This window comes from Carassius carassius, chromosome 36, assembly GCF_963082965.1.
Source record: "Carassius carassius chromosome 36, fCarCar2.1, whole genome shotgun sequence".
In the NCBI taxonomy this organism is placed as follows: Eukaryota; Metazoa; Chordata; class Actinopteri; order Cypriniformes; family Cyprinidae; genus Carassius; species Carassius carassius.
This window is the reverse complement of record NC_081790.1, coordinates 6,292,199-6,435,047: the sequence shown is the minus strand read 5'-3', so window position 1 is coordinate 6,435,047 and position 142,849 is coordinate 6,292,199. Positions and strand designations below refer to the sequence as shown.

The 142,849-nt window shown below is 35.4% G+C and overlaps 1 protein-coding gene across 1 annotated transcript; it reads left to right on the top strand.

The window, feature by feature from the left end:
* Positions 1-43,626: 43,626 nt before the first annotated feature.
* Positions 43,627-142,372, top strand: LOC132117001 (potassium/sodium hyperpolarization-activated cyclic nucleotide-gated channel 1-like). Its single transcript, XM_059525983.1, has 8 exons — positions 43,627-44,188; positions 53,299-53,722; positions 90,453-90,614; positions 106,973-107,191; positions 123,734-123,880; positions 126,941-127,181; positions 131,039-131,203; positions 140,608-142,372. The coding sequence occupies exons 1-8, from the start codon at positions 43,833-43,835 to the stop codon at positions 141,609-141,611; spliced, it is 2,718 nt and encodes a 905-aa protein (XP_059381966.1). The 5' UTR covers positions 43,627-43,832; the 3' UTR covers positions 141,612-142,372.
* Positions 142,373-142,849: the final 477 nt, after the last annotated feature.

The following is a 142,849-nucleotide window of genomic DNA, read 5'->3' as shown; positions in this document are numbered from 1 at the left end:
ATAATAAGAAATGTTTTTTTTGAGCAGAAAATCTGCATATTTCTGAAGGATCATGTGACACTGAAAACTGGAGTAATGATGCTGAAAATTCAGCTTTGCATCACAGGAATAAATTCAATTTTAAAACATATTCAAATAGAAAACAGTTCTTTTATTTTTATTTTTTTATCAAATAAATGCAGTCTTGGTGAGCTTTTTTTCTAAAACAAAAAAAAGTTCTTAGCGACTTAACAGTAATATCTACTGACAAACAAACATTAGTCATTACATTTTCACTCATATATCTCTAAAGCTTACTTGAGTTTTAGATTATTATGGTATTATGGCTTAGACGGTAGAAAACCTTCATACAAAACAGCTGCATGGCAAGTCATTGACTTTCTGGGCAATGAAGCAGCAAGGCAGCCTTTGCTTTCAGATACAGCCTTGGAAAGCATTGCAGCTGAGAGAGGATGGTGCAAGGAATTGTGGGATAAGCAGAGAGCGAGAGCTGCAGTGCAGCCATCATAATCTGTTTACGGCGTCTGTCTGTACAGATGCCAGCTTCTCTTCTCCTCTCTCACAGTTCATACTTTAAGCTTTAGCACAGCACAGTGCAGTTATAGCAAATGGAGGCTGTCATAACATCAGCATCCATCATTGTCAGACAGGCACGTGTCAGCTAGAATACAGGTATGTCCCACAGTGCCATAGCTTCAGACAAACACCCAGCCCCGGGGCACTGCAAACCCACGCACATATAAACCAGCAGTCTGCCTGACCACCTGAAGAGAGGCGGTGCAAAGTGCTTGTGCTTTATTGTTGTGCTATTTTATTTATGTATGTTTGTAAATATGTATACATGCAAATACAGCCATCACCCACATATGTTTATTTACAACCAATTAACCAAAAAAAAAAAGATATAAGCACATTTTGAAATATGCATTTTATTATATTTTATTATTATATTATGCATATTACCTGTAGGTCTCTCTGTGGTGGTCATGGTCTGGCTGGTTAGTTTCAATTAGTACCTGCTAGAAATGGCAGAAATGCAGCATTATGCAGAAAAAAACCCCCAGAGTGAGTGAAGAGAGTCTGCAGGTAAGATGACACCGCTTATACAGTTCTTGTGTAACTCCAGACACAGTGTCTCCACCTGAGCACACCGGACGGCATTAGACCTGCTGCCCTCTGGCTGAAGTCCACAGGGAGCTGACAGGCCTGATAAGACAAATGGTTATGTAAATTGTAATATGAGCTATTTAAAGCTATGAAGGTGTAGAAAATGTGTAATATATATATATATATATATATATATATATATATATATATATATATATATATATATATATATATATATATTAAACAAAGAATTATTGTTCTCTTTCAAATCATTATAAGTAAATGTAAACATTTAATCGTAAAAAAGACACAAACTCAGTTCTTCTGTGAAGCCTTGAAGCCATGAGTAGTGTTTGCAGGTTAAAACTGTTCAGAACAACCACTGACATTCAGCAAATGTAAATCCGATTGATTCAATCACAGCATTAGAGATCATTTAATATCCGTATAAGAACACATCTGAATAACTAATCTGCATTATAATAGACAGCAGCGACCTTTCCATCTGACCCCAATCAATATACCTTACTGCATATCTGTAAGTCTCTTCCTTTATAATTACACCAAAATGGCTTTTAACCATTTTTATCAAATCGGATCCATTCTGTGGCCTTTCTCTCCCAATGGCAAAACAAGAAGAAACTTAACATTCTATGATTATATAATACTTGCATATGAAATATTCTGTAAGTATGCTAGTGCAGTATGCTCCATTTTTTCAATGCTTTGAATGAATGTTTCACTCTCAGATGAAATAATGCATTGTTAATGCATGTAGAGACTGATGCAGAAGTGTTGAAAACTGTTGATTTATTTATTATATTTACACATAACAAGAGGTTGAACCATTTGTGGTTGAGTCATATGAACTACTTCAATGATATCTTTACTACTTTTCTGGGCCTTTACAGTCGTAGTTCTGTAGGCTGTCAATGGAGGGAAAGAAAACCTCACAGATTTCATTATAAATATCTTCATTTGTGTTCTACAGATGATCAAAGGTCTTACAGGTTTGAACCAACATGAGGGTGAGAAATTAATAAAATAATTTTCATTTTTGGGTGGACGATCCCTTTAAATGGATTACTCTCTTCAATGTAAAGAAAAAGTATATTTGCATATCATATCAACATATTTGAATTTATGAATGTGTTTTTCCCTAATGCAATTAAATCAAAATTATCTCTCTCTCTGTCTTTCACATTGCTTTTATAGTTCCTTAAATGTCACATCTCAAAATAACAGAGGCTCTGATTGGCCCCTGGAGCCAATGTCCTGGCCAGCCTCTCAGCCTGAAGCTAACGTCTTCATCTCAGGGATGAGTACATGCACCGAGGAAAACGTCTTGAAGTATACTGACTGCCTGTGTTTCTTATCTCTGTTTAATTAAATGCAATAACTGTGTACAATACACACCTGCAGCATAATGAATCAGTGACACCAAGCTGAGATTGATTCCTTCAGGACAGCTGCAACACCACGCTGTCAGCTCATGTCAGTGGCTTCAGTACATCACATTATTTGGCTGTGGTCATACCATGAATTTTTATCATTTTATTAATGTTATTCAAAGTTGTAATTGAGTTTCACAAAAGCATTTTCCATATTTGCTTTGATGCATTGAATTCGGGAAATCATGGCTATGGTCCTGTTGTTAGGTCATGTTAGTTCTTAACGGTGCTGTATAAGTTAAAATTGTTAATTATTATTAAAAAATAATGACCTGCTCATCTTCAAGAAATGGCTAAAAACACATCTTTTCCATCTACACTCTAAAATTAGCACTCTCTATTCAATTTATTTCCATTCAAATATGTTCATATGATATGCAAATTACTTTTTCTTTACATTGAAGAGTGTTATCCATTTAAAGGGATAGTCCACCCAAAAATAAAAATTCTTTTATTGCTTGTTTTCTTTTTATTTAAAAATGACCCTCTAACACTAGTGTTCTCTATTATTTTTATATTCTTTTGACTTGTTTTCATGCACATCTGACTGACAGATTGAATAAAAAATTAAAAACATTTTCCTCACAATTTATACAGTAGTTTATACAGTAGCTCACATAAGAGATATAAATTCAGGATCATAATGTTAACTCAGAATTCTGACTTTATCGCAATTCTTATTTTTTGCTAGCATAGAATAAAATGTAAAAAAAAAAAATGTAACTGCGACTTTTTTCTCACAACCACGTGTTCATATCTCAGAATTCTGACAATTCTTTGTAACTGCAAGTTTATGTCTTACAATTGCGAGTTATAAACTTACAATTGAGAGTTAACATCTTGCAAATTCCATCTTTTTTTACACCGAATAAAAAAACAACAAAACCGAATAAAAAAAACAAAAAACAACTCACCTGTTGAGTAAAACACAAGCGAGATCAGAATCTTTCTATTTAAAGTTTGTCGCGAAGCTCTCTCCATCTAGAAAATGCAACACCGATATTGATACTCGCTCTTTTTCTCTCCTCTTGTGCCAAACTCTTACTCTTACGCCCGTACGCTTACGTTTATGGGAGCTGTCCTCATCGACAGAACCAGCGGCAGACTGTAAGCAGTAATTATGTTCCATAAATAAGTAACACAATCCACCATAAAACGTGCAAGAAGAAGTAAATAAGGAACAGCTTGAAGCAAGCTAGTGGTTTGCTGGACACTAGACACTACCGCGTTTGTCCACGACACTGTTGTCATGTGGTTTGTACGTCAGTAAAGGTGGTAACAAAGGGTAACTAACATCATTGACAGGCGACTGCACTGCCCCGTGTCACTGTTTAGAATGGGAATTTTCTCATGATTTACAAGTAGTTGAAAACATTAGAGATATTGTTAGTAATCAGCTAGATATATAACACTAGCCTAGTGGTTTTTGGATATTTTACTGCAAATATCTTAAAAAATGTACCTTTAAGACTGTCCTTCTTAGAATTATGCGTTTATATAGCTCCATTGTGAATGAACTATAATACTGATTTTTTTTTTAAACCTCACAAATTAGGAGTTATCGCAATTCCGCATTAAGAATTGAAAAGAAAAAAAGTCTGAATTTTGACGTATAAACTGAATTTTAAGAAAAAAAATTTGAAATGACCTTCATTTTCTTACCCTGTGGTGAAACCATAAAAAAAAATCAGTGTCCATTAGTACATATTGCAGAGATTTCTGGCTTATTTACTTTAACATCTCCGGTAATGTCAATGGTACAACCCATTACATTTCAAAATTACTAGTCAAAATCATTTACACCTATCTTCATATTATAAGTCTAGCATCCAGTTTTGACATCCTTCAGCGGGTAATTTGTACCCTGGCAGTACAATTATAGATCAGAGCTGAACACTCTGTCTCCTGTATAAAGGGGTTAAGTATTGCTGCTACCTTGTGACAGCCGTCTGTCTTTCTGTCTGAACATTTCTACCTTACGCAACACAAAATTGAAAGCCAGTTCTCCTGTGTTTTGTCCTCTGGAAATTTAACAGCTCCCGGAGAGAAAATTAAACACCTTGTAGTCACATCCTGACCAGACTAGAGTGACAGAAAAAAACAGAAGCTTTTGCGCCCACGTCTACCACGTTCTCAGCACAAAGGCTTCCTGAGGACAGATACACTTCTGCTAGCTGTAAGAATGGGCATGTGACAGCTCACCATACAGACAACAGGACATATACACTTGAGATATCCCATAATCCCCTTCAGACAAGACTGTACTGTTTTTACAGGAACTCAGTGCATCGATGGCCTGAGGTTATAGTCCTTCCAACCCCTGGAGATCTTCTTATTTAGCCATGCATTTCTGCACACACAGACCAGCCCTGGAGGTCACCACATTAGCCACACACTAGCGGCACTTCAGCGTGACATATGTTTGCAAGATGTGCAACTGTAAGTTCTGAACATTTTGTGAAACGTATATTGTACTGTAAAATTATGACCTGATTTAAACTTTTTATTGAGTGCAAGACATCTGAAAAGAATCAACTGTCATTGTAGCAGTGATTTTTTTTCCCATTAGCTTTATGCAAACCTGCTCTTCAGAGATCTTCATCAGTGCTGTGAAAATCTCTTGTTCCCTGAAGTGCCTGCGATATTTGATTCTGTAACGCTAGACAGAAATATGTTAGAATAATGCTTTAAGACATGCTAAAAACCCTAACAATATAATATAATATAATATAATATAATATAATATAATATAATATAATATAATATAATATAATATAATATAATATAATATAATATAATATAATATGTGTGCTTTGTGTAACAAATAAAGTTCTAAATAAAGAAATAAATAAATTTTGAACAACATGCTTTTCAATACAATGCTGGAAATAACATTAGCCTAAAATAATAATAATAAGAAAAATGCATTGAGAATAAATTGGGGGAGTACTTGTATCATTTGTATCTTTTGTCTCTAATAATAAAAATAATACTACATTTTAAATAAATAAATAAATGTAATTCATTCATTAGTTTTGAATGACATGCTTTTCAGTGCAATGCTGGAAATAATAACTAACTGAATACATTTGGATTCAACGGCGGAAATAAGATTAACCTTTTAAAATAAAAGAAAAACCTTAAGATTAATTTCATAATTCATTACAAAATCAGCAGTTATCACAATTATTAAACAGTTTTTTTTAATACATGTAAAAAATGTATTGAAAATTAACTGGGTGAGTACTATTTTTATGTTTTGTCACTAATTAACTAACTAACTAAAAAGAAAAAAAGAAAGAAAGAAAGAAAGAAAGAAATAAGGAGATTTTTGCCACCATGGAATACTGTAAATGATTAAAAAAGGTAATTGCAACAGTTTTCTTCTTACAGTTTTTCTTTTCTTCTCAGAATTGTGTTTACAAACTTTAATCTTTTTATTACACTCACTCAATCTCTCACAAACACACAGACAGAATGAGTAGTTATTAAAATTTAAATGTAACATATAGAAATTTAAATGCAGTTAGAAAGAGAATAACTTTCCATAAATAGCCAAGATTTTCTCTTAATAAATGCTAAAGTATTTTGAATCATTAAAGATCCTAAATTGCCCTGCGATGCACATGTGCTTTTAGTGCTGTTTGGATGCAACCATTTGGAAAATGTCAGTGGTGTTGGTTTCATAAGACGGAATAGCATGTCCTCGCGTATATTCTCTGATGTGTTCTCTCACAGGCACAATTGCACTGGAATAAGCGACTGCACACACCGTTCTGAATTTTTCATTGTCCCCTGCAGTTCGAGACTCACATAGTCTCACAGATATCTGCTACATGTGTACATGAGAGAGAGACAGGTCACATGATCTCTACCTAAATCAGTCAGGCAGTCATTCTAGACTTTAATCGGACCAGGTCAAGAAGCTTTGACTGAGACTGAATATTTATGTGTTAATATGCCCTTCATTCAGCATCCATCCATCCATCCATCCATCCATCCATCCATCCATCCATCCATCCATCTATCTATCTATCTATCTATCTATCTATCTATCTATCTATCTATCTATCTATCTATCTATCTATCTATCTATCTATCTATCTATCTATCTATCTATCTATCTATCTATCTATCCCTTTTCTAGTAAATAAGTTATTAAGCAAGTCTCATTTTTGTATTTATTTCAAGGCATGAGTTTAAGTGTTTTAGAAAGTAATTTGTTTAAACAGCACAATGTCTTCAAGTGTTTCAGAGCTGGATGTTGTGGCTGTAGGTGACTGTCAATCATGTGTCCCTTTCACATCAATGTGACATCCCCACCCAGAAGACCAGACAACATATCGTTGTAAATGTTTGTGTATTTGTGTCTGTTTTGTTACAATATCACACTAACAATCCTAGAAATCTCTCGAAACCCCAGTCTCAATTCGTATAATGCAAAAACGACCTCCTAGGGTGTTATTACAGTTATGAGCTGTCAGTCAAGTCACAGAAGGGTTGATCCACGAATTGGAAAGTCTGGTTTCTCTTGTGCCCTTGAGCAAGGCACTTACAGTTTTTCTCAGTCGTTTTGGTGCATTTCTTAAATCAGAAATGAAATTCTCAAAACAACTTGTTCAACCTCCACATCATAGTCACTTGCACATCATAAAAGCAGTTTCTCTTTCTTTTGAACAAGTTGCAATTGCTTTGGTACATTCATGCAACTGATTATGTATATGTGTATGCAGTTTCCTACATTATCAGTTGTTTTTTTTGTCAGACCACTAGTAATGTGTAATTGTAAATCCCATCCAGTCTCTTTTAATCCATATCCCACATATAGTAATGTGTAAATTTGTACTTTTGAAATGGATATATAGCATACAATACTATCATCCAAAACTATTGCCACAGTTTACACCAGGTACAGTAATACTAGAGTGCACTGTTATATTGATAACATGACTAAGCATTTTGACAATTTCAAACAACATCTTGTTAGTGAACAACGACACATGGACTTTTCATTCTGATGGCACTGATATGTTTATTGACATAAATACTTTTAAGAGATGATCTAGAGATTTTGAGTAAGTTACAGGCTTTTGCAGGTAAATGATTGTGTGGTGCTGTTTTGAAAGAATTATTTTGAGAAATTTTGAGAAACATGATCCTTCAGAAATCATTTTAATAAGCTGATTTGCTTCTCCAAAATGTTTTGTTATCAATGTTGAAAACAGTTATACTGCTTATTATTTATGTGTAAACTATGATACTTTACATTTTTTCAGGGTTCTTTAATTAATAGAAAATATAAAAAAAAGTGAAATGTAAAATATTATTAGAATATAATTTTTTTGAAAGATTATAAATGTCTTTACTGTCAATTGTTGGATTCCATGCTGAATAAAAGTATTGTGTTCTAAAAAAAATGTGTTACTGTCTTACTGACCATTTTGTATGGTAGTGTGTGTGCGAAATACATAACCAATAGTATAATAATCTATATAAGTGTTTAACATGACACCACTGAATTACATTATTTTGTATATCCTTGTTCTGAAAAGTGCCTTAATGAGTCAGAAGAAGGAAATTCATTTGTTAAAAGAGTAGAAGTGTTTTTTTATGGGTTAAAGGGTAGTTCTGTTTTGTTTAGGTCCAACTGAACCCTGGGACGTCTAGGGCAAACCATCTATCACATTATATATTGGAACTGAAAGTAGCATAAACTGGACTCAAAAAGACATCATACGTGTTAACAACAAAACAGACTTTTCTAAATGAAAGCTATATGAAACTAATCTCTGCCATTTATAATTTCCAAATCAAATTATTTAAAAGTAAATGATTATTTCATTGATTTAAACATTTCATAATAATGTTTCAAAAGAAAAATCACAGTCAAACATGTTTCACAGTGGAAAAACTTTGACATTAAGACCTCAAGAGTGGTTTTAGGCTCTTAAGATGAAGGTCTTAATCTAACCGCTCAGAACTGAAGGGTTTTACACAAGTTTTTAGACTCAGACTCATAGATTTCTTTTACAGATCCTGATAGATTTTTGACCTTGGTCTGAAGGTGCATTATTCAGACAAACACATACATAATTTATGGTGTGTCCATCTGCCACTCGCTCTGTCTGTCTAGTTTCTGGCTTTCAACCTGTTTCAATCGTGGATAAAATCGCCCACTTCTGTAGTCTAGCCCTGGGAAACCACACCACTCTATCCCAGAGTCCAGCTTTATGCAACATCTGCTGAACTGAGGTTTGATTTCTAAAGTATAATCATCTGTGATTAAATGACAACCGAACATGAAGGGCATCCGTGTCTGTTTTATAGTGCCCGCTCTCTTTTTATCCGGAATCATTTTGCATTCTTGGTAATCACCAACATCTGGTGATTCCCATCTGCTGCAATGATATGTGGATGGGACACAGAGATTAAAAGACCAAAAAATATATTAATGTTGGGGTTCAGGCTGGCAGGGTTATTTAGAGACAGCAGAAGGTCATAGTTGCTCATAAATACAAACATATACAAATATACGTATTCTGTATAAACAAAACCACTACAGAAGCCTATTTATGATTTTATTCACATTTATTCAGCAAAAACGGATTCAGTTAATTCAAAGTGACTGTAAAGACATGCTTGTTAAAATCTATTTACATTTAAATGTAAGTTTTAAATTAGTTGTTTTCAACACTGGTAATGATAATAAATGTCTCTTGAGCACAAATCAGCATATTAGAATGATTTCTGAAGGATCACGTGACCCTGAAAACTGGCGTAATGATGCTGAAAATTCCGCTTTACCATCATAGGAATAAAATATATTTTTTAAATATATAAAATATAAAAATAAAAATGTTATTTTACACTGTAATAATATTTGACAATTTTAAAATTGACTTGGAGGGCATAAAAGACTTCATTCAAAAACATAAAATGTTACTGACCCCATTCTTTCATGATTAGATTTTATTGATCTGATCAATAAAAAGGCATATATTTTTCCTCATAGAAAGAGAGACTTGAGAAATTACTAGGATGATAGGATGATGCTGCTGACTGAGCATTATGATCAGTAAATCATAAAAAGCATTTCAGAGAGCACTGAGCAAAACAGTCCGGGAATATTAAAAACCCCTGTCTGACTGCAATGCAGAGAGGCAAATAAAGACAGAAATTTCATAAAATGCCTTCAAATAAATATAATGACCTGATATTTAAAACAGAGCTTTCATTTTAAGCAATGTTACTCTGATCAATGATTTAATTATTTTAAAGGTTAAGAATGTAATTTTATTCAATGTTTTTTGTTCCTTTATCTCACAGTATAATGTACAGAGAAAATGCCACCAATTCTACAAGCTTACTGAAAGAATACAAAACTCAAATCATTTGCTTGAATGAAATGAACAGTTAAATTTGGAATCTGTTCACCAAAAGATTTGTTCGCTGATTTGTTGAATAATTACATAGAGGGATTTACAAATGCATGGAATTAAATTAGAAGGATTCATCCCTTACAAAATTCATTAAAAATCATTTACACAACCACAATACCAATCAGAAATGTTCCACTAGAGGTTTGAAGGTTTAAGGGAGAGAATATTGATTTTTGATTGTATAAAAAGAATTGAACTTAACAGAAAGGCATGTGTGTGTGTCTGTGTTCGCTCTGAAACCTAAAAGGACGAAACTGTGATCTGTACTCCGTGATAATGTCTGAGAATGACACATAATCACTAGCGGGACTGTTGCTTAGTCATCAGGGCAAGAAAAAGTAGACTTGAAAAGAAGTCAATGAGAGAGAAACAAACCGAGTAACTTTTAAATGCCCAGGTTATATGGCAATAATATCTGTTCCTCTCAAACACAGATCTTCTCAAACTGGAACACATTACTCACACAGAAAGGTCAGCTTTGTGGATTGTCATTAAAGGTATTATTTGTGAATTTTAGGGTGGGGGTTTGAAAGTAATGCCTCAGAATCCATTCTATGACTCTTTCTCACCAAAGACTATGTTGTAAGATTCACAAAGCTGGAATTTATAGCTGGGCTGCCGTTTGTCTTTTCCAAGGCCAAAGGAACGTCACATACTGTATGGAGCCCTGAGCAATGGAAGAAAATAATGAGTCATCTTTCACATTTCCAACATCCTGATGTCTTTCTAATTGGAAAAAGCCAAAGTAAGCTTTCAAACATGGCATTGAAAACCTAAATCGAGGCACTCTAAACTATGTATATAAAACATACTAAATGAATTAATCGTTCCATAATGCTTTGAATGAATCTGGATTATGTAATCAGATTCCAAAAATTAAGTACTTGTAATTACATTAAGTTACATTTTAAAATACTCATAATCACTTTTTTATAAATTACATGATTAAATATTATTCACACAACTGCAATACATTTTTATTTTAAAATGATTTATTTTAACTATTATTATTTTTAGCATTATTATTTTTAGCATATATTTTAGCAGTTCATTAAGAACCCCAGTTTGGGAAACCTTGACATAATGTCATGTGTCAAGGTTTCTTTTAAGTGTTTAATGCACTTAAAAGAATGGAATATATTTTCTTGCTCTTTGCATTTTTATATCAATATGGTACTATGGTACTAAAGACTATCCTATTTAAATCAATGTATTTAAAACAAGTTAGGTCAAAAGTAATCCACAAGTAATCAAACGGTAGACTGATTTATACATTAAATGTGTACTGTAATGGATTATGTTACTACAGTAAGTAACATTTTTGTCATGTGCAGTAATTTGGAATCAGTAAAGCATAAAAATTTGTAAGTGATCTACCCAGAGCTTTGCGACTACTTCTTGCTTTTCTTACTGTTTGGTATTTTTTACTATTTTTTTTCTCTGTATTGTTTTCCATTGTCTCCTTTCATGTTCATATGTAAATAGCGCAAGCTAATTTTCCAATATTGGATCGAAAGAACATAAATAGCCCATACACACACCCAACTATATACCCTCCCTTCAAAGAAATCATGAAAGAGATGAATTAAAACATGCTTTCAGACTACTACCTGCTGCAACATGACGTTTCTTCATTGGCCAAAACCTGGAAACTAGTCAGTGGGTCTTTCAGTGTTTTTTTTTTTTTTCAGATGTTTTCACATTTTACTCTACAACATAAAATACATCAGTGTTTATTTATTTTAAAGTCTTCACTTGTCTTAAAAAGGCGGTTGTTAACGATGGGACTACAGAGAATGTCAGGTTCATTATTTTGGCTTCAAAAATCATAAAAGTGGTCAGGAAAATGTGTAAATGTGAATTATAAACTATGTTAGTCAAATAGCTTTTTTTTCTTCTGTAATAAAAACCAAAAGCCAATGGAAAAACAATGCTTCAGAGAGCTACACATTCTTTGCATGCTGTCTTATAGTGCATACAGTGTTGTATTAAGTCTTTGAGTATTCGGCTCATTTGTTTTCTCTGGCCCATATATGTTGTCTTACAAGATTTTGTCGTCATAAGCTGCAAGGCCATAATTCAATGGGTGATGCATCTGCTGGAGCCTAGATAACTACATCATTAATCATATAGAGGCTTCATGCCGTTTGTGCGTAGTTTGAAAATCTGCACATTCAACAAAACCAACTTTACCATCTAGTCTGCCATACCCTTCGATGCCCCAATTTCTGTCTCTCCACAGGAAGTCATCATTGTGTGAGGTTTTATTATCATCTCCATGGCAACAGTGTGTTTTATTCTTTTTCTTTTTTGTGTGTGTGCGTATGTTTGATTTTGTGGAGAGCTTATTTATTAATTAATGTGATTGCCTCTTGTAGTTCAGACAGAAATCATTATGCTTATTCAGATCCACCCTGGTGGTAGATTCAGCCTTGCTGATTGACGCTGTTGTTTTCCCCAACACGTTTATCTCCACATTTGTTTTACTGCTCAGAGAAACACACATGAAAATGAAATAATGGACCTTCTCGAGAAAATCTTAATCACACTTCAACACAGGAAGCAGAACGCTGTTGTTTGCTGAGATGGGACCCTGGTAAGTCAAACCCTGTGGATGTATGTGAGAGGCAGGTGAAGTGGCTTGTGTTTCAGTTGCGTGTAAACACATCCCAGCTTGGTAACAATGAAACCAGGCACATGGTAATCCAAGCAGCACAGCCCATGCCAGGGTCTGCCCTCACACTCACCTTGGTAAACACATGCAAAGCTGCTTTAACCATGATGAAGTAATACGGCTGTATAATTGTAATATTTCCAAATATGCAGCATGCAGATCTGATAAGCAGATTAAACAAATAAATCTACACATAATAGACATTTATTTTGTTGCTTGGACCAATAATAACATTGCTTGTTGCAGAATTGGTATATACTAAAAACTTAATTTACATGGAAGAGAATTTTAGCATTTAATTTTTATTTTTTAACTGCATCACACCTTGTCAGGATACAGTATACTGTAAAAATCAATTTCATTTCGAGGTAACTATCCAAATTCATAATAATTCCACAATAAATTCCAAGAATAAGAGTTGGTAAATATGTCAGTCATTGTTTTATAGTACGGTAATGATTTTATGAATGTCATGTGCTGCGTTCGACACCATAGGTCATGACATACTCATAGATCTATTAAAAAACTATACGTGTATTCAAGGGCAGGTTTTAAAATGGTTTAAATCTTACCTGTCCGATCACTAACCATTTTTTTTTTAAATGGTTAGTTATCTCATTTATCACCATCAAAATATGGAGTGCCACAAGGATCTGTCCTAGGTCCTCTGCTATTTTCAATATACATGTTTCCCCTTGGTAATATTATCAGAAAATACGGGATTAGTTTCCACTGTTATGCTGATAATACTCAACTATAAATCTCAACGAGACCAGATTAAGCTTCTAAATTATCTAAGATAAGAGTGTGTTAAAAATGTAAAAGATTGGATGACCAATAATTTTCTCCTATTAAATTACATAAAATTACATCCTATTAAAGTACATAAACTGACAGTTACCACTGATAAGCTACTACTAAATATTGTAGAAACTTAATTTTCTGTAAAATTGCTTTGCAGAGATTTGTATCGTAGAAAGTGCTATACAATTAAACTTGAATTTAATTGAATGCAAATGTGGTTCCAACTCAGAAATCTTACTATAAATTTTAGCATTTCCATTCATCTCACCTTTCAACTATCGTTCAAATATTTAAGCCCACCAACGCTTCATTTATTTAATCAAAATAATAGTACAAACAGTAAATAAAAGAAATATTATTACAATTTAAAATAACTGCTTTCTGATTTAATACATATTAACATATAATTTATGCTTTTGATGCCAACCTGAATTTTCAGCGTTATTACTCCTTCAAAATCATTGTAATATGATGCTCAAGAAACTCTTCTTGTTATTATTAACTTTGAAAACAGTTGTACTACTTAGTATTTTTGTGGAAAGTCTAACACATTTTTTCATGATTCTTTCATCAATGGAAAGTTCAAAATAATAGCATTTATTTTAAATATAATTTTTTTGTATCAAAATAAAAGCCTTTATTTTTTCAATGCATTCTTTTTGAATAAAATTATTAATTTCTAAAATAAATAAATAAAAACTGACTCACCCCAAATTTTTTTAACTGTATTTTATATAAAAATATATAGACTTTGATATCACATGCTGTGATTGTAGTCCAACAATGAGCCCATATAGGGCCCTATAATACACCCTAACGAACAGCTCCGTTTAATCTCGGAGACGAGTTCTGTCTTTGCGCTTGCCAAATTCAACCCGTTTAGACAATGCGCCCGGGCGCGCCAATCATTTTTCCGTCGTTAAAATAGCAAAAGTGGATTTGGACACGCCCTGAGTCCACCTGCGCCGTGCGCTTTACACTTTGCGTTTAGATCGTTAAAATAGGGCCCATAGAGTTGCTTTTTTTTCACGCTTGAGTAAATTACTTAACCTCAGGTATTTCCAGAGTGACCGTCCTAAAACTTGGCATATCTTGAGTTGAATGAGGAATATCTATTAGATGTCAAGTTGCTAATTTGACATATTATTATCTTTTTTTTATTATTGTTAATCATACTTTCTATTAAACATGCTAGGCAAAGAAAATCAAGCATAAATATACATACCACAACTTATGTTATAAATGTAATGTATATGCCAAGTAGAGTGTACAGTTATGCATGTTCACTGACATCAAAACAGCATCTAATATACATCTAATGTGCTAGCAGAAGCCTTTGCATATGGTTCAGTGCGTTTCCTCCAAGCCTCAAAAATGGAAAGGCCAGAAGATCTCTTTGGTAATGCTTCGCACCCTCATGCCTAAGGGAAGATCTTTTTATGTCTTTGTTCTTTTTGCTTTGTTGTTAGTCTTGCTAGCCTCATTAACTAGCTCAGAAAGCCTTTCGATAAAGCATCTAAGCAAAAAGAGTCTTTCCTCAGACGTCCTACAGAGCTGGAGCCAGGCCATGAGACCTTTTACCATCACATTTTCTCTTCATTGGGTTTAGTTTAATCTTCTCCTGTTTGTAAAATGAGACTTGTGGATGTAAGTTGTAAATAAAACATTTAATAAAAGATTTTTTTAAGAGTACGTTTTACAAGAAAATACTATTTCAGTTTATCTACTAAATTTAATGTGTCACTTGCCATTTATTTGTAATTATTAGTGAAAATGACTAGCCAGTGCTGAGCATAAATAACACCATATTTTCAGTGCAGGTTCAAATAATTCAATTCGAATAAGTATTTTAATGAACAATGTTTAAAAAAATATTATTTGTGATTAATGTTAATTTCTAAATAAACTGCTACTCACTGTAAGTCATATTAAGTCAAAATACATTTAATAATGCAAATTACGCATAACGATTTTTTAGGTTGTATATTATTAGATGTAGAAATTTACATGAATTAGTTTGCATCATAAATAAACATATTGTAAGCATTCCAAACCAACATTAGTGTATTCAACCTCGTTATTGAAAAAATAAATAAACTATATATATTACCTCTCAGACGACGAAAAATGTCCCGTTTATTTTATTTTTTTCATTCTGTAACACCCACAATTTCAGACAGAATTATGAGATATAAAGTCAGAATTGGAAGGTCTAAACTTTTACTCAAAATTCTTAGTGCACATCTCAAAATTTTTGACATTTGTTTCTTAGAATTGCATTTAATTGTTTAAATCTTTCAACTCTGACTTTTGTTTACACCTGCAATTCTGTTTTTCCCCTCTTATATCTATAGTTTATATCTTGCCATTATGTTGATATTTCAGAATTCCAAATTTATATATTGCAAATCTGAGTTTATAAAATGCAAATATTTCACAATTTAAAATAAAAAAGTCTGAATCATGAGATACCCTTATTATTGTGAGGGGAAAAAAATGAATTGATTTGAATGATTTTTTTTTAAATTCCATGGCAGAAACAAGCTCCCAAAGAAATATGTAAAAATACAGAAGTTAATTGTGTTGCAAATATTAATTTGTTAACTTTAAGGGTCTTGATTAATCATTTATTGCTTGTTATTGGGGTTTGAACTACAATCTTTCAGTTACCAGCACAAAACATAAGTATAGAATTTCTGCACCAAACAAAACTGAAATCTTTGTTTTATAATAATCTATGCTATGGTTCTGAAACTTAAGCTGTCAACAGTTTGTCAACAGTTCTTATTTTTGCCATTGTGATGCTGCTATATGAAAATACTCACCTTAAACCACTATAACCTAATGGTCCTCCATGAGTCCTTCTCCCCATGCTGTCTGAACAATCCACGTCAAACTGTTTTCTGTGAATCGTGAATAGTGTTTTAAATGACTCTGCTACTCAAGGGCATGACCTCTGGGGAAACCATGTAATATAAGCCACGTCTCTTTTGTTCCACCCTAACGACTGCACTGCCAAGCAAGCATATTATTAGCAAACATTACAGATCAAAAGTGAATCATTATGTAACGAATGAGGCAAAAATAGTTTTGCTGACCTTGAGAAACATGGTGGGAAACATTTCAGCGGATCATCGCAACCAGCTGTTCCCCTGAGTGCAGATGAATCTTAAATGCATTATTAGCGTGATGTGATTTTTTTAGTTGCATAAGAGAATTTTGGGAAAGCTTCAGAGAGCTGATGAACAGACTGAGAGAAAGATGCTCACACATCTGAAATCCGTTCCTGACATGGGTGACTGGCTCTTTCACTTCAATAGTGGCGATGTGAAGAATGATCAATCATGATACACCTCATTCCCTTTATGGTTGAGCGTCACATTTCTAGGACAGCTGCTGCTGTGTCTCATGTACCTATTCTTGTGAGTTATGGCAAGTTGCACAGGGAAACAGGGAACTGTGTGCCTGCAAACACACATGCAAACATAAACATTAACATATGTATATGTATACCCTCAATGAATGAAGCACGCACACTCAGAGGTCCCTTTCTTGCAAACATTTGATAAATACTGAGCAATTCATAGTAACAAATTAATTTAAAAAAGTAACCTAAAGGAATATTTAGCCCAAAATGAGAATTAGCTGAAAATGTACTCACCCTCAGACAGTACAAGTTGTGGATGAGTTTGTTTTTCATTGGAACAAATTTGAGAAATTTAGCATTGCATCACATGCACAAAGAGATTCTCTGCAGTGAATGGGTGACGTCAGAATAATAGCCCAAACCACTGAAAAAAAAAACGTCTTATGAGGTGAAAAGCTGCATGTTTGGAAAAAACTTTAAACCATTATTTCTGGCTAAAATACGAGTACATAATCCATAATAAAACTTAATACAGTGAAAAAGACTATTCCCTATTATCCTCTCACATCAAAATCCACCAACATATTTGCTTAGAACATTTTTTGCTTGTAAACAGTGCTTGAACTCTGCATATTTTCTTATTCAGACAAGATTACTTTTTCACTGGAGAAAACAATACTATGGATAGAGGACTCATTTTAGCAAGAAGCAAGTTGATAATTTCTTGATGGATTTGTTTCTTATAAAAACAAATATTTTTGCTCAATACGTTAACTGATGGAAAGGAATTTTATTTGTATTTTTTATTTTTTTGGTTACTTGTGGATTAATGGGGTTTTTTTTTTTTTTTTTTTTTTTTTTTTTTTTAGCTGTTTGGACTCTTATTATTATTTTAGTCTCTTTATAGTAATGCCATTCTATTTTACCCAGTCAATATAGTACAAGTACCTAGTAGTATAGACAAAACCTAAATTTAATTTTAGCCAAACCCATTTCAAACAAGGTTATCTTATTATATTATTGTTACCTTATAGACTCAAGAATACTCATCCATTCCGGACATGCAAGACGCTCTGATTTGAATTTACAACATTTATTTTACCAACCAAACATGTTAGAAGTACACACATCGGTGCCTTTCTCTGTGTCAGACTTAACTTTGTTTGTTGTCATCTTCTAAATAATGCTAAGAATGGGGCTTGTGGAAGTGACGTTGCCTGCATCTGCATAGTGCAACCTGATGCGGCCCTGAAGTGAGACACAGGAAACAGAAATACTGCTAAATAATAATAATAACGTGGCTAAACGAGACAAAATAACATTATAACATTTCGTTTTGTCTTATTTTGGTCAACTAAAATGAATTGAGACCACATTTTTGTAAACCACATTGAGTCAAATTTTTATTCATCAACAATATTGCATTATACATTTAATTATAGTCATCGTCACATGACCAGCATTTATGTTGCCTCGTCTTGTCTCATTTTCATCACGTGATAAAGGTTCGTTGACGATGATATTTAGTCTTATGAAACCTGTAAGACTCCATAAACATAATCTTTGAAACACAAATTAGTATAATAGGATAATAGGATATTTTAAAGTGGCTAATTAAAAAATTCTAAGATCAACCAGGGTTTTGTGGATTCATTTTCAGATGTATTCATTGTACTTGTTCATCAATCATTAGCAGCTTTCGTATGTCTGTAAAATCAACCTGCAATGCCACTTACCTATCCAGGTACTAAAATCTGATATCCAAGAATAAACCAACCTTCTCATCCATTCAGCTCTGTAAATGTGATCACAGCAATTATCCGATAATTAGCATTGGTGCACCACAACAAACTGCTAATTGCAGAAAGCTTTTAAGAAGTAACCACCACAACTCTGGGCTGATCTAAATTAGCTGCAGAGAGGCAATTCATGCCCTTCATTAATTTGTAATTTGATGTTCACTTACTAAACTGAAAGGTCATTATGGTAACTATTAAACACGTGGCTTTTGGGAAGGACAATGTCATTTTCTTAGCACCGGGGGTGACAATTATCAGAAAAGACACTGGGAAAAGAAAGTAGTGGGTATATAATTAATGTTCATTGTTTCATAAATCTTTCTCAACTGTTAGCTTTTTAAATAAACTGAAATTACATCTGCAAATTTGGTTGTATTTCTCAATCTTAACTAGGCTATTCTTTCCACATTCATTGTTTTCAAGAGCATATCTTTAAAGGGTTAGTTCACCCAAAAATGAAAATTATGTCATTAATGACTCACCCTCATGTCACTACAGGGTTTGAAACTACATTTTCATTTTTGGGTGAACTAACCCTTTAAATGAATTTTGAGACAGGAGACATGCAGATCCATCTGTAAAACTTATTTAAAGGCGTGGTCATAAAACAAGCAAGGTTCTGATAATGGCAAACAGGTATATGGGGGCAAGACATGAGAGTAATACAATAAACAGGCGTAGGTCGATCAACGGTGAACATAATCCAAAGGGTTTGACAAGAGGGGAAATCCAATAACGCGAGCAATACTCCAGGTGAGGTGCAAACACAGTTCGAAACAGAAAGGCAAAGGGTTAATCCAAGATACACAGGCAAGAATCAGGTAACACAGAAAAACAGGCATAGTTTGTTTTATTTGTAATGTATTGGCCAATAAAAAAAAAAACTCTTTAATATGCCAAGTGATCATATTTTGGACACTGCTATCTCTTTCTGTGTCTGTGTCTGTGTATGTGTGTATACATATGGGAAAGATTACTTGATGTAACAAACTATAGGACTGGTTTTAATGTTTTAGGACAGGCATGGGGAGGATTCAGAGTGAAATATCTTCAGATAGCCTAATACAGCTGCTGTTTTCAGCAAAAGTGAAGAGAGACCACATTATCACAGATTTTTAGGAATGAGATGAAAGAGGAGCCTGAAGCCCTCCTAATAAGCATTTAGCAATGCCTATGTATTTTTTATGTGTCTATAAATGAGTCAAATGAGGACACAGAAAGCAACTATCAAAGTTACCATTTGAGCATTTGATTGGCAGGTTCTGTGATAAACTGTCCTAAAATGCTGGGCTCAGACTCATATAAAGGTCATCGTGTGCAATGCATCTGTCAAAGCCGCTGCCATTCCCCAAAAAACAAGAACATCAGAGATTAATTATCAAATAGCCAGAGCTTTAGTCAAGGAAACAAAAGGTTACTGAAGCTTCATAACAGACGCAAAATGCGACATTGACCACCAGTTGAATATGATGTCTCAATCACAGGGACATGTCAAGGGAAAAGCTTTGAATGGTAACGGCAGAAAAAACCTGACCTCCTGTTGTAAAGTGTGAAGTGGTCACAGATGTGTGTGTTTACCTCTGAAGAGCCTTTGCAATGTTGAGTGCTATTTCATATGACTTGAGATGAGTCATATCTTTGATTGACAGGAGAACTGAAGTAATGGGCCTCAGGATAAAGAAACACATATATTTATTAGAAACACATAGAAGTTCATTTATGATCAAGGAAATATTATGTAAAGGATAATGACTATACAGTCAACCGGTCATAGATCCTGATAGATCCTAATGCAGAGCAGACTAATATTACTCGCAAACAACAAACAGGCAATCAATTTAATTTGAAAATTATTTTTAATTAAAATGTGAACTATGCAGTATGCTCTCAATATTGCAGTATTTTGAGAGCATTGGAAACCTAAATTTTTAGCAGTTTTTTTTTTTGAATGAGATTGTCTGATTGGTAGAGATATTGGTTACACTTAATTTTACGGTGACTTTGTTACAGTGTAATTATACATTAAGTACTAAGTAGTGGTAATTAAATACATGTACTTACTATATGGCTAGGGTTAGGATTAGGGTTACTTGTATGTAGTTATGCATAATTTATTTTTATTATAATAATAATGTAACAAGGACACCTTAAAATAAAGATTTCTTTGCAGAATCATGTATGTGTAATGTAATTTATCACCTGGAATTTTAATGCGAAATTTGATTATTAAAAAAAGAAAAGAAAAATAAATCTTAAGGCTTCATCAAAAGAACGTACAAACTGATCAACAACCTTGGAGCTCATGGTAGGTCTGTGTTTTAAAAGTTTATACGTTTCTGTGAAAAAAAATCACTCACGGAGCTCGACTGTTGCACTCTATTATAATTCTAGCACACCAACATTTATACAGTGAGACTATTTAACTATTTTAAAATCAGCATTTTACTGATTTTCATTACTCTCTCTCTGTGTGTGTGTGTGTGTGTGTGTGGGATGTTCACAGGAGGCAGATATTATCATGTAGGTTCTTATTAAGGCTGTATGTAACGATATTAAATCTCTCACTATGACACAACTGCTTACAGTTTGTTTCTCAGATCTCTGTAAGTGCTAGACAGTGAGAACTGTGAGAAGAGCGGGACTCATTGGTCCATTTATCTCTAACAAGCCTCTGGAAAAATGCCAGACGTCAAACATGTGCTCTAATAGATCATTACATGCGTGGACGAAGTGCTTCAGCCATTGTATAAAATGTGGTGTAAATGTATTCAAATGTATGCAGCCTGTTTTTGTTTATTTATTTATTATGTAAGTGAATTCATATTCTCAGTGGTCCTATTAGTGTGAATCTGTCAAGAACATTATTATTATAATTTTGTGTGTAAAATATAAAGACAAATTTTAAAATATCGATATTTTTTTAGATTATGCAATGCAGAAAAAATATAATAATATATTATTTATATTGTAAACTACTACAACATAATATTTGTCATGCAACCTTTTGTTTTGGTGGATTCAGATATTGAATATTTGCAAGTACAAATAAATTCAAAAGTAACATGTCAATGTGAGTTTTGCAGGAAATGCGTCATGAAAATATAATCAGAAATCAAATGATCATAACGTTCTTAATGCAAATATTATATCATATTTGGATTATTTTTATTTTGGTGCAAATGCAACTTAAAAGAGATTCCACATCTTTGGAAAAAAAAGGCACCTCTAACTAATTTCAGTCCTATACAAACTGTGTCAAATAGTGAGTGTGGAAAGTTAACATGAAGTCTCAGTGGACTTGTGGGAGCAACTTAACATCTCTGATTAGTTTTGGATCTTACCCAGACAAACAGACGTCTCTGAGGATCCACCATAACCCGACAAACATCTCTCCCTCACTTTCTCTTCTCTCTCTTTCACACACACACACACACACACACACACACACACACACACACACACACACACACACACACACACACACACACACACACACACACACACACACACACACACACACACACACACACACACACACACACACATAGGTGTAATGGTTTTTATACTGTACTAACTGTATTTTCCATCACCATACACCAACCCTATACCTAAACCTACCCCTTAAAGAAAACTACTGGCAATTTTTTAATTTCATAAAACACTGTTTTGTATGCTTTTTATGCCTTTGTTTTACAGGGACAAAGGAAATTTCCTCATAAACCATGTTTACGTTGTAGTACCCATGTCATTATACACATTTATATCCTCATAATCTATATATACCAGTACACACACACACACACACACACACACACACACACACACACACACACACACACATACACAGATGCAGAGACATACTGTATGAGCTCACAGTGCAGCACCTGTATATCTCTGCATTACAGTTTTTTTCGATTGCTAAATGACAGTGGGCACAACTGGAGTCACATGTACAAAACTCTAACTACAGTCAGCACAGCAGCAGTTCATGTGGAACAAACCACATACTAACACACTGCTGTCAAAACTGTGAACCACACATTCAAAACAGAATAGATTTCAGCCTTCTGCCTTTCAAACAGTGCTGAATGCAATTTCAGGATTAGCCCTGAAAATTATTTGTTTGAATTACAGTATGTACTTTTAGTTTCTACCTTTTTTTTCTTATACCTTCTCATTACTGTAATTCTGTAAATTACTACAGACTATTGAAGCAAACTGCTAATTTTCATTTACCTTAAAGAATTGTTATGTTCTAAAAATGTAAATAGATCATGTGAAAGAATGTCACTCTTTTCTTTGAAGAAAATATGACTTTGTATGAAGTCACTGAAATTGTTCAAACTGTAAAGATGAAAAGTTAGTATTTTCTGTGTTGGTGTTTGATGCTAGTATTTTTCCTTTCACTGTGTTCTGAGTGACAGTGTGTGTTATCTCAGTGAAGGTTGTGTGTATTGTTTGGCTGCACTGAGCCTGTTTTGAGCAATGTGTTAAGAGTTGTGTTGCTTGGAATGAGTTTTGCAGGTGATGTGAACTGTTTAGCTCAGGTGACTGTTGCTAGCGCAGACTGTAGTTAGAGTTTTGCACATGTAGCTCCAGTTGTGCTCACTGTCGTTTAGCAATCGAAAAAAAACTGTATTATGTAAATCTTTTTCACATTTGGATATTCCTGTCTGTGTGAGTTGTTCAGTGTGGGACAACATGTTCTGGGTATCTGACCTGGCGAGGCATGACACCAGCTGGTTTTACAAACGTGTTAGCCTCCCAGGCTTACGATGCTAGCTCATTAGCTAGAATCAGATGTTGTTCTGCAGGGCAAGAACAAATGTAATCTGGGTATTCAGCACTTAAGGACTGAACAAACACCTTGGCTCTGTCTCAATTTACATACAATTATACTTGATACTAGACTGTTGTTGTAGCTAGAGCTGGGGAATGAACTAAAGGTCTCCAGCTCCAGCCAAAACAACAGTTTACATAATTGAAATTAAATGGACGAGTCTAACAAAGAAATGTTCAGGGCCATGTTTCACCTAAAATGTATTATAAAAATAATTAATTATTTAGAAGAAGAAGAAAGAGAAAAGGAAGAATCAAAAGTTAAAATATTAGCATTTAAATTAGCAGTCCCACCTGTCTCAATACATACAAATATAAGGTTAACATGGTTGTTGTTTTCCCTTTCAGTCAGATCAAGATGCACAGTCTCTCAATTTACAAGACAGGTAGGCCTCGACATAATCGGTTTCTCCCCAGACTGTTGTTGTCCAGCAGCTCGATCTATACCAGGTAATGAGGTGTCAACTAAAAAAATGTTGTGTAGTATTGTGGGTCAAGAGGGTGGCCTGCAGATATCTTGAGGGGCTGAAAAGAGAACTTGAACTTTAAGAAGAGCTTTAAAACTATAGAATGCCACAAAAGTTATATGCCAAAAGTTCTTTCTATAGGTTTAAGTGTGTCATATTAATGTCCCTCTAGCAGCACAAGCGCTAGGCTACTTATATCTCAACATATTGATCTGGATAGGAAAAAGTGCTTATCATTCAAAAATGCAGCTTTAATGATCTGGTTCTGATTCTAAAAAAGGTACTAGGGTTTATATATGTGTGCTAACAGTAAGTGCATTGATCTTGGACAGTGTTTGTGAACTAAAGGTGGGTCTCCTTCCCAAGAGGGACTTTGTAAGCAGTTTGATTGAGGTCCACCTGGTGGTAAGACATCTGGAGGTCACCTTACTCAACTCTACGCCGCAGGATGCCAAACAGCTTCTGACAGGCATTTAGCAGTGTGTAGGATTGTTGAGATGAAAGCCACCCTTCCATTTGTCCATCGACCCCTGTGGAGACAGAGCCGTGTATCCATCAACATGCTCAGGAAGGAGAGGTGAAAGAGCAAAAGAGAAGGCAACTGATGAGCAGCTCTTAAGAATTCAATAATTAAGTTGTTGTCAGCTGTAAATACCCTGAAGGAATAAAAACAGGCTGGTGCATGGGAGGAAAAAAAGAGGATAGAAGGACATTGTGTACAGAGAAGCGCTGTTGGAGTGAGCTGGACCGAAACAGGTGGAGGAGAGACGGCACGTGTCGGCGGATTGCTTTAGGGAGGAAGTCATGCATGGCCTGCAAGATGATGAGAAGATCAGATAATTAAATGTGATGACAGAGAGCCTGACTATCCTGTATGAATTTTAATATCCATTGTGACAACAGATGGAAGCATTGCAGATGTAAATGTACATTACTGGTTCAAAGTTTGGAATAATTATTATTATTTTTTCTATTTAATATATTTTAAAATGTAATTTATTCCTGTGAAGCAAGGCAGTTTCAGCAGAAGCATTTTGAAAGTAATTTTTGCGGTGTAATATTTTGTGGGGGAAAAAAAGGAAATAATATATATACAGATGCATCTCAAAAAATGTGAATATCATAAAAACTAAATGTTTGGTAACTTATTTCAAAAAGTGAAAGTTTCCTATATTCTAGATTCATAACATGTAATGCAAAACTATTCGAAACTTTTCTTTCTTTCTTTCTTTCTTTCTTTTTTTCTTTCTTTTTATTCTTTTTTTTTTAATTTTGATGATTAGATCTTACAGCTGATTAAAGTAAAAAATCCAGTATCTCAAAATATTAGAATATTTCCCAAGATCAATCAAAAAAAAAAAAGGATTTGCAAAACAGAAAAGCACAAGTTCTTTAAAGTATGTTAATTTATGCACTCAACACTTGGTCGGAGTTCCTTTAGGACAAACTCCAGCATCAGTGAGGAGTGGCATGGAAGCGATCAGCCTGTGGCACTGCTGAGGCACCATTGAATATTCAGCTTGTCTGTATTGTTGGATCTTTCTCTTGAAAATATCCCATAGATTCCATATGGGGTTCGGGATCAGGCATGTTGGCTGGCAAATCAAGCACAGTCATATCATGGTCAGCAAACCATGTGGAAGTGGTATGGCAGTGTGGGAAAACAGCATCTCCATAAAGCTTGTCAGCACATGGAAGCATAAAGTGCTCCAACATCTCCTGGTAGACAGCTGCATTGACATTGGACTTGATGAAACACAATGGACCAGCACCAGCAAACATCGCGGTACCCCAAAACATTCATACTTCACACTGGATTTCAAGCAGCTTGGATTCTGTGCCTCTCCAGTCTTCCTCCAGACTCCAGACCTTGATTTCCAAATGAAATGTAAAATGTACTTTTATCTGAGAAGAGGACTTTGGACCACTGATCAATCCAGTTCTTTTTCTCCTTAGTCCAGTTAAGATGCTTCTGACGTTATTTCTGTTTCAGAAATGGCTTGGTAGCCCTTTTCCTGAAGACGTCTGAGCGTGGTGACCCTTTATGCACTGACTCCAGCTTCGGTTTACTCCTTGTGAAGCTCTCTCAAGTGATTGAATCAGCTTTTCTTGACAGTATACTCAAGCTTGCGTTCACCCCTGTTGCTTGTGCAACTTTCCTACACAATTTCCTCTTTCAAGTCAACTTTGCATTTAATATGCTTTGATACAGCACTCTGTGAACAGACACCCTTTTCAGTAATGACCTTCTGTGACTTACCCTCTTTGTGGAGGGTGTCATTGATCATCTTCTGGATCACTGCAAAGTCAGCAGTCTTCCGCATTATTGTGGTTTCAAAGAACAAGCAATACCTGGAATTTTTGAGTTGCATGAGCTTGCTGAATAAAACTGTTAATTCTACAATGATAACAATAAAAAATGTTTCTTAAGCACTAAAGAATGTGGGTCATGTGGCATTGAAAACCAGAGTAATGATTCTGTATATTCAGCTGTGCATCATCTGAAACAAATACGCTATTTTAAAATAATATAAGGTGCATATGGTTTGTGCATAGCTGGTGAGTTGGAACCAGGTGCAAGTCTGATATAAACAAATGTCTGTGACGGTCAAAGTTGCCCTCTGGCTAGAGTGCATTAAATTTCTTAGCCTGCAGTAATGAAACATGACATCTGATCATTAAATTCGTCCTACAAAGTTGGCTAGAGCTGGAGTACAATAATGAGAGGGGAAGTTTTATAGAAATATGTTTTATAGCCTCAAACAAGCTCAGAGTTCAAGAGTAAGTGATCTTTGTAGTCGGCTGTTCCTTAATCACTGCAAAACTCACTAACAAATGCCACTTAAAGGGATAGAAAACCCCAAAGTGAGAGTTTACTGAAAATGTACTCACCTTTAAGCCTTCCAAGACACTGATGAGTTTATTTCTTCATTGGAACAGATTTGGAAAAATTTAGCATTGCATCACTTGCTCAACAATGGATCCTCCACAGTGAATAGGTGCTGTCAGATTGAATTCAAACAGCTGATATAGCCATCACAAAAATCCATCAGTAAATGTCTTGCAAACTGAAAAACTGTGTGTTTGTAAGAAACAAGTCTATCAAGATGCTTTTATCTTCATCCACAAAATTGCTTTCTCCAGTGACAAAGGTGAACTTTTTCATGGATTATGAATGAAAATATTTTGGCCAGAAATTATTGTATAAAGTTAAATTGCCTTAATGATGAATTTTCATATAAAAACTTTATGGCTCCCATTCACTGCATATATATATATATATATATACAGTTGAGAATATCTGCATGTATATATATATATATATATATATATATATATATATATACAGAGTTCTCAACTGGATTATGGGCACTGCTACAGAGACTTACATTTGAAAAAGTACAAAGGGATTGATCTGCACCTTTTGCACATCAATTTCAAGCACAACTCAAACAAGCAAACCCTGGAGCGACATCTATAATTATCAACCTCCAAAGCTCAGGAAATTGCAGGTTTTGAGATTCTCTGTACTGTATGTCTTGAAGGTGAATCCCTGAGGTTTTTATTCAAACAAGGTGTCATAATTTTCCCCAAACAAAGGGCAGAAGATAATCATAGATAATTGCAGTCATGTGTGAAAAATACATTACAACCTCCTTTGCTGTGCTCCAAGGTCCATGTCACATGACCACCACCAACCCACACAGGAAGTAATTTGCTTCCACACAGATAATTGCAAGGTACTAATAAATTAAATGCTGATGAACCACCATTTAAATTGGTGTCTATGTGTGTGTGTGTGAAGAAGAGGAAACTACCTGCTGTTTATCCTCATGGAAGTGTTAAGAGCAGGGTGCAAGAAACTACTATAGCTGTGACCGTGCAATCTCTAGGGTCTGCCGTAATGATGGCAGCTGACATAGATTCATGCTTATCATTACTCTGTGCTGTTTACAATAACACCTTGGCCAGCTTGAAAGTGTCACCAGGGAAGCGGTATTAAGAAAAATACCCAGTATTACATTTTTTGCCTGCAGCACAAAAATGCCTATCCATCTCTCATTCTAGGTGGCTAACTGATGGATATCAGAATATTGCAATAACACAGGTGGCATGGCAAATTGTTGGTACACTCCTCACCTTTTTGGACAAGGTCTTGTGTAGGGCTGTGTAAGAGGAAACTGGCTAATCTTCAGTCGCATGCATTAAGACTGTAATCATGTCATTTACACCAGTGGTTTTCAACTGCAGGGTCACGACCACAAAATGAACTGGAGGTCAGGACATCATGGAAAGAAAAAATGCTTGTTTAAAAAAAATCAGGGGATTTTTTGATTAAAAAAATTATTGTTGATTAAAAATCAATGTTTTAATCAGGGACTCACTCAAGATGAAATATCTTCTTGTCTGTCACTGATGGACGGAGCCCTTCAAAATCAACATCTGACACTTGAGAAGGGGACTACAGCATTATCATTACGGTCACTAAAGTCACTTTAAACATGAGGTCGGTATCATTGCTAGCCAAGTCAAGGGACAGTGTGCTGAAAGACAGAGGTTGAGATATGGCAACAAAATGGTTTTGTAGCTGAGCAGAGAAATGGAGAAGGACAAATGGTTTGATTTCTTGTAAGAAAAGGTCGAGATCATGAGATAACATTTGTTGTATGGAGATCCTAATCTTGTGAACAGAAGTCAAGTCATAAACACAAGAAAAAACGGAGAAATAAAATAAAATAAAATGGTTCTTCCATAATGTTGAAAGAAAAAATTGTGAAGTTTCCTAATTCATAATACTGCATATATAATATATACACTGCCGTTCAAAAGTTTGGGATCCATAAATATTTTTATTTTTAAATATGTTTATTAAGTTCATCAAGGCTACAGATATTATTGCAATGGACAATAAAGATTTTCTATTTTAATATACATTTATTTCTGTTATGCAAAACTGAATTTTTATCAGCCATTACTCCAGTGTTCAGTGTCACGTGTTCAGTGACTCTTTGATGAATAAAAAGTTAAAGTTAAAATTTATTTAAAGTAGAGATTTTCTGTAACATCGGGTGGTATAGAGAAAGAGAGATAGAAATGAATGATTTTAAAATGAATAAAAAATAAATAATATATTCCTGTTTTACATGCTATTAAAATAATCTTGCTTGTCTTCAAAACTTCAGATCAGCAACATACATTACTTATCAAAGACATATTTAAAGCAAAAACATCAAGGAATACCAAATCCGACAACTGTCTAGATCCACTAAAAGCTTTTGCTTCCTCTTCACACATAAAGAATCTCTATTTCCTACCCCTCATTTGTCTTTATGGAGCTTAATGGGTCTGTGTGGCACATTAATCCACCACTGATGCCTTAAAAAAAAATCCACCAGCTATGCCTCTCTGTCTCATAAAAACAGACATTTTCCCTTTTTTCCATCAAAAGACACAGTCTATAAACTCACTTACATCTGTGCCACAGTTAAATTACCAGCAAGACAAATGGGGAGGTGGTTTCAAACTTGACTGGCATTTGCAAGTATCTTTCTGACTGAAGAGCTATTATTGACACAGATGTGGTGGTCAAATATACACAGTGATGCTGCTATTTCAGTGACGAATTCATTATCTCATGACAGCCCCATCAACACCTCCGATAGCGCATTCAACATGTGTGGGGATTCTGAATGGCCAGGGCTCTCACGCGTGTAGAAATGATAAGCATATGTTAAAACAGTCAAATTAAGCATCTGTTAGGAAATTACTGATGTGCAGCACCAGTAATGAATATATCTGATACGCAGAAGCGAATGCACAACACAAACTTGGGGCCTGACAAATGGATGTGGTGATAAAATTCACAGACTTGATTGGGGAAACATGGGACATCTGTGATGGCAGAAAACATTAGCAGCTGAGAGTTAGCTCTCTGCAGGGGCGCTGCACAAGATCCCGGGCCCTATGCATAGGCAGTCCTAATGCCCCCCACCCCCCACCCCCCCATTGAAAATATATGTTCCAGACTTTTCAAGGGCCCTCTCTTCATTTGGGGCCCTGGTAATCAGTACTGGTTTTACCCCCAGTCCGACGCCCCTCGCTCTCTGCAATCAGTGTTGAGAGGGAGCACGTATTTTACATAGCCTACCTTTTCAATCAAAAGCAATCAGTACTTAACCTTTGCTATCTATCTATCTATCTATCTATCTATCTATCTATCTATCTATCTATCTATCTATCTATCTATCTATCTATCTATCTATCTATCTATCTATCTATCTATCTATCTATCAGAAACTGAAATGGAATTTAAAAGTTCCAGCAATGAACAGGTGGAACTTCCTTGCTTTTAGTGGTGGGTTACTTCATCCCAGCCTTTACATTAGCAGACTCCATTCAGCATCACCGCTGAGTAAATGGCTGTGAATAAACTGGGGACTGAGTGATTGATTCATTAGTCTGACCTTGAGCACCTTGGTTCAGGGACAGTTAATGTTTAATGAGGTGGTTTAGCCCTATGGCCTTAACCTGGATTTGGAGTTCAGTCTCGGCTGATTCCATCACCCATGATTACCTGTTAAGGGACCACCTAAGGAGGTCAATAATACCTGGAGAAAATTCTCAATGGCACTTAAACTGGTGCAGGACTCCCAGGAGGTGTGTGAAAATCACAACATCATGAAAACAATTATTAACTGAAGGCACCACAAAATAAATAAATAAATAAGGTATTTGAATATGGTAAAATGGTATTTTCAACCAGAATTAGTATGTCTATCATTAGAAGCTGGATGATGGTAAACAGCAAAACCTTGACCTCTTGAGACCACCAAGACCAAAACAACAGTATTCAAGACGTTAGTTAATGTATCTATTGACATAATGAATGTGAGGAACTGAACTGTGGAAGATCCAAATCCAATGTGAACTCCTCTGGAAATTGATTGTTTGTTATGTGCCGTAACAAGCTAAAAGGAAGGCAGAGCCTTGCTGTTTTATTCAGAGATATATTTGGGTCAGTGGAACATGAGTCCAGACGTTGCTGAGATGCTTGATCCAACAAATCTATGATGTCGTTTTATGATTTTAGGTTCTGAGAATAAGAAATATTGCAGAAATAACTTGAAGGACAAAAAATAATTAAAAGATGTCAACACATTGACAAGAGGGTCAAAGAGAGTGATTGTCTTGTACTGTCACATACATCAAACATGCTCCCTTCTCACCTCGGATGCATGAGTGCACAGTTTGGATATCAGATGCATGCACACGTCCTTTAATAGTGGATGTTATAGCATCTCAATGACATCGTTGATAGACACGAGGGCACAGGTTAATGACCTCTGGCACCAAGCCATATCCTCTGTCTGTTTCACATGCAGCTGAGTGCAGAGGACATGGCACGTCCACTTCGTCACGTTTAAGCCCAAGTTAAGAGGCGTAACTTTACATAGACTATTAAAGAATAATAGGTTGGAGATTTCATTACATTTCCACACAACCTCATGTTACAGGTATGTTTAAACATTCCATTAAGGCATACAGTAACGCTCAGCTGAATGACCAATCTGGTGTTGTATCTTGACACAGATCAGATAAAAAGCAAACAGTGCTATTTAATTTCTTGCCAGGGCAAGAAAAATGTGATACTAAAAGTATTCTAGTGTAGCTGGAATGAACAAAAAAATAATGCATTTGCATGGTGATGTTATTTATAAATTACATATAATTATTAGTGCAAATGGATTATTTTGTGACTTTGTAGAACAGTGTTGACAATGTTTAAAAGTTGTTGTTTTTTTTAATCAAGGCTGAAATGTGTTGATTAAATTGGGTCTACTTAAAAGGAGAATATTGTTGTCGCATGTTGTGTAAATAAATAAATAAATCTACTTTAAAAAGGGTAATAAAGAAAAAAAGAAACAAACAAATAAATAAGGTCACACCTGAAATATGTTCCTTTTCATACTTTTTATTAAATTGGATCTACAAACAAACAGACAGACAGACAGACAGATAGACAGATAGACAGATAGATAGATAGATAGATAGATAGATAGATAGATAGATAGATAGATAGAGGGAGCAGAGGGAGCCCTCACAGGAGTATTGACTCTTCACCACTCCCTCTGCTTCTACAGTCATTTCCTGTTTGGAACTATTTAACATGTGCTAGCATGTCACTTCACTGCGAAGTATTGCCAGTTAACCTGCCTTACCAAGCGTTTTCCTTGTGAGTATTCTGACTGCCTGTTTGATCACGATTCTGCCTGTTATCTCGTTCACGTCTCTTGGATTGCCCCTTTGGATATATTGCTTGATTGGACTGATGTTTGTGTTTGACCTGTTCGCCTGCCTACTCGTCTATGCCTACTGGATAACCCCTGTGTATGTTTAAAGATCGGACTGCCCTTCCGGTACTGACACATTGCCTGGTAACACGACTCTGTTTGTACGATCTTCCTTTAATAAACTCCTGCAAATGGATTCACATTCTGCCTCAGCCTCTTTGTTACACATCTGTATATCATTTATACTGAACACACATAAATTTAACATAAAATTAAACTGAATTGCAGGGCTAAAATGGCAATAATACTCCTTGAAATTAGTAAAATAAGCTAAATAGGTTATGGGCTTAAATCACTATATAATGTAATACAGTTTAAGGGTTCTTATCACGATCCTGCTTAAACTGGTTTAGTGAAACTCTACATTAATGTGGAATGAACTGATTAGACTAACGCAGAATGAGTTAATCAATCACAATTAGACTAATCACAATTAGGAATCCCGAACTCAGACTGCTGGCCTCTTCACCCCTTCACTCGTCACATGGATCATTTTCTGCAATACATTTCAACCCAAAACTTGATTCCTATTGGCCACTGAAATATTCAGTCTGGCCGGTATGTCTGTGACCCGAAGATTCGTATCTTTTCGGCTTTCAATTAATATTTTATTTGGCACAGAGTGAATGGGCAACATAAAGGCAACATCAAGGAATGACATAAAGGTAACAACGAGTGGTTGTTGAGCATTACACCTTCTGTTGTGTCGTCTCAATATTTCTCAGCTTTCCACTGAAAGCTCAAGTGCTGAGATACCAAAGCATATCTGAGACATCTGAGAGCACTGAAAACCTCTCCTTGAACCAAATCAAGCAGAATTACACGTTTATTTAAGCAACAGATGGACTGTTTTGCCTGAAAGCCCTACAGTCATGATTATATTCACAACCTACCGCTTCAACTGCTATTAGAAAACAGTCTGGGGACATAGCAGTCAATACAAAGGGGGGGATGTTTCTCCCCAGAGAGACCTTTTATCCAATTATCATTATGTTTTTAAAGGGTTTCGTTTTCTTTAGACACAGTGTGAAAATAAATGGTATCCATTTATAATGACAAATCTTCCAGCTGGCTGTTTATTAAAATATATAGACTGTAATAAATAAACAAACAAACATACTGGTAATTTTCTGCCACAACATTACACCAATTTTATGGACATTTATGTTAAACCTAAAATATAAAATAAAGAAGTGCAAAATTTAAAATGCAGGTAAAACACCTGTTTAAAAACAAAACAAAACAACAACAACAACAAAAACAGTATGGAAAATATTAATATTATTTTACGCCCATTACGTTTAAATGGACATTTCTTGTTATTAACATCATAAATCTAGCAGTTCTTAGATGGTCATTTAAATAATAATACAAATTATGTACATTTATAACCCTGTACTTTGTATTTTATTACTTTGACATTCATTTTTAGGAAACTAGTTAACGCTACGTGTTTCTTACAAAACGGCTGAGGGTATGATGGAAAATTTGACATCATCTCTCTTCTGACCCTGATGGAAAATGTCAACTCATGCAACTGACACTTTTCTTATGCTCTCACGCCACACATCCATTCAGTCTTAGATTGCCCAAATCAGTCTCCAGATTTAAATGTGATTGAACATGGATCTGACCAAATGAAGAGAAAACTAAAGGCAGGAACTCCCAAAACAAGCAACAGTTGGAATTGGCTGCATTAAAGGCTTGGAAATGCATTTCAAAGGATGAGACCAAGAGTCTGGTGGTGTCTTTTGGTCGCAGATTCACTGCTGTGATTGCAAGCAAGAGATCTGCAACTAAATAATAACTTAATCTTTTACATCTGACTTAAGGTCATCTGTCCATTATAGTAACAAAACACATTTATGTTGTGTGTGAATGATGTATTTTAGAGCATCACACTGTTCATAGTATTGCACGAAAACTCACATGATAGGACACTGAAAAAATAAAGGAAAAGAAGAAGAAGAAAAAAACACTGTCCTTTTCTGGTCCAGTTGGTACGGCTATCTTTCCATCCTTACTCCTAATGCTGTGTGGAGATGATGGATCAGCCTCCACACCTGGATAACCCTGCTCTCCTCTCCTCCCTCCTGCCCGGCTGTGTCCCCCTTCCCATCAGCCATTCCCTTTCATCTGCCTTTTCAGAAATCTCCATGACTCACTTTTTTACTGAAAGATGATCTCAGTGTTATAACCCCACTGGAAGTGCTGAGAGCTGATCAAAGCAGGTTGAGAAATGTACCCATGTACCAGAAAAACAATTGCATTTTACGCTTAAGAATAATGACTAATGACTAACTTAGCCTTAAAATATGAATTACTGTTACATAAATAGACAGCTTTTTAGCTCAACCGTCATGAAACAGAACGCACAGGATTGTGGGATATCAAAGGCAGCGAAGGATACATCTGCGCTGCCTTCAGAATTCGATCAGAAAATTGCAAATAAATCCAAAATAAAAGTTTTGTGTGTGTGTGTGTGTGTGTGTGTGTACTGTCAGACATGTATATATATTGGCTTACACTTGTATATGTTTGACAGTCCACATCCTTCAGATGGAAGTTGTGTTTTAGGTTAAAACCGCACACTCATATCAAATGATCTGACAAAAAACAACAGATAAAGCAATAGTGATCAAATAATAAAACCTTTTTAATTGATGCACTTTTCTGAGCCAGAAATGTCCACTTCTGTTGCACTAACATAAACCAAACTTTTATATGTTCAGAGGGTTTCTTTTTATTATTCAAACATTCATTATTCATCATATTATTCAAACATTCATCATACATGTCCCCACAGGTTTCTGCAATAAATAATAATTCTCCCCCACAATGCTCTAATTTACCAGCCGGTCCGTCTGAATAGGCACACAGATTGAAGTGGATGGTTAGACTGAGACTTTTGCATTTTAAGATTTGTTAAGCAGCATTGCATTGCCAATATATTTAATTCTGGAGATTTAAATAAACATAACAATCATTTAAATTGCATCGTAAGCAACAGAGAAAATAAACCTTATGATATTCCGGTCTGACACACATGAGAGGTAAAACAGAACTCTGTTATGAACAATTATTCAGAAGGTATTGATGGATCTCATTTTTCTTCAATATTAAGATACTTAGTAGATATTCTATTCTATATATTCTTCAGTTTTATGCTTTTCCATTCTCAATATTTTCACTGAACAAAACTGGTCTAATTTATTGTTTTTCAAGGTCAATTTAAATGAGCGCCTCCAGCTCTGACAATGGTAAAATATTAAAATCAGTTTTGATTAGAAATTATTTTCTTCAGACCCTTATTAAACAGTTGGAGCAGATGGAAAATAACAAATAATAACCACAGCAAATAATATAATATCTTAATGAGCTTTGTGTTCATTTTGAGGTGAATTTCTGTTGTGTCTGTGTTGTGTTATTCACATGAATAACAATGTTTAGCAGAACAAAAACCAAGCATCTCCGATTCATATGATGGTTGGTTATCATTAATATTCATTCTGCTCTACAAGGACTATACTATTGATATTATAATATGATAAAACGAATTGAATTTTTATTGTACAAATTTGAATTATTGACAAGTGTCATTTAACAAAACTGAATATCATGTGTCATTTAACATAGTTTTTTTATATAAAAATTTTGAACTTGATGAATTTTTGAATATTGAATCTGATGTTCTGAATGTCCTTGAAAACTTGCAGCTGTATTTAAAAAAAATTGATATTTGCAGTCTAAAAATCATTCGCTGTTTGAAAATACATGTCTTTAAAACCCTGCCTTTAAAGCTATTCATTTGTGTTAAATTTCTAATGTTTAGTATTCAAGTCTAATTCAGAACTATGTTAAATGCCACATAATATTCAGTTTTGTTAAATGACACTTGTCAATAATTCAAATTTACACAATACAAATTCAGTAAGTTTTGTCATATTATAAGCTCCAAAGAAATCCAAGTTGTTCTGCCCCTCAGCGTTTTTTTCTATGTTTATATTAAATGTATAATCAAGCCTGATCCTCTGGCTTGTGTACGTGCGCTCAGGCTTGTGTGCAGAAGACTTTATATCTAAAGCTGCCACTGTATGTGCTAATGAGAGAAGCGACAGGAAACATCCAGATTTTCTCACATACTCATCCTCCCATCTCTGCTGAGACAGCAAGGCCTGGCCCCGGGGGTTCCGAGAGAGAGAGAGAGAGAGAGAGAGAGAGAGAGCATGAGAAAGGTGAAAGGAAATGAGGACGAGAGGAAAAGAAGTAGAGAAAAACAAAGAGGTGAGAAGATGTAAAGGAAATGTTGTGGTAACAAATGCAAGTCCTTATTACTGTACATACAGACTCTTGTTATAAACAAACATGTTCTTGTTTATAGTTTTTGTTTTTCTCATGTGAGTTTTAGAGAGTGGAAAAAAATATTAGATCAGTGGACTTAACAGTATATAATCATAATTTAGATTTGCATCATACACTATATAACTAAGATGCATTTGATTAGGTAAAAAAAGGGCAGTGGGTCTACTAAAGAAGAGCAATACTGTGGGTTTTCAGCATTGAATATCTGTCAGTCAGATTTAGAAGTAATTGCAGAAGCTAATTTTGAAATGAGTTGTAAAGCAAAGCGACAGGCAGGACTAGACTTCTGATTAGGGATTTTCTTTCTTTGTCCCAGTGGATGGATGGTGGCAAGCCTCTGAACACTGATAGTGCAGGTGAAGAGAGAAAACACAATGACCGAGGCAGTTTAATTAGTGCTTACTAACTCTTAAGTGAAGCTGAGCAGAGTCACAGATCCCCTTCAAAGACAGACAAGCTCTTACTCTCAGAATTAAAGTGACCATGAACAATTGACTTAGGCAGTCTTCTGTCTCTCTTCCTTTGATTTTACCCCTCCTTATCATTCTTTCTTTCTTTTTCAGTTTCTGATGTGTGCATCAGGTCTCTCTTCCTTTACCTTTCTCTAAGCAATCTTCTTGTAAACAGCCTCGGAACCCCACAGCTATCTTAACACCTGGGCAACCACCTACTGTGAGTCTCCTCCTTAATTTCCACTAGCATCTCTCTCTCTAATGTCCTTCCATTAGAGGTAACGCCTCATGGCCGATGGAAGGACAATTTCATTTTCGATGCCCTGATGCTTTTCGTTTGCCCCCTTCTGTCAAGGTGGATAAATCCATACCGCAATGAGACCACTTGATTGCTTTAGTTCACACCACTTACAGTATTTTTGTGTATCAGACACTTGCTTGTGGAAGAGTTTGACTTCACAAGGAGAGAACTGGCCCTGAACTGACCTTCAGTTTCATCTGAAGTAAAGTCATCAATCATTAGCAAACCAGAACTAGCGGAGGACAAAGGGTAAACAAACAAGATCACAATTCTCAAGATCTGAATACATATTACAGTGATTTAATGTGAGGAACTAAACAGCAGGTTTATTTGGATAAATCTTTGTGTTATTTGCCTGTTTCAAAATACTTTAAAAACATTGCATTTTGGTTGCAGTTATGTTACACTGCATTTCAATTACCTGCAGATTAAATAGAAAATGAATATTTTATCATGATTTCCACAAGTCACTGGAATATATTTGGATTGGTCAGCATATTCTTGCAAAACAAAACAAAATAAAATAAAATAACCACAGTTTTTTTTTCTGTGAGAAGACAGCATTTATACATAATACATTTACAGCATGAATAAATAATGACAAAACTTTAATTTTTGGGTGAACTTTCCCATTTCAGTAGCCTATTTACATCATTATTACATTTTTATACATTTTGAAAAAAATGTTTCACAATGTAATTGAGCTAGCTGAGCTCTTTTCTTGCAAAGGTAAGTCAGGGGTTTCCTAAAGGTGGTCCTCATTTCTTCGATGTTTCAAATATCAAAAAGAGATGACTGTCAAGTCAAGTGAGCTTTTTTGTCATTCTGCTATATGGATGTGGAATGTAATGGAATGAAATGGTCACAGGACCACAGTGCTACATATTTAAATAATTTAAATACAAACTTATAAATGGTAGAAGCGTTATTATATAAATCAATATTGTGTCTTTTCGCAAGGAGCTTTTCAGTCTTATAACTGATCAGAGGACAACAGTGAGAAAGAGATGTTATAAACTTCCTTGGAGCTCAGCTATAATTCCCCTAATCCAGATAACAGATTCATATTCAATTCAGTTAAGGTGAAAGCACCCTGATGAGCCCCCAAAACATTGAACGTGAACTAGCACAAGGTCGAATGGAAACTAAAACAGGATCGTCCTCCGTTTGCTGTTCGTTTTTTGCTGCTCTGACATGGCAAGACAGAATCAGAGTAATAGTACTTTATTTCCCCAGAGGCCATAATGCAGACACAACGACCCATGATACAAGACAGATCTGAAATAGGATTACAGTTAAAGAAATTGAGCGAGAAAATGTTGCTGCTATTCAGAACAACACAAATAGCTCTATATGTGTGCAAAGTAATCACAATCTCACCTACTAATGCGTGGCAACATTAGAAGATTTTCTTCATCTGTCTTGCAAATAAAGGTGGCAAAAATCATATAAGCTTACATTAAAGAAGGGGCTGAACATTTACTTGTTTTATTAGTGACACTAAGCCTTTATTTTAAAATCTTTACTTTTCAACTTTATTTGAATATTGCACTCCAATATAACATTTCTATGAATAAATCTCTGACAGAGAGACCCCTATCAGCCAATCACTGTGTGTGTAGTTAGTAAGCATGCTGACATCATCCATAGCAACGAGGTCAACCCTGTCCTTACTCTTAGCTTAAGACTGCTCTATATTCCTTGGTAAAGGTTTGTCTCAGCAGCTTTGTGAATAGGTTAAAAACTTTTACTGCTATTTAGGAGCAGTCTTAGTGGTAATATAAAATGTTTTGTGAATACGCCTAACCAGCAGCAAAAAGTTACCTTCAACATCCCAGAACAACCTAGCAACCACTTAGTGATACTAAAATGTATATATTCTTTAAGATGTATGAGCAGTGCCGTGGATAGACTATTGATTACAATTGTATACTGCTTACAGTTACCAGTACCGATTATAAATTACATAATGGCAAATTTAGTTAGTAACATAATCTGTTGGATTACATATTAGGGTAATGTATTTTGACTACTTTTTGATTACTTTTGACCTAACTTGTGTGAAAATATTTTCCATTCTTTGTTTTTTAACATCATGAATTGCATTAAACATTGGATTACACCAGACTTTCCGAATGTATACAGCAATAAAATTTTTATAAAGGAAAACATGAGGGAAAAAAAGAAGACTTTTAAGACTAAATCAATATATTATGAATAATTTACTGCTATTGTGTAAATAATATGTAATCACTAACTGTAATCTGATTATGAGTACTTGAAAATGTAATATAATCTAATTACGAGTACTTATTGTTTGGAATCTGGTTACGTAATCCAGATTACATGTAATCAGTTACTATCCAGCACTGTGTATGAGTCAACAGTCAGAGTCAGTTATTTTGAAGCAATGTTTTTTAGCTGGAAGTCTGTATTTATTGTGTTAGGAATAGCTGGCATGAATAGCATGAAATGTTTCACATTTGGGTAAAATATTGCATGAGTGAATGTAACCTAATAGGTGCACATGAGAACATTAGCCTCGCAGGATGCTAAGCAATTCAGCTTCCCCACATCTGGGCCAAGTTCAGGTTTATTAATTAACTCGAGGGCATCAAATCACATTTTCTGATATAAAAACATACAGCAGTGATTTGAAATGCCCTTCACTTGTCTCATCTGTTGCAATGGGCGTCCAGCGAGACCTTTGCATATGCCAGAGTTTCTTTTGGCCCCCCGCACATGTGACCCAGCAGCGCTTAAGGTCCGTGGTCAGTCTCTGTGAGTTATTACCTTGTGTTCATAAATTACGCAATGCTTCGCCCCCAAAACTAAAGTTACACAAGCATTCTGGACTGCCCTGCAAGGGAACAGTTGGTATGCCAACTAATCCAGGCAAAACTCTGGCTGAAAGCAAAACGGAGGAAATAAAAGGAATGTCAGCTTTAATTTGGTTAATTTATATAATGACCTCACTGCCAGATGTGCTACGCTTGATAGTCTTCATATGAATGTTGCCCATTAGCAGGAAGTTCCCTGTACACAGATTTTCCAGTAGTGAATCATCAGTTTTGTTGTTATATAGTCCACAACCATCTGTGCCCAGGAAACAAGGCTTACATTTTTAAATCGCTAACATCATAAAACATAAACTGACTTTGTAAACTTTTTAAGATTTTTTCCCCTTTATCTTTTCTTGGACTAAAAGAATTAACAAACTTTCTAATAACTTTAACTACTGTATTGTAAAGTAAATACAAAAAAATAAAAATAATAATAAATAAAAATAATTATGCACTAATAAGTATAAGATTTTTAAAGAAATTATGCTTTTAATTAGCAAGGATGCATTACAATAATCAAAACGGACAGTCACGACATTTACAACATTACAAAAGACTAATGCTGTTTTGAACTGTCTATTCATCAAAGAATCCTTGAACAATGCATCACAGTTTCCACAAAAAATATTAAGCAGCACAACTGTTTCCAACATTGATAATAAGAAATGTATCTTGAGCATGCAGCAAATCAGAATATTAGAATGATTTATGAAGGATTATCTGATACTGAAGACTGTAGTAATGGATGCCGAAAATTTAGTTTTGCAATCTAAAGAATCAATTATATATTAAATTAAAGCTGCAAGCAGCGATGAACGGGCCCTCGCACCCGGGCTCACTGGCAGCGAGTGGCTTTAGTAAAAAGGTGAACGGTGAGAAATATGCATTTAAAGTCAGAAATATAAGTGGAATATATCAAACTATATTCCATATATGTGCCAATCTTCCTGTTGCCAGCAGTTGGCGCTATCATTATAATGGAATATTGGCCTTCAGATCTGTTCAGACCAGGACTCTTATCACACATGTGAAGTTTGGGGAAGATCAGACATTTCATGCCTGAGTTATAACATCTTTTATTCCCATGGTGAGACATCGAATTTCGTCATGGTGCCATGGACACGCCTTTTAACGAAAACTCTAAATCTTCACAACTGAACATTGCACAGGCCTTTAGATTAGACTGACCACAAAAAAGACATTGATATCATAAAATTTCTAGGAGTAGTCTGTCGCATTGTAAAATATGTTACTTCCTCTTGCCAATAGGTGGCGCTATGACTATAACTGAATATGGGCATGTCAATCTGTTCAGGTTCGGAGTCTCATCAAACATATGAAGTTTGGGGCAGATTGGACATTGTATGTCTGAGTTATAGCAACTTCTGTGCTCGGGCCCTAAATATATTTAAAGCAAAAACAGTTTTTTTTAATTGTAACAATATTTCATAGTATTTCAAAATTTTAGTATATTGTTTAACATTAAAAAATCTTACTGACCATAAACTTTTGAATGTTAAATCATAGCTTTCAAAACATGTTAATGACAGTGCTAGCAATCCACCACTGTTTTATTGTAATAAAAATTTTTTTATAATAATAATAATAAGGGTACCTAATAAGGGAAAATTATTACGGTTGCCATGGTATATTGTAAGGGTATAGTGTAAGTAGACCTACTAATTGAATGCTGTTAGTGGAATTCTGTGTGTTGGATACTAATGGCAAACAAGCAGTTAATATGCTGAAATTGTCTCAGTTTTACCAAATCTACCATGGCTACTGATTTTACCTTTAGTGAGACCAGGTTCAAAATCATCATGTCCAAAATGGGAAAATGTGAGGGTTTTAGCCTCACACACACAATCACAGCAGGACGGCAGGGTACCAGGTGGACTTGGTCTGGATTTCATCAGTTCACAGTTTTTGCGCCAGATGTGCATATCATCCACAACTGTCCAGCATGCAAAAATCTTCATAAAAATCATGATCAACTCTATTTTCCTCTCTAAATCAGCTGGGAACAGTCTGAAATGACTGTAAAGAAAATGAAATGAGCCAATATAGAAAGACAATATCCGAATACTACTTGTTTAAATTTTGTGTTTTATGACTTTAACTGACGTCACTTAATCCATAAAAGTTTAGTCAGAGTCCATAAAGTAGACATTTTTTACATTTTTCACAGATAATATCAGAGCACTCACAAGAAAAGCTTTATTTTGGGAAAACCATCAGTTCAGGGCCAGTGCTTCCCATGTTAATAGGGAGCAGTTCTCTCATGGTTGAAATAACCAGATGAAAGTCGGTTTTAAAAACCTGAAAAGATTAGTTGGCCATATCTCAAGTTCTTTTATCAACATTTCTTACTTCAGATTCAAAATGTCCCTATATTGGCAGTGAATTTAGAGCCTGCAACCAGATTTACAGGTTGACAGTCTTGAATTTAAAATAGCTATGTGAATCTTGCCATTTGGCTGACAGTATAATGTAAGCTATCGTGTGATGGTAAAAAATGCGTTAACTGGGAGAGATTTGGCTGTACGGTTTATACCATGGTCACTTACTTTCAATCTTTTGTCACCACCTACATCACAGTTAAACTGACAGCACTTACACTGAAGACGTGTTAAAAAAAATCCATCTTCTCTCTTTAATATACTGCTTGCTTTCTTCTTTCCTATCTATACCTTACTTACGCACTTTAAATAGAGGTAGTATAAATATGGCTGGCTCTGGTATGATACAAAAGGCTCTGGTATGATAAGAAAATAAATGTACTACAGTTAATTTTTTTACTGAATTTGCAGGAAAACAATTGGCTTTCAAATACTTAAAAATCATTAAAAATAATTTTGTTGTACCACAACCCCCTATTTATCATGAGATTTCAACCACATGGAAGTATGTCTTTCATGATATAATTAAAAAAACTGGATATAGAAACTGGATATACATTTTTTATTATAAAATTAAAATAGAATTTCAGAAGAAACAGGCATTATGGTTATTAAAATATAAAGTGGGGGAAATATCTACATTATATATATATATATATTACAAAATGTATATAAAAGAAATAAAACTATGCATGGTTTTGTCAGACCACAAACCCCTAGGGCACATGATATTTTACAGATAGTCTTAACCACAAGGATGTTAGTCCATCTTACCATTTCAGTTCACCTCATAAAACATAACCCTTTCCAAATGCTTTACATAACCCTGATTTGCATCTACAACATCATGTTCAAATCGTATTCCTTTGGCACCTTTTCAGCCTGGACGCATATCGGAGGCAGCGCATTATGGCAGTGCGTCCGCGTCCGCGACACGCTTGGAGAGCCACGGGAAGCGGGACGCGCTCAATCCAGACAGTAGATGGCAGCAGCCCAAGAAAGCTGATCCCGTCGGGTTCACCACTACTCTGCCTCTCAGTTGTGCAGCAGCACTCGCACTGGAGGCAGCGGTGGTTTGAGGGACGTCCAATGAAACAGAAGAGCCGCCAGCTGCTCCTTTCGACTTTTACGCGTAGCCTGTTCTCCACACCCGGAGACAGCACGTTCTGAATCCGTCATGGAAGACAAATCCAATTCGTTCTCGAGCAACAAAGAAGAGAAAGCGGATGGGAATAATGTGTTCCAGAGGCAAGACTCGATCATGAAGAACAGCATGGGAAGCCAGAACATGAAAGACCACGGCAACTCAGTGGGTGCGAAGGGGGACCGGGAAGAAGCCATGGTCGGGTTTGACGATATGGACGCAGCATCCAGGCAGTCCGGGTTTATGCAGCGGCAATTTGGAGCCATGATGCAGCCCGGGGTGAATAAGTTCTCCTTGCGGATGTTCGGGAGTCAGAAAGCCGTGGAGAAAGAGCAGGAGAGAGTGCAGACGGCTGGATATTGGATCATTCACCCCTATAGTGATTTTAGGTAAGGAGTGTGGAAAGTCACCTTCCCACGCACACTCAGGTCACGGTAAAATGGGCTCTGCGTGCTCCGCGCGCCGCGATTGCGGTTGCTTTGCGTGACGTTTTGGGGAACCAGAACCTGAACTCACGCAATGCCCTTGGCACGAGTAGGGGTGAATGTCATCTCGGTGAATAATCAGTCATCATAGGACGTCTCCAACCTGCCATGGGCATTCTATTCTGCTGTTGTGTAAAACGCGTATGCTTGTGCGCGCAGGGAATGATGCACCACTCTTTGGCATTGTAAACACATAGCTGTTAGTGTCTGCCGAGAGATGAGAAGGATGGAGGGTGGCTGCGAGATCACGTCTTGTTTTGAGGCAGAAGCACGCGGATTATTCTATTGTTTTATCTCGTTGCTCTGTATGATCCCATGTGGCTCTCACCAGTAACAGCCCATGCCAATTTTAGCACTGGGACAGTTGACCTAAAGCAGTTTAGCGCTAATCGCGTCAGTCAGGTGAATGGAGGAGATTTTCAAACCCAATGCCCCCCACAAGAACGTTTCATGCACAACTTCTACTTTTAATTAGACTCCTATGGGCAAAGATTTGGGCATTTGGCATTAGATTATTGGCAGATCGCTTGTTAGGAAGGAAATTATTGCATAAGCAACAGAGTAATTTCATATTGTTATGCATCATTTGGAGTTTGTTGGTCCACTTGTACGTTTGAAGTCTTCAGTTAGTTTCTCGTCCCCTTGCACCAGTATAGACAAGATAGATAGATAGATAGATAGATGCAGACATGAGGATAGATAAATTAATATATATACTGCACAAATGTCTTTTACCATATATGGTAAAACATTATTATACAAAACTTTTTTTACAGTATAAATATTTACTGTAAAAAATATTTTATAAGTAAAAATATCAACCGCCTTATTTATGGGAAACAGAACTTTCCCCGAATTCTTTATGTATAAACCACCACATTTCTTTCAAATTATTATTTGTCATAGTTGTTGGAGATGTAAATTTTTATAAATTTTAAGTCATTATATGGCTTTCAATTAAACAACCTGAGTTATTTTCTGTAGATTCAACATTTTCTGTACTTTTTACTGAAATAAATATCATGACATATAAAGGTAAGAACTAAAATGATACAGTCAACAAAATGCTTGAAACAAAATTTAAGCAAACATGTAAGCATTACAGTAAAGTTCTGTTTTTTTTAACCATAATTGTATAGATAAACATTAGATAGATAGATAGATAGATAGATAGATAGATAGACAGACAGACAGACAGAAAGAATGGTGTGTCTGATCATGAGTTTCTAACGCTCTCCATGGTGCTGAAAACAGCCCCCAACACTGTCTATGAATGAAAGTGAAAGTGAAGTGACATTCAGCCAAGTATGGTGACCCATACTCAGAATTTGTGCTCTGCATTTAACCCATCCAAAGTGCACACACACAGAGCAGTGATAACACACACACACACACACACACACACACACACACTGTGAACACACACCCAGAGCAGTGGGCAGCCATTTATGCTGCGGCGCCCGGGGAGCAGTTAGGGGTTCGGTGCCTTGCTCAAGGGCACCTAAGTCATGGTATTGAAGGTGGAGAGAGAACTGTACATGCACTCCCCCCACCCACAATTCCTGCCAACCCGAGACTCGAACTCACAACCTTTCGATTGCCAGTCTGACTCTCTAACCATTAGGCCACGACTTCCCCTTACTTAATGTGGAGAACTCTATCCCATACAGGGTCATTAGGTTGACTCCCACCTGTCTCACTGTTTTATTTATTTATGTACTTGATGTACTTTGCTTTGGCATATCATGTGTAACATTTTATAGCAAAACAACTCAGATGTTGCACTCCCAAGTCACTACCTAACTACAAAGCAGGGTCATTCTTAATGTATATATATATATTCACCAATCACATTTTTTTTGGGGAAATATTATTCAAATTCATAATCAGCCTATCGGTTTTTCTTGTATCCTCAATGTCACTTTCTTGTTAGTCTTGTAAAATCCCTTTAACTTACAAAATCAATGACATCATCCTCCAGGAAGTGACACAGTCGGTTCATCTCATTATAAAAAAATCTATTCGGTTTAATAAAATATTATTTTTTAAAAGATGTTTAACACCATGTAAAGAAATAAAGAAACACCTTAATATTTCTCAACAAATTGCCAGTTTCTCATGTTACTAGGAGACTTGGCAAAAATGGCGACATCTGTTCAGTATTGAAATTGGGATCCATCATGTAACTTTGTGCAAATAATCAAGCCATAATTTATTACCATTAAGTGCCTGAGTGAGTCCAAAAGCTAATTTCTCAAGTAAAAGGCTGGTGTACCTTTGAAGTATGTAATCACAACACAAACATATCCAGTATTTTTGTAGTTACAGATGTCAGCCAATACTGCACCATATGAATTACCCATTATGTCTGCTGGAAATCCATTTCTACTTGCAACTACTACTTGACATTTAGCTGATGTTTTTATGGGATGTGACTCTCAGTGCACTTATTACCCATAGCCACCATCCCCCCACCCACCTGCTAAAGAGCACAATGGGGATAGTTCATGGATTAAATCATACAACCTATGAGGTCTTTAACCACTAGGCTACGCCACCCCTGAAACAGATCAGAACGGTTTGTATAAAGCCCTCCAACATCAAAACAGGGAGGAGAGAAGGTGAGATCGGATTAGATGTCCAACACACACTGAACGAGATTAACATCACTTTGAACCCTGTGATGTAACTTGATTGACCTTTATGCCATAATGCACAAAGGACGTGACTGCTTAACAGTCACAACATATTATACGATATACAGCTTATTAAGGAGGTAATTTTGAGAATTTAGTAATTAAAGCTGAAGTGTGTACATTTTCTGATACCAGAATACAGATGTCAGTATGCAGAGGAAAATTATCTGTTTTTATAAATTATATTAAAACATAAATTTTTTCTGGTCCCACTTTATATTAGGTGGCCTTAACTACTATACTTACATAAAAAAATAAGTACAATGTACTTATTGTGTTCATATTGTATTGTAAAACACTTTTGCTGCTATTGAGGTGGGATAGGGGTAAGGTTAGGGAGAGGGTTGGAGGTATAGGTAAGTTTAAGGGTGGGTTAAGGTGTAAAGTTTTTTAAAAATATTAGTACAATGTAAAAACGTATGTACACAATAAGTACATTGTACTAAATTATTAATTAAAATGTAAGTACATAGTAGTTAAGGCCACTTAATATAAAGTGGGTCCCAATTCAGCAACACTATTTCAACCAATTGAGTGATTTGGGGGCCACACTATGTGTTTGACTAACCAGTGGCAGACAGGGGGAGTGTTTTGGAAAATGACGGACTTCATGTATAAAGACTTTTTAATCAAGTGACATTTCTGTATTTCTGTATACAGATGGTTTGAAAGAGTAATTTTACGAAAAGGCAATTCATATTATATATATATATATAAATAAAGCAAATAATTAAACATAAATAATTAAAAACAAATAACAATGAAAAATTACATAAAATGACTAAAACTAAAATTTACATGAAAATTTCAATTTAAAAAATATTCACAAAAAATAGAAATGTCTCCTAGGAAACAGAAACATAAAGTTAAAGTTGAAGTACTGAAATTACTTTAAAAACAAAGCAAAACAAATAATTTAAACAAAAACTAATAAATATCTCAAAGCATGTAACAATACAAAAAAAACTAACTTAGAAATGTCTTGGAAACTGAAATGTTAAACATAATTACTTAATTACTTAAACATAAATAAAAAATAAAGCAAATAAAAACTAATAAAAATCACAAAAGCATGGAAAAAATTTGACTAAAACTAAAATTTAAATCAAATCAAATAAGCTTAAGTACTAAAATTAAACTAAAATAGACATAAAATTTAAGCAAAACAGTAATAATTTTAAACAAAAATGAATACAGTAATGCTACTAAAAAACATTCTTTATGAACAGCCAAAAGGCACCGTCTTTATTTTAATAAATTAATTCGGTGCTAGCTACTTCATAGCATTCTTAGACGGCCATGCTTCAATTCTGCAGGTGGTAAACACGATATTGAGTGCACTTTGATCGCACTTGCCAAATAGGCTTTACATCAAAGAGAGAACCAGAAAAGGAGAAAACAGGTGAAAAAGAGAAAACAGAAGATATGAAGAGGGAGACAGTGGACAGAAAGAAAAATAGAGTGAATAGGAGGATGACAGTCATTATTGTTTCTAATGGCTGAAAGCCTGAACCGTGTGATACTGGCTACACTTGGCAGGCTTCAGTATCATCTGCTCATTTACAATGGCTTTTCTTTCTCACCCACACAGGGAATTTGCTCTTTTGTTTCTAAGCTTTTTCCAGTTAATTTTGTGAAATTTGCTCATTTTCTTCCAATAACTTTCCAGCTGTGAACCAAAATGTTGGAACCAGCAACACCACATGAGTGACAACAGCATTCACCTGTGCTGTTTTGGTTCTGAAGCATTAGGAAACTCAATATCTCAGTGTGGTTCTTTAAAGATTAATGGGAGGTTAGTAAGATTCATTATTCATTGTTTTCAGAAAGGGCTTATGGTTGACTTGATGTGGCCTGAGCTCTTTTGTCATTGGCTTTTGTCACGCGTGACTCAGTCGTATATTTCTTTTATTGGTCCTCCATATTGCATGTCATCTGTCTCTTGCTTTCCATGTTTGTCCAGCCTATTCCTGTGGTCACAATTCTTCATCGGGGAAAGGAAAATTTATTGAAGGTCTTCAGACGTGACTGACGTCACCTTCCCAGAATTCCTTCACCGTTTAAAGTGACTTTGTGCATGTTTTTTCTTTTTCTTTTCTGGAGGCAGGATTTGTCAGGTAACGGATGAGCTTGGGTAAAATCTCTGGCTTATAAATTAATCACACAGGTTGTGGAAAAGCAGGATTTGTATGTGAGCAGATTCCTTCTCCCTATCTCTGATTTCTAAACCCAGATTAACCTCTATTTTTAGGGGCATGCAAGTTTGTCTTGCATTATTAATGCTTTTTGCTGTTGCTTTTTGGAGGCTTGTCTCAAAGACATGTCCCAAAGTCTAATGAAGGTCTTTGTGAGCGCGTGTCTCACTCTTTCCAAATTGATGCCCCTTGGTACCCTTAAAATAGCCTAAGTCTGGTTTTATTTTTTCTTGTCAGATGTAATGCTGAATATATCTTTTATATATAAAACATTATTATTTTATCATCTTATATTTTTTATATAATATGTAACCAATAATTGGAATAAATAAAAACGTTTGACATTTTGCAGTTTCAAGTTTCTTAAAGGGATAGTTCACCAAAAATTGTAAACTCAATTGTTCCAAACCTCCATGAATTTTATTTATTTTATATTTTTTTATTTTTATTATTATTATTATTAACAGAATTGACATTTTTGGGTGAACTATCCCTTTAAGAAACTCTTTAAAAACTTTAAACTTTTTTATTTATTAAAATATTTGGTTCAAAGGGTAAATGATAAAAGATTTTCAATTTTTAGTTGAACTGTCCCTTTAAGCTCATCAAAGCTGTTATATATATATATGACAGGAGTAGCAGTTTTCCAAATTCATTTTAGTCATTCATTCAGAGCACATACAACCATGGTGTCAGGTTCACGTCCTCTATACTTGTCTTTAGCATTCACCAGTAGGACAGATGGTCACATGGCAACCATCCCATCTATGACAATACAGCCTGTCTGTCATTTGGTAGTCAAGGCTACAGTTACAAATGCAAAATGGCTTGTCAAACCTCTCTCAATACGAGTACTCAATTCATTCACAATTCCAGCTATACTGCAACCAACAGCAGATGCAATATCAAATAATTAATTCTTTCATCTTTTTAGAGCCCCTGCCTCCCCCCCAAAAAACAACAAAATAAAATAAAATAAATAATAATAATCAAGGTGGAAATTATTAACCAAAGATCCCTGTTTGGACCGAAGCACAGACAATTATTTGATACCAGACCAGTGGATATTTATAAAGCAAGGCCAAGAGCTTTTCTCATTTGCTCAGATCCATTACAGCCAAGTGCATCGTCCTCATCAGAGGCACCAGCCAGGGGTTTTTAGCTTGAGATAGGATTCTTGAAAGCATCTATTTTAGTTCATGGATGTTATGTCGTTATCAGCGGCCAGGACATTTTGTGTGGTTCTCTAGGCCAGTCCGGCGCCCGTCAAAATATGTCTGGCTTTGGTTTTTACAAGACACAGAGGCTACATTAATGCTATTACAGTATGTGTGTGTGTGTATATACAGTACATTGACCTCTGAACATTTCAGCATTGCAAAAAAATCTCTTCTATTGTCTGCTTGACTCCTATCAGAGAGCGTTCAGAGAGGTGACTCATGTCTGCTCACGGCAGACATAAAAACCGGCTATTTTTCACTGTGTGCTGAGAAAGATTTCTTCACATTAGGTGCCATGAGTAATACCACCAACGTAGCAGTGTTCGCTAATTACTTCACTTGTGTTTGGTTTGGCTTGTTGTCAAACATTAGATTCGCGCTTGCGAAACGACAATGGAAGTCTTTAACCTGTGCTAAACAAGCAAAACATTCATTTATGACTGGACGTTTTATATGTGTTGCAGAGTCTGTAAACATTTCAGGGACATGTCTGGTCTGCCAAGGCAGACAAACACTGCGGAACATGAAAATGGAGGCAGACTGACATTTCCTTATTTATCAGAAGCATCTTCCTGACCAGTGGATATCAAAACAGATAAATTAGCATCAAAGATGATGATCAATTACATTTGAAATTAAATGACAAAAACTGTGATATCTTGAGGATTAAGCATACAAAGTCACCCCCTCCCCCCCCCCCCCCCCCCCCCCCCCCCGTCAGATCTGGAATATCTGGAATAAATAAGCAGTCAGTCCAAATACTGCCGTTTTGTCTTTCAATTCTTCGCATGTCTGTTCAACACTGGGTGTCTTGTTACGCAACACTGAAGGTTTGAAATCATAATGTGATTCTTCTCGCTGTACGAGCTGTGCGCTGTATCTTCTGCCAAGCAACTGAAAATCTCTGACGAGTTCAATGCACTGGTGAAGAGAGAGAATGAAGGACATGCTGAGACTGCAGAGTATCACAAACTACAACTGATAATCATTTTGTGAGCTTTTTAAAATGTAAATAACATTTTACATTATCAATATTTAACATCAGAAAGGAATTATGTATGGTGTAGTGGTTTACTGTAGGCTGACAAACAAAACGCTGGTATACCAGTGCAGTGATAAATGCTCATAATTAATAATGCTGATACACTACCATTCAAAAGTTTTGGGGTTGATAAGACTTTTCAAATGTTTTTAAAAGAAGCGTTTATCTGCATTTATTTGACAAAAAAAAAAAAAATCAGTAAAACCAGTAATATTGTTATACTGTAGAAACATTTTCTACTTTAATGTCATTTAAAATGCAATTTATTCTTGTGATGCAAAGCTGAATTATCAGCATTTTCAGTGTCACATGATCCTTCAGAAATCATTCTAATTTTCTGATTTGTTGCTTGAGAAACATTTCTTATCATAATCAATATTCAAAATAGTGCTGCTTAATATTTTCATGGACACTGTGATTAATTGTTTTTCTGATTCTTTGCTCAATGGATAGTTCATTGATTTGAAATGGAAATGTTTATTTATGAGGTTTACTATATAGCAGCTGACATCATTTGTGTTTTATCCTTCAACCAATGGGCTGTTTTAAGACGTTTTGAACACAAAGGATAGTTAATACTTCTATTACCTTGTTAGATTGTTAGCAGTACACACTAATAAAGTGCAAACTGTGTAATTGCTGGGATCAGCAGGCCGCTAGTGGTACTGCATCAACAAACACTTTCAAATGGCTGCCACGAATCCATTCACCCTTATGGTGGCTCCATTCACATGTTTTCAAAACACAAGCTAATTCCTGAGGGTTCAAGGGCTGCTGCCTCAGCAATTACAGCCTGTACCTTTAATTAGCTTTGTGCGTATGTACAAGCAAAGCAAAGAAGAATGTCGCACACAGACACTTGTAAACATACAACTCTCACATAAGAGAGGGAAACCTTCTCATGTTACAATCGCCCTCTTGCCTTTTCGGTCCTGTGGCTCTTTGCCTCCTCATCCAGAGAGCAAAGCGTGAGCCATGCTGTGCTGTCACAGGCCGGCGATCCAGCAGGAAGTGTTGGCGGTGATATCAAAAGCGACAGGGAAATGAGATGTAGTGCATCATGTGCGGACTGCAGGCGCGAGCTGTACTGATCGCTGAAGGAAGTCTGTTAGACAGAACCCAGAGAAACATCACAAATATCTAAAGGCCGTCGCAATGAGGGCATTCCAGCAGAAAAGAGCAGGAATTTAATCTTTCCAGTCCTGCAACATCATCTTCATCCTGAACAGGGATAGCATTTTTCTGCTATCGGGAATAGAATCAGGATAGGAGGAAATGTGAAAGTGCTTTTGAAGTGGTTGTAAAGTCAATTTATGGGTAAATCTTTGATAGATAAGGCAGTCGAAATGGTTAAGCGATATAAGTTTGACCAGAAACACACAGAGAAGACCAAATACTATGTTGTGGATGCTGGTCTTCAGAATGGGATGCCGATGTATCCAAACCAGGAAATTCATGCTGGTATGAGCTGGAGGGTCATGTGCAATTCAGAAGAGAAAAGAGAATTCTTTAGAAATTCCAGTTTGAATTGAGGTAGCAAACAGAAAGTAAAAAATTGCATTTCAAATTTAGATGAAAGTACACAGAATTAAAATTGAAATTCAATGAAAATCATACATGTGAAAATCAATTATGTGAAGGTGTATAGATATTTTCCCATAATGCATTTTACTGTGTTGAACTGCAGTTCAGAAGACTCCTCTTCCAGTCATTCTAATTCATAATCCAATTCAATTTCCTGTAAGTTGTGGGCAAATCAATTCAAATCTGCACTCATGAATCGAAAAGCAACCAATTTTTCATTTGTTATTTTTGCTGGGAGAAAAACGGTTTAACACGTCACTTTCTGTCTCCCCTGCAGGTTCTACTGGGACTTGATAATGCTCATCATGATGATGGGGAATCTAATTATCATTCCTGTGGGAATAACCTTCTTTTCTGAGCAAACCACCACCAGCTGGCTCATCTTCAACGTGGCCTCGGACACCATCTTCCTGGTGGATCTTGTCATGAACTTCCGAACGGGAATTGTGAACGAGGAGAGCTCAGAGATCATCCTGGACCCAAAGGTCATTAAGATGAACTACCTGAAGAGCTGGTTCGTGGTAGACTTCCTGTCCTCCATCCCGGTGGATTATATCTTTCTAATAGTGGAGAAAGGCTTCGATTCGGAAGTCTACAAGACGGCCCGAGCGCTGCGTATCGTACGCTTCACCAAAATCCTCAGCTTGCTCCGTCTTCTCAGGCTTTCACGCCTCATCAGATACATCCACCAGTGGGAGGAGGTGAGGGGACAGTGTGTGTATGAGTGTGTGAGTGAACGAGCTATGACGCAGATGGCCTTTAGTAACACATCTTGGATTTTCTAGTGTCTAGTATGAACAAAAAGAGATGTTAGTTGATGTTGTGCATGTTTAGTTGTGTGTGCATGTGTTTGACACAATCAACCCAAGGTTCTTTGAGCTCAGGTGTTGTTTTACAGCATGTACCCCTCTCCAAGACCTCTGGCACACACTCTTTAGAGGTGGAGATACTTATTTGGGGGTTAAGGTAAGCATATCTGCCACTAAGCCCTCGGCAACACCTTAAGAGCAAGAGGTGGAAGAGGAACAGACATCTTTAACGCAGAGCAGTTGAGCAAAACTATGAAATGCCTCTGCATTCGTGCTAGAGAACTTCATTCCCACCTCTGTCTGAGACAACCTAAGTTAAAATACAAAGCATTAATCTTCACATGATGCATATGGTTTGCAAGCCCTCCCCAACTGGCTGGTTTCACAAGAGTGTTGTTGCACTTTAAGGTCACTTTCGCCAGAAAGATACTGCATGTTTCTGCTTCCCACCTGCTATTATCCCTAGCCAGTTGTACAGTATAAATTACAGCTTATGTTATGAAAGTTAACCCAACTCAGACAACCTTTTCTCACTGTTGCTTGATACAAAAAAATAATAATTCCAAGATACAAATGCAACATCAGGGGTGTCGAGGAGGTTTGAAAGCTGGAGAAGGAAGAGATCTCTCTTTGTTTTGGTGCCCTGCGTGTTATTAAACTCTTAAAGCCAGTTCGTCTTCCTCTTCAGCTGGCAGACACCCAAGTCTGGACTGGTAGAAAGCAGAGTCTACGTTTTCTGATCTTACCTAATTGAAATACAGATGTACCTCTTAGGAAGAGTAAAACAAGCTAATGGGTCCCACTTTATATTAGGTGGCCTTAACTACTATGTACTTACATAAAAAATAAGTACAATGTACTTAATGTGTTCATATTGTATTTTGAAACACTTTTGCTGCTATTGAGGTGGGATATGGGTAAGGTTAGGGAGAGGGTTGGAGGTATGGGTAAGTTTAAGGGTGGGTTAAGGTGTAAAGTATGGGTCAACAGTGTAATTATAAATGTAATTACAGAAATTAAATACAGATGTAATTACATGTAGTTTTTTTTATATAAGTACAATGTAAAAACATGTATGTACACAATAAGTACATTGTACTAAATTATTAATTAAAATGTAAGTACATAGTAGTTAAGGCCACTTAATATAAAGTGGGTCCCTAATGTGGCTGACAGTAATCACGGCTGATTCATTACTATTGTTTTCTGCTGCAATCTATCATTGGATTAGTTAAGAGAGGGTCTCCATTAGCATGCTTGTATGCAGAGAGAAAACAAAAACATTGTCAAAAACACCTAATGCTAAAAACACAGCCATGAACTCACCATCATGATCCCAAGGTGTTGCTATGTGGTTTATAAGGTATTGCTATTTGGTTTCTAGTATGATTTGGGTGGTTACTTAATTGTCCAATTTAAAATAGCCCACTGAAGTCAATGTAAATCTAGTTGTAATATTAATCTAGTAATAATATTAAGAAAACCAAACTTGAGCTAAAACACATTTGTTGAAGCAACAACAGCATTTTAGCTTATTCATCAAGTTTCGTGACATAGGACTCATACTTGGGAGTTTTACATTGCAAATGCAACACTGTTACTACTGTAGCTGGACTAAAAAGCAAGTTTACCACATTGGAAAAGCCTTACATATGGAGGTATTGATGTGACGCCATTGTCAAAATGTGTCTGTTTACAAATCATGCACCGTGATAACAATTTTAAGGTGATAGCATCATTAGTATTATGCAAGAAACGCTGCAAAAATAAGTCTTTATTAATCAATAATCCCCCTGTAATTATAATTAGTTAAAGGAATATATGTCATTGGTGTTTTAAAGCTGGAAAATCAGAGGCATGCTTTTCTTAGTAGCCCAGGTTGTTTTAATATCCACCATGCAAAATGATAAGTCAGATGGCTTAGAATATTAATAGCACATCTCATCTCAAAAAGCCACGAGGTGTCATTCACATCTAAATATTAATATTTTGGGGCGAGAAACGTGAAAATGTTAAGTTTAAGTGTGTGGTTGAACCATTAACCATAAATATGACCTAGCTATGACCAACTAATGCAGTAAAATGTACATTTTAAAGTAGTAATCCAGAACCACAGGCTAAAATGGACCAGAGGCTTACTAAGCACTTATTTACGGCATCCCCGGAAGCATCCGCATTATACACACCATTTCCCCTCTCTCATGCTGCACTGATGCATTCTGGGAAATGACTATCAGCCCTATCTCTCCCTGTCTTCCTTTCTGACCTCTCATTGTCATATGAGTGCTACTTGCATATTTATATCTATACATGTTAAATGCATTACTGCATATTTCCACACTCAGTTAGCTGTTAACCTCCCCACCCTCTTCTCAGACAGATGTTTTGATTGTCAGGAACAAACATCGGGTTGTGCTCCTGGCACATGCTGTGATTCCAGGGTTCATTATCTCTGTCCAAATCCTGCCGAGAGCAGGTCTGTGTGCTATATTCCACAGTGTATATGCCTCTGTGGATTTACCGCCATGTTGAATGAAGTCACAGTACCCTGATCTGGCGTGAGTTAGCGCATGGATCACGATGCCGCAGTGTGACATGGTGCAGAGTCTAAATGGGCTTTAATCAAACCTGGAGTGTGAATCAAGAGGTTGACGCAGAGCAGACATGATTGTTCGGTAAAGCTTGAAAGGTTTACAGAAAATGTGGTTATATTGGGTTGCTCATGCAAATGCAATCTAACATCTGTTTCTTATACATATACTTTATGCACATGCATATCTCTTTCCCTTCTTCATATCTCATACTAATTTCCTTACCTACTCCTTCTTCTTTGCATTATCTAGAATTGCTTATTTTAATTTACACTTAATTTACACCCTATTTTATTACTCTTTTACTTCCTGTCTCTCACTTCCTCTATGTCTGTTTCTCTCTTTCTCTCTGTTTCTCCTGATAAGATGCCTCAATATGGGGTAGGGGAGGTGGAATAGTGGGCACATATGTATACGAATATGGTTTTCTATATTATTTTTGTGTGAATGGTTTGTAAATCCTTTGAACTGAATGCACCCATTTGCATAACAATGGTTTCACATACAATTCATTCTGCTCGTGTTTCCTGAATAAGGTCTGTTGACCAGAATTCCTTACATTCCTTGCTATAACTTTTCAGGGATTCAACACTGTAGAACTGTGTTCACAGGAATCTTTCTGTTTTGATTTATAATAGAATAGTGATAGATAGACTATGTCACATCCGATCTTTTAATTGTTTTGTAATAACATTACCGTTTAAAGGTTTGGAGTTGGTAAGATTTTTTTTATATTTTGTGTCTTGTGCTCACCGAGGCATTTATTTGATCAGTAAAATAGTGATATATTATTACAATTCAAAATACCTGTTTTCTATTTGAATACATTTTAAAAAGTATTTTATTTCTGTTATGCAAAGCTGATTTTTTTTTAGCATCATTACTCCAGTCTTTAGTGTTACACGATCTTTCAGAAATCATTCTAATATGCCGATTTGCTGCTCAAGAAACTTTTCTTATTATCATCATTGTTGAAAACACTTAATATTTTTGTAAATACATTCTTTAAAGAAACATAAAGATTAAAAGAACAGCATGTATTTAAATACAGTATACAGTAAATCTATTGTAACATTTTTAATGTCTTTACTGTGATTTATAATCACTTTAATCTGCCCTTGCTAAACATTTCTCAATATTACTGGCCTCAAACTGTTGAATAGTAGTGTATTATAGTGGCATTGTTTTAATACAACAGTTACATAAACAAGAAGTAGCAGCTGAACTTAATTCACAACCATTAGTATTCTCCTCAAAGGCTATCATAGCTGCCATGGGTAACTGAGACAAAATGACATGTTATAGAAGCTTCTCTTTTCTCTCCAAAGGGATCATCATTCATGCTTTATATTCTGTCTCTGAAATGGTCTTAAAAGCTTATCTTATGCTATTTGGATTGGGACAGAGAGAACAACATGCATGGGCGGTACAGTATAATAAAAGGAAAGAATGGAAAGAAAAGAGGTAATGGAGAAAAAACAGGAGGGATTGGACATTCAGTGTGATTTTGGAAAAATAAACAGACGAGGGTGGGGAGACAAGTGAGCGCTCGAATCCCCAAGTCAATGAGGGTGACATCTGTCCATTTGCTCTCACACCAGCGTTTTGTCAGCTCTGGAGGCCTGATGGTGTTTGTGTGTGTGTGTGTGTGTGTGTATCATTGTAGAACCCACAACAAAACACAGCTGTTCCCTCTCATTGCCTAGCACAGGTAACTTCACCATCTAAACCAGCCATCCACACACACACACACACACACACACACACACACATATATATATATATATATATATATATATATATATATAGTGCTGGGCAATGATTAAATGTTTTAATCGTGATTAATTGCATGATTGTCTGTAGTGTATTGTGCACTTTTTCATTTAAAAGTACTGCTATATGAACAAAAGTGCAATAACATTTGGTTTGCAAACAAATAAGATGCTTTTTTTACTGCAGTATTCCTTTAACATAGTAGCAGTTTCTTGTAAATCTTAACTTATAACATTAATGTAATTAAATATAAAACAAGTTATTTGTCACTGCCAGGACATTATATATATATATAGCATTTGCAGTCCAAATTCATATAAAAATGTCTCAGCAGAAACAAAAACAGCAGGAATATTGTTAATATGCAATTATTAACATCCATACATCCATACTTCATCAATTCCAAACTATGTTATGATATCACATCCATGTTATGATATCACATCCATATGCACATTCACCTTGCAATATTCACATATCAATGCATATTCAGTATTTACATGCTTGGTCTGTCCTGATAAACGACGGTGTTAAGTATGCCAATAAATCACACCATAAGCTACACTATATGGGAAATCGATTAATAACCCTCATGATTCCTGCTAATCCATGAACCCTAGCAGCCTGGCACAGCGTCCTAGGTATCGGCAACTAACCTCTAACTTTAATTTTTTTTTTTTTTTTATCATTTAATTATTTTTAAGTTTACTTAGTCTTTCTATCCTACTTATTTGGTTTTGTTTGTATGTCTGACTGGCTATCATGAGGGTGGGTGCTAGGGAGGGATATGGGATAAAACCATAAAAGGACTGTTATTCTGAATTGTTTATTCTTGAAAATATGGCATGGAGACTTGTGTTGTGTCATGTTGCAGATGTTGTTTAAATGCTTTTTCCAATAAAATATATGAAAAAAAAAAAAAAGTATGCCAATAAACAGAGGTTTGCCGAGCATAACAGAGCTATTGACATATAGAAGTCTTAAAGATACAGTAGAAAAAACAGTCTGTGGAGAGAGGGTGAAAATTGAACAAACCTTAATTTATTTAAATGGGTGTTGCATTTAAACCACATCATGCATCCGAATCAAACAGAAGATCACAGAAGATCATGAACAAGTCAGATGATGCTGTCTCTTTAAGTATGTCTCAACCTGGGAGAAAATTAAGCAGAATGATTCATCAGTGAGCTGGTAAATTGATCTAAAAGGGGCAAGTCAGACCCACGATCTGAGCTCACATAGGAAAGAAAGAGCACCGTAGGAGAGAGGTACTTAATGATGCCAGTGTTAGTAAACTGGTCTGAAGATGAGTCATCTGACAAAACCCAGTTTTTACATGCAGGTTTTTTTTTTTTTTTTAGGACAGTGAGGATCCTTGGGGTTATTGTACAGGTTTCCAAATGGACTTTGCCCTTGAAAAAAGCCTTGAACTAAAGAATCAATTATCAGTTTATTAATTTAAAATAAAAATGGAAATAAATAAGTATTTTCAAAATCGACATTTAAATAGGTTAAATGCGTAGTTCAATCAATTAATCAATCAATCAATCAATTAACAACAAACAAATAACTGTTTATATTAACAAATAAACAGATACATTTAAAAAAGTTTATTTAATTAATTTTTAAAATATTACATTAAAATATTAAATTATCAAAACATTAAAATAATACATTAATAACTGAATAGATAATGCCATTATTATTTGATTAAAAGAATTACTGCAAATACATTTTCATATTAACAATATTAACCTTATAATTCTTAATACTAATTAATAATTGAATTCTTATCTAAATAAAATAAATACTAACAATAAAAAATAATTCAATAACAATTAAAAAAATATCATAATTATTCACATTAATTCATAATAATAACATTATAGTATTATTTAGTAATATGATAAATAATAATTAAAATTAATGAATAAGAAATTAAAATAATACATAATCTAAATAATTAAATACATATTTGATTGAAATAAATGTTAGAAGATAAAATAAATGAACAATTTAATAATTTGATTATAATTTGTAATGCAACCTATTATTATTAGACTAAAAGTGCATAACTGTAGAAATGTCTATTATTTGTTTGTACAAACTGAGAAGCCTTGAAGATCCCATAATATATTTAATATTCCTATCATTGTAACTTGATTCATTTTAAAGCATGTTTGTTTGACGACTGTCTAGGTGTTCAGCAACTCAGAAATACACGGTGCATTCAAATGTCACAATCGACAGGTCAATACTGTCCTTTCTACAACAAAATGTCACCAAATCCCAGAGTAAATGCTGCTCCTGAGAAGCGACTACATAATTCTGGTTGGTTTCCTGTGTTGTTAGTCAGAATGTGTTTTGTCGTCCACCTGTGTGTTTTTCAAAACACCTGTGTCTGTTTCTGGTGACTCATCCCTTCTCCACAAACGTCCCGCCCCTGTGTGCTGCACAGGAGTCAGGAGGTAATGCTAGGTTGAGGGCAGGTGAGGATATTGCCTGTTTGTCTAATCAGTGAGATCTTGCATCTGTGCCAAGGATTAGAAACCGTAGCACAAACAGTTCAGTCACACCTTTAAGATGCGAGAGCAGGACGTCTTCTATCAGCATCCGCTCCCTGAAAGCAGAATTGGGCTGAGTCAGCTTGAGCTGGTTATCTTGATAGCACGAATCCAGTGATTTACTGTATGTGAAGTCATTTTTCTCAGATTTGGAAGAAACTTATTTACTTATTTATTGTGTGCTAACATGAGGGCAAATAAAACAGCCTAAAAACTGCTTTCATATTTTTTATATCAACTTTTATGTCTCTTATGCTAACCAAAGCTACATTTATTACAGTAAAAAAAATATTATTACAGTTTAAAATAAAGTTTTTCTGTTTTTATATATTTAAAAAAACAATTTTTTCCTGTGATGTAGAAGCTGAATTTTCAGCATCGTTATTATATTCAAAAAAAATGCTGATATGCAAATAGCAGGTTAAAGTGTCGCTCATAATTGGCTAAAGTATTGTTTCTGCACATGCTCACTCACACAAGCCTCTTGAGCCACTGAATATCCTCATCACTCTGTGTGTGTGTGTGTGTGTGTGTGTGTGTAAGCTGTCTGTCTTCCTCAGCAGGCTAAAAGCTCTCATCACGTGGCGAGTGTATGTGACTGGCTGTTTGGTAATGGCAGGTCTCTTTAGCAGGAAGTTTGTTTTAATGGCTTGGAAGTCCAATGCAGGCCTGAGAATCTAATTCATGTCTGTAAATGAGATTCATTCTCAAACAACAATGTACACTTATAGTAACTTGATATTATGTAAGGTATGATTGGATTTTAAGTATAATAAGACTTTATATTTATTCATGTTTAACAGACCTCTTAACGTCAGTATCAACTAAATCTAGTGAATCCCGGAATGAAATGTGCAGATCTTTTTTGATCTTTAAATCAGAGATTATTGGAATGCATTTCCAATTTCTTTTTTTTTCTCGATTTTCACAGACATCTCTACACAGTTTTGATGATACTGATAATTTCTTAAAAAATAAAATAAAATAATAATAATAATAATAATAAAAAGTTATATATATATATTTTTTTTTTTTCTTTTTTTTTCATGTAAAATGTGCCAGTTCACAATTTTCACACTCACTTTGTATGTTGTTTTAATAGAATTTGCGGCCTATCCAAAATCACAATCACACACAGTTCTCAATCTGTAGAAAAAAATTATAAAGTACATAATTATATTGTATTATTATATCACTTATATTTACTTTATTTATATATAAAATATTACATATACATACACAGATTATCTCGTTAATAAATTTTAGCAGTCATTTTAGCAAAAATTCCTTGCTTGTAAATATTTTCTTTTCAAATTCTGCTGACCTCCCTTGCATGTGCAGATCTGTAGTCATACTTTGAGAAGATAAATTCCAAGGGCCAGGTTGTTTTTTGTCCCATTCACTTTTTCCTTGCTCTTTAAACTTGTGTGTCTTTGCTTAATTAGATTTCTCAAGAGGCTCCCTTTGTCCAGGAATGCTAACGCAATTTCTCCTCTCTTCCTCTCAATTAACTATTAATCTTTGCCCAAAACTGCACCGTATGGAAGAGCAGGCAAACAGCGGCACTGAAGCTCGCAGGAGGATAAACAAGGACTAGTCATTTCGTCGATCGTTGCCCGTGAGCACCAGCCTCCCATCGCCCCAAAGGAGAACAGGGGATGCTGGGAAAAACAGAAAATGATGCTGAATCAATCTCTTACTCAAAGCAAATTACTACATTGCTGCTTCATTCTTCAGTGAGTTTAGAGCAACTGGAAGATGGTTTCACCCGCAGTGTTCGGAGTCTCATGCTCTGTCTCTTTCGGTCTCTTTGCCTGTCTGTTCTGGTTTTATGTATGTTTGTGTGCGTATGTATATCTATAGCGCCTGACACACTGAAATTACACATATGCTTATGCATCATGGTCTTACACACCTCAGCGTAGATTTTAATGCACAGCTTAGATGTACAGTAACATCTGTTCATTGAGTGTTACAAATGCAGTGAACCTGATGTGCATTAAATTTTATGCACATATGTAATGACTGGAAATACTGTTTTATTTACAGTTTTTAAAAATTTATAAAAGTTTTTAGAAAGATTGGAGTACGTTTTATAAGAAAATACCATTTCAGTGTTTTGGCTTTAGAATTTCATGTTTTATTTCGATCCCTACCTACCCCTCACAGAAACCTTTCTGCATTTTTACCATTAAAATAAAAAATATTTTTACTTTTTTTTTATACCAGTTTTACAAATGAGATCATCCTCAAATGGAAGTTTTTTTGGTGATTTTGTCAGATTTCGCTCACTTTTGGGTACAAATTAGTCCCAAAAATACGGTTAAGTAGGTATACACACACACACACACACACACACACACACACGTTTGTTTTTGTGGAAAGTGGAGACATCCCATAGGCGTAATGGTTTTTATACTGTACAAACTGTATTTTCTATGGCCCTTCACCAACCCTACACCTAACCCTAACCCTAACCCTCACAGGAAACTTGTGCATTTTTACTTTCTCAAAAAAACTCATTCTGAATGGTTTATAAGCTTTTTGAAAAATGAAAATCTTTTTTGCTCATCAAGTCTGCATTAATTTAATAAAAAATGAAGTGAAAACAGTAATATTGTGAAATATTATAACAATTTAAAATAATGTTTTTTTTTTCTAATATACTTTAAAATATAATTTATTCCAGTGGTGGCAGAGCTGAATTTTCATCAGTTTCCAGTTTTCATCAAGTCTTCAGTGTCACATGACCTTTGAGAAATCATTGTAATTTGCTGATTTATTATCAGTGTTGGAAACAGTTGCGCTACTTAATAGTTTTTGGAACCTGTGATACCTTTTTTCAGGTTTTTTTTTTCTTTTACCTTTTTTCCAAGCAAAATCTATTTTTGCATGATTTCGTAAAGTGATTTCTACAAACTGCATGCTTTGATACACCACTAATGATAAAAAACAAAGAAACAACCACAACAGTCTTTTTTTTCCTATGGCATTGGATAAATCCCCACAAACTGCCGATGTGGGATCTGATTCAATAATTCATTATCTATCTCCTTGGCAAGAAGGTTGCTGGGTTATTTTCACCCGAGGTTTTTTTTTTTTTTTTTCTCGTAAAGATGCTCCTATTCTTGATCCATTTATTAGAGAACATCCCCTGCTTCCTCCCGCACTCGGCTGGTTGGTGTGCCAGTGGGGATGGACTTGGACACTTCCGTTTTTGGAAACTCGAATATTTCTCACTCCACTGCTTTTTAACACAACATGAGATTTGTCTGTTTTCCGTGACATTTAAAGAGCACCAATTGGGGTTCTTTCCTTCGAAAGAAGAGGCCGCTGGGGCTTTAGGTCTTTAGTTATACTTCACTACCTTAAAGCAGTTACCCACTTGGTAAGAAACATATGGTATTGAAATGCTGAATCACCCAAAAGCCCAATTTTCCAAGCTCTGCCCCCTGCTGGCTCAAGGTGACTGCATTGTTTATGACGAGTGTAGGACACAGTGTGACTAATGCAGACTTGGATTTACAATCCCAATGGGATCAATTTTGTCTTCATTAAGGCAGATTAATATAACTTAATCACATTAATTAAAATGAAAAATACAGCGTTATTCAACACTGACATTGAGATTCTTTTAAGCTGTGACTCTGTCAGCAAGCTGTTGATTTACACCGAGCAGCTTTAATGCATGTTGACGTTCCATCTGCAAGACCACTCTGGATAATGAAGGACGAACATGGAATATTTAAGACTGATAATTCCACAGATTAGCCTAATCTGTTTTATTTTCTAGCTGCTGTTGTAGAGGTGGACCGGTGGGTGAACATGCATGCAAGTCCTGCTGCCTCAAACTTGCACATCAGGGAACGGTGTGAAATGAGGACACAACCTAGAAATTACTCCTCCAAGACAATTTTTGACATTTTGGCCCCGTCATTGAATGATGAGTTTGTACAAATAGAGATCATGGCTTAGTCAACCTGAAGGAATATTTGCTATCTATTTTACTTCTATAATGTGATGTACACTACCATTTAAAAGTTAATACAATATTTTTTAAGCAATTTAGTAAATTTCTGTTTCAAATAAATGCTGTTCTTTTGAGCTTATTTTTACCTAATCAAAACAACCCAAATGCAGTTGGATTGAGATTAATTGGAATGCACAATGAAAATCTTGATTTATATATAATATTCCCGAAAAAAAGGTATGAAAGTTTCCATTCTGTTTTCATCATTAATAATAATAAGAAATGTTTTCAATCAATCAATCAATTAATAAAAAATAAATTATTCAGAAATTGGATCATAAAAAAAGAGTTTGTAGTTAGTCACAGGAGACTCCTCCCCTCCTAAAACACAAACAACACTGACTGGTTGAAACGTAAGCAGCCTTGATGATATCACCTGACAAGGAAAATAATTTCATAAGGATTGAAAGATGAAAAGAAAAAATTGGGTCTCAGAATCTTGAGGAGTTACATAATGGCACCAAAGTTGATTCATTATTGGTGCGCTAATGTCTTAATGTACTTAATATATTGAGTTAATGTACTGAGACGTGTCTTTTGATGCAAAGGAATGAGTTACATTTGTCACAGATTTTTTGCCCATCTGTATTATGCTCCCATGGAGAACTTCCAATTACCGATATGTACTGTAGCTGAAAACAATCTTTTAAAAAAGGTCTTTATTTATACATTTATACTAATATTAATGTGCTAACCGTGCTAATGTGCTAAAGTTCATGAAGCATGTTGTCAGGCTAACGCAAGTTGTTCTATAACCGAACTAAAATTGGAGCAATCCTTTTAGAATTAAACGGATCGTCACCCTAGTAGTGTGATTAGTTGGAATCAGGCCAAAACAAAATGAGCTTCTGCAAGAAAACAGCACTAGTTTCTTCCATAAATGTGAAAAATTACACAGGCGTCAGTGAAAATCCACTCAAATGCTGAAGATGTCACAATGAGTAAAGGAGGTTTTATACAATAGCGTATTTTCATACCTCAAGTACTGAAGCTGAATCGATCACACTTTCATTGTGATCGTGATGATAATGGGTTGGTGATAATGACATAGATGGTAGCGTTAGAAAAGGAAGCCCAAGGGGAAATGATTCTTATGCATGGTTATGAAAAACCCCAGCTTAATATCTCTGCTAGATTTTTGCACTGAGACCAAGTACTGTTAAGTAATGCAGCAAGACATGTGATAGAGAGAGTGACACTCAAAACAGAACAGATGCTCTTCAAAGAAAGAGGGTAGAAAATTCCAATCCTCCTTTAAGAAGTCTTTGCGGTGTTACACTCTCAGGAGAAATTAAGCCTCTTTATTCACCCTCTTTCATGTTTGTGCATTTCTCTTTCATGGCTCAACTGTGCATGAGTGTCGTCCAGACAAGTATTTACAGATCTTGGGAAATTGTAAAAATAATTTGCTGCTACGTTCCGCTTCCACTCTAAAACGATTAACTAAAGAAAATGCCACAAACACAAATAATCAAGAAAAACATGTTTCATTCCAATAACAAGTCTTTTTGTACTTGAGTTTGTCCTCAAGAACTTAACTAGCCTTAACTATATATTAAACAAAGAATATAATACTTTTTTGAAAATATATTTATTTATTTATTAAAAAGGCAGTTTGGTGAATTAGAGCTCATACTGAATTAGTGAGTTAAACAACATGAGTTCAAGACTGAATCATTCATGAATCATTTGTGATTGATTTGTTATAAAAAACTGGCTCTTAAGAGTCTTTGATTCTTTCATTCAGTTCCGCTTACATTTTGAAACTATTAACTAAAGCAGACACCATAAAAACAAAAAAACATGTTTAATTTCAGTAATAATAATATTTGAGTAATTTATTTTTTTATGAATAGAAAAGCCAATAATAATAATAATAATAATAATAATAAAATACAATAAAAAACTACAAATTGGCTGTTCATTGAGTACAGGTGCTTCTACTGATTTAGTGAATTACATATCATGAGTTCAAAACTGAATCATTCATGAATCATTTATGATTGATTTGTTATAAAAAGCGGCTCTTAGGAGTCATTTAGTCCTTCATTAAGTTCCACTTTCACTCTAAAATGTTAAACTAAACAAGACTATTTAAATGCGATAAAAGAGTTCAGTTCTAATAACGATTCTTTTAGTACTTGAGTACATCCTCAATAACTGATCTTTATGGAAGCCCATTTCTGCCACTGAATAAAAAAAAATTATATCTCACAATTCTGACTTTTTTTTTTTTTTTTTTTTTACAATTTGCGAAATATAAAGTTCAATCATGAGGGAGAAAAAAGACTGATATGCTTTCAGAATTGTGAGTTTGTGTTCTCAGAATTGTGAGATAAAAAGTCGCAATTACCCTTACCCTTATTTATTTATTTATTTATTTATTTATTTATTTATTTATTATTATTATTATGTTTTCAGTGGCAGAAACAGGCTTCCATCGATCTTAACTTTATTCTAAGCAAAAAACATAGTAGTATATAAATGTACTAACACTTAAAATAGAAAAAAGAAAAAACTGAAGGTGCAGCGAGTAAGTGCTCTTGCTGATTTAGTGATTTAACGCAAGTTCAGACTGAGCCATTAATAATTATCTGTGACTTATTTGTTATAAAAAGCTCTTAAGAGTTGTGCATAGTGTCTCTTAGACGGCAATGAAATGGAAAGCAAATGAAGACTTTTACTGAATTTTTCTGTCTCTCCTCTTTCTCACAGTGAGTAAAGGCCCTAGGAATCTAACATGCATATTTAGAGTTTCAGAAGACATCCCAATGTCTCAAACTGTTCTCAGGTTTGCCAAGACAATAAATTCTACAATCAAATACCAGAGATCCCAATAAAACCTGAACTTTTTCTCATCAAAATCTTGCTAAACCAGCCCAGATTTCTGTAACCTAACCATTGCAGATCCTCTTCCATGATCTTTCTGTCTCGTTCTCTCTCTCTATCATGTCCTAATCCGTCCAGACTGCAGTCTCAGTACACATGAGCATTGCCAAATTGCTGCCAAGTCTCTCTATCCCCCATCCTTTTTCTCTCTATCTGTTCCCATCACTCTATATTTCATTTACTCATTTGGCAGATGACCTTCAACAGTGGACAGAAGCACACAGGACTACTTCCTAATGAACTGACATTCTCTTCAGGACACACTATCCCTGTAGCCACTGCTGCAACTCTTTTTTCATCAGCTCTCTCTCTCTTTCTCTCTCTATCGCTCCACTGGCTGGTTGCCTTGCTCTCTCAGCCCACCTTTGGCAAATACACATCATGTTCAGCCAGTAGAGTGAACGAACCAGGATCTGTTTAAGCTCCACTCCATTGCTGTATAGATCCACAGTTGAGTTCAGTTTGAGAGTGAAAGAGAGAGAGACAAAACAAAACAACAACTGAATTATGTTAATAAATATATAAATACATTTAATCAGCAATGGCGCACTGAATTGTTCAAAAGCAAAGTAAAGAAATGTTACAAATTGTTACAAAAGATTTCAATGATCAAATAAATGCAGCCTTGATAAGCATAAAATAATATGACATGTAAGTTAAATAGAATATTTAAGTGGGAAATCATGTAAGGCGGGGCTTGATTTGATTGGATGAAAATATCTGAGGGTGCGATATTATTGGATAATATAATTTTCCCTTATCCACATGGCCATCGGATTCTGAAAGAACATATTTACAAGATGAGCGCATAAAGGATTACCAGTAACTTATTTTGCATAGTCTGCGTGTTTGAAATTCTGAAGATATAGACGTCACATGGGATCAGGAATCCTTTTAAATGTGGAAGTGGGAATAGTACTGGTCCAGAGACACCAGAGAGATAGAGATGTAAGCCATTTTTAAATCAATGTGCTTTTAGGTTCTCTGCTGGTATTACACCGCGACCAATCTGTCATTTGAACAGTACAGTGTGTATGTGTGCGAGATATCTGCATGCATTTTATTCTCTCTTTTTCTCTCTTTCTCTCTCTCTCTCTCTCTCTCTCTGCATGTGTGTGTGCAGCGCAGTGCTCCCATTGGAATGAGTAAGCCAGCATGGCTAAATATGTTCCTTTAGATTAGTGACAGTGTTAGAGGTTAATGAAGTAGCTTCTTCCTTTAAATCTCAGAATGGATTACTTAGTTGTAAAACTACACTGACCACATAACATCTAACTAATCAAAATTTCAGTCTCGTTCTTTCTTTGAATATCGCAGCTGGGATTCTGACATGATTGTGTCAGAAAACTTTGAACCTGGATGCTCTGCGTCAATTGTGCTGCAAGACCAAAAAAGAAAAAAAAAAAGGTTCTTGATCATAGACTTGATTATACTAAAAGATCAGACAGCTCTGGTAGTCTCAGATGCTTTTTTTAGCTATGAGGACAGTAAAAAAACATAAGAACAGAGCGGAGCAACATTTTTAGTCTGTTACAGACATCTGTTTGAGATGGAGACATCACTGAAACATTAGACAGTCATATATATATATATAAATTAGATAAACAATTTATAGAATGTAAAATTATATAGAGATATGTGTATACATGTATACATACATTTTTACAAATATATTAGAGTACAATCTAATTTAATGTAATAATTTAGTTAATATATTATATATACAAAAATTATATGTAAACAATGTTTAGATCATCGTACATTTGATAATAAATAATGAAAAATATATATGGTTTTGAAGGAATACTATTTTTAACTTCTAAGTTTCTGCTTCCTCCTTTAAGACAACATCATGTGGTTAACTTGTATCTATCTCCTGTTTTCAAATGTCCAATGATATAAATAATTGAATATATGTACTTACTTAAATGTCAAACCTGTAAGATGACCGTGCCAGGTCATCATTTTACATCAAACATTGCACACTGTTATATTTGGAACTAAGGATCCCAGAGAGCCAAAGGGAATGAATTTCCCATTCCGACCAACATGAGGATGTTCATTTGTGTGAATGATCACAGACGTGCTGAGTGATGTTGTCTGGGATCAAGAGTTTGGCATTTGAATCATGGGAGATCAACTATCTGACACAACCATTATCTGTGGCACTGATCAATAATTTAACTCTGGTAATTTAGGCTCTATAATTAGGGATAGTGGATGGTGTCTTGGCGGCTTTTTAGGTTGTGGCAATCGTAGTGATGTTGCCAGATGGAAATAACAGACAATAAGTGTCTCTTTCTTAGTCTCTCTCTTTAATATGGGCACTTTGGAAGAAAACTTATTTCAAGATCAGCTATCTGAAAACAAGTCTGATTTTCAAATATATTTTACTGGTAAAGAAGACTGGGAAAAAAAATACTGATTTACAGTGTTTATCAAATATATCGTTTGACTACTAGTTCATAGAACTTGTTAACATCTGTTCCCAGTTTGCATTTCACTATATTTTTCTTTGCTTTCAGAAACACTGCTAATCATTTCAAATATTGGCAACGAAATATTTCATGCACTATATTGTGGCCAATGCATTGGACTTGCAGTATATGAAAGAATATAATCGATCCGGCTTTCCCGTAGCTGCATTTTTAATGGCTCTTATTGTTCATATTGAGGACGTACAGAATGATACATCAATGAAAGCGGGAAGCTTGAACAAGACCTACCTAGTTTAATGTTACACTTATAACAAATGAACTGAGTAGAGCTCAGAGAAATCAGATAAATTAATAATATATTAAAAAGGAAAGCTATGCGTGGAATTTAGGGTCTTTAAACCATTTTTTTTAATGAAAAGTTTGTCATTGCTGCTAATGAGTGTACATATAAGAAATGCTGTTTTAACAGAAGCTAGCTAGATTGTGTTGTTGTTTTGTTCCATGTTCTTGTGTTACATCCAAGAATCGATTGCCTCTATCCTCAGACCATAAATAAGTTCTGTTTAACATTGAAATATGAGGCCTTGGGCATGATAGGTTTCAGTGTTTGTTTTAGAAACCTTCCACATGAGGATGGTTTTAAAATAACACACGAAGTAAGCTACTAAAGCAACATATGACTTTTGTCTCATGTTATTATTAATAGGCTTGTAAAGTATCTGTTCTAATTTTCTCCTTCGAAAATCACTATAAAATAAAGATTGCCACTATATACTTTTTTTTTAAATCATGGTCCTTTTGCTCACAAAATAAAATAAAATACATTTATAAAATAAAAAATGACTGAATATGTAGATTAAGTAAATGGAATCAAACTAAATGTATATATACAGTATATAATAAATGATTTGTTATACATACACAAACTGTTTATATAGCATAAATTCTGTGAATCTATATTCAATTAACACGCACACACACAACAAATATATATTGCATATTGTGTGTGTACATAAACACACATACATACATATACATTCATATAAATTAATCACATCCAAAATAAAAGTTTTTGTTTACATAATATATATGTGTATATTTATTATGTATATATATAAATACACACACATGCATGTATATATTTAAGAAAAAAAAATTTTTGTTTACATTTTAAATATATTTTTTATATATTATAATTTATATGAATATAAATATATACATGTAAATATGTGTAAATATTTTCTAAATATATGCTGTATGTGTGTGTATTTTACATAATAAATGTGCACAGTGCACACAAATATATTATGTAAACAAAAACTTTAATTTTGGATGTGATTAATCCAAACACATGCATGTATATATTTAAAGGGCACCTATTATGCAAAATCCACTTGTACAAAATGTACACTTTTACATTTGGGCATAAATGTGTGTTGGCATTGTGTGAACACAACCACTCTACAATGATAAAAATCCACCCACTCATTTTTTAATCCCCTTTAAACCAAATCAGTCTCATTAGGGCTGCCATTTCAATTCTCATGCAGTGTGACGTCACATTGCATAGGGCCTGGCCACGGGGGTTGATTGACAGCTCTGCAATGCTATAGTTTCCGCCCTCAGCAGTTGTAAGCTGTCCTCCATTTTCTCTGTGCTCGAGTAGCTGTAACATCAACAATGTCTCACAAGCAATCCCGATGCTCTGTGTTTGGATGTAAGACCGAACATAAGAGTCTTCATTTAGTCCCAACATCTGAGCTGCTGAGGACGCTGTGGATTACTTTAATTTTTCAAGTTAATGAGCCTCAAAATCTACCTAAATACATGTATCACTCCAGACTCCTTCATGATGTCATGTTGCTATAGTGTTTTAACCAATTTGTTTGCATACATTAAGTATTTTTTAACTGATCAGCTCTGCGCTTGTTAGATTAGTTCGCGCCGTTAGCGCGAGATTTGTGTTGTATTGCAGCTCAGTCAATCTGTCCAGGATGATGACAGGTCAGCACGGTGTGAGCTCTAACATTGTGCTGTTTTTTCCCACTTTCAGTGCATTTGGCTTCCCATATGTACGGCTGAACATTGGTTCTCTCATTCTCAGTTATGTTGCTTCTAACGGCTGTTTATTATTGTAGATATGCAATGCAGAGGGACATATACACGAGGCCCTCTTCTAGAGAATGGGTGGGAATATGCAGCTCATTTGCCTTTAAAGCGATACACTCGAAAACAGCTCTTTTTTTAGACACTACCCAAAAATGACATTGTCCAGCTGTTATGATAAATGATCTGTTGGGTATTTTGGACTGAAACTTTACAGACACATTCTGAGGACACCCAATACCAATATTACTTCTTGTAAATAGGGGCATAATAGGTGCCTTTTAAGTAAATATGTTATGTTTATATATTAAATATATTTATATATAATATATAAAATAAAATATATGAATTTATATGCATGTTAATATTTGTAAAATATATACTGTATGTGTGTGTATTTACATAATACATAATAAATATACACACACATATATATATATATATATGGGGAGGGGGGGACGCATATATAAAAAATATAATGCTTACAATATGCTTACAATATGGTTGCCGTAAGGATCTTTGTACTTTTTGTCCGTGTTGTGCACCGTTTTGACTAACAGACGAGATGGTAAGGAGAAGCCAGAAGTGAATTAAGAGAGCTGCTCTGCGTCTTGTTCAGGCCTCAGATTAAAAGAGCAGAGGAGTTGAGGTTATCACGCTTCTGAGACTAAAATAGACCCACTGCAGCCCAGACCGGCCCAGCCCAGCCCAGACTGAGCTGCGGCACACAGCGAGGATGTGCCACTTAGGGCATGTAAAGATGGAGAGATCAGCCAGCAAAGATCTTAACTCATTTCTAATCCACAGTAACACTCATTCCAGACCACTGCACCAAACTCAGCATGTGTTTTACGCCTCTCATGAGAGCCTGTGTTCCTCCATAGAACTGAAACAAACCATAGAAATATCAGAAAGAATCTAGACTTTTACATTTGAGGAAGCAAAAGTCACGGCCTTGATGCTACAGTGCTGTGGATGATTGCTATGAGGTTGCTAAGGTGTAACAGTTTCATACGTTGCTAGCAGCTGCTGATGTGTTCTAAGTGGTTCCTAGGGCTTTTGGGTGGTTGTTATAGTGTTCTGGTTGCTAGGGCATTGCTACATAGACATATGGTTACAATGCAGTTGCTAGGGGGTTCAGGATGGTTGCTAAGACATTGATATGCTGTTACTAGGGAGGTCCAAATGGGTGCTAGGGATTTCTAGGGGAACTCACTAAGGCATTGCTATGTAGTTGCAAGGGAGTTCCGGGTTGTTGCTAGGGCATTGCTACTATTTCTATACAGTTTCTAGGGAGTTTAGCATGGTTGTGAGGACATTGCTATATGGTTATTAGGTTATACCTGTTGGTTACATTGTTAAGTGGTTGCTAGAGCACAGGTATGCAGTAGCTAGGGTGGTCCAAATGGTTGATATGGTCTTCTGCTAACTAGGACATCACATTATTCTTCAAGTGTTATGTATGGTTTTAGGGCATTACTATGCAGTTCCTAAAGTGTTTAGGGTGGTTGTTAACCCTCTGAGGTCTAAGGGTATTTTTGGGGCCTGGATAAGTTTTGTCATGTCCTGACATTTGTGTTTTTTCAGTTTCTTATAAACATCTAAATGGCTAAAGTCTAATCTCACTGTAATCAGCACAAACTGGGCTATAATAATATGTTAGCAGCATGTATGTACGTGATTGTGTTTTTAAGAAAACTATGTTTATGCGTGGTTAGTGAAAAACTAAAGATGTTAAATCACTTGAATAAGGCAATAAAACACATAAAGAACAATGGTTCCCGGGACTTTTGAGAACTGGAGCTTCTAGCCTAGAATTTTTCGTTCTAAATGATGTGAAAATCATCTTGTTTACTCACTCACTCACAGAAAACAATATATTGATTGAAATTTTCTTAGACACTTTTTGTTTGTAAAAGTCATATGCAAGTAGGTGTCAACTCTCATGAATATCATTGTGATTTACACCTGAGAAGATAAAGGCCCGCATAATGAGCTGCATAATGAGCCGTTCTGTCAGCTGTGTCACTGAGAGGGAGGAGTTACAAGAAAGAATGTAAGGACAAAATAAATGTGTATAATTTTATGTTTGTAGTTTATTTAGAATATATTTAATTATCCCACAAAATAATGTAATATTCACTTGCTGGTGCAGTTAAACAGTTTATTAGGAACAATCAAAGCTGACTTTCAAAGCTGAATTTTTTGCATCATTACTCCAGTCACACAATCCTATATTATTGCTATATATATATATATATATATATCCTATATTATTGCTATGCAGTTGCTAGGACATTCTGGGTGGTTGCTAAGGCATTGCTACATGGTTTCTTATGTGTTATTGGTGTTTCAAGAGCATTACTGTGCAGATGCTTAGGAGTTGAGGATGGTTGTTAGGACACTGCAATATGACTGCTAGTTTATACCGGTTGGTTACATTTCTAGGTGGTTGCTAGGGTATTGATATATAGTTGCTAGGGTGGCCCAAGTGGTTGCTATGGTGTTCTGGTAACTAGGGGATCCACATCACATATTTTTTTTTTGTGTGTGTGAGTGTGTTCTGGTGGTTTAACCACATTAATATGCAGTTGCTAGGGAATTCAGGATGGTTGTTTGGGCATTGATATATGATGTCAAGGTTATTCTGGTTGGCTACAATGTTAGGTGGTTGCTAGAGCATAGCTATGCAATTGCTAAGGCAATATTGCATTGTTTTGTAGTTGTTTTCAGGTGTTTGCTAAGGTATTGCTACATTGTTTTGTTGGTATTTTTGGGTGGTAAAAGAGCATTGCTATGCAGTTGGTAGGGTGCTCTGGGTGGTTGCTAAGGTATTGCAACATTGATTTGTAAGTGTTTTCAGGTTATAACCCTAACCCTAACATTGCTATGCAGTTGCTAAGTATTAAAACCACTAATGACTGTTTCCAAACAAGTTAGATACTATATATGTTGTAACATCCAGTTTTTATTTTAGTTATATAATATAAACGAATAAAACAGTAAATCTTTTTCCAAAGGCCATAAATCACCAACATCATGCTGTGGCTTACAGAAAAAAACACTAATGGATAGAAGATTAAAGAATGATGTCTGTCCATGTGATTTACTCTCATTAGAGTTGAAAAGATTTTATAGGATAAAGATATTTTATCTAATTCCAAGTAACAAGCATCAGAATGTCACATCAGTGAGAAAACAAGCCTGAAATGCTCGACAGATGGACAGACACGTGAGTGAACACGTTTGTTGTTTTTTTCCTCCATTCTTAACTGAATGCAGAAGCCAGATTATGGCGAAATGTGATGTTTACAAGTAGGCTTTCTAAATATCCCACATCTTATCAAATAAAATAAATCTCTCTGGCCTCTTCCCCTCACACTCATCTGATACATTAGAATTCAGCAAGACGTCCCAGATTTCAGCGCACTGAATCCTGATGCGCTGACAACCCCTGAACTTTTACAGACCTTTTCTGTGTTTCTGAAGAAAGAAAATGCATTTATCAATTGGTGAAAGACGCTGCAGCAAGATGACTTTTGGATCTGCTGCTTTCTCTTCACAAAGCTTTTGAACTTCAGTAATCGAAGTGTCAGATGTTTTTGTGCTCTGAGATAAAACATAGCCGACAGGGTTGAGTTGCCAAATCCTCTACACACACACATGCGGCAGCGACCCAAGGAATGTTTTATTGATCGGTACCTTGACTTGAATTAATAATGTCTTAAGTCGGTAAATAATCGACTCATCAGAGAAAACTGCCTGTTAGATCACACAGTCTGAACAGTTCTAAGACATTTCTACTAGGTCTGAGCTTAGTAAACTTATAAAGTTTGCTTTTATTTCTTTTCTGCATGTTCATGCTTAATAACTTGGGGAGTTGCATTCCTATAAGAGGGACAGTTCAGGCGAAAAATTGAAATTCTGCATCATTTACTCACCTTAATGTTGTTCCACAGTGTATGATTTCTCTATTTCTGTGAAGCACACAGAATTATATTACAATGTATGTATGTATATTTCAACTAAATAAATGTAAAAGAGGGATTAAAAAACAGCTACTATTATGGTTTCTGATAATATTTTGAATCAGATTTTATTTTAATATTTTCTATATACATTTTAATTATTATTTAAATGTCTATATAGTTTTTTTCATTTTTTAATTTGAGTTATTTTAGTACTTCAAGTTAAACTGAGTAAAAATGAGAAGTGTTGCCTTGAAATAAAATACGTTTTTTTATGTTTTATTTCAGTTAACATTTACTTGAATTAACAAAAAAAAATGTTTTCAATAATTTTAATTTAGTTTTAGTTTACTAGAATACCCCAATATTTTAATGTACACAATAATAACACTTTTTAATGTATGAAAAATGGCTATTAATTTTAAGATTGGTTTAAGACTACAGAACAGTATATATATATAGTAGTAGTTGTGCCTTTGGATGTCAGAATTGGAATAAATAATTTTTGTTGAAAACTGTCATCAAAGACACCATTTGAAACTTATATTTAAATGCAATTTTATTTAAACCTAAAACATTTTACATAACATTTACATATTCTATCTTATATTCTGACTTTTCTCCTTGCAAAAGTTTATGTTTAGTAGTTTGTCTAATCTGAGGAAAGAAAGCCAGAAGTGTGGGATATAAACTCATGATTCTTGGAACTGCGAGAAAAAAGTAAGAATTTTGAAATATACACTCAAAATTACATATTTTATAATTTTATTCCATGGCTTACATAGACGCTTACATACTTTGAAACTGACATTTACTGGCACCAGTTATGCTCCGCCCACAAAAACCTCACTGCTGTTTGCACCGAAATAGGTCTATATACAAAATCAGCTGATACAATACATGGTGGTAAAGAATTGTGCATCCCTACAATTTCACTGTATATATATACTCACCGTTTTATACTGTCTTCTTTTCATCTCACCTAATCTGAATCTATACTTTCATCACCATTCTCCCTCCCTCTGATAAACCCCTCATCTTTGCTTTTTTTCAAAAAGAAATTTTCACACATATTTCACTGACAGCAGGCTACCCATCGGCCCTCCTCTGTTTTAGACTGTCAGGTCAGTGTGAGTAGGATGTGAAAGTGCTAAATGGCTCCATAATGGGTTGAATCAGAAGGTTTAATGACAGCCGGTGAGGCTGCGCTCAAAGTTTTGGCCCATTCTCTGTCACCCCACGGGGGTCCGGTTCACAGGCCCTCACTGAGTGCAGAGAGGCTGATGTCATTTCCATGCGGCTGTTTGCCAGGCACACTGTAAAAAGCCCTCTTCCTCTAGAACAGTGAAAACCCCTCAAAGCAAACGCAGTGAGTCACATTTCCTCTTCTGTGCAAAACCCTTCCACTTCATTTAGCTTGTTATGGTGTTTAAAGATTCTTAAACAAGATGCATCTTAGCCTGAAATCGGTAAGCAAACATGGCTGCATAATGCCGAACACATCAACATGATGTTATACCACCAATATTGTACTGTGTTCAATACTTTATTTAGAAATTCCCAAGATTAGCATTAATGCAAATGATCAGCATATTAGAATGATTTGAAAGTGACATGACATACAGCCAAGTATGGTGACCCATACTCAGAATTCATGCTCTGCATTTAACCGGTGAACACACACACACACAAACACCATGAACACACACCTGGAGCAATGGGCAGCCATTTATGCTGCAGCACCCGTGGAGCAGTTGGGGGTTTGGTGGCTTGCCTTGTGTTCAATTGCTAAAGCTAAAGCTAATTCTGTTAGCATACTGTGAACCCCACTCAGTAACTGATTAATAAACTCTGTAATGAGGATTAGAGATTCACATACGCAAATCTGATTGAGACAGTCGGAATTTCTCTTTATCTTTATCACCCACAAATATCTTTATACCTCTCCTTGTCTTGTGATATTTATATTGCAACCCAGGCTCACTGGGGAAAAACATGCCTGTGGTGACATTTATGCACATTTATTACCTCAGCACTCCGCATTGAAAATGTAATGGTATACAATACCAGGTGAGCTACTGAGCACGTTTACTACATCAGAGAAAAAACATACATATTGAGCTGGTTATATGAGGAAAACATAAAAAATGTGTTAGTTTACAAATCATTCTTTTTAATTTTGAGATCATAAAATTGTGGGAGGAACTGCATGAAAGTAAGGTTTTATTCATTAATATACAGTCCCTGAAATCATAATTTAGACTGGGTTGTTATATAATACTATACTGTGTGTATTTGAAGGCTTATCTTATATTTGTTATCTTGTTATCTTATATTTGTATGATAACAAATTCCTTCTTGGTATAGAAATACTATATTAAAATCGTAGTCTCTTGTCTGCCAGAACCTGGTTAGGCTCCAACGCTAAAGTGGAATGTTTGAAAAGCTAATGCTGTTTTTATCATAGTTATGATCACTGTCCCCACAATCTCCTCCTTTCCACCACTGTTTCTTTTTCACTAATGTTTAGTTGATGAATAGCACCCAGGTGGCTGTCATGGTCTCTCATCCCTCCAGAACTGTGAAACATTAGCAATGCTAATAGGCTAATGTGTATCTTCCTGTTAATCCTGTTTCTTTTTCCCCTTTTCATGTCTTTTCTGGGTCCTAAAGGAGCTATTAAACCCCTAAGATGTTGTTAGCTTCCATGTGTATGTGTGTTTGTGTTGAAAGAAAGCGAGTCTGTTTGAACTTTGTGTCACTGTATGAGGTTAGCACTGTGCTTGTCTAACTATGTGCAACATAGGTTTGTAACTATAGAGTGCATACTTTACACACAAGTATGTAAATGCTTAGCTGATGTACTACAAGCGCATGTCCTTGTAGTAGCCTACAGTACATACTCAGTCTCAATTCTCAAACGGTGATAGAGATTCATATGTCGGTGCCATTAAGCTAAATGCTATTCAGGTAGGTACTGTAACTATAAACAAGTCAACATTATCTAACTAGTTATTTCAGCAAGATTTTGTTCCACCACGACAGTAGCTGACCATAGAAGAAGAATGTTTATGCTAATAATGCAATACATACTTGCACTATATTATGACACATTTTAACTCAAAGTTGAAAATTATCACTTACCTTGCCTCAGTGCAGTTAAATTGTGTTTAAAGTTGATTAATTTCGTACTCCGGATATAAAATGTCTAGCTTTAACTAGTTTTCTCAGGAAGATTTTCTTCAAATTTTGCGACACCATGACTGTATCTGAACATATTTTCACTATAATGCCCCTTATGGCAATGCTAATAATGCAATGCTTGCTTGCACCATATTACGTCACATGACAAAATTGACGTTTCCATGTGCTGTCTTAAATGAAAATTATTACTACCCTTGTCACAGTGCATTCTGGGATTGCAGCCTCATAGACAAGGTTTCTGTATCTCAGTAAAACTGCACCTATTACAAAACATTAAAAATGACTAGTTAAATTGTCATTACAGTCCATTGTTACTTTCATTTGATGTTTAGAAAGTTAATTTTGTACTCAGGATTTGCATCTGTTTGAGTGTGTTTATTTTTATATATGTTACTACATGTACAGTTTGTGATTATATGTGTGTTTTAGTGTTGTGTGAGTGTAATAAGCATGTGTGCATGTGAGATAGTGCTGGAATGTTGATGGGTCAGGGCACTGTGAAACATCAGGCCTCACAGCCGTGGGCTAATTTTAGCCCTGGCGCACTGTACACCGCTACAGTATCTCTCACACAGGCAGATTAATAGAGTTACAGAAGCCTCTACTGTATCACTGCTGTTGCCCGAGCCATTCCCAGAGACAGCAGTGGGAGGAGAGAAAGAAAGAGCTTGAAGATACAGAAAGAGGTCGAGAAGACGAATAGAGAGGAAAACAAGAGAAAATATGAAGTTTAAGCAGCGTTTCCTGCAGAATTGCAGTTCATTAGGTTTGCATAGGAATGAATGAGAGATTGCTTCAGTCAGCAAGATTTTCAGTAAAATGTGCAACCCAGGCTCTTTGGGTAGCTAAACATTATATTATGGTACTTCTTGCACGTTTTGCGACACATTCGTAGTTGCTGAACAATCTTACCATGTTTTATTACTTTGGTCATTGTACATATCGTGGCGGTTTGGAAATTTAATGTCTGGTTAGTAGTGCGAAAAAGTTAATGCCATATTATATTTGAAAGTAACATACTGTAGAACCTACACTAAACCTAACCGATAATTTTAACAAAAGCAAATGTAAGATAAAAATGCATATAGAGCTGGTTATGGGTTGTACAACATGTCATGCAAATGTTGCACTGTGGTAAAATTGCTTTGAGATCATAAAGTATTGTGCAAGGAAACACACGAAAATAAGTCTTTGTTGATTGATAATCATTCTCCATAATCATATTTGGCATGAAAAGGAATGCTTTAACTCCCACTAGTGTTAATTTCAGTTAGAAACTTCAGTGAATTGTATGTATAGGAACATTTTTGAAGTTAGTTGAAATTTAGGTTGAAGCACAATTTCCAGTGATGAACTGATTAGAATTTGTTTTTTTTGTTTTGTTTTTATGGACTAGAATAAACTGTGATCTTGCAAAGCCATTTTTTATGTGCTTTTCCTTCATACAACAAACTGTTAAATTACAAAGTAACATAATTAAACACTGCACAAAATGCAATTAAAAACCCAGGCAAACACTTATCACAGTTACTGAATCAGAAAAAAAGCATAATCTGAAAGCAATTACAGATGAAATCCTCAGTATCAGTGAACACAAATGTTCCCAATGCTTCTACAACACATTCACTATATACTGTAAATTAAATGACATTACATTATTAACAATAATTTACCATGGAACAAATGTAGATGTTCCTGCTGCGGTTCTAGTTTAATCCACAGCATGAGCCTCTCAAAACTATGTTGTTAGCTACTATTATAAGTGACACAACATCAATGTTTTACCATATTTTTTTGGATCATTTCTTTACGTATGAGTGCATCTGTCCTTGGTTCCCTATGGGAAGATGTTATTGTTATTGTACATAAGTAAGCAAAAGAAAGGAAGAAAATAAAAGACAAATTATATATATATATATTTACATGCATGTATTTACATGCATCAATTTGTATTCCTCTGAGAGACATTGGCCTAGGGATGCACTGCTCTCATAAGCCTGATCTTACTTCCCATGAGGCACTGGGGCACATTGGAATACAACTTACAAACCCACTGGGGTTTATACATCCGGAAGAGACAACACCATCTCGGAGGGATGCAACTGATTCAAAATCAAATCACCAACTAGAGTAATCTGCCTCCAAACATTACTGAGAGGAGAACAGAAAGATAAACAAACTAGTTTGAGAAGGAGACCGAGTTGGAAAATAATTGATAATAAGTGAGAGTAGAGTGCCTGAGGCTTTCTCTGGCATTCACCGAACTCTCTGCTTGACTCAGCTGCCCATCTTTCTATTGCCTACTTATTAGCATTGTAAACTATTTTCCTTTTTGTATGTCTATTACTCCTACTCAGTTTAGCTTGTTCATCTGCTGCTCTACAGTTTCTCACAAAGATTATTATTATTATTTTTTTTTTAAAGAAACATTGATCACATCTTACATTTACCGTTATATGAGTAAATGTTAAGAAATAGCTAGAAAAACTAGAATAAAGAAACTAAAGGTGTTTTCAAACTGGGGTTTCAACCCTTGGTCTAAAACAGCTCATGATATGTCTGTATTCTTTCTTTTACTTTTTGTAAGGCAAAAATCACTATTAATGTTGCTCATACTTAGGTTTAGGGGTTTGAACAGTCAAATTAATTCCTCAAAACATGCAGCATGTCGAGGAGACAAAACTAATACCTTGCAGATGTACAGTATGATTTGCCCCTAGTGGACAATAATGCAGAATGCCTTGGGCCGGCTCATCTGTTCGATCTGTGTCCGTGGCAATTCCTGGTAGGGGTTTATCTGAAGCTGGTGGTCTGAACTTTTAAGTGCTGTGTGCCCTTCCACCAGTATCCTTGAACATCTATTGAGTGTTGTTGGTTAGCATTCCCATAGTGCTTCACCTCTACACATTGCTGTTGTATGTTAAAGTTAAAAGACCTGAAGGAAAATGTAACATGCATTATTTGTAAACTCCAAAATAAGGTTCTCAAGCTATTATTTGATTATTCTGTATGGTAGAAGGAATATGTAGCGCTCCAAACAGAAAAAAAGTTATTGTACTGCAGGTCCTTGTACTACAGGTGCGTAGAGCCAATGGCATTGGAATGAACAAGAGGAGTGGCTAGCCGCACACTGATCCACTCAAGACTGGAAGTGTACAAAAAAATATTTTATTTTTCAAATTGCATCGTGCAAAAAGGTGCAAAGTGCAAGTGCTGGTGTCTAAAATTTGCACCTTTTTGCACGATGCAATTTGAATTTTATTTTATTTTTTGTAGACTTCCAGTCTTGAGTGGATCAGTGTGCGGCTAGCCACTCCTCTTGATTATTCTGTATGGTGAAATTGCTAATACAATTTAGCTAACTCTTTTATCCAATGTGACTTACAGGAAAACAATCGTGGAAATGGTCCCATTGCAGCAACCTTGGGTTAATTGCTTTGTTCAAGGGTAGAATGGGCTTTGAGATCTCAGTAACTCTCCAATGGCGAATCACCTCCAACCGCTGTATGGCTGAAACTTGGACATTTTGTCTAGAAATACAAAATTGTAACGGTTAAGTCAAGTATGTGAGCGCAGACACTTCTCTCTCCCAATCTGGAAATTGTTTTCCAAAATGTGTCAGAAAATTCTTAAGCAAACAAGTATGGATTACATTGCCACTGCCACAGACATTATCATGAACGACTTACTTATACAGCCAATTTTCTATGTCCGGTAAGATAATGGCATGATGGAGCAATAGTTTGATAATCTTGCAAAGAGAAAGTTAAAGTTAGCTACGGTACACTGTCAACATGTTTATAGCTAGCTACCTGAATAACAACACTTTTGCTTTTCTATCTTGCAACTCTATCCCACCCTTGAGTATTGAGTCTTGTTACTGTTAGAGTAGTGCAAGAGTTGTTTAACAAGACACTTGCAATGCATGGGCTAAACATTAGTGTTTGTTTTGCATACCTATGTAAGGCATGATAGTTATAGTTATAGTTATAGTTATAGTATAGCCATAATCCCAGTCTGTTTGTGGATATTAAATTGAGATTGGATTGATTAATTGGCATTGAGGGTCTTTCATGTCAGCACTTTCTGATATTGTGTGTCAGTCACATGAGGTGTATTTGCAAGCCTAGGAAAACCAATATACTGTAGATAAAATGCTAGTCATGTGTATGTAAGATACAGCCACAGCCATTTCCTCAGGCCAATTTGAAGGTTAATGCGTTCTGACAATATTCTAAACCTCACAGCTCAGAGACTGTAACAGCTTAAAATCAGGAGGTGCCACAGGATTTGTTCAGAAGCCATATTCTGTGTCATTTTGTCACAAAAACTGAAAGGTGAAGTGGTTTATTTCTATGTCAAAATGGAATCATAAAAATAAGGTTTGCAAAAAAAAAAAAAAAAGAAATCCACCTGCTATTGGTAAATAAAGAGATAGCCAAACCTCAAACTCATGCCATTGGCTGAGACACTGTTGCTGGTCAGAACTGCTTAAAGCAATGTTTTGAAAGCAACACAAAGCTAGTAATCAACCCACAAATGGGATGGGAAAAAAATACTACACACTTCACTTTGGAGCTACATTCAAAACACATTTAACTTCCATAATTTATTCCATATAAGTATTACAGAGTTAAACAGCAAGGGCTGCATCTGAAAACATACAGTAGGCAGCTGTCTTGCTGCCTTATCAGCTGCTTTGTGACTTTGTAGGTAGCTTTTTTACACGAAAGCACTTCATGAAATTTTGGACAGGCTTCTGAGACAGCGTAACAGTTAAATGATCTACATCAAAATGAGTTTAGGTGATAACTAAATGAATATTTAATTACTTTCATACTAATTTCTCACTAGAAATAACATCAAAAGTGCATGCATTTTGTCAGAAATATACATTTACACAAAAACTGACCACCAAATGCAACTTTCAGATGCCATCTTATATATATATATATATATATTTTTTTTTTTTTTTCTAACCATCATGGAATGGAACGCATACACTGATAAAATGATTTTGTGGTGAAGTAAATACTACATAAAAACAAATGTAATTTCTACATTAAATAAGTTCAGACAAGAATTTAAAATATAAAGTAAATTCTATATTACTAATCAATTTAAGCTTGTAGAAATTAATGTTTGAAATTATAAGCATATTTTACTTGGAATCGTTTGTTATGTTTACAAGGATTCTTTAAGTAAATATCAAAGTTATGATCCCGTTTTTCCCATCATGCACTGGGGCATGAATAATTAAAAAGGTTAAAATTTGCTATTTTTTCGAGTTGTATTTACATTGTTTTATATTTGATTTTGTCGTTAGGTTTAGTAACGTACTGTTTTGTGATATCTGGAGTTCATTTTCTACTCAAAATGACCCATTTATACTCAAACGCTATCCATTGATTGTTACCGTCATTGTGTATGGTGTACCAAGTATCGAGTTCTCTGTGTTCATTTGGGTAATAATTACATTGACTGGACATATTATCTTCAAAGGATAACAAGCTATTTGCTTACTTACATGTGCTAATAAACCACATGCTTTAATAGCATGGTTGTTTTCCAGTGCTACCTTGTTTGAGTAAATTATATAAACTGTAACTTAGGGTAATGTACTTGATGATTGCAAATGTATCAAAATAACTAGATTGATATTACTCATCAAACTCTAACTGGCCATGTTAAATTTGCTCAATTCCTTTGCTAAATGTACCTAACTTAGTTAAGTAGATTTTGCTTAATTGAATACTTAAATTTTACTTAAAATGTATGTGTAAAAACCTAAAGTAAAGTAAATCTACTTTCTCTATAGTTTTTTTTTTTCAGTGTAGGATTGTGAGATATTAAAGGCAGCAAAGGATATATCTATGTTACCTTCAAAAATCAATCAGAAGAAGGTATCTCATGAGACAGGAAGTGAATCTAACTTTGGATTCGGACTCACCTTGATGCCTTCCTACTGTACCTTGGAATATGTCCTCCGAAGGCAGTTTTTTTTTTTCAGTTTTTGGATGCAGCCAAGAAATTATGTTAGAGCAGGATTTTCCCATCCACATAACCTTGCTTACTAGACAGGATATGGAGAAAGTTACATTTTGATTAAACTATTCACAAATAAGGGACATTTAAGAAACTAAATACGGTCATTTTAATACATAGATTTAAAACATCTGTTCTCTTCATAGCAAAATGCATGATGAAAGAAATTCAACAGCCTCTGTATTTCATAAAGAAATACTTTTGGGTCACATTACAAGTGACAAACTCAGAGATAAATTTGCAGAGACAGTTTCGGCAGTCTGTTCTGTTAACTCACAATGACGCCTCGGCTTCTTTGCAGTAACTCAAAAATAGTGTGAGACTACAAAAGGTCACCACATCACACTCTGGGTTTTGTGGAGCATAAAATGAACTTAACCCATCACTGCAGCGTTCAGGCCCATACCATAAGCAGCCATTAAAACACCATCAAATTCACACCTTAGTAATTCCAGCTGCATGTGGAGTGCAAGAGCAAACCCATCGACTTTAAAATAGATAACAATTACCTTCAGCTTCAAATCCTGCCTTAATTTGGCAGGGGAAATATCCACCGCAATTCAGGGTTTATCATGCAAAACCAGTGACCACTGGAGCTGGGGAAAACATTAGTAGAGATCTTTTTTGGGGGGTAATGTATTGAGTTTCTCCAGCCAGGACTGTATAATGAAATAACTGGCCCGGATAGAAAAGAAACTGAGTGGTGTGTGGAGTAAATGGGCTTTTCATGTAAATGAGGGATGGCTGAATTAGTGAGGGTGCCCATATTAGCATTGAGGAGAGAACATCGGCTTTGTTCAGAGCCAGTGCCATTGAAACTTTTTATCCCGTGCCGTTCGCTAACGATGGACGAGCCCACTGTGCTATAACATGAACTTGTCTGATTAACCAGCAGGATCTGTCTCTTTATTCATGTTGGATGAAACTGACCAATTATAGTTATCAAGCTGTAGGAGTTGATGTTAAAGGTGTTTGGAGTTTCCTCCATAATTGTAACGTCAAAATATGTCATAGTAGCAATGATGTAAAAAGTCAATATGAAATGAAAATGGCTCTCTATCTACATTTTCGCAACAGTTTACCTATACATACAATTTACTGTACTTTCCAGCCGAAATTATCTCTTGTGGCAGTAAAACACCAACAACTTTTCTCACAAATTATGATTTTGGGGCAGATGATCGATTAAAAAAATACTTTTCTATGCACAATTCTACATTATGTTTATTTCAAAACAATTTACAATAGTGCATGATTCGCAAACAAATATATTTTGATGTCTGCATCACATAACCAGCTCTATATCTATAGCTTTTCTGGTGTAGTAAAAATGCTCTGTAGCTCACCTGGTAGCTGATCATTACATGTGATGCAAAGTACTCGGGTTCGTAAAACAAGTTCTGCTAAAGACTTCTAGAAACAAGCTAAAATGGCATGGTTGCTTAAGCAAATGCATTATTTTTTTTAATCTCATGTTTGCTTTTATTAACACTTTAAGTAAGGTTTAGGGTATTTGGTGTTGGTGTTAGTTGGTCTTCATCTAACCCCTTATCCATTTCTCTGTATTATTACACACACATTTATAATTGCCACCTGCTTCCGTCTTGCCAAGCCTGAATTGATTTTTTATGAATTCAAAGCCTTTCACCCCTCTGAGTCTCTGTTGTGCCAGCGCACAATGTAGTTTGCATATGACCAATCATCTGCCCTGTTTATATGTAATCTCATATCATTTCATGCCATGTCCCTTGTTTTGTATCTCCCTCTCACCTCTCCTTTCCTTTCCTTCTCTTGGCTCTTGGCTGTATTGCTCTTGTGAAACATAAACCAAATCTACCTTGGCTGAAAACACATGCAAATATCCCAAGCGTTCACTAAGACAGACCCGGACTCTTGCAATCGTGTGTAAGAGCACCTAATGTTACGCATAAAAGCCTCAATGAAACCTCTAAAACATCGTCCTTAATGGGTGGGTCGTGACCAAAACAAGTAGCAGCACTGCTCTGACAATGCTAAATGCAAATTATGAAAAGCAACTTACCATAAAATTGTGAACACTTAGGATAGCACAATAAGTTTGCTTTTGAAAGGGAGAAGAATCTCTTTTTATGTTAAAGGTTTTAAAGGTTTCAAAAGAAACTTTTAGTAAAAAGTTCTTAAAAGAACCATTATTTTCTTAGTGTAAAAAACATTTGAATAAACTAAAGAAACATTTTCCACTATTGAGAACCTTTTGGATAATGTAAGATTGCATGTATGTTTATAGTTATTTGTGGAACCATTAATGCTATTAAAGAACCTTTATTTTCAAGAAAGAATTCCATAGAACAACCTTTTTCTGGTTCCCCTAACAACCTTTCAGTGAGCAGTTCTTAAAAGAACCTTTTTAAACAAAGGACAAATTTCCAAGGATTCCATGGATGTTGAAGGCTCTTTTTGGAACCACTGACACCAAAGTTTATTTTGGTGCAAAATCATCTGTCACTTGCTAATATGGTAAATTTTTAATATTTGGCCCAATGTTTGTTCAAACCTGGTAAACAACACTTTTGGATCATATATATTGTCAAGTTTCCCATCTGGCCTATGTCAGGTTACACTGAACAAAATTATACACGCAACACTTTTAGTTTTGCCTCCATTTTTCATGAGCTGAACTCAAAGATCTAAGACTTTTTCTATGTACACAAAAGGCCTATTTCTCTCAAATATTGCTCACAAATCTGTCTAAATCTGTGTTAGTGAGCACTTCTCCTTTGCCAAGATAATCCATCCTCCTCACAGGTGTGGCATATCAAGATGCTGATTAGACAGCATGATTATTGTACAGGTGTGCCTTAGGCTGGCCACTTAAAAATGCCATTCTAAAATGTGGAGTTTTATCACACAGTGATGTACATTTTTCACAGTTTTGTCATCATAACTAACTTTAATGGACAATGCTCACATTCGATGGCATCTGGCACTTTGGAGAGGAGTTCTCTTCACGGATGAATCCCGGTGTACACTGTACAGGGCAGATGGCAGACAGTGTGTATTGCGTCGTGTGGGTGAGCGGTTTGCTGATACAGTACCCCCAATACAGTAAATCTGCACATTTTAGAGTGGCCTTTTATTATGGCCAGCCTAAGGCACACCTGTGCAATAATCATGTGGCCTAATCAGCATCTTGATATGTCACATCTGTGAGGAGGAATGGATTATCTTGGAAAAGGAAAAGTGCTTACTAACACAGATTTAGACCGATTTGTCAACACTATTTGAGTTAAATAGGCCTTTTGTGTACAAAAAAGTATTAGATCTTTTAGTTTAGCTCATGAAAAATGGGGGCAAAAACAAAAGTGTTGCGTTTATAATTTTTTGTAGTTTAATTATTTTGCTTAACGTTGGGCCACTGCAGTTGTTTTTTTAAAAGGCCTAAACTGGTTTTGGTTTGGTCTAGTTTAAAAGATTTGCTCTCTCAGCAGGAAAAACTTCTCAAGATTGTTTGTAAAGAAATTTTAGGGACTTTTATATGATGTGACATCATGGTGAGTTTCCACTCAATGTCTAATGTGAATTCTGGAACCTCATCAAAGCAAATTGAGAACTACTGTGAATTGTAGAACAGCCCTTTTCATTGCAGTTTTATTGATGCAGAGCTATTAAGTATCAGACCTTTAAGTAGGCAGAGATGAGATGGATAAAACATCTCTTCGCGTGTTGATGGTTGTCTTTGGGGTCGAGCAGAATTGTTTTGAATCCTCCAGGGCAGTGACTCGTCATTCTGCGAGACGCAGCGCTCCTGTGATGTTCGCTTTCTTCTCACTGCATTATTAGCAATATCAATCTACAAACAGGTGAAAAGGCATGACATTCTCAGCTCGGTCTACATAGCAGTTCTGATACAAAATAACACTGCTTATTAAGAACAAGGGAGATTAGAGCAGGAAACAGACTACAAGGCATATCTAGTAGCTTTTCAGTCTTATAGACAGTTGTAATAGACAAAATGAAATCAAAATGTGGCCAATTTATGTTTTTAATAAATGACATTGATTTTATTGTGCATGATTCATCAGTGCGTGTTACGTACAAAAAAACAAAACAAACTGCAGTTGAATACATTGGCATGGGCATGTGGGATGGGAAATAAAATAACACAAATACATAAACATATACAGTACAATATCCTTTAGTTTATAGTTGGTAAGACGGTAAGAAGGTTAGAAGGTTAGAAATAAGTATGTTATGCTCACCAAGGCTGCATTTATATGATCAGAAATGCAGTTAAAATGGTAATATTGTGAGATATTATTAAAATTTTTATATATTTTGAGATGTAATTTAATTATGTGATGTCAAAGCAGAATTTTCAGCAGCCATTACTTCACTCTTCAGTGATGCATAACATACTATTTTCTTCAAGGGATAGTTCACCCAAAGATTTTGTCATTAATTACTCTCCTTCATATCATTCCAAACCTGTAAGACATTCGTTCATCCTCGGAAGACAAATGAAGACATTTTTGATGAAATCCCAGAGCTTTTTTCCACGTTCAAGGCCCAGAAAGGTAGTAAGGACATTGTTAAAATAGTCCATGTGACATCAGTGGTTCAACCGTAATTTATTGAAGCTACGAGAATACTTTTTGTAAGCAAAGAAAACAAAAATAACGACTTCTCTTCTGTGTCATTCGACACGCATTCACAAAAGTACCATGACGCATGTAAAAGTATTCTTGTAGCTTTATATATTTACGGTTGAACATGGACTATTTTAATGATGTCCTTACTACTGTACCTTTCTGGGCCTTGAACATGTCAGTTGCGTTGCTGTCTATGCAGGGTCAGAAACCTCTTGGAATTCATCAAAAACATTTTACGGGTTCGGAACAACTTGAGGATGAGTAATTAATGAAAGAATTTTCATTTTTGGGTGAAGATAATGATTGTGTTATTCAACAAAATGCCATCCTGTGAAGGTTTCTCTAATAAAACCATTGATCTCTTTCTCCTTGTGTTCCTCCTTCAGATTTTTCATATGACGTATGACCTGGCGAGTGCAGTGGTAAGAATCTTTAACCTGATTGGCATGATGTTGTTGCTGTGTCACTGGGATGGATGCCTGCAGTTTCTGGTGCCTCTCCTGCAAGACTTCCCTCCTGATTGCTGGGTGTCGCTAAACGGTATGGTTGTAAGTATTCAAAACTTTTCATTACTCTTTCAGAACCATTTTATGGTTTTATTTTGAACTGAACATTAGGTCAGGTCAAAAAGATAATTTGATCAGAGGACAAGAAAATGTTTTAGTGAAAGCATTCTCTAAATGTATAACTGTTCCTCATTAAGAGACTTAATAATGACAGTAAATATATATGCCACATTCACATAGTGGCAGAATTACCGTACTTACAAGATGACAACACAGATCCTGAAACGTTCACATATGGACTTAGAGATTATTTGTTTCTATGGCAACTATTACAGATCCAAGAGAGAATTTATTGGTTGTGACAGCAAAATTCTTAATCACTACATAAATTCACCTTCTTTGAAATACAGAAGAACAAAGAGAGCACATGCTAACACTGGTAATAATAAAATGGCATATCAAACTGAAGTATGTGTAGAGGTTGTTATCTAGCTGTTCGTCTGACTGTCCAATGCATAATGCATACAAACCTGGAAAGCAATTGTGAAAATCGTAAGCTCCAATCAGACTGCCTTTGCAGCATAGCTTTTTAGGGGTCAGGGATTTTTTTAAGAGGGACAAAAATCATGTCTTAACCTGTGTTGAAATTCTGAGTGCTTTTGGAAAATCTAATCATTAAATTAGTTTAAGTTTAAGTTCGCCATTTGAAAAAAAAAAATGAGGGAATTAGTAACAAATAAACCAGATATTTCACAGGCAGAATTAAATACGCTTTCATTCAAAAGTCTGGGGTAAATAAGATTTTTGTTTTTCTAAATATTATTATTTATTTGGTTTAATTCTGCAAGAAGGCATTGATTTGATCAAAAGTGTAAAACAGTAAAGGAGACTTAAAAAATGTAAAATAAAAATAAAAAAATAAATATCACAAATGTTAATGTTGAGTTTTATATTTATCAAAAAGCCTGAGAAAAAAAAAATAGAATTTAAATTGAGCAGTTAATCAGCAAATTAGAATGAATAATTCACGATACAAAATTACATTTTTTAAATATATTAAAATAGAAAACTGTTCTTTTTAATTTTGTAATAATATTTTACAATATTACAATTTTTTTCTGTATTTTGATCAAATAAAAACAGCCTTGGTGAACGTAAGCATTAAATCATATGGACCCAAGATCTTAAAATGGTAGTATAATGTGGTTTATGTTTTGATTTGTATATGTGAAATAATAAGTGCCTACTGTAGTTCATCTAGACAATCAAAAGTTCTGATATTCTGAAACTTTAATATGTTTGACAAAGTCATGAACAATCATCTGAACCTACTTACACAGCATGATTGCAGCAATAATCTCACCACTTAGTCTAATGTTTTACGAAATCAAAAAGGAAATTAAACAACCCTAGCTTATGAAGATTTTGGACTTGCACGTCCCATTACTGTTAAAATCCAAGAGGCACTGGGCAGAACATTTTACACTTGACCTTTATCATACAAGAGATGTTCAGCTAATCAGGACAGATGGCTTGCTGTAGTTTTTCACCGCACATCATGTTGGTGCTAAATGGATGTTAAAATGCCAAGATAATTTTTTTCTTCTTTCAGCTTTTTCAAATGAGTTCAACTCAAATTCCAGGTCAAATTGCAGTGCTGGTAAAAGCATTAAGCTTTTTTAGTTCAAGGCCAACTGAGTCACACTGTTTTAGGAAGTCAGATTTCACTGATTTCCCGCTAACAAAAATTATGCATTCACTTTGAAAGTGTGCGCAGAGTTTAGCAGACGGCCTGTAATGGGCATGTGCAAATTTCTTGGCGTCACATTAGATAACAGTCTTGGTGGTGGTGGGGTGATATGGCTGTTAGCAGTTACGCAACCGTGTCCCCTCGAGGTGCAAGGGAGCTCAATCTAACTTTGAGGTGCTCTATATGATACTGCAGACCCCTCGGCTCTGGAGGGCCTTACCGGGAAACGTTGATAGTCGTGTTTTGAAATGTTGCGAAACCGCTGGCTATGCTGAACGGGACATTTCTGACAACTTAAAGATGCTTGAGAAGCCTTAGCTCTGTCTGTTTTACATCAGAAACGTTTTATGTAATTTTCCCTCTTCATCTCAGATGAAACAGTTTATAATTATGCATACAGCAACATCCAAGAAAACAAAGCTAAGCTAAGTCCTTTGTTTTAGCTTTAATGCTTACACGAAGTGACATTACTGTGATACAAATATGGTTTTGTTTTTTCAATTCTAAACATAAAAATGCACTTCAAAAAATAGTCTAGTCTTTCTAAAGCTTTCTAAAGCTAAAGAAGAGGTCAAACGCTTGTGGCGTTTCACTGCAGTTTGATGTGATAAGAGGTTGATATTGCCCCTTGTGGCTCTGATTTAAAATTCTAGCCTCAGGTTTCTTTTTTTTTTCCTTTTTAACCAGAGATTGAGAACTAATTGCAGTACATAAACACTTGAGATCTGTTACACAACCTAGTGAGTTGCCTATCTAGACAGCATTAAAACAAAAAAAGGAAGGCTGTTCCAAATCAGTTAAAATAGTTTTAATGCCGCCTTCACATCCTTCTGGGAAGTTCTATTTACAAGCCTAGAAGTCATAATTACAGTGTGCTTGCAAGTGAAAAAGTTGATGTGGGCATTTATTTTTCACTTCAGCAAAAACGCTAGATGTTTTATGACTAATTGGTGTCCATAAGATTTTTGAATGATTTCGAAAGAAGAATCATATCCTTTTATTTAATCAAAAATACTGTTTAAAAAATTATATATATATATATATATATATATATATATATATATATATATATATATACAATATTCATAAAAAATAAGTATTAAAGTGAAATAATATTACAAATTTAAAATAGCTATTTTCTATCTTCAGTGTCACATCATCCTACAAAAATCATTTTAATATGCTGACTTACTACCCAAGAAGCTTTCCTTATTATTATTAAAAAAATAAAAAAATAAATCTAGATTTTTTTAAAAATAAAATTAAAGTTTCATTTATGTAAAATCTACATTTTTGCATCTCTTTTGATCAATGTAATGCATCCTTGATCAAAAAAGTATTTAACAATCAATAAATCTTTCTGATCCCAAACTTGGCTCTGTATAATCACACTTCTGTAATCAGTATTTACAATGAGAACATTCTAATTTCTATGCCACTATTGTCAACAAATGCAAAATAAGGACAGTGAAACACGTTTTCAAACTTTGAGCTTGTGTTAATATGTTCATTCCATCATAACTTGTCTCTTGAAATGTCAGTCGCCTACAAACATGCACGTCTACCACGACTACTGAACGCAGATCACTTTAATATTGTAAAAAAATATTGTTTGTGCCAGGGTTCATTCTCTTAAAATGAGCTTTTGTTATTGAGTCATCAATTCTGCAGGTGTTTTGATGCCACATTTCCTCAGCAAGGGGTTTCTAAACTGATAGAGATGCACCACCTCCTCCTTTCTGTAAATGAAATCAAGACTGCATCGTGATTTTCCATCTGTCACAATCCCCTGGGCCTGGTTCAGATAAATGCCACAACCAGAAAATCATAACAGAAGCAAACAGAAAATCAAAAGCCAGGGAAAGTGTTTTGTTTTACTTTTCTGTACACATCCATTTTTATGTACCTTCTTAGTCTAGGTGCGTTTTCCTCCCTCAGCGTCTTTGTGTGACTTTGAATCAATGACCTCCCTGTTTACCTCTGCACCACTTTCTCCTCCCAACAAAATCAATGCAGATGAAAAATGAGCAAAGATTCCTGGTGCTGTCTTTTCCCCGTGCACGGATGGGGGTCCCAGAGGGCGGCGGTGGCCCTGCTGCTCAGTAATTCAGGGTTTAGGCAGGTGAAGTGAAGAAGAGGATATAATGCCCTGGCGGGGGAGTGCTAATTGGGACATTGAGCCGGAGCAGACAGGAGGCGACACTGACTGTGTTACCGGCCAGGCTGGTGGGTTAATTTAGCCATCACAGAGGTTAGAGTTGAAGGAACGTCTGGGGATCTCAACATGCCTCCCTCAGCAGGATCCGAACCAAGTGAATGTAACTTTAAATCAAAGTTTAACTCATTATTTGACAGAAATGGTACAAGATGGGTTATATTCCACACTTGTAGTATAATTTGTTTCCCTATAAGTCCACTTATAATGTTATGTAACTGTCAAAGTGCATTCAGAATCTGTATACTATATACATATCCCGGGTCTGTTTGGACCCGAAAAATAATAATTTTATAAAACAGTCATAGCTTAAGATTTTTCAACTGAAAATAAAACCGTATTGTATTTGATCTATATATATATAGAACTTAAGAACTTTTATTTGAAAACATTATGTAATTTATAGGAACATATTTTTGGAGAACTGACAGTATTAACCCTATTTAAATAATGGAATAATTTATAACTATACATATTTCTAACAAAACAGCTTCTGAAAGTTTTTCAAACTAAATAAATACATTTTACTTGCATACAAATTTCACTTTCAGATGAAAATCGAAAATGAAGATCAGTTTTTCAAAGTGCAATGGTTCGAAAGTGCAAATATTTTTTGTTTTTCAGACTTTAAAAATATATATATATGTGTGTGTGAATTTAACTTCATAAAATGTATATTTTTTGGACTATTATGTATTTTTTGACACTTTATAGTAATTTGTACATACTGTACCTGAGTCTAAAATGGCTTAACACATTTTTTTATTTTATGCTTTTATCGCTTTACAAATATCGGGGGAAATAATTTGGGAACAAAAATAATATATATATATATATATATATATATATATATATATTTATTTTATTTTTATTTTATTTTTATTTTTTTTTTTCAAATTATTTGGGATATATTCCCAAATTGTTCCCAAATTATTATATATATATTCAAGGTCTTAACGCATTTGCAAAGTTTTGTTCACTTGCTAAAATATGCATTTTTATAGACATTTATGCGCATCTCTTCTGGGTCAAAATGGACACAAATGTCCATAAAAAAGTCTGAAAGATATGACAGATGTAGCTAATTCAAAATCAATAAAATCAGTTAAATCGTTTAAAATCACAGAGAATGTTGAATGTACAGTATACAGTATATACATATGAGATCAGTAATATTGATTTAATTAATATTTATTAAAAGTATTTTTGATTATCAAGGATGCATTAAATTGATGATTAAAAAGAAAAAGAATTGTGGGGTGGGGGTACAAAAACATCAAGCAGCACAACTATATATAAAATATTTTACATCATGTTCTGTATAACAAAATATATATGGCAAGTATAATATGGCAGTTAAACAGCTTGAATGTCACTGACAAAAACAGTAACACATTTTACTGTTTTATATATCATATTAAAACCTCTGTTAATGTTTTAATATGTCTTAAAAGTACATGAAAATTTTTCTTTAAGAGCAAAACAAACAAATATGCCACTCTTTCATTCAAAAGATTAATTCAATCTTTTTCAAAGTTAATTTATGCGAAGTGACACTGTAGATTTCCTCCCATTAAGTACATCATTTACGATTGTATAAAATAAAAATAAAAAGATAATTATGCTAAGAGTTTATTCACTTGAGCTATTCACAAAAGTTTTTTGAATAAAGGATATGAAAGAGTGATTATGAACCAGCACTAGCAGCAGCCAAACCAACAGAGGTTTTGTGGGAAACATTGTCCATAAATCACATTTCTAACACAAGCCCTCTGCAAAAATACAGTGCAAAGAGGAAACATCAATAACTATAATTGTTTTCCACATAATAAATAATAAATGAGTTTTTAATTGAATGATGTGTTGCACGCAGAGTTCTTCTGTACATGTGACTCGTTCATGAATTTTGCATTACTGTCCGCACTACTGCTGCCAAACATTAATGAGATGCTTCATTTGATCTTCTGTACATTAAATAATCCACAGCATTCCCATGGATGCCTGTAATAAATCATCTGAATACAACTCATGAAAGCCCTAGAAAATGGTCGGAGTGTTTGGAAAATCCGGTTGGAATTGCAATTTAATTTGATGACACCAGCGGTGCAGAAATGATACTTTTCACATTTAAAGATTTTATCCAGATCATGAGTTCTATCAAGTTATATCTACATCAGGACAGTAAAGCACCTCCAAAAAGGTCCTAAACACTTCTAGGTCTCCAGGAACATTTTTTTTTTTTTTGTGCTAATTTCCATACAACTCTGCTTGATAGTTGAAAGTGACATACAGCCAAGTATGGTGACCCATACTCAGAATTCATGCTCTGCATTTAACCCATCCAAAGTGCACACACACAGCAGTGAACACACACCCGGAGCAGTGGGCAGCCTTTTATGCTGCAGCACCCGGGGAGCAGTTGGGCGTTCAGTGCATGGTATTGCCGGTCCGAGACTCAAACCCACAACCCTAGGGTTAGGAGTCATACTCTCTAACCACTAGGCCACAACTTCCCTACTTAGTTGCCTCAAATCAAAACATTTTTATATTTAAACTCTATATTTACAATATATATGCAAAATCTAAAAAATATAAAAAATGAAAGCTTATTTAAAGGTAAAAATTACCTAAAATTATTAATATGAAAAATAACTTTTTATATGTATATATTGGGTCAGTAAGACTTTTTTGTTGTTGTTTTTGTTGTTGTTGCCTCACCAAATCACCAGATCTCATTTAAAAATGTAATTTCATAAACTTGCATATTGCTTTTATTTTTAAACTCTATATTTACTTATTCAAAAATTTATATAGTTTTATATTTAAACCCTCTATTCTAAATGCTCTATTCGAAATGCTTCTTTCAGGTCCCAGATTATCCATAAATGATCATATGTAAAAACACATATGAAATGAAATGAAATATTATTTTGTAAAATGTTTAAAAATATGACAAAAAAAGACAACGAATAAAACAATTATTAATTAATTATTTATATATATATGTGTGTGTGTGTGTGTGTACATGTATATACTGTTATTTGTTTGTTCTGAATATATAAAAGTTATATCTTGTGTTATATATAATTTTACTTGTACTCCCAATTCTTCATGTTTTTTTTCTCCTGGATGTACAGTAGTATAATGTGTGTGTAGTTTTACCTCAGGGACGGATTACATATGATCTTCTATTTACACGCTGTCTGCTGTCACCTGATTGGTTCACGCTTGAATAGCTGGATAGTAACCGGGGTTGTGTGGGTGTGAGAGCGTGAGAGATGGAAAGCGAGGGAGGGGGATATAAAAACATTTTCTACACACCTTCAGACAACACTTACCTCATGTTAAGACAAAAGGTTGGTGTAGTAGGGACACTAAAAGTCCGCTGGCCTCTCAGAGCGCAGTTTTAATCTGCTCTTGTTTTGTATTTTTAATCTTCGGTTTCATTGGCTGTGGCCATATTTCTCTCATTTTAATCATTATTCCAAATGCCAGTCTAAACAATAAGGGCATCTCATTTGTTACCGTTGCACAAAATCGTGACTATTGCCTCCTCTATAAATAACCACAGATGCATGACAACACACACACATCCCAGAGGGCTCTCTGTGTGTCTGTGGATTGGATGGTTTGTTTTGGTGTTAAAGGTGACATAATTACGTAGGCTAGGTGTGAGCGATCAATCTAAGAGCTGCTATATGGGACAGGTTTATGTGTGCTGAGTAACAGGCCACCGGTCTTTCACTGTAATCACCAGACATGATAACAAACCCTGTAAAAGCCCCACAGACTGGAATAGAGCGCACCAGTTGGGTTTATCCAATTTAGTTTCTCTATAGAGAAATTGATTTTTAGCAATGATGTATAAACCTTTTAAAGACAGACCTGCCATGAGCTCCAAGCAAATATATGCTGCTGTAGCCCCAAGTGTGATTTCAACTTTACTTTTTTTTAGTTTTTGATAAAAATTCTGGTTTATTTCCAAATTCCCAATTCCCAATAAAACCACCCACAATCCTTATAGGAGATCCACCAATCAGAGAAGTTCTTGTTACCATGGAAACAGCAATAGCAGCTCAGTAACGGCTACTAACTCCCATGAAGCATTGCAAATGACACTATCAACTCTGAATAAATGATTTTATTATACACAAATAGTTTGAATGAATAATTAAAGGTACAGGTTGTAGGACCTGCCACTAGAGGGTGCACTACCAAAACAATCACGTGGTTTGATGATGCTAAGAAGGAGTGTGGAATGATGGGATTTGTTGTCTTCTAACACAATAATTGGGCAAACATAGCAAACGCGAGTTCAAAGATTTGCGCGAGTAGATTACATACAAAGTCAATGCAAAGACGCGATCAGACTATGGATCAGACGCTTCCTCACGCAGGTCTAGTGATGCGATGCCCTGCATTTGGCGTGGCGTGTATGCCCCATAATACTAATCTTGTTGATCATTATAATAGCATACGTTTTCTGTAAAGATATGAATCAAAACAACTCACCTGTCGAGTAAAACACAAGCGAGATCGGAATCTCTTTCTAGTTGAAATTTGTCGTGAAGCTCTCTCCATCTAGAAAATGCAACACCGATATTGATACTCGCTCTTTCTCTCCTCTTGTCCCAAACTCTTCTTGGGGACAGAACCAGCGGCAGACGGTAAACAGTAATTATGTTCCATAAATAAGTAACACAATCCACCATAAAACGTGCAAGAAGAAGTAAATAAGGAACAGCTTGAAGCAAGTTAGTGGTTTGCTGGACACTAGACACTACTTCCGCATTTGTCCAAGACACTGTTGTCATGTGGTTTCTACGACAGTAAAGGTGGTAACAAAGGGTAACTAACGTCATTGACAGGCGACTGCACTGCCCCGTGTCACTGTTTAGAATGGGAATTTTCTCATGATTTACAAGTAGTTGAAAACATTAGAGATATTGTTAGTAATCTGCTGGACAAAATATATAACACTAGCCTAGTGGTTTTTGGATATTTTACTGCAAATATCTTACAAATTGTACCTTTAAAGTGACTATGTAAATAAGTCATTTTCAAACCAAAGAGTTGTTTATTCTATTTATTTTTTGGCCAAAGCAATAAATCCGCCTAACCGACCAATTGCGAAATCTGCATAGGGAAATCGTTCTCCCTCACATGAATTTCACACTGGATTTCTATTAAAATGACCAGATTTTACCAGCAAAAATTCACAAAATAATGATAAATGTGGTCACAATTTAAGAGAGTCATTTGATTTATGAATGATTTAGTCATCTGATAGAATCTGTTAAGTAAATGATTCAGTGAATCACTCACTGAAAGGCAATCATTAGTTTTAATTGTGAATGAATTAGTGTTTTTGAATGAATAAGTTGAGTAACTGAATTCAATGAATCACTCATTAAGGCAGTCCCTTGTGTTGGTCATGAATGAATCAGTGTATTGAATGAATAAGTTCTGCAAATGATTCAGTGTTTACCTACAAAAAATAAAAAAAACAGTCACTTACTGATATAACAAAGTGACACGCAGAACGATTCAGTGAAAATAGCATTGTCCAAACATTCGTTGCCTAGTTCATTCCCTCATAAAATAATTTATGCACACAAGCTCATACTTTTTGTCTTTTTCTTCGGTTTTCAAATGTTTTTTCATGTCAACAAAATGCTGCAATGTCCTGATTTATCTTGGAGCCTATGGAGACAATAAATGGGAAAAATGTTACTGGTACAAAGACTGATGAATAGATTCACAAAAACATACAAATTCACAATGAAATATGAGTGCACATTTTTCTATTCTGTTCCGTATGCACAAGCACACAAAAAGAAACCCATCTGACCCCTCTGACGAGAGCAAAAGCCTATAATATGTATTAAATCCAGGAATATCATGCAGCCCACAACTTCCTTAAGTCCTCTTATCTCCCGCATATGGCTCTTGATCTTCTGTAATACTGAATTAAGAAGAACATCATTACCATACTCTCTAAATGACCCCTGTTTTCTGGAAAAGCTTTGAAACTTGTGGCTAGTAAAAAAAAGAGATAAGGCGGAAAGAAGCAGAAATATGGATGTGTGTGGCCTTTTGGATAGTGTGTGTGTGTGTGTGTGTGTTAGGAAACCTGTACCTCATTTGAATTTTTATTGCACAGTAGCTCATCAGAGGAGAAAAGCCCACTAGAACAAAGGTGATTTCCAGCTTATTTATAATAAGAAGCACTACTACCTGACTCATTATCTTCCTGCTTAAACTTCTCACCCACAATGCATGGTATAATGTACACTATAAGCTCCTATTGGTATCCTCCCGTATTCTCAGTTTTTGTCCTAAATGCATATAAATGGCCCATGTCTAGAGTAGAGATACTTTTTTTTCTGCAGGTGGGCTTGGGTAGGGGGTGCTGTTTTTTCACTTGCATTTTATGGTAAATATTACAGCAAAGCTATGTTTTAATAGTATACTAATTACTATTTTTACAGTGTATACTGGGCACAGTATGTCAGCGTTATTTTAACATAATTGAGGTACTGTTATAATTTTAATAATATTTTCAATCATTTTAGTAGTTTAATTTTGTTATGTAAATATTATTTCAGTGTCCGTTTTTTTGTTATTTAACAACATTGAGTTAAACTAAATTAAAATGTTGCCTTTCACTGTATTCAAAATAAAGATTTCTTCATAGTTTGTAGTAGATAACGCCAATTTTGCATTATCAAATCTTGTAAAGCTACAACTACAACTGGTAAAATACCATACAATACAGAAATATCAGCTATTGTTTACCATTTTGACTCATTATTTGATTGGACTGCTGAGAGGTTTTTACGCAAACCAGGAAATGCAAAAAAAATACTGCTTTTATTTCAGGTATAGCATACTACTGTCAATCATTTATCAATGAATACTACTTTGTTTCACATACTACTTAAATAATAGGCTGGTAAAAACTAATAGGCTGTAATCAGTGTATACTGCACAGTATCTCCATTATAAGCAAAAGACTGCATTTCCCAAGGCAATCATAAAGAGACGATCATAACGAGGAGTCATTTTGTGAGAGATTATGAGAGTAGATAACAATGCAAAAAGGAGGAGTAAGAAATCCTTAATTCTCTCAGGTTTATGAAAAGTAAATAGTCCCAAACAAATGGGAAAACGTACAGTAGCTTTGTCTTTTTGTCATATACTCAAGGAACAAAGGGGGTACCAGAATATGCAGGGCAAGATGTTTGGAAATCTTTTGTCTTAATCATGATGTTTAAACCCTTTTTAAGAGTTTCGCAACTCCCTGACTGGATTACAGAAACGGAAACGCGATTTGATTTGTTAAAAACGATTTTAAATTGATTTATGTTAAGTTCTATCAATAGTATGTTTTTCAGTTACCACACAAAACAGTTTTGTCAACCACCAAAAAATGCTTTGACCAAAATTTACAAAATTTCAAACAACATACCTGGTTATAATTTACAGGTTTGTGTTTTGAAATTGTGTAAATTTACATGAGATACTAGTCAAAACTGTTTTCTGTGGTAATCGACCACCTCTGATAATGTTGATAAAGCTTAAACTGTGTGTAACGGGCATTGGTCCTTTTGATTTCCTTCAGTTTTGCTTTGTCTCCTGAGATTCTGCCGAATCAATAGCTCACACTTTTATTTAACAAAGTCTCCTTGTTATAGTAATTAATTACCAGATGTAAGGGATAAAACAGGGATCTTTTTGGGAGCCAGTAAAAGATTGCTTTTAATTCTCAAGAGGCCTGTTGAGACGTTTGCTTGGCCTTTTGTTTTATCTGACATGTCACTTTAGATAGCTCAGCTGACATCCATCTGGAGAATTACATTTGGGAGAAAAGAGGAAAGGTGAAGGAAGAAGAAAAACAGATTGGTTTAAAAGGTAGAAGGAGATAGATAGATGGAGAAACCAGAAATCAGAAGATAAAAAAGGGTAAGAGCGTACTGCATGCTCAGATGCAAATGTCTCTTCAGGTGGAGGTGGTTTATTCGAGCTCCTGATTACCCTTTTCTGACACACTGGGGCCGGTAACGTAGCGTGTGATTAGCTGGAATGGTGGAATTGGATTGAATTTCAATTACTGCATGTCTGGTCACTTCTGAGAGAGTCACACCAGGGTGAGGAGAGCGGCCACACGTTCACAGTCACACGAGGGTTACGGCTCTGATACGCTGGAGAAAGAACTTCACAGGTTTGCGACGTCATTTTGATTTTCATTGTTGAACAGGTGACAGAAGTTTCCACACAAAGAATAGCACAAATTTGTGAAAGGAAAAGTGTATGTGTCAACAGTGCTGGAGCAACTAGCTTAACATAACAGAACCATTAGCTTAGCTATTACTAGGCTAACTATTTTACTTTGAAATAAAATTGAATTTTATGGTAACACACTGCCTCTCATGCCTTATTTCTTTATCGTTCTGAGTGCCCCCTTAATATAATATTTGTAAAAAGCTAATGCAGTTAGCTACGTCATGTCAGTAAATTGCTATAAGCTAAACTATGATTTACTAATATATAGACTGTTGCCAACAACTTTAAATTCTGAAATAGTTTGAAGTAGCTTCCCAACATTGTGTACTGTATATGTACAAAGCCATGCATGTTTACAAGTTTTAGCGATTTATGTTGGATAACTTATGTGTGTGCTCGTGGATATCTAAGGCTATTATACGGATTAGTTGAGCTTTATGACCCAAGCAATACATAGGCATACATAAACACCTGGTGTGTAGTTGCTTTTGTATACCGTCTCCCTCTACGATGCTCTACGTGGTCCTGTCTGGGTATGACACCTACTGTAACACTGTAACATACACACAGATTATCAGCCAATCAACACATTTCCCAAGTGGGCTCTTCTAATCATCTGCAGACCACTTAAGGACCCACAGCTATCAAATACGCTGGTATGAAGTGTTAGTTAAAACAGTGTCTGAGTGCAGAGGATGAGAGATTGTAGGTGTTTCTGGAGTGAGTCTGACTGGGACGGATCCCTTCTCTTGACATCTGGTCATCAGAAACTACAGAAGAAGATCCTTTGGGTTTTACACACATAAACGCACATTTACAAACCAAATTCTCTTCCCAGAAAGGTTTAATAATTTAAATATTTGCAGTTGACACTAAGCATGACATGCTATTTACATAACACGGGTAATTTTACTCAATGAATAGCTAAAACAAACTTTCCAGCTTGTAAACACCTGATTTGACTTGCAATTTGTTTTTCCCTGGTGGACAACAAAACAATGAAAATCTCACATAGACTCAAAACCTGAACCATATCTAAGGACCGGATCAGAATAAAACTTGGTTTTGACTTGGGATAATAAGAACCCAACCAGAAAACCTTATCAACACCCTACCACTCATAACACTTTAGAAACCACATTGCAACACCCATGCAATTATGCACCCAAAACACCCTAGCAATCCATCAGAACACCCTAGCAACCTCATAACAGCACCCTAAAAGTTCTACCCAGAACAACCTACCAACAACATGGGAACACCATAGCAATGCTATAGCAACTAGCCATAAATCCCTATCAATGACCTAGCAACAGCCTAACAACCACTCAGAACACAATAGCAACCCCATTGCAACACTGTAGCAATGCCACCCACTCAGAACTATGGTTGCAAAGTTGCAGAAAATATATGGTAAAATTCTGAAAAAAAAATTCAGCATTTTTTTTATTTTTTTTTATGACAAATTTGGAATGTTTCAGAAAATGTACTGGTAGTTTTCTTCCCCTTTGCAACCCGTCCCAGAACTCCCAGGAAAGTTTGTATCTACCACTCAGAAAACTGTATCAACCACCTAACAATGCCAACCACTCAGAAATACAGTAGGGTTGCAAAGGGGCGGAAAATTTCTGGTACATTCCCGGAAAATTTTGTTTCTGGAAATTAACTGGTAATTTTCTGCCCCTTTGCAACCCTAGTTTCCTGAGCAGTTCTGTAGCTACCACCCAGAAAACTATATCAACCACTTAGCAACACTCAAGCAACCACTCAGAACCCCGTAGAAATTCTGTAGCAACCATCCAGAAAACAAATCACCTTGAAAGGCCCTAGCAATGCCCTAGCTACCACTCAGAACACCTAAACAACCACATATCACAACACAAAATATGTTAACAAAATACTGGCCCTGGCAACCACTGACATTTATTTTTTCAGCAAACATAGTATGATGTGCAATGACAGCATAATTCTTGATGTCATTTCAGCATAGATTGCTATAGGGAATATCTAATATGATGCATTTTTGCAATCATGCAATCAGCATAGAGATTCGATTTGGCAGTAATAGGTGACTCAGTATTGCTGTTAATACAATCATAGAGAGAGAAAGCGAGCACATCAGGAGCACTTTCCTGAAGTTATTCTGACAGGCGCACAAACTCAACTAGCGTGTGTGATACTAGCATCCTGGCTAGCGTTTAATAGCCCTGTGGGTTGGCAGGCAGCGCTACGCAGGTTTAAGAACAGCTTCAACGATCATTTATCAGCTTCCTCAGCACTTTTTCCTCTTCAAAATGAGCAGGAAGAGATTCAAACAGTCAGCAATTCCATTCCAGACTCCATCCATGAACATGAACATTGTCACATCCTCACATCCCTCCAGCAAGCTTCACATAAACACGAGGAGCTGAGGCCATCGGAAGTCATATGGGTCTTGTTTTAGTGCGTGTTCTCAGTTAACTAATGTCTGTGAGTAATGCTGAAATTGAGGAGTGACAGAGCAAACTGAAAATAGCTTCTGGGTATAAAATAAGTCAGAGAAGAAAATTCATCTGATTTTACAAGCAAATGAAAGAAGAAATAGCTTATTTTTATAAAACAAAAAAAAAGGAAAAAAAAGTATTAAACCACATTATATTTCAAGTCTTAAAAGATTGTGCTTTCAACATAGAAATAACTAATCCTATTTTTCTAAATAACTAAGACTATTTTTTTATTATACTATTATTTGAATATAATATAATATAATATAATATAATATAATATAATATAATATAATATAATATAATATAATATAATATAATATAATATAATATAATATAATATAATATAATATTAAAAAAATTTTTTTTAAAAAAGTCTGCAAATAACAGTATCAACAAAAACTGCTCAGAAAGTTTCAGCCTTGTTTTCATGAGCTGATGTATTGATTGTGAGTAGGGTCAGACACGCTGCAGTACATCTGCAGTATAGTTTGTCTCTTTCTATTCGCACAGTTCTCCATTAAAATCAGCTGCGCTAATAGCCTGTGAGAGGACTGAAAGTGTCCTTCCTCTTTTCTCGTTCAGCATGAGGGATCCGCAGAGCCGTACATCAACTGAAGGCAGCTAATGGAAGTAATCTAAGTTGATTAGCAGACACCAAAGCCATCACTTCTTTTAGCACCCTACTGCAAATGACACAGAGACTAAAAAGATGGTGTAGAGATGGAGTATTTTCTCAAAGAAACAAAAAAAGGTGAAAAAATTATTTGTATAATAAAAAAATCTTCAAAAAAAGTAAAATAATACTTATATATATGTATATATGTATATGTATATACTTACAGTTCATACAGGCTATCAATTTTTACCTATCATATATATATATATATATGATAGGTAAAAATTGATAGCCTGTATGAACTGTAAGTCGTTTTGGATAAAAGCATCTGCTAAATGCATACATTTAATTTAATTTAATATATATATATATATATAATGTAAAAAAAATACAATTGTGTAATTTAATATTAATATATACTATTTACTGTTACTATTAATTCATTTTTTCCAACACAAATACAAAATACAACAATACAACATACACCCATTTAGAAATCATCAACACATATACAAATAAATATAAATGAATAAATATTAGAAAAAGAGAGAAAGAGAGAGATAAATTACATAATCATAATACAATTAATAATACATAAAACTATATACATTTCTAAAATATATATACATAATATTGGTCGTTTGTTGTTTAGTTCTAAGGCAAAATAGTGATGCAAATAACTTTAACCATGTAAAAGTTCACTGGACAAAGAAAAATCTGAGAAAAGAAAAGAAAAGAAAATAAATATACTTGGACAGTTGGATTACAAAAAAGAAAAGAAAATAGGAAATACAATAGAAATACAGGAGGAAATACAGAGATGTAGAAATACAGACAATAGAATACAGAGAATACAGTGAAGAAGCATGGAGAGAGATAGTTTGCCATGCATGAAGGTCAAGTTGGCAGGACGCTGTATTCAGACTCACTGATACACTGAATATTTTGCCTGCAAGCGTACATGTTTAATTCACTCCACCTGCTTTTCTATTGCTGACTCTTTCTTTCTGTGTCATCTTCTCATCTCTGTCTCTATTGCTCTCTTAGAATGACTCCTGGGGAAAGCAGTACTCTTACGCCCTATTTAAGGCCATGAGTCACATGTTGTGCATCGGGTACGGAGCCAGAGCGCCCGTCAGCATGTCGGACCTTTGGATCACCATGCTAAGCATGATTGTGGGCGCCACCTGTTACGCCATGTTCGTGGGTCACGCCACAGCCCTCATCCAGTCTCTGGACTCATCTCGACGACAGTACCAGGAGAAGGTAAGTGCAGCCTCATTGGTTTCATTCACCTGGCTGCTTTGTTTGCAGGTATTCACATGTTATTTTGATATTTACACCACCTTGCCTTTGCTGGACGTGCATGTGATGGTACAATATCTCAACAGTGTAGTAATCTGTGTGTCATCATCATGTATCACATTATAAGCTCATTGCTCATCAATCATTCAAGAATGACATCAATATTGATCTCACGTCAAAGAAACTCTACCTCTGCTACATGGGTCGCATGCTTCAGACAACATGTACAGGTTTATCTACATCTACAGGGCTAAAGTTATTGGATATGTTTGGATGAGCGGTATGACCAAAATGAGCCATTTACCGGTAGTATGATTGCAACTGTGTATTACAAACAGAAATTAATAATTGATATAACAATAATCGAAAATGATATTTCACAATTATTTTATTGATAATTATTAATAGGCATCCATATTTTTTTAATAAGCAAGAATATGACTTACTATTAATATTAAATTCTCATTGTTATAAAAAATATTAATTCCATTATTTGATTATTTAAGATCTAGGGATAAATAATAATAATAACAATAATAATAGTAGTAACCAAGAATATGAATGACTTATTAACATTTGATTCATGTTGTTTTAATTGTGTTAATAAATAATAATAAATATTAAAGCATTATTTTTTACTATAACATCTTTATTATTATTATTATTATTAATATTATGATCATTTTTAATCAATTCTAGTTTTTAAAGTCTAGCATAAGTTCAATAGTAAACAAACTTCACATTTGTAGTTTCTCCCACACATTCTGCTCTGTATTTTCTCATATTGTATTGTCACTCACACTTGTAAACAACATATAGCAATAGCAGCAGAGACACATCTTCCATCTGCGTGTGTAATTCTCACCTGCACAGGTTTCTGAACCAATGCTGTCTCTGCTTGACACATTCCTGCAGTTCTCTGACCTCAGTTGTGTAGTTCATTACTAAGCTCAATCGAGGATTTTGATACTTAAGTCATCAACTCAGAGATGCCACTGTGTATCGATTTCACTTCCTCTAAACAGCATGCCACTTCCTTCCTGAGAAACCATGAGAGGACAGATTGGTCTTGTCTTTGAGGGCTTGTTGTACTGTTAGTGGATCATTATATCCCTGTGCTTTCAAAGAGGATTTATTCCAAGTGAACGACAAAAAGTCTCTCTCCGGGCCAAAGCATGCGTAAGGGGAGCCAGAGCTGCTTTGTCCCATTAGAGAAGGGGGGTTTATATCATGTGGCCTTCGGTTGGGTAGCAAACCTGACCTCAGTGAGCTGGGTTAACGTCACAACACACACACAACGTCATGCCAACATGAGCCATCAGGATCTCCATTTAATGCTATTACAGTGGATAAGTGGAAAGACACGATTGAAACAGAGAAAATGGGATTGTGCTCCAGGGAGCTGGCACAGACTGAATGAAAAAGAAAACATACACAACACTGTCAGAAAAAGATTGTACCTTTTAGTAAGCTTATCACGGGGCAGTATCCTCTAAAATATATAATATATATAAAATATTTGCACCATGTCTACTATTAATCTGTACATTTTAAAAGGTACTGACCCAGTTAAAAGATTTAAAAGTGCTTTTTTTCTGATCGTGTACCACCAGTAAATAGTTTGAATACACACTTAGTAAAGAAATATCACAAATGGTGAACAAGATGTTCAATAGAGAGAAAATGTAGATTTTTCTTAGGTTTCTCAGGTGTTCCTTTAGAAAAAGAGCCCACTTCTAAATGTGTTAAAGATAGCTTAACAATATCTCTAAGATAAGTTCTGAAATCATGAGTTAGTGAACAAATGAAGACTTTTGCAGAGGTTTCTAAGTGATCAAAATATACACAATTTTCATTAAATTCTTCAAGGACCGAGATTTGAGCTACCTTTACTTTCCACATACATATTGTTCAAAAGTTTGGGTCATTTTTTAATTTAATTTAATTTAATTTAATTTAATTTAATTTAATTTAATTTAATTTAATTTAATTTAATTTAATTTAATTTAATTTAATTTAATGATGCGTCATGTTCATTAATTATAAAATATAAAAAATTATAAATTTCAATTACATGCTAAAATATTAACACCTTCAATAATAAGAAATGTTTTTAGAAGCAAATCAGCATATTAGAATTATTTTTGAAGGATCATGTGACACTGAAGACTGGACAAATGATGCTGAAAATTCAGCATTACATCACAGAAATAAATTACATTGAAAAATATTTTTAAATATAAAAGAGTTATTTCAACTCATACTTAATATTTCTGAGTTTTCTGTATCTCACTGTATTCACTAAATAAATGAAGCCTTGGTAAGAGACTTTCAAACACATTAAAAATACCCCAAATATTTGGTATTGTAGCTTTAATATTTTAAATCTAACTGTATATCAAATAATTTCTCTTTTGTTTCAATTTCTATTTCTCCTATGACCGGAGACAAAGCTTAAATGAAACACTGACAACTGACAGTTATGAAACAGTTATGAGCAACCCCGGTGCAAAATTTGTTTTACATACAATTGCTATTTGTTGACAAAATAAATTTAATGCATACGCATAAACTTATGAATTCCAAAAAAATAAATAAATAAAGTTGGGATTTCTTTATCAAGTGCACTAGGCTGCCTTAGGAAATAAAATATCTGATAAACAACCAATTAAATGTCAGCATCCTCTAAATTTATTGTAGTAGCATTTACAGTACACATTCCGAAATATGATCCAAACATAATCCAGAGATATTTTCAGTGTAGCTCACGTGTGATGCTGTTACAGGGTTTTAAGATACCATCTAGGAGTTTACTTGCATTCATAAAGTTGCAATTTCTCATTACAGTCGGCCCTTACATCTTCTTGATTGGCAAACCCATTTAGCTGAAACCCTTTAGCAGAACAAAGTGTGAGATTTCCAAGCTAATGAGATTCCTTGACTTTGGATAACAGGGTGCTGCACACATCCATGGCTCATGCGTACCATCAATTTCCCTGTCATGGCCGCCGTGCACAGGCTTATCTGAGTTGCGCAAGTAGCCGGTGTCACCTTCATCGTGACAATGACACAGTGGTCTGAAACAGACAGAGGGCTTTGGTGAATTTACATCTCTCCACCTGTCCCAGCATGGACTCTTATCTCCAATTTAAATATGATTTTTTGACCTTGCGGTGGCCGTGTAGTGTTCGACACAAACGAGACACACGTTCCTCTTCCATTTAGGATCGCAATGTCAACGCTGTGGTTTCATCCTGCCATAATGCCAATTAAAATCTGGCTCCATTGCAAATGGATATTAGATATGGCTCCCCTGCCCAGAGATCTGCAAATGGCATTCATACTGAACGGGCCTTTCAGTGGTCACTATATATAAACAGCGGAGGTCAAATGACAAAGCCAATGCCACTGGCCTACACTGCCAAGAAGAACAGCATCGCTGACCAATAGCATGCAGTATGTCTTATTTGGATACTGGTGTGCTGATGTCCCAACCAGGCTGCTTAATAGCTTAACTAGCCTTTTATAGAGCAAGCTATTTGACAGCTAAAGCTCTGCATGGTAATTAAAGCACTCCAGCTAAAATATCAAAAAGAACTCTCACAGTCTTAGATTTATTATTATCATTATTGTTTTGCTAATTTATTTTCACTTCTTTACAGTTCGGCCAAACTTAATAAAAAATAGTATTAATAATAAATGTTGTTGATGATGATATTATTATTAAAATACAGAAAATACAATATTGTATTGAACTACAATATTATATATATATATATATATATATATATATATATATATATATATATATATATATATATATATATATATATATATATATATATATATAACAGTTCTAATAATAATTTATTACAATTTAAATTACAATTTATTACTAATACTTATTATTGTTATTGCTGTTATTATTATTAATATATTTGTGTGCATATTTTATAATAATAATTACTATATAATATTAAATTATAAATTATAATAACCTAACATAATATTGTAACTTTATAAAAGTTTAACTCTGTCTGGAGATTGTAATTTTAATTTTAATAATAATAATAATAATATTTTGTATTATTATTAAAATACATTGTTATCATGTTACAAAATTATTAATAAATGCATTAATAGAAATTATAATTGCCATATTTTTATAATAATAATTACCGTACCTGTTACAGATGAGGTAGTGCTAAATGTAAAACAAAGGGAGAGAAGAGGATCTGGAACAAATAAGGAGTTTACTGATGATGAAGGAGGTACAGACTATATTAACAAGATAACATTTAGCATACATTCAACAACGACATCAACAACGATAAACAATCACGGACGAGGGTATTTATACACACAGAAGGTAATGAGGGAACAGGAGACAGGTGAGGATCAATCAATTAACTAAAACAAGAAAAGGAAGATGACGAAATAAGGAAACAAGTTCATAAACGTGACAGTTCGCCCCCTCCCGGAACGGTGCGTCCTCGCACCGCAAGAGGAATACCAGCGGAGGGAGGGTGGGGGTTCTGGAGGCCAGGAGCAGGTGACGAGGGAGCATGGAGGTAGGGACCAGGGCGGAGTGGATGGAGGGAGGAGCCAGGGAGGAGCCCGGAGCAGGAGGAGCCAGATGGTCCACCAGAGACCAGCCAGGACGGAGATCCATGGTGGAGTCGACGGCGGGAGGAGCCATGGTGAAGGGGCCGACGACACCAGGGGGCCGACAGGCGGAGACTGCACCGGTGGGTGAGGAGCCCAAGATGGAGCAGCACAGCCGCAGAGCCAGGGTGACATCGAGGATCCGGAGGGCCTAGGTGGAGCAGAAGGCTCAGCCGACCAAGGCGGAGGCGGGGTCCTGGGAGAGCGCTGTGGAGCCGGAGCGACCGAGGATGGAGGTGAAACCGGAGGGAAGGAGGAGCCTGACAGAGCCGGAGGGATGGAGTGACGAGGTGGAACCAGAGGAGAGGAGTCCCGAGGTGGCGGATGGTCGACGACTGACCAAGGTGGAGCCGGAGGGACGAGGGAGCCCGGTGGAGCAGGTGGGATGCCAGGCCACGGTGGAGACAAGGGAGCTAAGAGCCAAGGCGGAGCCGCTGGGTCGAAGGACCGAGGAGGAATCCAGGGCTTGGAGGCTGGAGGCGGAGACAGGGCCTTAACACGCCAAGGCGGAGCTGGAGCCTGGCAGTTCAGCGGCGAACCATCGCGCCCAGATGGCGCGGACTGAGGGTGAGCTGCGGGACTGACTGGCACCAGCGGAGATGAGGTCGATGAACGGGCTGGTCTAGGAGGAGGAGAGAGAGGAAGGCTGGGAGGAAACACAGGAGGATCAGGGCTGGACAGAACCAGCGGAAGTGGAGTAGAGGGCCTGGCAGGTTTAGGAGGAGGTGGGAGAGGGAGGCTGGGAGGGAATACAGGAGACACAGAAATTTCAGAGCTGGGCGGAACCAGCGGAGACACAGGAAATTCAGAGCTGGGCGGAACCAGCAGGGACACAGAAAATTCAGAGCTGGGCGGAACCAGTGGAGACACAGGAAATTCAGAGCGGGGCGGAACCAGCAGAGAGACAGAAATTCAGAGCTGGACAGAACCAGCGGAGAGACAGAAAATTCATAGCTGGGCGGAACCAGCGGAGAAACAGAAAATTCAGGGCTGGACGGAACCAGCGGAGAAACAGAAAATTCAGGGCTGGACGGAACCAGCGGAGAAACAGAAAATTCAGGGCTGGACGGAACCAGCGGAAAAACAGAAAACTCAGGGCTGGGCGGAACCAGCGGAGAAACAGAAAATTCAGGGCTGGGCAGAACCAGCGGAGAAACAGAAAATTCATAGCTGGACGGAACCAGCGGAGAAACAGAAAATTCAGGGCTGGGCGGAACCAGCGGAGAAACAGAAAATTCAGGGCTGGACGGAACCAGTGGAGAAACAGAAAATTCATGGCTGGGCAGAACCGGAGGAGGTAGGTAGGAGTGGGAGACTGAGAGGGTACACAGGGGGATCAGGGCTGGACAGAACCAGCGGAGAAACAGGAAGATTAGGGATTACCTCCATAGACCAGTCCATTAGATCCATAAGTTGCTCCATATTTCCCGAGACCGGATACAGCTCACCCTCAGTCGCAGGAGTGTGGGCAGGGCTTTCCTCCACGCCCTCGATCTCCACGAGGACTCCCATGATGCACAGTGTTGCCGGCTCACACACCTGGTCAGTCGCGCTGGGCTCTGGCTCCATGTGGCTTGATGGTGGCTGGCTGGTCTCTGGGTCGGGAGTGGGGCTGGAGGTAGGGACCAGGGCGGATGTTGCTAATAGTCCATGCAGATCAATTCTTCTCCAGCACCCACTCCACAAAAGCGGCGAAATCCTCTCGGGGACCGTTCGCTGGTAGGCGTGCCTTACTCCGCTCGCTCAGGTCGGTGTAGTAGAAGTTTGAGAGCGAGCGGTCGGGGAAGTGGGTAAGGCATGCCAGATCGAGAAAGTCCCTGGTATGGTCTTCCAGCGAACGGTCCAGTTGCTCCAGGCACAGGAGATGGACTGCTGGGATGGCCATTCCGGGAGAGGAGGAAAAAAAAAAAAGCAAAAAATAAATGAAAGAAAAAACGCCGTTAAATTAACTATACTGTTTAGGTCCGTGATTCTGTTACAGATAGGTAGTGCTAAACGTAAAACAAAGGGAGAGAAGAGGATCTGGAACAAATAAGGAGTTTACTGATGATGAAGGAGGTACAGACTATATTAACAAGATAAAATTTAGCATACATTCAACAACGACATCAACAATGATAAACAATCACGGAGGAGGAGGAACTGAATAGAACGGGTATTTATACACACAGAAGGTAATGAGGGAACAGGAGACAGGTGAGGATCAATCAATTAACTAAAACAAGAAAAGGAAGATGACCAAATAAGGAAACAAGTTCATAAACGTGACAGTACCATATTAAATAAATTGAGAAATTAGAAAGCAGCAACAATATTAATTTTGTTAATAGTAGTAGTAGTAGTAATAATAATAATAATAAATATAGCTGCAAGCAGCAACTACGGGGCCAAGCACTCCACCGGCAAATTGAGGGGCTAAGCTTGACATGGAGCATCACACCAAATGCAACAATGAGCAATTACAGCAATTTTAGGATGATTGTAATCGAAATGGCGAAAAAATCATAAATACAACCTCTCGTAGCATGATTTATTGGCTTATCAAGTGTGACCAATAGGTGGCGCTGTTATCAAATTGATATGGTGTGTTCTGTGTGACTGACATTGACACACACTAAGTTTGATGTCAATATGCCAAAGCATTGCAGAGCTACAACTACAAGTGCCATTTTAGCATCATGCCTCAAATTCGTTGCTGTAGTATGCGAAAACGGATTTGTCTATCGACACAAAATCCATAACATTTTGTCAGCACAGTCTCTAGATTATCTCACTAGATTTTGGTGAAAATCGGACCAATGATTGATCAGGAAGTATGGCCAATTTTGGCATAATTGGTATCGATGTTCTCGGCATGACCCAAAGAATATAGGGAGACCATTTTCAATTCAATAGTCTAATCTATTCAAAAGTTATTAGCATTTTTTTGATATTTCATTATAACTCTTGACCACAAGGTGGCTCTGCCACCAAACTTTTTGAGTACCTTCAGAGCATGGAGCCGAATATTTTTGTAATTTTTGTAGCGATACGATAATGCGTTCAAAAAATAAAACATAATTAAAAATGACCGACACGGGAAATCTGGATACCATTCGACTCAACATGACTCACTGAATCTAAAGAGACCAGTTGTGTGATTTTTGGCCAAACCATTCAGAAGTTATATGCAAAAATATGCATTTTTCATATCTCCTGACCACATTTTTTGTGGACTAACTAAGACTAACCGTCTAGGACGAGTTTGAAAAAGTAGGTTTTTTTTGAAAAATTGAAAATAGCGAAAAAACTAAACTTTGAATTTTTGGCCCCTAATAATACTTATAATAGTATAATTATAAACCAGTATAGCTGTAATCACTGGTTTTATGAGAGATCTTAAATATTTATTTTCTGTCTCAGCTCTTGCACTGTCTGACTCATTGCCGATCCTATCTGCTGTTCCATTTGCAAAGAAAAGCAAAAGAAAGCCAATTAATGGAAGATAACCATGCACCAGCGTCCTTATCTCTCATCAGTCCACTCATCTGTGGCTTTGCAATAGCAGATCTCTTATGATCAGCAGATCAAACCGGCACATGGATGAGATCAGACCCAGAGAGCATCCACGGCATGTGCTTGTGTGCTGAGCAGAGAGTTCTTTCAAAGTGCAAGATCAAAGAAGATCGGCAGGAGAGCGCTTCAAGGAGAAGTTTCTCTGATGTGAGGTCAATGTTCACCTTATTCACCTGATGTCACTTCTGATAGCAGTTTAGGTATAAACACAGCCATTTTTCCTGGCATTTACAGAGCATTCCACAGCAGGAGAGTGAAACGAGGATCTTCTTCAAAACGGCATAAACAGCTAGAATCCCTGGACAGAACAGCAGTCCTGTTTTGTAATGCTTTACGAATACATGTTGTTGTGTGATTGATTGCAAAGCTTAAACAAGTGGATTGTTTGTTGGATGCTACAAGACATCTAAAGCCAGGTGCACACCTGTTTTTTTGTCCTTCCTTATGATTGCCGCTTGTCAGATTCTTCAGTGCCCCCGAGATTGAAACTCAAATCAGACTGCCACATCAACAGCCTTTTATATGTCAGTTTGTGTGAGATATATCTTGTGACTTTGGTCATGACTGACAGTGTTGACGTAGGTGATAATTCACAGCATTGATGTTCTCAATGTTTTCCTTGAAAAAATAGAAAAGCGTCTAAAATTTGTTGTTGCTGTGCGAAAAAGGAAAGGTTGTTTTAATTGTATGATCATGATGTGAGGAGAATGCTAAATAAGGACATTTATATTGCGCATTATATTAAATAAATAACTCTTAACATGGATTTTTATGCAACAGAAATATTTTATTATTGCTAAATACATTCAATATATTCTCTCTCTCTCTCTCTCTCTCTCTCTCTCTCTCTCTCTCTCTCTCTATATATATATATATATATATATATAAAATGTTAATACAAAAAACATTTTGACCTCAAATCATCTTGCCTATTCTCATCTTCCCTCGTAGCAAATTGGGAGATCTGTATTATCATTCGCCGCGCACAAGCACCACAGGCTATCCTCCCTAACCAGGTGACTTTGCAATTTGGTGGAACAAAGCACTTTTTGGGTAGCTGTGTTATCGCTTCACTTTGAGGGGCAGCCACAAGCACCTGAGACGCTGGAGAGATGCAGACAGGCTGGGCGGATTGTTTCTGACATCTAATATAACCCTGCCAGAGCCCAGCACAACTTGAATGTGATGACCGCTTCTGCGAGAAGAAATGGAAAAAAGAGAGAGTGGTGATAAACAAACCTAATCTTGCCAAAGCATTTCTGTTCGCACGCTGATAATAAACCTGAACATGGATTAGCTTTCTGTGTTTTCGCACAAGACGTAGTGGAGAGGAAAAATCTGAACGAGCCTAGTATTAACACAAAGAAAAGAAACCAACAGATAGTGAAAGGTAATAAAAAGGAAAGAAAGAAGAGGAAAGTAAATAGAAAATAAAAAAGGTAGTGAAAAGGAGAGGAAAACCTTAGGAAAAGGAATAGAACAGAATAGGAAAGGTAAAATGAGGAAAGAAAGAAAGAAAGAAAGAAAGAAAGAAAGAAAGAAAGAAAGAAAGAAAGAAAGAAAGAAAGAAAAGATGAAGGGAACTGGAATGAAAGGGACAGGAAAAAAGAAAACTGGACAGTAAATGGAAATAATCTAAAAAAGAAAAAGTGAGGAAAAGGAAAAGCACAACAGGAAGGGGAAATGGAATGAAGGAAGGAAGACTGAAAGATGAAAGTGATGGAAATGTGAAACTGAAAGATCACAGTTTGAAAATGAACAATATGAATGTGACAAGAAAAAGAATAAGGTGGCAGGAGAGGAGAGGAGAGGAGAGGAGAGGAGAGGAGAGGAGAGGAGAGGAGAGGAGAGGAGAGGAGAGGAGAGGAGAGGAGAGGAGAGGAGAGGAGAGGAGAGGAGAGGAGAGGAGAGGAGAGGAGAGGAGAGGAAAGGAAGAGGGAATGAAAAGGAAAGAGGAAGGAAGGAATGAAGGAAGGAAGGAAGGAAAGAATATGAAAATAAATCGGAACAAAACACAAAAGGAGAAAGAAGGGACAGGAAAGATGGGCAAGGAAAAAAGGGGGGTGGGGCCAGGGAAGGAAAGAAGGAAGGAAAGCAAAAAGAAAGAAAAGGATTATGCAAAAAATGTCAAATTCAGGAACACTGGCACGTCCAGGAATAGGCTGCTAAATCATGTGTCAATGGCCTTTTTGAAGTGGATATATAAACATGCTGCTGACACTAAAAGGACGCCAGCTGTCATTCACACAGACGGCTGAAACATTTCAGCATTACCTCAGTGGGAATCATGAAGTCCATGTAAGCAAGCTTTATGAAATCCTTTCAGGATGATGTGAGTTTATCTGCTCTGGCAGTACCAATGATGTTTGTGCTTTAAGCCACATGCCCAAAACAGCTTGACTTCCCTGTGGCATCTCACCACCTAAGGACTGCTCCTTTAAAAGCCTCTGCACTTCCCAAACCACCAACTAAAAATTATTACTTTGTGAGTTCAGCGTAAATCAACGCACTGCAAACACAGTCTTGAAAACAGGCCTTATCATCCTCTGACAGACACACTACATTTGTAATCAATGTAGAACAAGAAGTGACATCGTTTTTTGTTTTCACCCTCATTTTCGTTGCTACCCGCCGTTTTACCGCAGCGTCCCTGGCCTGCAGTGTGTAAGATGCTGTTTATTCACAGGTGCTGTCGTCACCAGGCTGTGACAATCCGTTAAACCAAACAGGCTGATCCCCTGATTCCACTTCCTGAATATGTGTGTGTGTATGTGTGTGTGTGTGTGTGTGTGTGTGTGCGTGTGTGTGTGTGTGTGTCTATGTAAGCAGACTCTGATTAAAATGGATGAGATTCTGGAGTTTTTGGCCTCCAGCTCGTGTTTTTCCAAAGTTTCAATATATGTTTGTGTAAGTGTAGGGTGGCCATCTGTCCAGTTTTAGGCTTTTTTTAAATGCTATGTCCAACTACCTGCACAGCCTCAAGTCGGACACTAATTTTTCCTCCTATTAAAATCATAACTATTTTATACTTTATCCAATGGTATATAATTACTAAATAAATAGATTTAAAATATGGGCTAAGTTTGAACTAATATTAAGTGATATTTTTAAAATATTAATAAAAAAAACGTTGCAAAATGACAGCATTTCCATTAACTGATGTTATGTGACTAAAATGTAATTTTTCCTTTTTATGGTAAGTCATGACGACCGATGTTGGTAGGTTTACGTATATCGCAGCCACCACACTAGGCTTGAAAGGATACGTACAGTGGGCAGGTATCTTTTGTGAAGCAGCACGGAGAGCCACTTCTGAAATGGGATTTGCAATATTTTATAAAAATGTTGATTTAAAAAACGATTGCAAAATTACGCAGTTTCCATTAACCAAGGTTGTTGATGAAACAGAATTTTTTCCTTTCGTGATAAGACATGGCAATTGATGTTGGTAAGTTTACATATATTTTTGCAAAAACTCCCATATGTCGCAAAAAAAACACCTCGCATGTTTTTTCAGGCAATTCGAAAAAATTTATATTTTGGGCTATATTATACCCCTTATTTACACGGCACACGTCTGCAGCAGATTACGACTCTGACTCAGCAACTCAGCACCCAGAACCGATTGCAGCCACTTTAGTAACTGCTGGTTTATACCAGTTGCAGCACGTTTTAGAAGCGTCCGAGAAGCAACTGCTTCACTAAAGATACATACATACATATCTTTCGATTAAAACAATTATGACTAGTGCTGTGGCTGCAACAAACCTAGACCTACCAATATCTGTCGCCATGACTTATCACGACAGGAAAAAAAACCTACATTTTAGTCACATATCTACCATTTTTTTATTGATATTTATAAAATAATCCAAAATTTTTATGCAAATCTCTAATGGAAACCCAGCTAGTGACTTGTTGCCACCTACTGGCAGTTTAATTTCATATTCAAAATATTTTGGATTTTTTAATGCATAACATTAATATTATAACATTATTTATCTAGGTGTAAACAGTCTCTGTAAATACATCTACATTTTGCCTGATTTAATTTGTTTTCACTGTATCCTACAAAGTGTCCTCCTTTTTAGTGCTATAAAAATGGCCACCCATGTAAGAGTCTTCTTCCTGGTAAGCTGCTGTCCAAGCGTCTCAACTAGTTCTAAAAATGTACACTATGGAGGATTTCTCATGCACGCTAGTCTAAAGTATGTGTGTGAAAATAAACACAGTCACAGTGTCTCAGAAAGGAAGCCCATATCAGTGCATTTGCCCTGATGCCCAGTGACTCACTGTATCTCTACAAGAAGTTGATGGCACTAGCAACGCCACCGACTGACTGACCACAGGTCACTCTTAGTCATATTATAAATATTCAGCACTCTCACTGACTCGTCCAGATTAGAAACATAATGTGGGGGATTCACTAGGAATAAATTGTGTGCAAATTTATTTGCATTGTTTTACCATTGCCTGAATTATGCAAATTATGGCACAGCGTTGACTAGTCCAGCCAACTAGCAGGGCCCTCATTTATCAACAGTTCATGCGTTATTGAACTGAACTGCACCAACACTGAACTGACTGGAGCTCAATAATGGATGGATTTTGATTTGTTTCAGTTTGCGTTATTGATTCTTTTACTCTCCTGATTAACATTGTGAAGCTCCTTTAATACAAGCTCTATTGTCCAAAGCATTATTAAATTAAAGGTGACTTCACTATTTAAAGACTTACACTTCAAAACTATTTTAGCACTTAAAAATGGATTACAAGTGTCTGGTAAGGATGGTAAGGAAATTAATGTCTTGGCACTGAAAATACCCCTCTTAGTGATTCCACCCCGTTGTGTTCTAGCACTCCAGTCTTCATATATGAGACACAACGTCTCTTCAGGGACGTATTCTAAAATCAGCATGGTCAAGCTAAAGCAGTCTGTACCATCTTAGTGTCCCACAGCCTGAAGACATCAGCTCTTAAATTCTCTAGGCCTCTGTCTAAGAGACAATGATAAAGACTTCCTGTCGGGACTGTAAGTAGCCATAGGTCTAGCCATCTCCCCGCCGCAGATTTACCAGAGTGAGACGGGGAGGTTTTGGAACATTAGTCTAATTGCTTGGTGCTTGAATTGTCCTTTCAAGCAGTTTCACCCACACTGATGAAGGATCACACGGTCGTCTGTTCTGTCCTGTTTCTATTCTGTTTCTGTGCTTCTGCATTTCCCACTCACTACCATCACATACTGTAACTGTTTTCCATGTTAAACAATCTGATTATGGAAATAAACATTAAAAGTGCTGTATTCTACATGTTTACAGTACTTACGGGCACCAATTTAGGAATAAGCATGTTGTTTTTTGCAACTGTGCTGCTCAGATTTCTAAGAAAATGAATTGTTATCATTGGCTAAAATGAAAAACACTGCTTTTCTTACATTTTCCATCTGTGAAAGGGATACTACATTTGTCAGATCATGCACTGTTAATCTGTCCTGCAATGCAATCCATTCAATCTAACCTTCCATATCAAATGAACTGAAATCAATTATTTCTGATCATGGAGATGTTTTTACCCAAATTGAGATTAAAAATTGTTTTTATTTATTTTGGTTGATGTTATTGAGAAAATATACTACTGTCAAAAGTTGTAAGATTTATGTATTTATTTTTATTTATTTATTTTCAAAGAATTTTACACTTTTATTCAGCATTAAATTGATAAAAAAAATATTGAAGACATTGTTAATACTGTAAAAATTAACAGTAGATGTAAATTAATAGTAAAAATTATTTTTGAAATTTTACAGAATAATTCTATTTCAAATGCTGTTCTTTTAAACTTTCTAGTCATCAAGTAATAGTAATAATAAAAATACTACTACTACTACTACTAATAATAAAAATTTTAATTATTAATATTAATTACATTTTTGTATTTTCTTATGAATAATTATTCTTTTTATTTATTTATTATATTTTATTTATATATTAATATTAAATAACATATAGATTTTTTTATTTAATATTATATTAAGTGAAAGATACATCATCATCAGTGATGTATTTGTTTTCACGTTTCACAAAAATATTAGGCAGGACAACTGTTTACAACATTAATAAAAAATGCTGCTTGAGCAGCAAATCAGCATGATTTCTGAAGGATCATGTGACACTGAAGACTGGAGAAATTCGTTCTGCATTTTATAATATATAAAAATAGTAAACAGTTTTCTTATTATTGAAATAATATTTCAAAATGTTACTATAATTTTATAAAACCTCAACATGCTTCTTTTTACAAATAGAGAGTATGACGTGCTGTCATACAGACTCTCATTCTAAGTATTATTAAAACACCTCTCAACCTAGTCTGGCATGAACGGCTCAAATAGTTCCTATATCAAATGAAGGCCCGCCTTCTAAAATACGAAATGTGCTGTGATTGGTTAGCTGGACCATTGTGTGTTGTAATTAGCTCCACTCTGCGCCTGATTGGGAAATGTCACAGCCCTTACCATAGCCGCCTGCTTCCAGTTTCAGTGTAAATATTGCATCAAAATCAAATAAATTTGAGCATGTTTAAACTCGATGATGATTGTAACTACTCTAAGTTCGTCTGCCTTGGGAAACTAGCATGTCTCCGACACAGTGATAACACTCGTTGCCCTCTCTAGTGCAGCTCAACCAGGTCTCCTCCAATTTGTCAGTGTTTGTGATATCACAGATCCCGGAAGATATGCGCTGTAGTCCTAACGAGTCGTTTGTTGTAGTTTTTGAAAAGATCTTTTTAATGCCCAAACAGCAACATTACAGACTAACTAAAGTTGAAAAAGTGAAGAAGCATAATAGGACACCTTTAATCAATCTTAAAAGTACACTTATAGAGATTAGATAAAACAACTCGTACAGACATGGAGTTCATATATCTAACAGCATTTATTGATTAATCATGAATAAGAGAGCTGATATAGATATGTAAGTCAATCAATAAATAAGTTTAAAAATAGATTGCTCTGGGACAGATATAGACTGTCTTGGTATAATTTCCTGTGACGGTATGGAGCGGGCAGTCTGTGTAGCTACAGAAAGCAAACGTAATTGAGTTTATGTGTAACCAGAGATAGGTAACAGGGAGCAGGTGCTGGATTAGACATTCCTGCTCTGACGTCATCAGCTGAGTTGGCAGACAGGAAGTGTTCATCCGCACGCACCACCTGCCCACAGACAATGACCCAGCACAATTCCCTGTGTGCGTGTGGATGTGTTAACACAGGGTTTATCTGAAAGACTCATCACCAAATCATGCATGAATTAAAAAGATCATTTCATCATACGCCTACACAGAGGGGCATTTTATTGCTCAAGGTTGCTCTTTCATAGCTCAGGTAAAAGTTCTGAGTTTTGTTTCATTTAAGGAGCAATTCCTTGGGGGGTGTAAAAATAGAAACAGATGAAACAATAGCAATATGTCTTGAATTAATTTGATGAAATGTAAGTATAAAATTCTCTGACTTTCGATTTTGGATGCAAAATAAAAAGAACACAACAAAATACTAATTTAAACCATTTCTAGTTCATAAACTACTCTGATTTGCATTTAGTCATTAAACACACTTGCACTACCCTTCAAAAGTAAAAAGGCTGACCTTAGTTGATCAAATATGCATGAAAATACTAATATTAAATAGTAAATATTATTACTATTTAAAATAACTTTCTATTTGAATATATTTTAAAATGTTATTTTATTCCTGTGATGCAAAGCTGATTTCCCCCCTGCATCATTATCACAGTTTTCAGTGTTACATGATCCTTCAGAAATCATTCTAATTATGTTAAAAGAACAGCATTTTATTTAAAATAGAAATATTTTGCATGAATATATTTCATTATTATATTCTCATCGCTGTTATTTTGATCAATTTAATGTCTTTGTTGAATAATTAAAAACGATGATCAAAATAATTTACAATAATAATACAATATTTTCAGCCAATAATTTGTAAAGAAAATGTTTTTGCATTTATTGGTAAAAATAAATAATTGTGTTTGTTTGTTTGTTTGTTTGTTTGTTAAGAAGCAGGAGACTAACTCCGGTGGTGTGCAATGTAGTGTCACTGAGGTCAAAACACCCAGTCCTGACAAGAAACAGTCTCCATTTGCCCTCCATTTAATTAAATTGCAATCTAGGAGAACCAACTGTGATGTTATTTCCTAAGATTCTTTCTTGCTTGCATCAGATCCAGTTTTTTTTTTTTTACTCTAAACCTTTTTTCTCTTACAGTACAAGCAAGTGGAGCAGTACATGTCCTTCCACAAGCTGCCGGCTGACATGCGGCAGAAAATCCACGATTACTATGAACATCGCTACCAGGGAAAGATCTTCGATGAGGACAGCATCCTTAACGAGCTCAACGACCCGCTCAAAGAGGTGAGACACAACTACCTCATAGTAGTGCTGACCCAGGGCCAGAGCTTATCCAGCCACGGGTACATTTCAACCTAAGCATCTCAGAAAATAAGTGCTGATCTAGGAAAATCTCCCTGTCTGGACACATAATCGCTTTCATTTGGATATGAAAGGAAACATCTTATCTTAGATCTTCACTACTTTGTTATTATTTCAATGCCACGTTCTTTAAGCCCTAGTAACTGCGTATGGCAGATTTACTCATCTGCATCAGTAACGCTGTGTCTGGGTATTGGTAGGTTATATTAGACTGATTTATAAAAATCTGATATCAGCCCCCCAACATCCACAGCTGACAGCTGTCAAAACACAGATGTCCTTATAGAAAAATTAAGTCTTTATGTCTTAAGTTTTTATGATGCCATAATGAAGATTAATGTCTACTGTACATCTGACTGAAGTAATGAATTCCATACCAACATTAAATTAAAAGTAAGTCTAAGAATTATATCCCATGAATACAACACAAAACACCCAGCGTGGTGAATTGAATATATGAAAGTAAGCCATTAAAATTAAATCAATATGACACGAAAGCAATGCTTAATGCTGTGAAAAAAAGACTAAAATTCATATATACATAATGAGATACATATTAAATACTGTTAATAAATAATACATAAATAAATTCTAGGTTGTTTTGCATAATATTACAAATGTGTTTTCCATAATACTTTGTGTAATATTAAGCATAAATATGAATTATACCTTTCTTGTTTTGCATAACATATTGTCTTAAATACATTACCTTTTTTGCATTACTGTTCAGCTGTCAATTGTGTTTTCTTTCTGTTTAGCCAAACAGAAAATTGTGAATATAAAATTAATAACTGTTTTAATACATAGGTACTGGGATATATATTCAAACAAAAATATTGCACAGTTCTAGGTTGTTTTGAACAATAATAAAAAAATATTGTCTTAAATGCCTTAATTGTCTTAAAAATTGTGATAAAAATGGCCACTTTTAAAATAAATATTGAGATACGTCTTCAGTATTGTCAGAAGGCAGCAAAATAAAAAAAAATAAAATATATATATATATATATATATATATATATAAAGTAAAATAAGTAAAAAAAAGTTAAAAAAATAAATAAAAATAAAGAATTGGTTGAAAAAAATGCTGCATAGTTGAAATCCACTATTCAATAAAAATGAAAAAGTCAAGCACATTGCATTGTGGGATACAGTACCCAACATAATGTGCTCTATTGTACAGTATACATAACATTTTGGTAAATATTAAAGGTCATCTAGATATTCTGCAAGTACAAATTAGCATGCAGTAGATATATATATATATATATATATATATATATATATGCATTGGAAGTGTATCAAGATAAGCAAGAATGCAGCACTCGTGTCATCGTGAATGAGCAGACAGCGTGAGTGTCTATTATGACACAGCAAAAATGAGAGATAACATTGACACCTGGCTTCATCCCCAAAACACCTTTAACTCCCGGCAGCATCATCTCTCCCTCCCTCCCTCCCTCCTCCATCTCTCTCTTTCCCTCGGTTGGTCAGGGCTGCTATTTTTACATGCACCGCCTTGTGACAAACCAGCTTTAAATAGATAAAGTCTCCAGCTTGTCTCCCTAGTGGAGGTAAAGGTTTGGACGTGGCCATCAAACTCATTATTCCTCCTGTGTGATTGCAGTCTGAACCTTCCTGGCGCTTTTCTGACTATGCCATGATTTAAAGCTCAGTGCAAATGTATTCTTCACACCCAAGCCACACCAAACAAACACATCCTTCACCCCAGAAGCATGGAGACAAGAAAGACTGAAGATTATGTGCATCAGGCTTTCAGTTAATGACTGAAGTGAGCTTGACACTGACTGTATGTGCACCATAAAATAAGCTCACTGCAATGCAGTGGAAGAGTATAGAGGCTGGTGATTGTCGCAGAGGAGAGCTAAGCAAAAAGTAAAAAAAAAAACCCAAAAAAACAAAAAAAAACTTTGAAATCTGTAGTTTATAAATAAATTTTTAGATCGCCCAGCCCTACTAAAAAAAAAAAAAAAAAAAAAAAAAAAAATATATATATATATATATATATATATATATTAAACATTCACATTAAACATATTTGTTTTTGCTGACAGTTAAAAATGAAGCAACATTGTGATTATATATAATTTAAGACATACGTAAATACTGAGATGCATATCAAATGTCAGAAAAAACATTAAGACACTTTTTAATTATTTGTATATATGATACCTTTCTTGGCTGTTTTACAAATAAATAAATAAATACATACATATTTAACGTTTTCTCTTTCTCTTGTTCCACAGAAAATTGTGGATATGAAATTAAGACTCAGTGTGATAAAAAAAACACCCTTCATATAATTTCAGATATAAATATTGAGATTCATATAAAATATTATCAGAAAGCAAAAACCATTATTATAATATATATATAACCATATATTACACCTTTTTTTTGGTGTATTTATTTTTATTAATATATATATATTTGTTACAGTATATATATATTAATTTTAAATATATTAAATGTTTCACATTTGTTCATTTACTGTATATTTATCTGTTGAAAAACATTTATTTAAATAAATAAATAAATAAATGTTTTGTTTTTGTTAATATTACATCTTTATATTAATAGCAAAAAATAAAAATGCTATCTTAAATGTGATTTATTTATTTCCTATTCTATGTGTATAGAGAATGTTATGTATTCTTTCCCTTTTTGTCTCACAGGAAATTGTGAATGCAAAATTAAGCAACAAATTTTTTGTTATAAAAAAAACTTAAAATCAATTAAAATCAATAATAAAAATAATAATAAATAGTTCACACAATTTCAGTTATAGATAATACATGCATAGCAAATATTTTAAAATAATAAATAAAAAAATAAATAAAATGTTTATTTTACACATTTTAAATTGTTCTACAAAAACGCAAAACATCACAAACATAAATGCATTTCTCTTTCTTTACTGTTTGATGTTTGTTGATAGTTTTTCCTTGTTTTGTCCCACAGGAAATTGTGAACTTTAACTGTCGTAAGCTGGTGGCCACCATGCCACTGTTTGCAAACGCAGACCCTAACTTTGTGACGGGAATGCTGAGTAAGCTAAAGTTCGAAGTCTTCCAGCCTAACGATTACATCATTCGCGAGGGGACCGTGGGTAAAAAAATGTACTTCATTCAGCATGGAGTGGCCAGCGTCATCACCAAATTCAGCAAAGAGCTGAAACTCACCGACGGATCCTACTTTGGAGGTCAGTTCAAAACTCAGATTGTTTCCTCTGTTTATGTCAGATTCCTTCATGGTTTAAAGCACAATTACAACACAATCAAATAAAAAATACAAACATTAACCCTAACCAGAGCGATGCAATTCCTGCAAGTGCATCATTTCGTACTGATGGACCAAAATCAAACTGACGTGAACAGTACAAACCACAAGCTTTTAACTCTGAGAACAGCCACACAGTGCTTTATAATTCAGAGATTATGTCACGAATGACCTTGATGTCACGTGTTCTTCAGTGTTACCTAAGCTGCAAGATTGTGGGAACAAAAATTGAAATTAAATCTTTTTTCTCACGATTCATGAAGGTTGTGCCTGCTCTAGCATGGGTGCACTGCGATGCCAGCCACCTGCTCCAGTAGAAAACCATCTGCTACTGGTATTTTGGCCCGTAGCGGGAATGCTGCTGGCATGTGTGCGTTTGTACACGGGGGCGAACGTGTGTCAAAGCTGCTGGCAGTGTCAGGAAATCTCTTCCTCCTCATTGCCTTCTGATAGAAACTCAACACACATTGACCTTGGTCCTAAATTAAATGGAGATCAAACAAAAGCATGCAGGACAACCCAATTTACACACTTTTTAAAGAGTAGCATTAAGTCAGGCTGCGTTCAGTGTAAGTTTTTGACCACCATGCAATTTTCTGTGACCAATATTAAAGCTGACACTAAAAGATTCAGAAAAAATATTTTATTGACTGATTAAAAATAGCTAAATAGCCATATATAGCTATCAGCAATTAATTAATACAAAATAAATACAAATTCTAGCTAAATACTAAATACTATTTATTTCAGTTAGTTAGTATGTTATAATATTTATAACAAAACAATTCATTATAAATATAATAATTTTAATAATAAGAAACAAATTAAATAAACCATGTATTATTATTATTATTAAATTAAATACAAAACCAAGCAACTGGATCTATAAACCCAAAACATTTCTACTGATACTTATACTTTAATACCATGAGCTGTTCAATTTTAATAATAATAATAATAATAATACAGACAAATGATCAATAAAAATAATTAATATTAATTGTAATAAATATAAATGAATAAAATAAGGACTATTGTAAAGTAGGTAAATTATGACAATGATGACTATTAGTATGATTTTATTATGATTATTATCATAATTATTATTATTATTGAAATTAATAAATAATAATAATTAAAAGGCTTTTTTAATACAATTAATGCATTTATTGTTGTTGTTATAGTTTAATACTAATAAATACAGACACAAATTTTTTTTTATTATAATAATGATAATGATGACTTTTGTAGTGATCTGAAATCTTTGCACTGATTCTCACACCTTAAAACTTTAATAATAATGATGATAATAATAAAAATAGTTATTGTTATTATTATTTTTTATTATTATTGTTATTATTTAAAACGTGCATTATTCAAAGCATTCATGTAAGTAAACTAAAGTTCTGGCAGTGTGTCGTGAGGTGAGGGCCAGTTAAGGTGAAGCGCTGATCATGATAAATCAGGCAAACCACGTCCGTTAGCTCACAGCTGGGATACGTGCCAACTGACGGGCCTCCAAGGCTATGAGGTCAAGTGTCATTTCCATTTGCAGAGGCCCAAGAGGAGGGCTGGTTGATTGGACACTCTTTTGTCACGGTGAGAGAGACACCTTCACACATTTGCTAGCTTAGGCGCTAACTCGTTCAGGCACTCATCAACCGCTGGCAGGCGGCCACAGACGTGCAAAGTAAGACAATTACTACAAGAATCTGAAATTTCACGACGTTTCATCATGTTGTTGCTTTCTGACTCTCTCCATCTCTCTTGACTTTTTCTGTCGCTGTTATTGGGTTGTGAAAATGTGCATTATGGTGACATTTGAGCTTAATGAACCAATTAGAAATAGAACAGCTCGCAAAAGTACTTTTGCCGTCCTCACCTTTTTAGTGTACCGCATGACGCAAGAGAGATGGCACTTTTCCATTAAAAGACTTGAACGTCTTGTTCCCAATCCCAGCTGGAGAGTGTTGTTAGCATGTCCCGCGGGCTACACAGACTTTTTCCACAGCATTTTTCCTGTCCAGGACAAAATGTCAAGGGTATCATCTCTAGACTCTGTAAATAATGCTACAAATATGTCATTTTGTAGCACAGGATGAACAGTCCTACATTTACAGCAAATATATTCACAAAATCAGTAGTCATATGTTATTTACTCCAGTTTACAGACATACATAGAGTATGTACTCATACACATCTCAAGGTGAAAGACAGGGCCATTTGCACTTCTCTTAGCACTAAGGACTTTTCTTCCCGAATACAGATTACACCAGACTGTGGACAAGATTAAACTGTCACTGACGACTCAGGTTCATTGACAACAAGGCTCATTACAAATCTCTCTGTGAGACACTTTGAATATGCACTTTGTTCAATGATACACTTACTTCTCAATCGTTAATGGGGCACAGTTTCTGGTATTTAGGTAAAAATAAAATGCTTATTTTCAAAATATTTACAATATTAATAATAATAACGACGATAATAATAATAATAATAATAATAATAATAATAATTATTATTATTATTATTATTATTATTATTATTATTATTTGTTTAATAATATAAATAATGTATTTTATAATAGTAATAATAAACAATCACAATAATTTATTATTATTATTATTATTATTTGTTTAATAATATAAATAATGTTGTATTTTATAATAGTAATAATAAACAATCACAATAATTTATTATTATTATTATTATTTTTATTTCGGTTGTTGTTGTTTTAAATAATACATATAATTATAAATAAAATGTTATTGTTATTATACAAATAAAGCAATTATATTTATATTACAAAACACAAACAAAAAAAATAACAATCAATGGAACAAATAAATACAAAAATATTATTATTATTATTAATAATAATAATACAAATAATTATAAATAAAATTGTATTGTTATTTTAGAAATAAAGCAATTATATTTATATTATAAAACACAAACAAAAAAGGAACAATCAATTGAGCAAATATATCATTCTTATTATTATTATCATCATTATTATTATCAATAGTAATAATAATAATAATAGTTGTTGTTGTGGTGGTTTCTTTGCATAATAATATAAATAATTAAAATTGTTTTAAAAGAACTATAAATCAATATATTTATTGATATTAATAGTAGTGCTTTCAAATGATTAAAGTTTTTGTTTACATAATATATGTGTGTATACTGTGTTTATTATGTATATATAAATGCACACACATATAGTATATTTTTTGAATTCATATAATTGATATTATATACAAAAAATGAAATGTATAAACATTTTATTTTAAATATATACATGCATGTGTGTGTATTTATAAATGCATAATAAATATACACAGTACATACACATATATTATGTAAACAAAAACTTTTATTTTGGACGCGATTAATCACAATCAATCATTTGACAGCACTAATTAGTAGAAGTAGAAGTAGTAGTAGTATTAGTAGTAGTAGTAGTAGTAGCAATAGGAATATACAAATTAAGTATTTTTTACAATTGAACTACTACTACTACTACTGCTGCTATTTTAAATAGGTGATACTAACAAATACTTCGTAATCCACTATTTAGTGCTGAAGTATGCATGGTGAGTCCAAACTTTTTTTCATGATTATAAAAAAATGTTCTTCGAAAGCTCGCCGACCAAGCTACACAAGGCAATTATGCTAATAATTTTGGGCTAGCATTGAAGATGCTCAACCAGCTTCCTTCTCCAACGAGTTACCTCCATTATCTAAAACATGTAATTTATCTGTTCCCCACAGAGATTTGCCTGTTGACGAAAGGTCGTCGTACAGCTAGTGTCCGCGCTGACACCTACTGCCGACTTTTCTCGCTGTCAGTGGACCATTTCAACGAAGTCTTGGAGGAATATCCCATGATGCGCCGTGCTTTCGAAACAGTGGCCATCGACCGCTTGGACCGCATCGGTAAGACCAGAAACCCAACCTTAGCCTTCTCTTCTAGTCTAATGCCTGAACCTTGTGTGTGTTTATTGCGGGTTTGTCCTGTCCTTCATCGCACCACAACCATCTACCATTGTGTTGCATGATGTGTCTGTATCAACCTGTCCTCCAACCAATACGCTTGTATAGGTCGTTTGTCCAAATCCCTGAAATACGACCCATCAGAGCGTATACTACAATTGCGCCCCTATCGGCAACAGGTCGTTTTCATATTAATGTTTTGTACTCTTTTATTTGCCCTCTGGTTTGTGTTTCGTGTAGCTCAGTTAGTAGATTATTGTGTTATACCTTGATATGTAATCATGCTATTATGGGTTCGATCCCAGGGAATGGACGTGCACGAAAATGTATATGCTCAATAAATCATAATTTAGCATGATTTCTGTGAGGGTTAGGTTTAGGGGTGGGGTTAGGTGTGGTCATTCGAACGAATAAACCACCTAGTAAAATATGTAGGAAATACTGTGAGATCGGTGTAAAACGCCACACATTGCATTTAAATAAACGTGCGTTTTGATTGGTAATGACGTTATACGTCAATTCATGACGACAGACGCAACGCGATACTGTAATTATTTTTACGCCCGCTAGAGGGTGCTTAACTTTAAAACGTAAATATAGGTCGTAATAAATGCTTGCACAAACGACCTATATGGTCGTTTTTTTGTTGGAGGATAGGCTAGTCTGTATATGCTACCTTATTTTCTCTCTTTTTTTTTTTCTCCAAATATTTTGTATGGATTATAGCCATTATAAATCGTTAGAACTAACTGTAAATGCAATTAAGGAATTGGTAATCTGTCGGTAAGCGACAGTGCATGTAGCCGTTCTGCCCGGGGCTGGTCGCCCTGCTGGTTTTGTTTTAATGTCATCCCCAAATGGACGCATGGAGGGTGGACGGAGGCAAACCCTCACCAGCATGAGCCTCCACTCCACTCCCCAACCTCGCACACCTGGGTATGAGCACCACCCCGTCCTCCCTTGACCCCTAGACGCAGCAGTGTGCCCCCTAGAGGGGGTTTGAGCTGGTGCACTAAAGGGCAAGGGCTGAAATAATTACCTATCAATTAGAACCAGTTCTTCACATGTTAGTATAGTCCCTGCTTGTTTAAAGTGCTTACTTTATTATATATTTTTTTAAACATTACAACAGGCTTTTCAATTCAGATGCACACACGTAAGTATAATTTTATAAGGATCGTTTTGCAACATTAGTTAGTAGATTGGGAGCTATGATCTAACACTGAACAGTACAGCATTTACTAATTTTGTTAAATGTTTATTTAGAAAAAAAATTCACTCTTTGTGCGGTTTGTACACACTGAACTAAACATGCCATTTTGAAGTAGAAAGACTGAAAATGTTTCTATAAAAATATACTCCAGTAACTAATTAAGTAACTAATATTTTATTTATTTCAAGGCAAAAAATAGTTTTTACAGTGTATGAGTTTATATAAATGTAATTTGAATCCAGCATGTTAGCAGTGGCATGTTTATGAATTAATTTATTAGTAAAAGTTCATGATATCCAATGTATTTCTAATTAATGTTAATGAATTGAGCCTTATTGTTAAGTATTAACCACTTTATTTTAACAACTCTGTTCACAAAACATATTGTTCCAAAGCAGTATTTAAAGTTTATTTTTGTAGAGTTTATTTGTGCAGAATTTGCATGAGTCACCTTAACATTCATTAAATGACAGCATTAACATCTGAAATATTACATTTAAAATTAAGAAACACCTTAAACACCCTCCTCATTTTTCACTACAGCACATTCACTCCTTAACTGAATGTTCTTTTTTCCATAAAAACATGTCCTAAAATTAGCATTATTTTTGTACTATGCTTTAAAAAAGTCTTATTTTATTTTAAAACCAGTCGGCTTGATGTACTATTTCCCCACTAAACACAAATCCATTATCACTCACACCACTCTTCATAGAAATACTGAAAAGAAGGATTTCTCTTTCAACCAGTTTCAAAGGAACAATGGAAAATTAAAAAAAGGATTTTATTCAAGCTATCTTAAGACACATCAGGTTCTGTAATGCTGCATATTTTAGTCTTTGTCTCATTGTTGAGATACAGACCACCGCCCATCATGAATTTGAATTGTGTGGAATTGAAATGTGAGCTAATGCATTCTGAACATTCGGAGAACATCTGTTTGATGTTCTGCACCATTCAATGGGTTCGATCTATGACCTTGTCACCACTTTTTTGTACTATTCAATTGAATTCTCTGTCACAACGGTTTACAGTATAGGGTCTAGACTCTAGAGCATGAGCCTTGTTACTCTTCACCCAACATTTCCATGAATCTTTTATTCAATAGGAATATTAAACTAGTTTGTGACAGAGCAGATTTGAAGTGAAGCACAAATGCATCTTAAATTCAGTGGTCACATCCAAACATAGCTTCAAAATATGGATTTCTTTTAAAAAGGTGGGTTGATATGATTATATGATACAAAGTATAAACTGTGTCTTGTGTTTTTGTGCACCTTTTGATTTCACAGTTCATAAGATAAAACCAGAAGATAATTTAAGATGTGACCTGAAAACGCAAAGTAAATGTTTCTCCTTTAAGCATATGAATCGGTTATGACGTACAGTATACTAATATAGCATGAAGCCCTGCATAATTTCACAACTTGAGTGCATGAAACATGCTAGAAATATAAAACAATATCACTGTTTAAGTTCCATTATACAGTCATTGGGATTCAATAAAAAATGAGCACCTGCTTGCCTGCATCCAAAAAGTTAGATATACTGTAGGTTCAAATGTTATTTCTTTTGAACCTTTTTCCTTGGTTCTTTTTATTTTTGTGTTTATTTGCTCAATTCTGGCATGTTGCTATTGACTTGCCTTGCACTAAAAGTTGGATTGGATTGGTTTGGATCAATATGCCCAAACTATTGTGACATGCACGTCACAACTAGTCAATAACAGGCCAATATAATGAAATTCAATTGAATTAAATGAAACCCTAAGACGACAGTATGCATTACGCTGTCCAAATTCAAAACTAGGATTATATCTACCACCATCTCTGTTTGAGGCATTGACATTACCACCCTTTAAACGCCTGTCACAAAGGCTGTACACACACAGTTTGTAAACAAAGCCAATACGTGCATTTGTCCTTTCATGTGGAGAACGGGCTTGTACTAAATTGACACTGCAAGTTGTCATCACTTCCAAAAACGTTCGATTTGACATAAGTCCAACTAAAACAAGGGGTCTTGTCTCATACAAGGGAAAAATACGGACCGTGACATGATTGCTGCTCCATGTACTGTTTTTTGGACTGCAAATGCTTGTCTTGTCCTAAGCAAAAGAATTTGACAAAAAAGAGAAAACTAAAGTTAGTATGCATTAACCAGAATGACATGCTGTACAATTGATGTATCTATCTTTATTTAAAAATTATTTGACCAGGAGCCCCTCTTGAGATGAGCTCATCTCGTTTTCAAGAGTGTCCTGGCCGACCAGTAGGCAGCAGGTAAATTCCTCATGACGATCCAGATTTTCCCCCCTCACATCTGAAACAATCCACAGGCTTAAGGCAGCCAGCATGCGTTCAGGGCACACAGTGGACCTCAAAACGAAGGTTAAATCAAACTAATAAAACGCCATTGTAAGTAAAAACAAGGTTGCATGCTATTGTTAAAATCAAGACAAGTAATTTTTATGTCTTGTTTGGGCATTTATCCTATGTAACTGTCTTTAAAATAATCAATGCATGCATACTATTTGATCGGTTCTAGAAATTCCAAAAGATGTGCTTCACTTAAGGTTTTTATTGCAAGAAAAGAATCATAATGATAACAACGCTGCTGCTTGTTGTGATGAATGTTGCTAAACACACACAAAATGTTTCATTCTGTTTGAATTCTTATTTGTCTGTATCTTTAATAATGGTGGGAAAGATGCTTTAAAATGAGCTTGGTTAATCTATTTATAGTACAGTAGTCAACATTTGAAGTGGATCCAAACCTTTCATCAAAGTTGTCCTTAAACCAAAATACCTTCTTGTCTTAGGACGACTTTGATTAACTTTTTTTGATCCACTTCAAATGTTGACTACTGTAGTTATAGTCAAGCTACTTTAAATGTTTATCTATATATAAAGATACAGTAAGATAGCTAGAGGGGTAACATATTAATACATTATTAAATATACAAGATTGAATTAGCAATGTCAAAGACTTTAAAATCAGAGACAGTTAAAAATAAGACAAAAAAAGTACAAAAATATATATCATTTAAACAAACTTTTTATATAAAGATGGTAACCTAAAATGCTTACTATGAAACAAAAGAAAAAAAGAAGAGCAGCCCACAAAAAAGTGACTTAAAAAACAGATAAAAACAGATAAACTAGTGTTACACTACTGATAAATGTAATACAATTTGTAACGTTGCCGCTGATTTTATTTTAGCAACCTAGCTCTCAAAGACAGATTTCCCACACCATTAGACAATGAATTTCCATGACTTTTTCATTTGCGATAAAGATAAGGTGTTTATATCACTCTTTTACATTCGCAAAGAGCCAGTTAAACATTTTAATGCAGGCTTGGTTTTAAAATTCTCAGATATTTCCAGGTTGACTGTGTATTTACCCGTTACATCCCTACCTCTCAAACTAGTGTAAGTTTACACAGATTCTCAAACTAAACTCAAACTAGTTTACACACTTTTACATGTTAGCAACAGAAGCTAAAATATACAGTAGGCAGCTTTCTTTCAATGAGCTCAATGGTGTGCCTCATTCACGGCTCACTGTGTTCCACTTATTAATTAGAGAATGGGAGGCAGACTCCAGGTTATTATGCATCTTAAGTGACACAGATACAAAGAAATGAAGCCCAGAATCCCCATTCAGCCCACAGAAGAATGTAGCAGAGGGATAATGTGTCTCAGCGGAGGCCGTCAAGCTTAGAGGTGAAATAGAATGTTCTGTTCTGCTGAATGTCCAAGAGCTTTCAGTGGAGATGTGTTTTTCCATACAAGCCCCATGTAATAGGTTTTGTTCTGAAAGAGTCTGTGGGTTACTGTGTAATCAATGCTAAAGCAATGTTCAGAATGTCTTTTTTAATAGGTCTTCTTGCTCACAATCAAACTCCCCACGAAAAAAAGAAAAGAAAACAATGAAACTAAGAGAAAATTGAGAGTTTTACTTAAAACTGAGCACTGGTCCCAACGGTGTCTCAAACTTTGGTTAGATTAGACAAAATACCCAAGTCTGCTATTAAGCTGTTATAATATAAAATAACATTTCTCATAAAATTCTTTTGATTAGTACTCCTAGCAATTGCCTTTTTTACTTCTGCGGAATTTTAGGAAAAACATCTGAGACTTACCTGAAAAACTTTATTTTCATATGTATTATTTGTGCACAGTTTACATTTTTATTCCATAAGATGAACTGAATGTACAATACAACACTGAGACACAATTTGTAAACTTAGAGCATCTAAAGCATTGCACATCTAAGCTTGCACAACTTTAGAAATATAATAGCGGACATTTTGCAATTTTATAGAAATTTTGTGATTATATCAAAATGCGTTCACCTAATTTGACATTGTTTTTTTTTTTTAAATTAAATTAGCATTATATCATATGTTTTGTATAGAGAATATTTAATTAATCTGTTGATAGTTTGTTTATTAATTGACGAAAAAATATTAATACACTGTTTTTCTATATGTGTTATATATAATGCATTAAATTATGATCGTACTTAACATTATTAATGTGATTAATTAACTACAATGAAATCAACATATTAATTCAATATTCTCTAAGCCTAAAGGGTAAAACATCATCAGAGAACTACAAATGTTTATGTTTTAGAAGCTGATTACTAATTAGATCAATTTAGTTTTCATATTTTGTTATGTAATGCAATGACATTCATGCATTTTTAAATGTGACTGAAGTGTTTGAATATTTTTTGGCTTATACTGCAAGCCAAATTCTTAGTTTAGTACAACCCAAGATTATGTAATTCCCTGCAGAAATTCCCCGTAGATTTGGTTGAGGGCAAGACTTGGTCAGTAAAACATGACATACAGTATCAATTCAAAGCTCCTGCAAGGGTGTCAGAGAGCGTCTACACTTTAAACATATCCAGCAGAACATTTAATCTGGAAGGAGCTTGTCTAGATCCTCTTCTCCACTGGCCTTTAGAGTCCTGTGAATAACATGTTTTTGGTCAACTCCTCATTCACAGAATTCACGTTACCTCCAAACCTCTTTTCAGACATCACGTATAGTCTATAAACATACAATGCGTGTTCATTTAGAAGTAGACCGTAGTCTCTTCAGTGTTCATCTGGATTCATTTCACTGTGACTGCCAGTAGATTACCCATCGTGGCCTTTGCCTTCTGAGAATGAATACGCAAAGGCCATTTCTCTCAGGGTGGGTTGCAAACATCAGGGGCAGTCAGTCACTATTTTAACCCACTCCAAAATGCATCTCAGGTCGGACTGCCTCTCTTCAAAACTCACCCAGCCTTGTTTACCACTTCCAGACTAGTCTATACGCAATTGTGTATATTTGGATATGCAAGGATACGACAGGCCTGTAAAACCTCAGAGACGTCTCCAGGGAGGTCTTTGTACTTACTGCGATTATGTACATGTTATTCCCATCCCCCTGAATAACCGGTCCTGTCGAGACCAGACTTGTTCATCCTCCTTTCTTTCTTCAGTGACATATGATATCTCTCATTTTCTGCCTCAGCTCATAACAAATGATATAGTGCTGAAACTCAGCGTAATTGGTTATTGAGAACAGCCTTAAATAAAATATACGCATTACAGTAAGTTATTAGGAGACAGTATTTAAATTCATTCATCCTGACAGTTACTGTCCTGCGCTAGCACATTATGCTTTTAATAGCAGATCATATTGTTCTTATTTTAATTTAAACCATCATCCATCTGGCGCTGATGGCTTATGTCCCATACTTTTGGCTATGTAGTATATGCTTTAACAAGAAAAGCATTATTTTCATATCACATTAAATCTTCTGTGCCTGTCCACTTTGAAGCCATCTTGGTTCGTAAAGTCTTTTTCCCATTTATTTTTATATAGGGATTAAAAAATAAATTAATAAAATAAATAATAAAATAAAAATCAATAAAGACTTAAAAATGACTCCAAAATGACATTATTTATAAAAATAACAGCATTACAAAAAAAACTAAACAAAAAAAACATAGTAAAATAATAAAGATTTTAACAGTGAATAAACAATCCCATGACTGAAGCATTGCAACTAATATTGCAATAATAATAATTAAATAAAAACAATAATTCAACATTTGCCATAATTTTTTTATTGCAAAATACTCAAATTCAGTTGCTATGTATTGAAGACTTTATAAAATGCCAGTGCTGTCACAAAGACAAGTGATTTCTGAAATGAACCACTATTTCAGCGGTGCCTGACAGGTAGTAGTGACAATTTACACATGGTTTAAAAAATAAAATAAAATGAAGGCTAGTAGCATTAACTCATTGTTCATTAAACTTTTGCAAAGCAAAAAGCAAAAAATCTGACTAAAATTGCATTCTTTCTCTAATCAGAAAGTTGTGTAATAGTCTTTCCTTAATGATTAAATATATAACGATTCTGTGCTCAACACTGCAGACAGTTTGATTGTAAAAGTTTATATGTCCCACAGCAGCTGGGTCGTGAAACTGTGCCTCCTGCCTGATTCCCTCTTACAGCTACAACTGAGAGATTGATAGCCTATTGCCTTATGCCTTCAGCTCATAAGAGCCTTACTCAGTCATCTTGTGTTACAATAGAGCTATGCTCAGCTATTGTGTATGAAAGGGCAGTAATAGTAGAGGTTCATGGAAAAATCGATACATCCCTCATTTATGATAGAAGCAAAACTGTGACTTGAGTAAAAGAAGCACATCTAAGTCCATTTGGCACACTGGAGTGAAGTTAAATTCATATTTGATAATAATCTCACAGCATTTTCTACAAACATTAGCTGATCAATCTGTTCATTTTCTTTATTGCTGGTTCAAACTTTGGCATTTATTTCACAGTAACCCTCAAATAGATGACTGTTAACTGCACTGATCAATGATTCTACTTCTATGTAGACTATGGAAGAATAGGAGTTCCACAAATAAATAAATAAATAAATAAATTAGATAAAATTAAAAAGGCATAATCAGTATAAATAAAAATATAAATAACTTTTCAAATTGAAAAAATAAATAGTTATTTTAAATTCATGTTTAAAATGTAGCAAAATATAACAAACTATAAAGTATATTTCATATTTACATATTTAAATTGATTAGAAAAACTTGCACTAAAACTGCTTAGCTTTATTTATTTTCCAATTGCCTTTCTTTGTCCTTCTGCTAAATACAATTTCTTTTCACTGTTACATTTAACTTTGACTTATTTTTTTAACACTTACATTTTTGTTAACTTTTTTTTTTTTTGTCTTTTAAAAAAAATATATTTTTAAAGTGACACTCCTAGTCCTCCATTGTAAAACACTAACACAAAAACATAGCTTAGCCTAGCTAACAGGGTAGATGGACAATTAAAAAAAGAAAAGAAGCTACTTTAAGTATTTAAGAGAAGAGACAATAACAGTAGTGAATACAACAACTACAACTAAGTTTATACAAAAATATCCTAGAAGAGGCTTATAGGATCCTTAGCTGCTTATTAATTTATATTTTATTTTTCATAGTGGAGGCCTACTACTACTCAGTGTAGTGCAATAGAACTGTGTGTCTGTCCTACTACAGTAGTACTAGATACCCTGCTGGAAAACTAACTGCTTTGACATACCTGGTATATCTTGTCTCCTAGCCTGGCCAAGCTTGTCCACAGCTAAGTTTAGCTGGTTGTGGTCTCAAAGATCATCTAAAACCAGCAAACAGACCAACCTGACCAGACTAGGGAGACCAGTAAAGACAAGCAAACCAGATTAGAAAAGAAAAAATTGATACTTGTTCTTCAGCAGGGTAATGAAACTCGTACCTTATCTATGGTGTGCTTGGAAAATGTGATGTATTAGACTCAAAATGTGTGTATTTGCTCTAGCGATAGTGAAAAACAAATGTGCATTGAGACTGAGTGCAAAGCCATAAGGTAAGCACCTCCAGTTGTTGAATCCAACATCAGTCTGACTTCAAAACCTCTACTTAGTGACTAGCCTCCCCTTTCTACATTTGTGAAACCTTTGTGCTTCTCCTCTCACTGTTCAACACCCTTTGTTTCCCAATTTGGGCTAGATGTTACCCGCTCAGCCCAGACTAAAAACTGACTATCTTCTGGTTTCACCCCCCAAACAGGGAAGAAGAACTCACTCCTGCTCCAGAAATTCCAGAAGGATCTGAACTCTGGCGTCTTCAACACTCAGGAGAACGAGCTGCTGAAGCAGATCATCCGACAGGACCGAGAGATGGTGATGATGGTGGATCGGAAGCAGTCGGTCACGGGGATGAACTCCACGCCGATGTCTGGAAACTCCATCATTAACTCTCCCGCCCAGCCACCGTTCACTACAGCGATCGCTATTCTTGGGAACAACCAATTACAGCAGCAGGCCGCCCCACTAAGCTACAGCACCTCCGCCACTATAACCCCATCAGGCCGCGTGCCTCCCTCACAGGGCGTCACGTTTTCGGCGCCAAGTGTTTCTCATGGCAACTTGAGCACCTCTTCCCAGAATCCTCCTACGCCCTTGCAGCAGCCGGTGGGGGCCATAATATCCCCTTGTTCGTTCACCACATCCATTTGCAGTCCCCCAGTGCAAACCCCTATAGCCAGCCGAACATTCCAGTATGGATCGCCGACGGCCTCCCAACTGTCCCTTGTACAGCAAACCTTACCCCAGCAGCCTTCGCCTGCCTCCATCCCGCAACAACCACAGCAATCACAAGGGGCGTCCCCTCAAAGGAGCGATGTCCACAAAAGCACTCAGGCACTCCAGTCAGGCAGTCTGAGCAAGGACATACGCCACCTCTCTGCCTCGCAGCCGTCACTGCCCCATGAGACCTCATTGGCTGCCCGGGCACATCCTACATCGGGCGAATCGCTCGCTTCCATTCAGCCACCCATGGGATCCGCAGCAGGCGTCCAGGCCCCAGGCTCCGTTCTGCAAAGTAGCATCCGCACCAACGTTCCACAGAGGGTTGCCCTTTTCCGGCAGATGTCATCGGGCGCATTACCGCCGGTCCGCGCGGTGCCCTCTAGTGCCCAGCATAGGGATTCCACAGGCTCCAGGAGAGAGTCGGCAGTCTTAAGTAGTACAGAGACGGAACAAGACAAGATGCGTTTCGCATCGAATTTATGATCCCGTTTTACTTTTTTTCCATGTTCATTTTTTTAAAAGATATTTTGATTGATTTTTACAGAGAGACTAAAAAATGGGGAAAAAATTTTTATTTTTTTTTCCACCAACTTACTCTGAGAAAAAATTATAACCTCATTGCTATCCTGTACAGAATTTCCTTGTACTATATTTTAGACACACTTCCCCTTCAACTTAAGAATGTATATTATACAAATGCATATATGTGCAAATCCAACTAGAATATTTGTCATTGACCATGTGAAAAAAAAAAAAAACTCTAGTATAAATGCAAGTCTTCCTCTCTAACATATTTGACTATAACGTGTCAGAAGATGTTCTTTTCTGTTGATGTTTTTCCTTACGGTTTGGATTTTCGTTATCGTTTTCGTTATTGGAATGCTTTTGAATGTGTTTTCTTTACCGTTTTTGTCCTCAACAAAAAGATGACAAAACAAGTCCAGCATTCAGCAGCTTTTGGCATCACTGTGGAAAATGTTTGCGCAAATCAAACCTGGGAAATACTGAAATGTTTAAAAAGCACATCTAAAAACCTTTAGCGGCTGGAGAAGAAAAAAATATCAGAAAATGCTCGGAGCATCAGATCAAGGTGCAGTTTTGATCTCTGCAATACTTTGTGTTGTGCAGTAATTGCGTTGCATTTCAAGACAGCATTTGTGCTTTAAAGGGAACCAATGTATTGTTTTGTTGTTGTTGTTTTTAATTTTAATTAATTAATTTATTTATTTTTTACAATGGATGTGTGGTCAAGTCGGATGGTTTTATTTTCTATATCTGATTTCAGAACGAGATGGACATTATGAAATGTCACTTAAAGACTGTACATTTACAATATTTATAAAACTAAAGATTATCACCATTATGCAATAGACTGTGATATAAAGATTACCTATATGTGTGTTGTACATAGTTTTGTAGAACTAGTATTTACAAAAGTAATGTGTGGTGCATTTCTCAAACATGGCAATGTCTTATCTCTGTCAGCTGCCTGGGTAATGCCTATATATGCATATATATATATAAATATATATATTCAAATGGTAATATGTGACAACAAACATCAGAAACATTCATTAGAGATAAAAAAAACCTTAATGCAAATAGTAGCATTACACTGTAGCTAGTAGTAAAGACAATATCTACATTAAAAAAAAATATAATGCTGGTCAAAGATAAAGGCATATGAGTGATTACAGTGGCATGACACCACTATGGTGGGG

Bases quoted from the DNA above. Each gene is read 5' to 3' on its own strand.
- LOC132117001 (XM_059525983.1), top strand. From the start codon at position 43,833: ATGGAAGACAAATCCAATTCGTTCTCGAGCAACAAAGAAGAGAAAGCG. The intron at 53,723-90,452 runs GTGAGGGGACAG...TTCCTCCTTCAG, and splicing joins ACATCCACCAGTGGGAGGAG to ATTTTTCATATGACGTATGA. The intron at 107,192-123,733 runs GTAAGTGCAGCC...TTTCTCTTACAG, and splicing joins GACGACAGTACCAGGAGAAG to TACAAGCAAGTGGAGCAGTA.